The sequence below is a fragment of the Oncorhynchus gorbuscha genome, linkage group LG09, assembly GCF_021184085.1.
Source record: "Oncorhynchus gorbuscha isolate QuinsamMale2020 ecotype Even-year linkage group LG09, OgorEven_v1.0, whole genome shotgun sequence".
NCBI lineage: Eukaryota > Metazoa > Chordata > Actinopteri > Salmoniformes > Salmonidae > Oncorhynchus > Oncorhynchus gorbuscha.
The window spans coordinates 75,399,672-75,543,850 of NC_060181.1; the positions used below are offsets into that span (position 1 = coordinate 75,399,672).

A 144,179-nucleotide genomic window follows, 5' to 3' on the forward strand; every position below is an offset into this window, starting at 1 on the left:
TGCTAGCTGTGCCACTAGAGATCCTGGTTTGAGTCCAGGCACTGTTGCAGCCGGCCGCGACCCATGGGGCGGCGCACAATTGGCCCAGCGTCGTCCAGGTTAGGGCAGTGTTTGGCTGACAAGGATGTCCTTGTCCCATCTCACTCTAGCGACTCCTGTGGAGGCCCGGGCCCTTCGCCTCTCCCGAGTGGCTGACAAGGATGTCCTTGTCCCATCTCACTCTAGCGACTCCTGTGGAGGCCCGGGCCCTTCGCCTCTCCCGAGTCCATATGGGAGTTGCAGCGATGAGCCAAGACTGTAACTACCAATTGGATACCACGAAATTGGGGAGAAAAAGTATAATAATAAAACACCTTATTGTACTAGTCTTCATAAACTCTGTTTTAGTGCAAAGCTATGAGACAATACCCAATTTGGTGATTATTTCATCTTGTAAATGTCTGAACATTTCTTCCCCTGTAATAAAAACAGAATGAATTGAAACCACATTAATAGTTCACAGTTAAAGTTACATTTGGTTTGCCTCAGACCTTGTACAAACTTTCCCTAGGCTAGGGCCAAGCCCTGCTGCCGCCGGTAACATAGCTGAGCTTGCCCACTATTTGTTAGATGGCTGACAGACAGACTACAGACGCTGCTGTAGTACTAGCAAGAGCTGCTAGATTTGCAAAGCTAACATAACTGGATTAGAAGCATACCATTAAACTAATAGTATGTGTGCAAATGACCTGTGTGTGGAAAGTCGACTGTACAGTGATTGAGTGTTTTGGTGTTAGTTGACAGTGCCTTTTGACAGCGTGCACATGGAAAGCAACTGCAGACTGGCTACTGAACAAGCTAATATCCACATACCGGTATGCCTTGTACCGTTAGCTACACCTGTTTAGTTTATTATAGGACGTGCACGACCCAGCTCATAGCCTTCACGATAAGTAAATATTCACTTGTTACATTACCAAACCAAATGGGTCCCCTTTATTAAAAGCCCAAAAAATTAAATCACATTTTGTCACATTTACATTTACATTTAAGTCACATGCGCTGAATACAAGTGTAGACCTTACAGTGAAATGCTTACTTACAAACCCTTAACCAACAATGCAGTTAAGAAAAAAATAAGTGTTTACTAAATAAATTGATGTAAACAAATAAATGAACTTGTAGAAAAAGAAGGAAGGGAAGCGCTGCTAAGGTACACAATAGTAGATTTTTTTGATTAAAGTGTAAATTTGAATAAATAAATAAAAATGAATAAAATAGAAAAATGTAAAGTAACTAAAGAGCAACAATAAAATAACAGTAACGAGGCTATATCCATGGTGTACTGGTACAGAGTCAATGTGCAGGGGGAAAGGTTAGTCCAGGTAATTTAGGTAATATGTACAGTGGTGGAAAAAGTAACCAATTGTCATACTTGAGTAAAAGTATAGATACCTTAATAGAAAGTTACTCACAAAAGTGAGTCACCCATTAAAATGATACTTGAGTAAAAGTCTAAAAGTCTTATTAGAATGGAGAATCTGTAGAATTGCTGAGATAAAAGAACATACTCTTTGCCAGAATTCAGCCAGCCTTCACAAGACAACATATGGAAATGTGTCCCCTTTTGTGCTTTGCACCTCCAACAGAATACAACTTCTGAGTGCATGATATTCAGTTTCACTGGCATATAGTACGTTCTATGGATGGTCTTAAACTGCAGTCATTTATGTCTGAGAATATATGAACATGATGGAGCATTCTAACAGATCTGTATCCATTCATCATGTTTTATGTAATTGGTAACACGTGTTATGTGTTTTATGTCATCGGGAACACTTGTTATGTGTTTTATGTCATCGGGAACACTTGTTATGTGTTTTATGTCATCGGGAACACTTGTTATGTGTTTTATGTCATCGGGAACACTTGTTATGTGTTTTATGTCATCGGGAACACTTGTTATGTGTTTTATGTCATCGGGAACACTTGTTATGTGTTTTATGTCATCGGGAACACTTGTTATGTGTTTTATGTCATCGGGAACACCTGTTATGTGTTTTATGTCATCGGGAACACTTGTTATGTGTTTTATGTCATCGGGAACACTTGTTATGTGTTTTATGTCATCGGGAACACTTGTTATGTGTTTTATGTCATCGGGAACACTTGTTATGTGTTTTATGTCATGGGGAACACTTGTTATGTGTTTTATGTCATGGGGAACACTTGTTATGTGTTTTATGTCATCGGGAACACTTGTTATGTGTTTTATGTCATGGGGAACACTTGTTATGTGTTTTATGTCATGGGGAACACTTGTTATGTGTTTTATGTCATGGGGAACACTTGTTATGTGTTTTATGTCATCGGGAACACTTGTTATGTGTTTTATGTCATCGGGAACACTTGTTATGTGTTTTATGTCATCGGGAACACTTGTTATGTGTTGTATGTCATCGGGAACACTTGTTATGTGTTTTATGTCATCGGGAACACTTGTTATGTGTTTTATGTCATCGGGAACACTTGTTATGTGTTTTATGTCATCGGGAACACTTGTTATGTGTTTTATGTCATCGGGAACACTTGTTATGTGTTTTATGTCATCGGGAACACTTGTTATGTGTTTTATGTCATCGGGAACACTTGTTATGTGTTTTATGTCATCGGGAACACTTGTTATGTGTTGTATGTCATCGGGAACACTTGTTATGTGTTGTATGTCATCGGGAACACTTGTTATGTGTTTTATGTCATCGGGAACACTTGTTATGTGTTTTATGTCATCGGGAACACTTGTTATGTGTTTTATGTCATCGGGAACACTTGTTATGTGTTTTATGTCATCGGGAACACTTGTTATGTGTTTTATGTCATCGGGAACACTTGTTATGTGTTTTATGTCATCGGGAACACTTGTTATGTGTTGTATGTCATCGGGAACACCTGTTATGTGTTTTATGTCATCGGGAACACTTGTTATGTGTTTTATGTCATCGGGAACACTTGTTATGTGTTTTATGTCATCAGGAACACTTGTTATGTGTTTTATGTCATCGGGAACACTTGTTATGTGTTTTATGTCATCGGGAACACTTGTTATGTGTTTTATGTCATCGGGAAAACCTCAATCAACCCTTGATACAGTTTGGAAATCAACTTTGGGGTTTGTCAGACAGCCTTAAAATAACATCTGGCTTGTTCAGTGTTTGCTGGACCGAGATAATAAACTGTTGTATCTGCAAAAATTCACCTCACCTCTGTCAGACTGGTATTCCCTGGCTGCCTGACCCTGCTGCGACCCCTGTCACAATCTGATCCCCCATGTCAAAAAATTACCTTGGTGTACATTGATTGATACATTTTATTATCCGAGAATAGTTCCAATAATTGAAATGACCATTATTTCCAGATCCCAGACTGTAGCTTTAAGCTGCTGTCCTGTAGGTCAACCCATCAAATCAAGATGGAACTTTGATCATTCACTGAATATACTGCAAAATTCACCTGAGCTCCGTAGACTTGTCTTCCCTGGCTGTCTGACCCTGCTGTCACCATCTGATCCTGCTAAGACATGAACACTATTTATTTTGAAACGGTCCTCTTTCTGCTTTCTATGCGTTAGCCTAACTATTGTATTTAAATCAAATTTTTCCTACACACAGAATTCGCTGCTTCAACTTCAGTAGCCCACCTGTCTTTGTTGGGCGTGAGCGTTCAAGTGCGGCTAGTATGTGTGGTCTCATTGAAATATAGTAGGCTGTCTACATGGGCGAAGAATCACGTGGAAGTTAACTTGAATATGAAATAAATTTTAATATGATTAGACTAGTTTACGACAGTGTCTGTAAATAAATAGTGCTAATGAAAAGAAGTGTAAAAGTGATCTCTAATGAGATAGATTCTCCTCAATCTTGCGTTACAAACACTAACGTTACACTTGTCTATTCAGTATGGAACACCGTTTGGATCTTTGCGTGTCTAAAAGATACACGTCAAATAACACTAGTTGACACGTCAAATAACACTAGTTGACACGTCAAATAACACTAGTTGACACGTCAAATAACACTAGTTGACACGTCAAATAACACTAGTTGACACGTCAAATAACACTAGTTGACACGTCAAATAACACTAGTTGACACGTCAAATAACACTAGTTGACACGTCAAATAACACTAGTTGACACGTCAAATAACACTAGTTGACACGTCAAATAACACTAGTTGACACGTCAAATAACACTAGTTGACACGTCAAATAACACTAGTTGACACGTCAAATAAGCTTCTTTACCAATCAGGACCTGAATATGACTATGATAATATGAATATGACTACGTTCATTAATTTTGTACGTAGGAATAATTACCTGCTTAATATTAATATATTAATATTAATATTAATGAGGTTAGTTACAACTGAGGTTGGATTGAAAACCTACAGGAAGGTAGCTCTCCAGGAACAGGGTTGGAGAGCCTAGGACTAATGGATCTAGTTCTTAGATCAATGCATTTGGAATTCGATAAGTCACTACGAAGGTGCGGTTCCCAGAAGTGGAGCTGTCACTTAATACAGTGGATGGGAAGCCTTATTTCATGTAGTTCTAATTAAATGATCATGTCTGAACTTAATTTGTTCTTAATGTAGGACATCAAATTATCAGATTTGGATGAGTTGGTTGCAATGTGGCAGCAGTACTTCAGTAAATATCAGCAACAGATATTGGTTATCAGTGAATTGTCAGTAAAGTGTTTCTAAAAAAACTAAACCTTAACACCAAGACAAGCAATATGGATTGTATCATTTAATTTGAATGATCATTAAGTGAACAATAACAGCCAATATGGAAATACAGTGCATTTGGAAAGTATTCAGACCCCTTGACTTTTCCCATATTTTGTTACATTAGAGCCTTATTCTAAAATGTATTAAATAAATAAAAATGTAGCATCATACCCAAGAAGACTCTATGGTCTCATCGCTGCCAAATTGTGTCCAATTCAATTTTCTCCCTCATTTAAAAAAATAAAATTAACTAACCATAGCAGTATGTAGTGAAACGCCAAGGGACACTGGAAACGGGGATCAATGCTCTATGACAGAATGAGTTAGCATTAAAAGACAAGGAGGAAGGTGTGTCCAGTAGTGATTCATTTAATTGTCTTATCGATCTATCTAAGTTTTATTTTCCAAGCGATACATAGCCGACGGGCAGTAGTGAGACTAAGTTGACTAAAGGTCTTCACACTTTAAACTAGATACATCACAGAGGGGAAATACTCAACCACAGGGAAATCATATAGAGACTGGTAGGACTAGTGCTTAATAACAACTCAAGGACCAATTAGTGGTGAAGCAAAGAGTCTAGAGGATAAAGGTGGGGTTCACACATCCCAGCTAGAGCTAGACCGTTGAGAGTGACAAGGCAAAAGACCTCTCTACGCGGACAACGCTTCAATATAGAAAGAGAGGCAGGTCTACGCGAGCGGTCCTGTTTATACCGAGTTAACCTGAAGTATCTATAGTGCCCTGTCCAATCCAGGGAACGGGACGCTAACCACCTCTAGCACCCCGCTGCCGGCCAAGGGGCGGGGCTGAAGGTTTCGTATCGCGACAAGTATACACATGTAATGAATTTCTGTTAGAATGGACATTAATCTATTCTTTGTGGGTTTAAATTACAAACGGTTCTATATTTTATCTAAGCAAATAAAACACCCCAGTCCATCCATTCTGTCTGAGATCCAAAACAATCCATTCACACAGGCCCCTAAAACCCTCAAACTTTTACAGATGCGCAATTGAGCACAACCTGTCGGGCTGTATCACTGCCAGGTACGGCAACTGCACCACCCACAACCGCAGGGCTTTCCAGAGGGTGGTGCAGTCTGCCCAATGCATCACTGGGGGCAAACTACCCTGCCCTACAGGACACCTACAGCACCCAATGTCACAGGAAGGACAAAAAGATCATCAATGACATCAACAACCCGAGCCACAGCTTGTTCACCCCGTTATCATTTAATTGTAATTGAACCTTTATTTAACCAGGCAAGTCAGTTAAGAACATATTCTTATTTTCAATGACGGCCTGGGAACAGTGGGTTAACTGCCTGTTCAGGGGCAGAACGACAGATTTGTACCTTGTCAGCTCAGATATTTGAACTTGCAACCTTTCGGACTACTAGTCCAACGCTCTAACCACTAGGCTACCCTGTCGCCCCCAACGCTCTAACCACTAGGCTACCCTGTTGATCATTAAACGGAAGGCGGCAGTCGGTCCTGGAATATGGGGCTTTTGGTCAAGCATGAAAATGTGAGGGCGGTTCCACCAGACTCAATGATTTTCCACGGGGCTCTTGAAAATTAATCCTGACCTTGGCGGGAAGCCAATTAGAGAATTATGGCTCAAACGCATCCCTGGCTTTGGCTGGGAGGAGGAGTTGTCCTGGGAGACGGCTGATGAAAGTGTCCTACTGGCATCAGTCTGATCACAGAGCGGCTGTGGTGAAACCTTTAATCACTCGCCCCCGTATACTTAGCTAACTCTAAACCGCGAAGGTTTGAATCTAATGCTGGCTTCGGCTGGACCTGCTAAGAGTGGAGCACTAAAAAGAGATGGAATGTGCTTAGCGGTTATGGACACTGCCAGGTCTCACTTCCGCCTGGGTGCGGGACTCTACAAATTCTATGTGGGAGCTCTTCTTGCGGGCAGGGAGTGTAGGCCTAGAGGCCTGGAGTCAAAGGTCACCAGGTCAATGGGGGCCTGCCTGGAGGTCAGGAAGGCCCCAGGGAGAAGGCCCAAGTGAATAGGTGTGTGAGTGACACTGTCCTTCAGGGGAACAGCAGGCAATTAATGTAAAATCATGTGAGATGAAAATGGACAAACTAAAGGGTGTGCAATGTGTAGGCCCACTGTGTGTACATTCTGAACCTTGTTTGAGTTCAGTAGGTCACATGACCAAGGAGCTATTGAAATTAGAAAGTTTGAAAAAGTCATGTAAAATCTTATGAGAGGAAAATGGACAAACTAAAGACTGTGCAATATAGAAGGGTAGTCAGTGGACATTCTGAACCTTGGTTGGGGACAGGTCACATGACCAAGAAGCTATTGAAATTCAAAAGTTTGAAAAATGAATGTAAAAACGTGTGAGATAAAAATGGACAAACTAAAGAATGTGCAATGTGTAGGCCCACTGAGTGTACATTCTGAACCTTGTTTGAGATCATTAGGTCACATGACCAAGGAGCTATTGAAATTCAAATGTAAAAAAAGTTTGTACTTTGTTTATGCTCCCTAACTAATTCAACTAGGAATACAAAATGCTGCTCACATTTCCACATGTTTATTATCTTTGGAAAGCGAATAAATGACAAAATCGTGAAAATAAGACCTGTGTTATGATGTGTGCAATTTTTCCAACATCATGATACTTATTTGCAGTCTGTGGCTCAAGTGGTTTGAAAGCTATTGAGGTTTGAAAGCCCAAATATCTGTCAAATATCCCATTTTAAACTGTCTTTACCTCGGTACAACTGCGGGGGTTCAGCCACAAGTTTGGTTTGTTTACATTGAACGCATATAACATGTTCAATCTGTGAACTTTGACAAACTGTAGTGTGTAGCCTACTTACACTCACATGTCTGTAGCTTTGTTATAACTAAATGCATCGATTTATTGCATGTTTATCAGCTTAATGCCCCGTTCACATGCTAGTCCAGACTCAGGTCCGCGGTGGGTCTGTGTAAATTATGCGATTTGCAGGTAGAGTGGGGCCAGGTGAGATTGGGCCAGGCAAATCCAGGTGTAAGTAAAAAGTACCCTATCAAGCCAACAAATAAAAACACAGTAGAAAGTATACTGATGTAAATCCTGGTTCTTTCAATCACATTCATGTCTTCCTTCCTCTCTATGTGTCTTGATTTGACTTATCACTAGTGAAGTGCAACATTGTATTAAATCAATCAACTGGATGTGTCCGGATGCTGTCTTTTGCGAACAGGAAACATTTGATCAACTAGCCTATTCCAGGTCCAGAGTTCCCTGCGCCAGTGAGCTCGGTACAGACAGCTGTTTTTGCGCAAGGGAAAGAAAGGTATTTTATGTTTCCACTTTGTGAGGTAAATAAAAAATTACTGAGAAGCTCAGCGTATTAGTGCTGACTGGTGTCCACTGTGCGTCTACTTCGTATTTTGGCGAATTTAGTTCGTCAAACGGGAACTTTTGGCATACTAACTATGACCAATAAGCATACTATATACTAAATTAACGTCACTAATAGTACGGTTAGTATGACTATTCGAAAACAGCTGAAGACAATCAGAAATCATATATATTTAAATGATTTCTGATTGTCTTCAGCCTCAACCATGGCATTTCACTTTAAAAATGTGTATTTTTAAATATATATACACATTTTTAAAGTGAAATGCCATGGCGGCCGCGGTGCAATTTAGAAGTACCGGTAGCCCAAAAACCTGCCTCCCGCGACCAACACATTTTCAACTGCAGCATCGTTTAACGTAGTCTAATATGTCAGTGAAACCAGGAACATGGCAACCCTCCTCGAGTCACGTTACCACGGTAACCTCCCAAAACTTAAAGGGGTAGGTGAGTATTTTTCGTGTAAAATACTATTTAAAAAAAAATATATATATATATATATACCACTACTTCTTACTAGTTATACATTTGTTTTATAAACATCACAAAGCATGCTCATCCATTTTGTTGGTGTAATTTTAGTGAACAAAAATATTTTGCCTGGTAAAAATGATTATTGCCAGCAGCATTCCACCCTGCATACCACTGCTGGCTTACTTCTGAAGATAAGCAGTGTTGTCCTGGTCAGTCCGTGGATGGGAGACCAGATGCTGCTGGAAGTGGTGTTGGAGGGCCAGTAGGAGGCACTCTTTCCTCTGGTCAAAAAAAATATCCCAATACCCCAGGGCAGTATTTGGGGACATTGCCCTGTGTAGGGTGCCGTCTTTCGGATGGGACGTTAAATGGATGTCCTGACTCTCTGAGGTCATTAAAGATCCCATGGCACTTATCGTAAGAGTAGGGGTGTTAACCCCGGTGTCCTGGCTAAATTTGACCCCAATCTGACCCTCAAACCATCACGGTCACCTAATAATCCCCAGTTTACAATTGGCTCATTCATCCCCCTCCTCTCCCCTGTAACTATTCCCCAGGCCGTTGCTGCAAATGAGAACGTGTTCTCAGTCAATTTACCTGGTAAAATAACAGATAAATAAAATAAAAATGATCTACTTGATACAGTGGCTGATGGACCAGAAATGTTATTTTAGGCCACGACTCCGAAATTGAAAAAGTTTCGCAGACGAGGTTTGCTAGCTAGGGTCGGGGTCAATGCTGTTGGTGGCTAGCTGGCAATCTTGCTCAATATCCTATTGGCATGTTAGCTAAAATATTAGCCTAGCTAGCTAGCTAAACAATGATGCTATATTCAGATTTCATACCAGTATTCACCTAGCCCTAGTAGGTATTTCCAAATCATTGTTTGATATTCATGTTGCTCATTAAAACGCAAGCACAATAGCGTTTTAACACATTTATAAAATAAATGTATAAAATATAGACAAACAGTATTTTAATTATACAGATGTTTTTTTGCCAGGCAGCCAGCCTTTTATGTGCATCCTATCTTAAACTTGGCCCATTTGTAATGTTCAGTAAAAAAAGTGAATAAGCTTAATTCCGAAACACCTCTTTAGCTGTTCACTTGTAATACAAATACATTAAATATACAGTACCAGTCAAAAGTGTGATTGTGGAGGCCAAGGTCATCTGATGCAGCACTCCATCACTCTGCTTGGTCAAATAGCCTTTACAAAGCCTGGAGGTGTGTTTTGGGTCATTGTTCTGTTGTAAAACAAATGATAGTCCCACTAAGCGCAAACCAGATAGGATGGATGGCGTATCGCTGCAGAATGCTGTGGTAGCCATGCTGGTTAAGTGTGCCTTGAATTCTAAACAAATCACTGACGGTGTGGGGATGCTTTGCTGATGACTATCACTCTTGAGTGGCACAGCGGTCTAAGGCACTGCATCTCAGTGCTAGAGGCGTCACTACAGACCCAGGATCGATTCCAGGCTGTCACAACCGGCTGTGATTGGGTGTCCCATAGGGCGGTGCACAATTGGCCCAGCGTCATCCGGTTTAGGGTTTGGCTAGGGTAGGCTGTCATTGTAAGTAAGAACTTGTTCTTAACTGATTTGCCTAGTTAAATCACACCTCCTCCTCCATACGTCACAGTGAGAGCCACACATGCAGAGATCTGTTCACCTACTCTGCGTCTCACAAAGACATGGCAGTGGGAACCAAAAATCTCAAATTTGGACTCATCAGACCAAAGGACAGATTTCCAGTGGTCCATTGCTTGTGTTTCTGGGCCCAAGCAAGTCTCTTCTTATTGGTGTCCTTCAGTAGTGGTTTCTTTGCAGCAATTCACAGTCTCCTCTGAACAGTTGATGTTGAGATGTGTCTGTTTAACTCCGTGAAGCATTTATTTGGGCTGCAATTTCTGAGGCCGCTAACTAATGAACTTATCCTCTGCAGCAGAGGTAACTCTGGGTCTTCCTTTCCTGTGGCGGTCCTCATGAGACAGTTATAACGCTTTTTTTTTTTGCAACTGCACTTTTAAGAAAATCTCCAGATCGACTGGTCTTCATGTCTGAAAGTAGGTTGGGTGATTGTGAGGCCAAGGTCATCTGATGCAGCACTCTGTCATTTCTCTTTGCTTAATTGAGCTGTTCTTGTCATAATATGGACTTAGCCCTATTTGGTAAAATACCTTCTGTATAACAACCCTACCGTGTCACACCAAAACTGATTGGCTCAAACGCAGTATGAAGTAAAGAAATTCCACAGATTAACAAGCCACACCTGTTAATTGAAATGCATTCCAGGTGACTACCTCAAAGCTGTTTGAGAGAATGCCAAGAGTGGGCAAAGCTTTCAAGGCAATGGGTGGCTACGTCAAAGAATCTCAAATATTTAGATTTGTTTAACACTTTTGGGTACTACATGATTCCATGTGTTATTTCATAGTTTCTCTTCACTATTATTCTAGAATGTAGAAAATAGTAAAAATAAATTAAAACCCTGGAATGAGTGTCTCCAAACTTGATTGGTACTGTATATTTGAAATCGAACCAGGTTCAGTTATAAAGCAACTTTATTTTTAAAGACAGTCTCCAGCATCTTGTATTTATTTATTGACAATTAACCCCAATTGTGACCCGACCATAAAATATATTTAGTATGTCACCTCTCCCAAATTGTCAGACTTCATATTCCTACCTTTTAGTTTAAGACAGGTGTAGAGTCTCAATTTGCACATTATGAAATCAATGTATAGCCTACACACACAAAAAAAACACACCTAAAAAAGTATACACAGGTAGCAAGAGGAACACAATACAAAACAAACATTGGTTGTTTTTTTAAAAAGGTCGCAATAATCTTAATTAAGACAATCACACAAAACAAATTGGGTTAGGGAGCTTATGAAGAAACCAGCGCTGTCAACTCTTATTGGAACACATGCACAAAAAAAAAAAGGACAAAATGTAGTCCATGTACATTATACACACAAAGAGTCTGGGGATACACACTGGGACATGCAGCCCTCAGGATGCGGCAGGGAGAAAGTGCAACACTCATCAGGAGGAGACACTGGGCCGGTCTTAAATTAAAGCCTATTCTCCCCATAGTGGGCTACCAGTGCCCTCTTTTTAAGTAGAGTGCACTATATGGGGAATAGGGTATCATTTGATATCTGCCTACTATAATTGTGCTCAGTTTGAAATGCTATAACTCTCCAGTCCATGACCAGAGTGAAGGCCCATTGCCATCCAGTCAGTGACTACATTTTCAGCCCTACAGTGGAGTTGTCCAGTCAGTGACCAGAGCTCAAGCTCTACAGTTGTCCACATTCGGTGATGACAATCTTCTTGCTGGGTTTGCCAGTTTTGGTGCCCAGCTCTCCCATTCTGCGGACCACATCCATGCCCTCTCTGACGAAGCCAAAGGCCACGTGTTTAAAGTCCAGGTGCTCAGCCTTCTTCAATGTGATGAAGAACTGGGAGTTGTTGGTGTCTCGGCCATGGTTGGCCATGGACAGCAGCCCCGGACCCGTGTGGCGCACGTCAAAGTTCTCATCCTCAAACTTGTTCCCGTAGATGGACTTCCCTCCTGTCCCGTCCTGGTTGGTGAGGTCGCCACCCTGAGTGCAGACAGAAAGATGGTAGGAAAGACTTATCAAGATGCAGATAAAAGCTAAATTAGATATAGCTGTGGTTTACAAACTGTTTTTGTGTTCCAAGAGGCACTGACTGACCTATTTGGGAAACATGGTATTGAAGATTATGAAAGCACGTTGGTGGTTCTGAGTATGGTCTGGTTTCAGTTTAACCTGGTCATCACTAGTTAATTAACAGACACAAAGTCATAAACCACACATATTGCTACAATTTATCTTCTTAAAATCTGATATTAAACCCAACAACAACCTTATATTAAGACAAAAAAGCAAGTGTTTTTTTCATGAATTTTTACAATATAGCCAATTTAGACATTGTGGCTGTGTTATTTAATGGAAACCTTCCAACCCCACACTCCCCCCTCACCTGACACATGAAGTCCGGTACGATCCTGTGGAAGACAGAGTTGCGCAGCCCGAAGCCTTTCTGTCCTGTACACAGCGCTCTGAAGTTCTCAGCCGTCTTGGGGACAATGTGAGAGAACAGTTCTATGGTGACCATTCCCAGCAGCTCGTTGTCAGCAGAGATGGAGAGGTACACCTGGGGGCAGAGTTTCATATAGATTATTTTACAGGCCATAATATTAGTAAAACACCCAACAAATGATTTTAGGTGGAGGGGACAAAAGTCGTAGGCGCTCCACCAAAACAATAGCAGGCACGGGAAACACTGACCTGGGGGTTGGAGTCTCTGGAATGTTCCTGGACCCTGGACATCTGGGGGGAGAGGGCCGAGGCCTCTGATGGGCTCATACGGCTCTGACACTCACAGAAGGTCTTCCTGAAACACTCAGCCAGCTCTGCTGTTTTGAACTTGGCTGCCAACTGCTCCACCTTACCCTCACCCTCTGGAGAGAACACAAGATCAATACATTTATCAATTCATCAACTATATAAGAATCAATATATTTACATAGTGCTGTGTTTGGCGGAGCTGTGTGTAGACCTACCTGCAAAGTCGGTAGCGGTCCAGACGAGGGCTTGGTTAGAGGTGTTCATGGGTTTGAGCTCCATGCTCTGGCAGATGGTGTGATTGGCACACACCTTCAGCACCTGCTCCCTCCTCATCAGCACCCGGTAGAACCTCTTATCGGGGTGGAAGAGGATCTTGATGTCTCCCACACCCCTCTCCTTCCACTGGCCCAGGTCTCTCTCCCAGCGGTACAGCTTGGTACGCTCCTTAAACAGGATCTCCTCATCCTCCTCCCCTGACTTAGTCTCCACCTAGACAACACAGTTACGCGCAGGTTAATCAGGAGGGTGTAAGTTTACATAACTTGTATAGAAATGTATCGAATAGAACAGGCAATATTCTCTGTCACAGATAGAATGTGGAGTCATGACAGCTCTAGACCACCTAAAACACATTTACAGTCAATTATAATGACGACGTGGAGTCTCAGCTTGGAATTCAGGAGATAGATTGGGGGCAAGGCCCTGCAATAGCCTAGCATCCCGTTGAGGGGGTGTACTTGTTCATTAAGCTGCATCACGCTTCAGAAAACAGGTGATAGGCTCCTGTAACCTATGAGCTGTTCCAGCTCGCACAAGCCAAGGATACTTTACTTTATAATGATGACATTCCCAGTAAGGTTAAGTGGAATTAGATTAGTAGCAGTGCATTGATAAGTACCTCTGGTAGGGTGACTATGGGATCAAAGTGAATTTCTACATTATTAGCGTCCTCTTCATGACTCCTCTCCTCCCCTCCTTCAGCATTGGGTGAGGCTGCAGCTCCAAACAACGTAGCCCCGGCATTCGCCCACGAGAAGTTAGAATCTAAGGAAGCATTTTAAAACTGAAATGTTTGTTCTCACTTAAAACATAGCTCTAAGTTGTGTCATGGAAACTTGTAAAACCTTAAATTCAATATGTGCTTAATTTTTCTTCAGTCAACTCTATTCAGAAAATGTAGAAGTGTCAACCTTGTTTTCCGAAGGCGAATTCACCCCCGGTGTTCTGTGCCAGATCAGCGAAGGAGATCCCTTCCCCTCCCAGATCACTGAAGCCCAAGGAGCCAAATGAGTTTGGAGCATCTGTAAACGAGAAAATAAAGGATGAGAAGACAGGTTGCTGTACTGGTGTCACAAGTGAGACTGCTGCTGTGAGTACATCGAATGTATTCACAAGAGGGACATGCTCTTCCTGATCAGTGTAGAATGCAATGCAATGATGCAAAGGGCTCTGCAATGATAAATATCTCATACCCTGAGTAATGGTTGTCGTAAATGTCGATGTGGAGTCCGGCTCAGAGGTCTTCTTGGTAGACAGGTCTATAGGGCTGCTGCTGGTAGCTGCAGGAGTAGAGTCTGACTGATCTGGAGCCTGCTTACCACTGCTGGCTGCAGGGTTTGGAGTTTGACAAGAAACACAACTGCTTGCAGACTCCTCATTTCTAACAAGACATGCGTCACACTCCCACTGCCCTGGCTTTTTGACAAACTGTGCACCAAATCCAAATGAGGCAGTCACCAAAGCTGGGGCACAAGCAACAGGTTTTGCTGAAGGGTTTGAAGTTTGAGCCTGCTCCCCGCTGCTGGAGACCGCAGTCTGAGACCGTGTTGGAGTGGAGTCTGACTGATCTGGAGTCTGCTGGACCTCTGCCTCCTGGATGGTTACTGACTGAGCTGGGAACTCCGCCTCTGCCTCAGACAGATCTGGAACCTGTACCTGGCTGCTGGGGGACTGGTCTGGGAACTGTTGTTCTGGCACTGTATCGCCGGTGCTGGAGGACACAGCCTCAGATGAAACAGGGTGTGCGCTTCTCTCTGCATCCTGAAACACAACCAAAACAACAATATTGGCTTGAGAGAACTATAGTAGTTTTAATTTCTTATATCCTAATGCCACAAGATGTTCATCTACATGTGCAAACAAATCAATATACTCTGCTCAAAAAAAATAAAGGGAACACTTAAACAACACAATGTAACTCCAAGTCAATCACACTTCTCTGAAATCAAATTGTCCACTTAGGAAGCAACACTGATTGACAATAAATTTCACATGCTGTTGTGCAAATGGAATAGACAACAGGTGGAAATTATAGGCAATTAGCAAGACACCCCCAATAAAGGAGTGGTTCTGCAGGTGGTGACCACAGACCACTTCTCAGTTCCTATGCTTCCTGGCTGATGTTTTGGTCACTTTGAATGCTGGCGGTGCATGAGACTGAGTCTACAACCCACACAAGTGGCTCAGGTAGTGCAGCTCATCCAGGATGGCACATCAATGCGAGCTGTGGCAAAGGTTTGCTGTGTGTGTCAGCGTAGTGTCCAGAGCATGGAGGCGCTACCAGGAGACAGGCCAGTACATCAGGAGACGTGGAGGAGGCCGTAGGAGGGCAACAACCCAGCAGCAGGACCGCTACCTCCACCTTTGTGCAAGGAGGAGCACTGCCAGAGCCCTGCAAAATGACCTCCAGCAGGCCACAAATGTGCATGTGTCTGCTCAAACGGTCAGAAACAGACTCCATGAGGGTGGTATGAAGGACCAACGTCCACAGTTGGGGGTTGTGCTTACAGCCCAACACCGTGCAGGACGTTTGGCATTTGCCAGAGAACACCAAGATTGGCAAATTCGCCACTGGAGCCCTGTGCTCTTCACAGATGAAAGCAGGTTCACACTGAGCATGTGACAGACGGGACAGCCTGGAGAACATTCTGCTGCCTGCAACATCCTCCAGCATGACCGGTTTGGCGGTGGGTCAGTCCCCAGCATGACCGGTTTGGCGGTGGGTCACTCAGACCCCTTGTGAGACCATATGCTGGTGCGGTTGGCCCTGGGTTCCTCCAAATGCAAGAATGGGTTCCTACAAATGCAAGAATGCTAGACCTCATGTGGCTGGAGTGTGTCAGCAGTTCCTGCAAGAGGAAGGTATTGATGCTATGGACTGGCCCGCCCGTTCCCCAGAATCCAATTGAGCACATCATGTCTCGCTCCATCCACCAACGCCACGTTGCACCACAGACTGTTCAAGAGTTTAGCAGAAGCTTTAGTCCAGGTCTGGTAGGAGATCCCTCAGGAGACCATCCGCCACCTCATCAGGAGCATGCCCAGGCGTTGTAGGGAGGTCATACAGGCATGTGGAGGCCACACACACTACTGAGCCTCATTTTGACTTGTTTTAAGGACATTACATCAAAGTTGGATCAGCCTGTAGTGTGGTTTTCCACTTTAATTTTGAGTGTGACTCCAAATCCAGACCTCCATGGGTTGATAAATTTGATTTCCATTGATAAGTTGTGTGATTTTGTTGTCAGCACATTCAACTATGTAAAGAAAAAAGTATTTAATAAGAATATTTCATTCATTCAGATCTAGGATGTGTTATTTTAGTGTTCCCTTTATTTTTTTGAGCAGTGTATTATAGAAGTCTCTTGTGCTTTGCATACCTCTGTCTTGAAGTCCTCTGGCTGGTCTTTCTCTGCCTTGCCGACTACATCAGAAAAAGTTGGAGGCAGCTGCAGCGGCTTGGCTTTCTGCTCCTCATCTGGAGTAGACCTCTTCTCCAACACCACCTCAACCTCCGGGTACAGACCCTCAGCACCTATCTCGGCCTGAGCTGCTGAGAGGAGAAGGTTATTGGAGAGGCAACATTTGGCAAGAAACTTCACCAACCTTTCAATTACCTCTCTCTATAGCCAGTTTGGCTATGAAACTTACCAGAATTTGCAGCCTTTCTCTCAGGAGGATCCGGGTAAAGTTTTCCGTTCAGCGCTTTAACTGCAGTCTCAAAGTCCTCATCTGCAACACAAACTAACGTTAGCAATACGGTCAACTACAATGCGTAAACCTTTGCTCATACAAGTAGAAAAGTTTTGCAAGAGAGCGTTGGTGTCATTTCTCACCGTCCGTCTGGTCGTCATTAGTGTTTCCTGGTTCGTTCTGGTAGCAGAAGAAGGTGAGAGGCAGCAAGAGTTCCCTGGCCAAAGCAGCCTGCTCCGCAGTCGGCTGCCTCTCGTACACCACCTCCACCTCACTGTCATCATCAGCCCGTGCCTGGGGGGGTGCTATAACACAACACAAAGAGTGAGACAACTCAGGAGACCCCTTCCTACAGAGGAGTATACAGAACAGAGACGTTGAAGGCAGTAACAGAATGATGCAACTATTAACCTACAAGGTGAATTTGCATAATATAATCCCAAATTGCTGTACAATAAATGGATCTACAGAACATTTTAAGACTTGACTCAACTATGCTGCAAGGTTGTTTGGTACTGTAGGGCAGACAGGCTAACATTTAATATCCTAAAAATGGTTCACCTGCTAAAAAAGTCACAAAACCATTTCACTAAGGAGGTAGTTGCATGTCTAGGGTTAGTTCCAAACCAAAACACATGCATCTCAAAAATACTGACATCATGCATTTCACCACACCAAGCAAGCAGTCTCATATCTCTGAGAAGGCATCAAACATCAGAACCATGGATCTACAGTATACTGTACACGAGGCCAACCATATAGGATTCCAGTTACCATTTCCTACTGTTCTCTAAAACCAAATCATATGCCAATTAGCTTAATACAAACATCCCCATAAAAATCTGTCAGTTTAAGCTAGAGACACTAAAAGTATGTGATCAAAACCAACTTAGTGGATTTTGCCATTTCACCCACACCCATTTGACAGGTGTATAAAAATTGAGTACAAAGCCATGCAATCTTCATTTACAAATAATGGCAGTAGAATGGTCCGTACTGATGAGCTCAGTGATTTTCAACGTGGCACGTAGCGTCCGGACAGTTTGGGATACATACTAATATAACCCCTCTGTGGAAAGGTGAGACACGAACAAGTCGTTTTTTTTGCTCTAAGATGGCCACAGCCCTTACAAGACTTGTCTGAAGGTCCCCTGGTACCAGGTTGAAAAATAATAATATTAGTATATGGACACTGTTTAGTGCCAAAAATAAGGGGTTAAATAGATGTAAAAAAAAAATTGTGTTTCCCGATCTCTCTCAGATACAGGACAGACACATTGTTCCATGTAGTAAAGCTGTTATTCTGTGTGTTTGTATGGGGCTAATAGAAGGCCAAATCAAATTGTTTCATATTTTGATACTTCAAGCGTGTGCATAAAATTCAAAATAAAATAATCTTTGGTATGACCTTAATAGATGACCATCCGATGGTAGAAAAACAAACGCTTGTAACATACACATTGTACCTGGGTTTGAAATCTGGGACATACTGGAAATCTCTGGAACGAACCGGACCAGACAAGGTGTTGCCTTTCACACTGTTGCTACCCATCCTGGACTAAAAATGTGTGTGACGTTGAAGAGTGTGTGACAGTACATTCCTGTCAGGAAGCATGACCGTGTCTCCTTTCAACAGAGGGAGAAGAACTCTATCATCGCCAACACTCCACCGGCCGCTACCAGGAACTTAGCCCCTTCACCTTTCTATTAGCTAAACTGCTTGCCTAACTTTTATTCGCAGTAAGCCTAACAAGCAAAGTTTGAAATGTGTTCCACCCTCTTGTAGCTTTAGTGACACATGTCAAGGAGTGCCCTCGAATGCAACTCTGGACCTCAAAGCCAGTTCCACTGCATTTCTTCATTGTCCCCCTCTATAATCAGGGACTGATTCAGACCTGGGACACCAGGTGTATGCAATTAATTATCAGGTAGAAAAAGAAAAAAACAGTAGTCTCTGGATCTTGTAAGGTAAGCGTTGAATACCCCTGCTTTAGAGTAACAGTAACTCGAGTATCAGATGGCATGCAGCTCGTTAGGTTGTTGTACTAAAGGTTTGTATGTTCCACTCGTTGCATGCGGGTTAAGACCGGCTACAAAGCAGGCCCAGCCAGGTGACAAATGTGTAGGTGACGTGTCACAGCACACACACAGTGCAGTGACAGAGTACCTGGGGGCTCAAATTGGGTGGATGAGGTGCTGGTCCAAAAAGCCATTGGGTTATCTTTGAAAAGCCTAAAATCCAATCCTACAAAATAATGGTTGGCAGGTGAGACAAGCTGGAATTGGGTGGGGGGGTTGGATTAAGAAATTAAAGTGTGTTGAAATGAGTCTTCAGTAAGCTTCAAGTTGAAGATCATTTAATTATCTAAGTGTAATGGATTCTACAATCTTTCTAAATTCTGTCCTGTCTCCATCTGCCTTCATGAAGATGTAGCCTGCTATACTTCTTTGAAAATGGAGTGACTGCATTATCCTTAGGGGATTTGATTACTAGGCAAGTGTACTCGATTATATAATTAATGACATCTGCTATCATATTTAAACTATATCATAAAATTACAAGGGAGAGGAAGTAGATGTAAATTAGGCTAATGGGAGTGACTGGGTTAAGTTTCTGCTAACAACAGTGTGGGCTGGTGGAAGAAGCAATGAGATGAACCAATGGGACATGACTGGAATCACAACGGGTTCAAATTGTGTGAAAACTCCATCGTGGGAGGGGGGAGAAATCACCATTCAAAAACAAGCAGTTCACAAAATCAACTAAGAAAGGATAACAATAAAAGGATTACCCTTTTCTGGGATTTTGAATGCAGGTGAGGACTGGGAGGTCCAACCGCTGTCTTTAGCCTTGGTGCTTTCTGAAGAACCATCCTCCTTGGACAAAAGGAGGCTGCTGCCAAAGATCTTCTGGAGAGAGTCAGTTCCGAAGAGGAACTTGGGAGGAGACATCACCATCTTAGAGGGGTTGAGAGGGCTGTGTGGTGTGGAAGTGCTGTCAGGGGTGTGGAAAGTCTCAGAAGTCAGCTCTGTCCGTTCTCTGGTGGTCTCCTCCAGGATGGCCACAGCAGCCTGTCCACACACTGTCATCCCTGGAGCTGTTGCTACCTCCGGAGGAAGGGTCTCACATGAGGCTATGGGAGTGACCAGAATCTCATTCTCTTGGGCGGTTTTAGCCCTGTCAAAGATGTCTCTGAAATAGTTGGCCACATCCTGCAGTTTAAACCGCACTGCTAACTGCTCCACATTTCCCTCAGCTACCTCAGCAAAGTCAATGGCACTCCAGACCCAGGCCTTCTCAGCACCCTTCATGGGCTCCAACTTCATAGAAGACGTGACCCAGTGGTTGGCGCAGATCTTCAGGACTTGGTCCCGCCTCATGAGGAGTCTGACTCGTTTGGTGTCGTAGTTCTGCAGTATCTTAAGGTCTCCAATGCCCCTCTCCTTCCACTGGTTCAGGTCTTTGTCATAGCGATACAGCTTTGCTCTGTGGCTGAAACACACATTTTCATTCTCCTCTCCAGTAGAGATCTCCACCAGGTCTGGCAGGGGAACCACAGGCTCAAAGTACAGGCCATCCCTCTCCTCCTCCTGGGTCACGTCTTGCTCCTCGTCCACAGACACCCCGCTCTGGTTCAGCTTGGCCGGTGACTTGGTAGGACTGATGACAGGCTGGAAGCTGAAGTTAAAGCCAGCTGTGGATTCTCCAAAGCAGAAGAGGTTCTTCCTGATAGGGCTGCTTGCCAGGGGTGAGGTGTAGACAGATGTGTCAGCACTGTCGTCCAGAGCCTCCTCTCTCAGGTCATAGTTGTCCCATTCTAAGGTAGGCCCAGTGCTCTCCACGTGGGGCTTGATGATCAGACCAGAGGTGTTACTGGCTGTTGTGATGTTAGCTTGGCTGTCATCCTCCTTGATCTTTGTTTTGTCATCAGTCAGGAAGGATTTAAGGTCTTTCAGACCGGACTTCATCTCCTCTGCCTTCTGGATGAGATGTGCAGTTCTGCCTGTGTCAACAAGCTTGTGAGGAGTCTGCAGTGGGATGTCCAACAGGAGCCTCTGACACTCCTCAAACTTAAGCTTGAACTCCTCAGCCAGCTCCGGGGTTTTAAACTTGGCAGCGAGTTGCTCCAGTTTGGCATCTCCTTCTGAGAAGTCATTAGCAAGCCACATCCAAGCTTTGTCGGAACCAGCCAAGGGCTTCAAGTTCATGGTGGTGGTGATCCAGTGGTTGGCACACACCTTTAGGACCTGCTCTCTCCTCATCAGCACCCTCAGCCTGCCGTTGGTGGCATTCTTCAGGAACTTTAGGACTCCAACACCCCTCTCCTTCCACTGGCTGATGTCTCCGTCAAACCTGAAGAGCTTTACTCTCTGTGAGTAAAGGGCCTGTTCATCCTCCTCTCCTGTGACCAGGTCCACTTTATCAGGCATCTGGACCACAGGTTCAAACTGGATATCGTCATTCTCTTCTGTTTTGTATACATCCTCTTCATCCTGGTCAGCGGAAGTGTCTGCCCACTGGTTTGACTGAAGGGAAGTAAACAGCTGCTCGCCACCGTGGCTGAACTCTTTGCAATTGGAATCGGTCTGTCCAAACTTGAAGTCTCCTTGTGAGTTCTTAGCCAAATCTGCAAAACTGAAGTCATTAGGTTTGCCATTCTCATCAGTGTTGTCCACTGAAGGCACTGATGCAGGTATACCAACGTCAGATTCCTTCTCTTTTTCTCTGTGCTGCTCTGCGATATTCTTCAGGAACATGGACGCAGACCCTGAAGCAGGAGTCTGAGTTTCATCTGGTGGGGTTTCCTTTGCCGTTTCTTGAGTGCCAAACTTAAAGCCACCTGCTGGGACGGGCATATTGAAAGAGAAGCCTGCAGCACTGGAGCCACTGCTTTCAGCCTGAGGGGTCTCAAACTTGAAGGATGCAGGGGCACCTGTATCAACTTTGCTTGTGCCAAACTGAAAAGAGCTGTCACTGTTGAAGTTTGCTTTAAACACATTGCCTACAGGCTGAGTAGATGTACTTTGACTCCCAAAGCTAAAGCTGAAGGATGAGCTGGAGGGGGTGGCTGTGCTCTTAGTGTTGGGTGTCTGACAGGAGACACATTGACTAGCAGAGCTATCGTTTCTGACTAGACATGTGTCACAGTCCCACTGTCCCCCCTGTTTGGCAAACATGGCCCCAAGAGAGGAGGTGCTGCTAGCATTGGGTGTCTGGCAGGAAACACACTTAGAAACTGATGCATCATTCCTCACTAGACAGGTGTCACAGTCCCATTGTCTGTCCCTCTTAGCAAAAAGATCACCAAATCCCGACACTGTTGGCTTTGGTGGTGGTGCTACCGCAACTGTTGATTTTGCTGAGGGATTTGGAGTTTGACAAGAAACACAACTGTTTGAGGAGGCCTGGTTTCTTACAGCACACACGTCACAGTCCCACTGCCCTGGCTTTTTGCTAAACTGGGCACCAAATCCAGAACCTAATGGATTGGTTAAGGGCTTTGATGCTGCTGCTCTATCTACAACAGTTTTGGCTGCATGGTTTGGAGTTTGACAAGAAACACAACTGTTTGAGGAGGCCTGGTTTCTTACAGCACACACGTCACAGTCCCACTGCCCTGGCTTTTTGCCAAACTGGGCACCAAATCCAGAACCTAATGGATTGGTTAAGGGCTTTGATGCTGCTGCTCTATCTACAACAGTTTTGGCTGCATGGTTTGGAGTTTGACAAGAAACACAACTGTTTGAGGAGGCCTGGTTTCTTACAGCACACACGTCACAGTCCCACTGCCCTGGCTTTTTGCCAAACTGGGCACCAAATCCAGAACCTAATGGATTGGTTAAGGGCTTTGATGCTGCTGCTCTATCTACAACAGTTTTGGCTGCATGGTTTGGAGTTTGACAAGAAACACAACTGTTTGAGGAGGCCTGGTTTCTTACAGCACACACGTCACAGTCCCACTGCCCTGGCTTTTTGCCAAACTGGGCACCAAATCCAGAACCTAATGGATTGGTTAAGGGCTTTGATGCTGCTGCTACTTCTGCTGTGGTTTCTTTATTCTTACCAAACTGGGCTCCAAAACCAGCAACAGGTATAGAAGTGGTGCCACTGGTTCCAAACGTAAAGGAGGAGGGTATCTGAGCTCCAAAAGCCCCAAATCCCTTTCCAATAGATCCTGCGCTGCTTGTGTCTTTTGACAAGTCAGCTCCAAATCCAAAAGTAAATCCTCTCACTGAAGCTGCCTCACTAGTAAAGCCTTTGGTTTCAGTAGCCAGTTTGCTGTCTGTCTCTGACAGGGAATTAGGGTTGGCAGTCTGACAGGCAACACACTGCATAATTGTAGCAGCATTTCTTACATAACACACATTGCAGTGCCACTCCCCGTCCTTCTTTGCAAACTGGGCAGCAAAGTTTGTCACCTGAGGAGCAGATGAATTAGGAGAAGTTGCTTTCCTATCTGGCTGATCTTGCAGCTTTTCTGGAGATTTGGGAACTATCTTCTGAGCCTCTTCAAACTTTGTTTTGAAGAGCAATGCCTCGTCTGCCGTTTTATACCGGATGGCCAGTTGCTCAGGCCTTGGTTCCTCATCTGCATAATCAATGGCATTCCAAACCCAGGACTTGTCAGAGCCAGCAATTGGTTTCAGGAGCATATCTGGCGTGATGTAGTGGTTAGCACAGATCTTCAGAACCTGCTCCCTCCTCATCAGCAGACGCACTTTCCCTGATGTATTGTGCTTTAGGATTTTGACTATGCCGATCCCCCTCTCTTTCCACTCCTTTGTCTCTGCATCAAATCTGAATAGCTTGGACCTGTTACAGAACATCTCCTCTTCTTCCTCCTCTCCAGTCTTCACATCTACTTTGTCAGGGAGGGGCACAATGGGCTCAAAGTGAGGCCCATCCTCATCTTCCTCCACATGTGTGCTGTCGTTATCGCTCTCCGGTCCTTTCTCCACCGCTGTGTTTTCCAGCCCAAATACCGGCTTGGTCTGATCAGTGAAACTAAATGGCTGTTCAATTTTTTCAAACAGGTTTGGTTTGTCCCGACTCTGGGCTGCATCACTGAAGGAGAAACCTGCCATGCTTTTAGTGCCAAAGCTAAATATCCCTCCCTGGCTAGGAGGCTCAACCTCTGAGGGGCCCTCCGATTTGGTGGGAATGTCTGATGTCAGAAGCCCCAACAGGTTCTCACTGTTTTTGGCTTTGAAGGTAAAGTCCCCATCGTTGGATTTGAAGTTGGAGTTGAATTTAAAGGCAGCAGATGATGGAGTGGACTGGGCTACTACTCCAGCACCAAAGCCAGGCACCTTAAGAGGCTCAGCAGGGACCTGCTGGCCAAAGGCGATCTTCCCAAAGTCCACAGGCTTCCCCTCAATGCTCTTTGGTGGTTGGACAGGTACGACTGAGGGCTTGGTGAAGTAGCCAGGCTCAGGGAGGGGAGGGTTGGTGGTGGGCTGAGAGTGGCCGTAGTATTCCTCGCTGTATGGAGAGAGTAGACTGGTTGCTGGTGACTCGAAGTGGAGGGGGGTGCCGAAGACCTGGTCTTGAGGGGGGTAGATGCAGGCTGGTGTTGACTGCAGGGGAGGAGTGTTAGTGGGCTGCTGGTAGGTATACATGTGCTGCTGGGGTGGCAGGCGGTTGACTCCATACACAGGAGCCTGAGACAAAAGGAAAATTAATTCAAACCTAATTCAAATTTGTCACGGAAAATATTCCCCCACTTCCAAGTATCTAAACCATTCTGAATGCTCAAAGAAAAATCAAGGTATAAACACCGACCTTTGTTGGGGTAACATTGGCTGCAGGACGAAGGAGATACTGTCCGGAGTTATAAGCGGGGGATTGATTGAAATACATAGATGGGGCCTGTGTGGTAGCAACTGTAAACAAAAAGAGAAAAGGTTCAAATCAACGGTCATAATTTAATTCCCTAGCCACATTGCCATTTCAGTATTCCTAATAATACAGCCCGAAACTACACAACACAGTTGTGTACTGCGTTCCTACCGGTGAGGGGTGCTACATGGAAGGTCTGTGTTGGGGGGTAGCCCTCCTGCATGCTCTCAGCCCCATACCCATCTCCATACATCCTTTGGTGGGGTGACGCCATGCTGTCTGACGAGTTATGTCTCAGGTCATGGACCTCATTCTGCAACCCAACCACACAATACTTAACATAGAAACCATGCATGGACATCTATAATTTAATTAATAGGCACATTTGACATGGGCAACATCTCCCATATCCTCAAAGACAATGAAGCCAGGGGCTGACCTTAAGGGCCTCCACCTGCTGGCAGAGCATCTGCAGGAGGGACTTCTGGTGCTCTGCCCAATGAGGTGGTGTCTTGGGGAAATCAGGAAACAGAGGAGAAAAATAACATTTTCATTATATTTTTCATGTCAAGTTATTTCTCTTATTTAGGTGAGAAAAAAAACCTGTACGGTAAATCTAAAACTGAAGTACATGAATGTCCATGTTTAAAAACCATAGAAAGAGCATCAGTGTCTCAGTGTACAAAACATGAGGAACACCAGCCCTTTCCATGACACACAGGCCTGGTGAAAGCTATGATCCCTTATTGATGTCACCTGTTAAATTCACTTCAATCAGTGTAGATGAAGGGGAGGGGGCAGGTTAAATAAGGATTTTTAAGCCTTGAGACAATCGAGAGAGATGGTGTGTGAATGGGCAATAACATTTTTAAGTGCCTTTGAGTATGGGTATGGGGCACCGGTTTGAGTATGGGTATGGTAGTAAGAGCCAGGTGCACCGGTTTGAGTATGGGTATGGGGCACCGGTTTGAGTATGGGTATGGTAGTAAGGGTATGGGGCACCGGTTTGAGTATGGGTATGGTAGTAAGAGCCAGGTGCACCGGTTTGAGTATGGGTATGGTAGTAAGGGTATGGGGCACCGGTTTGAGTATGGGGCACCAGTTTGAGTATGGGTATGGTAGTAAGGGTATGGGGCACCGGTTTGAGTATGGGTATGGTAGTAAGAGCCAGGTGCACCGGTTTGAGTATGGGTACGGTAGTAAGGGTATGGGGCACCGGTTTGAGTATGGGTACGGTAGTAAGGGTATGGGGCACCGGTTTGAGTATGGGTACGATAGTAAGGGTATGGGGCACCGTTTTGAGTATGGGTATGATAGTAAGGGTATGGGGCACCGTTTTGAGTATGGGTATGATAGTAAGGGTATGGGGCACTGGTTTGAGTATGGGGCACCGGTTTGAGTATGGGTATGGTAGTAAGTGTATGGGGCACTGGTTTGAGTATGGGTGTGGTAGTAAGGGCACTGGTTTGAGTATGGGTATGGTAGTAAGAGCACTGGTTTGAGTAAGGGTATGGTAGTAAGAGCACTGGTTTGAGTATGGGTATGGTAGTAAGGGTATGGGGCACTGGTTTGAGTATGGGTATGGTAGTAAGAGCACTGGTTTGAGTATGGGTATGATAGTAAGTGTATGGGGCACTGGTTTGAGTAAGGGTATGGGGCACTGGTTTGAGTATGGGTATGGTAGTAAGAGCACTGGTTTGAGTATGGGTATGATAGTAAGTGTATGGGGCACTGGTTTGAGTATGGGTGTGGTAGTAAGGGCACTGGTTTGAGTATGGGTGTGGTAGTAAGGGCACTGGTTTGAGTATGGGTATGGTAGTAAGAGCACTGGTTTGAGTATGGGTATGGTAGTAAGGGTATGGGGCACTGGTTTGAGTACGGGTATGGTAGTAAGGGCACTGGTTTGAGTATGGGTATGGTAGTAAGGGCACTGGTTTGAGTATGGGTATGGTAGTAAGGGCACTGGTTTGAGTATGGGTATGGTAGTAAGAGCACTGGTTTGAGTATGGGTATGGTAGTAAGAGCACTGGTTTGAGTATGGGTATGGTAGTAGTATGGGGCACCAGTTTGAGTATGGGTATGGTAGTAAGAGCCAGGTGCACCGGTTTGAGTATGGGTATGGTAGTAAGAGCCAGGTGCACCGGTTTGAGTATGGGTATGGTAGTAAGTGTATGGGGCACTGGTTTGAGTATGGGTGTGGTAGTAAGGGCACTGGTTTGAGTATGGGTATGGTAGTAAGAGCACTGGTTTGAGTATGGGTATGGTAGTAAGGGTATGGGGCACTGGTTTGAGTATGGGTATGGTAGTAAGGGTATGGGGCACTGGTTTGAGTATGGTAGTAAGAGCCAGGTGCACTTTGAGTTGGGTATGGTAGTAAGGGTATGGGGCACCGGTTTGAGTATGGGTATGGTAGTAAGAGCCAGGTGCACCGGTTTGAGTATGGTAGTAAGAGCACTGGTTTGAGTAAGGGTTGGGGCACTGGTTTGAGTGGGTATGGTAGTAAGGGCACTGGTTTGAGTATGGGTATGGTAGTAAGGGCACTGGTTTGAGTATGGGTATGGTAGTAAGGGCACTGGTTTGAGTATGGGTATGGTAGTAAGGGCACTGGTTTGAGTATGGGTATGGTAGTAAGGGTATGGGGCACTGGTTTGAGTATGGGTATGGTAGTAAGGGGCACTGGTTTGAGTATGGTAGTAAGAGCCAGGTGCACCGGTTTGAGTATGGGTATGGTAGTAAGGGTATGGGGCACCGGTTTGAGTATGGGTATGGTAGTAAGAGCCAGGTGCACCGGTTTGAGTATGGGTATGGTAGTAAGAGCACTGGTTTGAGTAAGGGTATGGGGCACTGGTTTGAGTAAGGGTATGGTAGTAAGGGCACTGGTTTGAGTATGGGTATGGTAGTAAGGGCACTGGTTTGAGTATGGGTATGGTAGTAAGGGCACTGGTTTGAGTATGGGTATGGTAGTAAGAGCACTGGTTTGAGTATGGGTATGGTAGTAAGAGCACTGGTTTGAGTATGGGTATGGTAGTAAGAGCACTGGTTTGAGTATGGGTATGGTAGTAAGAGCACTGGTTTGAGTATGGGTATGGTAGTAAGAGCACTGGTTTGAGTATGGGTATGGTAGTAAGGGTATGGGGCACCAGTTTGAGTATGGGTATGGTAGTAAGAGCCAGGTGCACCGGTTTGAGTATGGGTATGGTAGTAAGAGCCAGGTGCACCGGTTTGAGTATGGGTATGGTAGTAAGAGCACTGGTTTGAGTAAGGGTATGGTAGTAAGAGCACTGGTTTGAGTATGGGTATGGTAGTAAGGGTATGGGGCACTGGTTTGAGTATGGGTATGGTAGTAAGAGCACTGGTTTGAGTATGGGTATGATAGTAAGTGTATGGGGCACTGGTTTGAGTATGGGTATGGTAGTAAGGGTATGGGGCACTGGTTTGAGTATGGGTATGGTAGTAAGAGCACTGGTTTGAGTATGGGTATGATAGTAAGTGTATGGGGCACTGGTTTGAGTATGGGTGTGGTAGTAAGGGCACTGGTTTGAGTATGGGTATGGTAGTAAGAGCACTGGTTTGAGTATGGGTATGGTAGTAAGAGCACTGGTTTGAGTATGGGTATGGTAGTAAGGGTATGGGGCACTGGTTTGAGTACGGGTATGGTAGTAAGGGCACTGGTTTGAGTATGGGTATGGTAGTAAGGGCACTGGTTTGAGTATGGGTATGGTAGTAAGGGCACTGGTTTGAGTATGGGTATGGTAGTAAGAGCACTGGTTTGAGTATGGGTATGGTAGTAAGAGCACTGGTTTGAGTATGGGTATGGTAGTAAGGGTATGGGGCACCAGTTTGAGTATGGGTATGGTAGTAAGAGCCAGGTGCACCGGTTTGAGTATGGGTATGGTAGTAAGAGCCAGGTGCACCGGTTTGAGTATGGGTATGGTAGTAAGTGTATGGGGCACTGGTTTGAGTATGGGTGTGGTAGTAAGGGCACTGGTTTGAGTATGGGTATGGTAGTAAGAGCACTGGTTTGAGTATGGGTATGGTAGTAAGGGTATGGGGCACTGGTTTGAGTATGGGTATGGTAGTAAGGGTATGGGGCACTGGTTTGAGTATGGTAGTAAGAGCCAGGTGCACCGGTTTGAGTATGGGTATGGTAGTAAGGGTATGGGGCACCGGTTTGAGTATGGGTATGGTAGTAAGAGCCAGGTGCACCGGTTTGAGTATGGTAGTAAGAGCACTGGTTTGAGTAAGGGTATGGGGCACTGGTTTGAGTACGGGTATGGTAGTAAGGGCACTGGTTTGAGTATGGGTATGGTAGTAAGGGCACTGGTTTGAGTATGGGTATGGTAGTAAGGGCACTGGTTTGAGTATGGGTATGGTAGTAAGGGCACTGGTTTGAGTATGGGTATGGTAGTAAGGGTATGGGGCACTGGTTTGAGTATGGGTATGGTAGTAAGGGTATGGGGCACTGGTTTGAGTATGGTAGTAAGAGCCAGGTGCACCGGTTTGAGTATGGGTATGGTAGTAAGGGTATGGGGCACCGGTTTGAGTATGGGTATGGTAGTAAGAGCCAGGTGCACCGGTTTGAGTATGGTAGTAAGAGCACTGGTTTGAGTAAGGGTATGGGGCACTGGTTTGAGTAAGGGTATGGTAGTAAGGGCACTGGTTTGAGTATGGGTATGGTAGTAAGGGCACTGGTTTGAGTATGGGTATGGTAGTAAGGGCACTGGTTTGAGTATGGGTATGGTAGTAAGAGCACTGGTTTGAGTATGGGTATGGTAGTAAGAGCACTGGTTTGAGTATGGGTATGGTAGTAAGAGCACTGGTTTGAGTATGGGTATGGTAGTAAGAGCACTGGTTTGAGTATGGGTATGGTAGTAAGAGCACTGGTTTGAGTATGGGTATGGTAGTAAGGGTATGGGGCACCAGTTTGAGTATGGGTATGGTAGTAAGAGCCAGGTGCACCGGTTTGAGTATGGGTATGGTAGTAAGAGCCAGGTGCACCGGTTTGAGTATGGGTATGGTAGTAAGAGCCAGGTGCACCGGTTTGAGTATGGGTATGGTAGTAAGAGCCAGGTGCACCGGTTTGAGTATGGGTATGGTAGTAAGAGCCAGGTGCACCGGTTTGAGTATGGGTATGGTAGTAAGAGCCAGGTGCACCGGTTTGAGTATGGGTATGGTAGTAAGAGCCAGGTGCACCGGTTTGAGTATGGGTATGGTAGTAAGAGCCATGTGCACCGGTTTGAGTATGGGTATGGTAGTAAGAGCCAGGTGCACCGGTTTGAGTATGGGTATGGTAGTAAGAGCCAGGTGCACCGGTTTGAGTATGGGTATGGTAGTAAGAGCCAGGTGCACCGGTTTGAGTATGGGTATGGTAGTAAGGGTACGGGGCACCGGTTTGAGTATGGGTATGGTAGTAAGGGTACGGGGCACCGGTTTGAGTATGGGTATGGTAGTAAGGGTACGGGGCACCGGTTTGAGTATGGGTATGGTAGTAAGAGCCATGTGCACCGGTTTGAGTATGGGTATGGTAGTAAGGGTACGGGGCACCGGTTTGAGTATGGGTATGGTAGTAAGAGCCATGTGCACCGGTTTGAGTGTGTCAAGGACTTCAACGCCGCTGGGTTTTTACACATTCAACAGTTTCCCTGTATGTATCAAAAATGGTTCACCGCCCAACTTGCATCTGTGGAAAGAATTGGAGTTAACATGGGCCAGCATCCTTGTGGTACGCTTGACACCTTGTAGAGTCCATGTCCTGACAAATTGTGGATGTTCTAAAGACAAAATGGGGTGCAACTCAATGTTACGAAGGTATTCCTAATGTTTTGTACACTCAGTGCATGTTTACAAGTCAACATTTATCATACCATGTGTATTTTGGAGGAAGGGACAAAGCTCTTGCTGGGGGAAGGGGTTAAAGGGGAGAATTTGATGTGAGCGACTGAGGCAGCAGGCTCAGTAAACTGAGGGCTGAAGTGGACCGGTCTGCCCTCTTCATCCATCGCTTCTCCAATCTCCCCTAGCTGCTGGTTCACATCGTTCAGGAGATCCATCACCTCTTCCATTGAGACAGGCAGCTGGAACAACACACAGTGAATATGATTGAATGTCATGCTTCCAACTCTTCGTTTACATATTTTTAGCAAATCGTCATGTGTATAGATGCCGTATATTGAAGTGTGTAACCTTGTCCATGTCGTCAGCATTGGCATTGTAGATCTTGGACAGGTAAGTTCTGAACTTCCTGAGGAACATGACACACCTGTCCCGAGTCTCCTCCACCCCACTACCAGCCTCCTCAGACAGACGCTGGAAGATCTACACAGAGATATATCAAAAGGCACAATTCATAAATGCATTTATGGTAAGACATTAAAAAAGAAATGCTGCCTGCACACAATTTTTTTTTTTTTTTACTGGCAGCTGCACTAGAAGGCATGGCACTACAGCGCAGAGTGGGAGAAGCAAGGTAGAGCAGTGAACCCCTCACTACATACCCTAGCTAGGTGCCAGTTAGATGAGATGTTGTTGATGGTCTCCAGAGTAGTAATAGCCTCCTCTGTCCTCCCCCTCGACGTCCAAGAGTGTTGCAAATGCTATCATGGCCTCCTCCTCAAAGCCCTTCACTGATGGGATCTGAGATTAACACGCAAATGCAACCTCACTAACCAATGAAAATAGAGCAATGCATATATTAAGCCTGGACTTGTCAACTTTCACGATTGGCATCAGTGATATGAAAAGTCTACACATGTCAATGCTTTAACTCAGCAGACTAACAAGTATTGTGGAAAGCTAGGTTCTAATCCAGTCGGTCAGAGAAGCAGCTGTGTTGGTCGCTCACCTGTATGTCTCTAGAGGGAAAGTGTATGAAGAGGGGGTCCAGGGGTTCAGGGATGCTGCGTCTTTGCTTGATCTTTTCCAGCAGGGGGAGCACCACCTTCCAGTAGTGGACACTACGCCCTATGTACTCCTTCTGGTCATAGTAGGAGTTCACACCAACCCCCTGGGAACAACACAGCAGGTGTTAAATCTAAATGCAGAAATGGCATTGCTTCAAATCATCCATTATAACGAAGCACTCATCGTTCTGAGTCGCATTCTCAGAAGTAGTTTAAAGCAGACATCACTTACTGTACCAAAGGGAAATTGCTGATGTGTACTATTCTGACTAGACCAAGAGTTATAAATAATGACCATACACTAATTGGAAGTTATAAATACTATTGAGTAAATGGCGGGGGAAATAATTTCAGACAGACGCCTAGCATATCATGTAGACTTATGTAGTGTGTGACAGAAAAAGGAAGGTCTGCCGCCTGGCCGAGGTGTATACCGTTGAGCTGAGGTGCTGGGCCCAGTGTATGGGCAGGGCTGGTTGAAGCCCATGTTTCTCTCCAGCTCGAAGGGTGCTTAGTCCATGTTGAACGGTCATCCTCAGTTTGGCTGACATGCCAGGCCTAATTTTTTTAAATATATAATTTTTTTAAAAGACAGAAGCAGAACCATAGTCATGTTAACCACAGAGTCACCAGTCAGCTTGATTTCTCCATTATGGGCCTTTACATTTTAACACAACTTATATAATATCTGTGATCAGTTCAAGTGAGGGAGGAGGGAATGGTGTCTGGGTAAATTTGACAGAGCTAGCTTAGGTAGTAAAACGCTTGATTTCAGCCATCTATCATATAAGTATAGCGATGAACCCGTAGTGACTCACGCAGCTTGTTTGTGTATGAGGCTGTAGACGGCGTCCCACCATTCCCTCTGTCTGTCTGTGGAGAGGAGGCGGAGGAGGGGCAGGGGCAGGCAGCGGGGCTCATGGAGTTGCTGTTGACCAGTAGAAGTGATCCTGGCCCTCTCCTGGAGCTGGGTGTGACTGCACCACACCACCCCACACAGGAACACCTAGAAAGGAGAGAATCACCCCAGTGTATTGCATTAGTTCTTAGAGCAGTGGTCACCAACCGGTCGATCACGTTCGATTTGTCGATCTCCAAGGCATTTCTAGTCCATCGCCAAACATTTCTGTAAAAAACCCAACAACTAATCATTGTGTTCCTATTTCTTTTTTATTAGTCTCGGGCTATTGGTGGTAGGTGCAGCCAATTCAGCTGCCCTGCGCACCGGGTAGGCAAACGGTTGCCATTTCATGTGTCTGAAGGGACAAACTGCATTCCCGGTGGGCCTGGAGAGGAAATCAAGTGCACTACGCTACCGCTGGCCAATCAGATTGCTCAGATGACCGATTCTGCAGTAACGTAGCAGGCATAATAGAAATCCTCTGCAAAATTGATACTGAGATTTCAAAATGTTTAAAACCATGACTAGAGAGACTCAACGAATACAGCAGAGCTGCTGGTTTTACGAGTGAGTTCTTGTTTAAGTTCTTACTCAGCACTGTCAACACTTTGTATTCAACACTTTTATAACCAATAAAATGTGTGTTCTTTTTACCACTCAGGGATACAACAAGCAGAAAGACACTGTCATTTGCTAAAACCTCATTGCTAAAGTACTGTTTTTAATTGGTTAATTTTGCATAGCCTTAAATTTTTTATGTTAATAAAATAAAATAAATCAGAGTGGTAGATCTCAGCATGCATTTTCACTCAGAAAGTGATCCTGACTCAGAAAAGGTTGGTGACCACTGTCTTAGAGCATTCAAGGTCTTTGTATAAATGAAAAATGAAGCAAAAGACAATCAACGACATCATTCGAAGGACAGTATTAGAAGATTGTTACAAGGCTATTGAGCCTTGTAGAGACAGATATTGTAGAGCCACCCCCACCTCCAGGTCTAGCAGGCAGATGGACTCAGGTGTGTTGGTGTCCAGTTTGGAGGTCTCCAGGATGAGCCTGGGGAACAGCTGTTTGAGCCAGTCCCTCAGAGCAGGCCTCTGGGCCATGAGAGACCACTGGAGACCCAGCCAACACAGCTGCTGGAGGTCACCTCCTTTGAGCTGGATGGAGCCTGAAGACAGGAGAGGAGCAGGGTTACACACGGGAACTTGTGAGATCAGCTCGTCTCCGGTTGTGTAGACCCACACACATACCGTTGTCCCGTTTGATGAGGTCAGATATCGCTGGAGCCTGTGTGTTGATGGAGCGGATGTCGTCGTTGCCGATAAAGGAAGTACCGGCCGGAGCCTGAAGCCCAAACAAAAGCTCAAACAGAGAGCCCTGACCACTACGGTTACCAAACGCCTCCACCACCTCTCTGACAAAGGTATGAGTGTCAGGATTGAGGTTAAGCAGCATGTGTCCAGCCTGGCTCTGTCTGTCACTGGCCAGCAGCTCCAGATGCTGAAGATAAGACTGGTCCCCTTTAGTCACCTTGCTCTTCGGCCCTGGGACCTAAATAGGAAGAATGAAAAGAAGTTGGATACAACATGAAAGACACTGTCATTTGCTAAATACAAAGCTTCTAGTTTGTGTGCATTACCTGGTAAGCCAATAGATAGCAGAGAGCAGCCAGGTCAATGACAGCCCTCCACTGCTGTTCTCTTTCCTGAGCCATCTTCAGCAGCAGCGTGCCAGCATGCAGGTACAGATGTCCCCTCATCTCCACATAGACCTCAGTCAGATCATCTGTTACACTGCCCGCTGTCTTCTTCAGGCCCTGCATCGCACAGTCAAAACTACACAGAGCAAGACAGGTGTTAAATAAGGTTCGAACACACTGCTACTAATCTAGTAGGACTCTACAGAGTGACGCTCTAATGCAGAAACTGTTGGTAGACTAAGCATGGATTAACTATACCCAGTAGTCACGTTTCCCTGCCTAGCCTGGTTCTGACAAACACACCTCCCAAGGGCCTTGATGCTTGGCTGCAGTCCTTTTCCCGACAGGGTCAGTCTCAGCAGGCTGCAGTGGGCCAAAAGTAGCTCTCTCTGCAGAAGTCTACTCATCTTCTCATTGGATGAAACACTGGGCTGGGCTAGGAAATCCTGAGAAACACCAAATTAAGCAATTTAACATTGTACATGTAATTCCATAAGTGTATATTGTATTTTGTGAGTATCCTGCTGACCTGCAGAGTGTGTACTACAGTAGAGTACCAGTCCAAGCTGGATCTAAGCAGGCCTCTCTTCTCTGTAGCCAGACAGTGTTTGACAGCCTCCTCCAGCCTGCCATCAGAGGAGAACAGCTGAACCAGCTTTATGTTGATATGGGCATCGCCAGGTCTCATAGCCAGCTCTGCCTGCAGCAGGTCGAACAACTGGTTCCGTCCCTGCTGGCCCTGTCGATTCAGTAGCCGCTCCTATAGGGGGTAGAAGGAGAGTTAGCAAGGATTGTTAAAGAGTAGATTTTTTCTTAAACAGCTGATTATTTTTTGAACAGAAGTTTCTAGTCCCCGGGACCAGTCTGCTGCTCAACAACTGTTCCTGAGGGGGGAAGAGAGGGCGAGGAGGGAATATGCATCAAACAGCTGCCAACTCAACAGGCAGGTAGTGATCTTGGGTCAACCCTGTGCCACAAGTTTCTTTTCAATCCTCCAGTCACAATGCAGGCAGTCTTTAACCTTGACACACTATTTCAGGTTAGCCACACCATTTACAAAAAGCCCAAAATGCTTTTAATACAGGAAATCAATACGGTGTTAGAGTTCTTACCTTGAGGTTGAAGACAGCAGGATTTGCAGGCAGCAACTTGGCAGCTTTCTCCACCCAGAACTCCGCTCTGCTGTCTCGCTCTGTCTTACTGACCAGCAGCTCAGCCACCTTCAAAACCAGGTCCCTCTGGGCTGGGTTCAGGTCCACAGACCGCTGGACACACAATTAAAGACTTGAAAGCATCTTTACACTGTCAAATAGTTTGCAATCGGCATAGCCGGTTTTTGCTTTTTAGAGATCAGCTTTAATATTACAGATAGAGTATGACTTCTATCAATGTAATAATTTCCAATCACCCCATTTCTTTAGTCGTTTCTTCAAACAAATTATATAAAACTGGATGACTGACAAAGCCTAATGGACAGACTAATAAGATACTAGAACATTAATAAGTAAGTGAGCAACTGGCAGGAATATTAGCTTGCCTTGTAACATCCTACGGCCTTGTTGATATCTCCTTCCCTCTCATAAAGCTGGCCCAGGAACTTGTGTGCTTTGGGATCTCTCTCAGCCACTGTCAGATATTCCGAAACATGTCTAAAAGAGGGGACGACATTCTGAATAAACACACAAAATATGTAGATACCCACTTCAATATGTCAATGTGTTCAGGGCATACCTTTTAGCAAGTTCATACTCCTTAGCCTCGAAGTATAATTTAGCAAATAAAAATCCTTTAATTGGTTTCTGTGGAAAGAGAACATATGAAGGCCTAGTTTAAAATAAGGTTAAACTCATATAGTTATAACAGATAGTTAGCCAACTACTGAAGACAGACATGGTTACCTATTGTATTTTAAAGTTCACTAAACTTAGCTAGCCAACTAACTTAGTTGCCTAATACATACGAAAATCGTACCAGCTTCCTGGAAATTCCACAAGTTAGTTAGATCCATTCAAATATAAAATGACTAACTAGGATTTTATTTTTAAAGGCGATCATGGCTATCTTCATAGGAAGAGAGACAACTAATGTATGAGCTGTTTCAAAAGTCAGCCCTGTTGCCCGCGCGTTTTCCACACACGGAATTCTTCACTGCGATGGATGAACTTGAGAAGTGTCACATTTGCCAGCGTAGTTAGCGAACGTTAGTTATCCAAAATGAAGGATCCGTTAGCTACTTGTTGTTGTTTCAGATTTAGTCTGTGGCTAGCTAGTTACATTCAATGCTTGCAGTACTGCTAGCTATCATACCAGGCCATCATGGCCGTTAGCTTAGCTAGCTAATACACGCAGGATGAAGTGAAGCCGGTTGGACTCACCTCTTTGAGTGAAGGAGAGGAACTCTGTACTGAATAAATATAGCGTTCCACTTCGGCCTTACTTCGCCGCATGGCTGTGTAAAGCGTATTTTCTTGTTATTTCAAAACTAGAATTGCACAGAATTACAAAAATCGGCAGGAATCCTATTCTCCACTCTAGCCATGAGAACGTCAAATGGCAGCGGTACTCACGTGGATTCCAACCACGAGCTGTGATTGGTCAAGACTTAGCCAATCACATTTGAAAAAGTACACACAGTATATTGAGTACAAATACAATAGCCTATGCTTCATTAGAGAAAATATGCAATCTGTTTTTGTTATTGCACAAAAACCATCGCGTTAGTAGGCTGTAGTTATCCATGCTGTATCACAACCGGCCGTGATTGGGAATCCCATATAGCCCGATGTAGGCGACATTGTAAATAAGAATGTGTTCTTTAACGGACTTGAAGGTTAAATAAATATAATTACTGTAGGATCTCAAGTGATGGTCAATATTTGATTTCGTATACGTTTTTAGACAGACATTAACAAAATAATTTTAAAAACATCAAATGCACAAAGAAACATGTAGAAGGATTTTTTTATTATTCACAAGTCAATAAGTTGAATATGATGACATCTAGAAACAAACCAAAATTAAAGTAAGAAGCATAAGGCGAACACTAATCAAGGCTTTGAATGTAGCATAGCATATTATATTGTAGTACGACAGAGGAAAAACATAGGGTTTTAAAATTCCCATTTAGCAGTGGAATGTGGAATTGTATCACTCTCTGCAAAACACATTTCTTCCAAGTAAAGTTTAACACAGCGGAAAACTAAAACTCATCTAAATTCATGTTTTCAACAGGGATAGAATGCTTTTCTTTTTAACCGGCAGTTCTCTACTTCCTATGAGCATCTAGATAGAAGTCACACTGCCATAAGAGGATAGCTGAGCTTACACCTAGAAAAAACACACATTCACACATCATACAGTACACATACATGCGCTTTCATCTAAAGTAAAAGGAAAAATTAACATTGCAGTTACAAGCAGATCCTAAATCAATGGAATTGTTTGTATCTCTTATGTTTATCCCCCCTTTTAAAAGACAATGTAATGCATGACATGTAAAGAATGGAGAAAAGTATTTCCAGATATTATTTGATTCCATTACTGTTGATAAAAGTGGGTTATGTTTATTCTGAAAATACTGTCAAAAACATACAAACATCTGTTATCCAAGTTTACAAAACACCCTTCAGTGACATAACGTCTTACATTTTTACTGTCTGTGTGATAAAAGCACAAAGGAAATGTAACAATTGTGAAATAATATGAATAGATCAATATAACACCACACACAATGTTGTGGACACACAAAAAGCTCTATATGAGATATGCATACACGTGTCACCTTATTCAGTACTATCTTTGGATAATATTTCAATACATCCTGAAAAATGTACACAAACCTCTGGTACGAATCTGACTTCTCTATATGACCTCAATTGCTGGGATGGAGGCTACTCTCTCGCTCAAGAAGCTGCCTAGCAGATCTGGCTAAAATAGCACTGTACATACATTAGATACTTTCAAATACTTGACATGTTCTTGATTTAGCTTACCGGTATGCAGGGTGCCAAGAATTTGCACTTTTGGCACAATTCCAATCGTTCCAATTAACCATGCAACTCCTTTAAGACTGTTGGAAAAGCATTCCTCGTGAAGCTGGTTGAGAGAATGCCAAGAGTGTGCAAAGCTGCCATCAGGGCAAAGGGTGGCTACTTTGAAGAATCTCAAATATAAAATATATTTTGATTTGTTTAACACTTTTTTGGTTACTACATGATTCCATGTGTTATTTCAGAGTTGATGTCTTTACTATTATTCTACAATGTAGAAAATAGTTTAAAAAAAGAAAAACCATGGAATGAGTAGGTGTGTCCAAACTTTTGACTGGTACTGTATATTCAACCCAGTTCTGCTGCACAGTAATGTGATTGAGAGTAGCATCAGTAACATAGCCCAGGTGTCTGTCTGATTCCACTTGTTTGGCATGACAATGATAAAGTAGTTGGCTAAGGCAGAAACAGACCAGCACACTGACAGTAACAACCTTATTAATACTATTTATTCTTATGATGAAATACCAGGACACTGATGCATACTTAAATAAACAAGTTGGGTTTTGAAGTGAAATTTTAAGCTAAAATAACTATTAAATATATGATATTAGCATCAAGGATAAATATGAATATAATATGAATATGTCTTTAGACAAAGGCACTGATTTGGCGAGGCCTCTTTTTTGTGTACTGTCGGTCTCTCTGCTCATGGGTTGTCACTATTTGGCCAAGCATGAAAAGATTGAAGGAAACTGCAAATGTAATTTATCAACAACATAACCTTAACCCTAGTCCCTAACCTTACACCAAGAACAAATAGCTCATGTGGTTGCATGGCCATCTAATGACTATAGGCTTCCGGTCTGTCTGTCTGAGTCTGTCTGTCTGGGTCGGTCTGTCTGTCTGTGTCGGTCTGTCTGTCTGGGTCGGTCTGTCTGTCTGGGTCGGTCTGTCTGTCTGGGTCGGTCTGTCTGTCTGTCTGGGTCGGTCTGTCTGTCTGGGTCGGTCTGTCTGTCTCAGTCGGTCTGTCTGTCTCAGTCGGTCTGTCTGTCTCAGTCGGTCTGTCTGTCTCAGTCGGTCTGTCTGTCTCAGTCGGTCTGTCTGTCTCAGTCGGTCTCTCTGCTCATGGGTTGTCACTATTTGGCCAAGCATGAAAAGATTGAAGGAAACTGCAAATGTAATTTATCAACAACATAACCTTAACCCTAGTCCCTAACCTTACACCAATAACAAATAGCTCATGTGGTTGCATGGCCATCTAATGACTATAGGCTTCCGGTCTGTCTGTCTGGGTCAGTCTGTCTGGGTCAGTCTGTCTGGGTCGGTCTGTCTGGGTCGGTCTGTCTGGGTCGGTCTGTCTGGGTCGGTCTGTCTGGGTCGGTCTGTCTCAGTCGGTCTGTCTCAGTCGGTCTGTCTCAGTCGGTCTGTCTCAGTCGGTCTGTCTCAGTCGGTCTGTCTCAGTCGGTCTGTCTCAGTCGGTCTGTCTCAGTCGGTCTGTCTCAGTCTGTCTGTCTCAGTCTGTCTGTCTCAGTCTGTCTGTCTCAGTCTGTCTGTCTCAGTCTGTCTGTCTCAGTCTGTCTGTCTCAGTCTGTCTGTCTCAGTCTGTCTGTGTCTACTTCCGGCCCACTGTCTCCGCCAGCTTCTTCAGCCTCTTCTTAAGTTCCAGAGGAAACTTCTCGTAACACTTCTTACACACCGGCTTCATGTCAAACTCCACAAACTTGTTCCTGTAAGGGAGAGACAAAGATACTGTATGAGCAGGGTTCTGACTTTCATTGATCTATATCAAGAGGTGAAGGTGAAAAAAAAAAAAAAAAAAAAAAAAAAAAAGAGTCCTACACTCCAGCACTACTTTCTCTCCTGCTCCCTCTCTTCCCCTTCTACTCCCTCCCCTCCCCTCCCGCATGTTCTTTTCCCCTCTCCCTCTTGCTCCTGGAAAGAGGTCATTTGAGCATATTCAACTCTATAGTTTTTAGGCTTTAGAAGGGAGAGCACATGTGAAACACATTGGCGTCTGAAAAAGAATCAGACAGCAAGTCAAACATCCAGTACACAGAGACAGGAAAGGATGTGTTTTAACCATCAACCAGGAACTGGTAAACAAAGCCTCATCTTTACACTGATCTGAGGAAACACACACTACCGTACTGTACATGCCTCTAGCCTCGACCAGCTGATCGAACTTCTGGTCCGATTATTACAGCATTACGTTAAAACAAGAGTGTGTCTGGCCATATAGAATAACCATTTCCTGCAGAGTTTCTAAATATGGTCAACATTGTACGGGAAACCGGAACTGACGCAAAGAACAGCTTAGGCGATTTTACCAACCGGTACCGGTAATTATTTATGATCTGTAGCTAATCTCTACTTCTGTTGATTGTTCTTACTCTAAAATTGATCAATTACAGAGATGGTGAAAGTGATTTAATCAAAAATGCATGATTCAAAGATAGTGTTTAACACATATTTGATCTCTGTGTCTAAAACCTTCAACTGACTTGTCAGAATCGACAAATGAAAAACAGATAGGAAACATGAAAACATAAAAAGTAAAATCACAACACATGGAAAAAGAGAATGAAAGGAGATGAAAACTAACCAATGAATGGAAAGTGGAAGTGAGGAGAAAGGAAGGGCAAGGGTTTACAGACACATAGGCATTTTCTTCCTCTTTTCTTTTTCTTGTTTGGCAAGACGGCGCTTCATGTCGTCCGGCAGGCGCTCGTAGCAGTGTTTACACACAGGCTTCAGATCCACCTCTACAAACTTATCCCTGGTAGGACCAGGAGGGAGGAGGAGAGAGGAAGAGGAAGGATATGGACAGACAAACAGGGACAAGTGAAACAGAGGGACAGAGAGAATATAGGAATACACAGGTAGATGGAAAAGCTACAGGTACAGTGTAACAGGTATAGTAGAGACAGATGAGAGACAGAGAAGGACAGTGCTAACGCTTCACAAACCTCTCAAATATTGTCTGGTTTTAGACTGTGTGGTGTTGGATTCTAGTTTGAAATACTTGCTATACTAGAAGTTAATGGTTACATGTATGAGGAATGTATATGGTGGGGTCAATGGAGGCTGGATAAGAGCCATGGGCCTGGAACGTTACTTAGTAAGGGAAAAGGCAATCACATGGTTGCGGTCACTAATAAGGGTAGCTGTGGATTAGCTGGTGGAGGTCAGGTCATATGAAGGGAGAAGGAACAGTTTATTACCCACATCCCTTAACTTCCTGCCTAGCAACAAAGATGTGTTCAGAGAAAAGCAGGGGACTTCGCCTAAAGGAGAGTATATGTGCTGGTGGAAACATGTCTTTGTCTTATGCGGCTGTGTGACCCAGTGGATGAATGAACTTGGTTGGAGTTTAACTATGTTATTTAGAACTTAACAGTGGGATCACAGGATGTTTTTGCTATGTTAACAGTCAGCCTGACTTACTTTAGGGTGAGCTTGGTGTTGCAGGTGGAGCAGGCGAAGCAGTTGACACACCATGCCTTGTTCAGGGCTGACACCACTGGAACACACAACACAAACACGCACTTCATAACAAGTAATGCATACACTAACATGACATACAATATTTTTAATATGACAATATTAGATGATGAAATATAACATCATACCATCACCCTCAATGACACGGTTGCAGTGGTAGCAGACATCTCCAAAGAGCTGTAGAAGAGGAGGGGAGGAGTCAAAGGCCTCACAAATAACTTGTTTACAAATGACAATTTACTTAAATGTCTACAGTATTTTGATTCATCAGTACCAATAATATAGAGCTAAATACTGTACATTTATACATCTACCACTAGATGGCCCCATAGAACTAAACATGACTGGAGGTCTCATTTACATTACATACAGCAAGATGCAATCATTCTCATCAGGCTCATATTCATGTTCAAACATTTGTTCAAAGATAAATAGACTATAGTGCCTGGATTGGATAAAGTTACTGAGTAGAGATGTGATTGTGCGACTTCTCTTTCCTTGGGCTGTGTGCAGCCTTCCCCTACATTACCTGGTTGTAGTGAGTCTCACAGTAGGCCAGTCCTTTGCGTTCGTAGTGGCGATGGCCCAGGAAGGGTTTCTCACACTTAGCACACACAAAATGCTGCAAACACACACAACATGGCCCCACACAACAGGTTAGTACAGACAGACCAGCATAGGTCAGTTCAATCCAGTTCCGTCGAGCTCAGTTCAGACCTATTAAGAGTCAGACCAGACCAGTCTAGTCTGAGATTAGTGGGTTCAGAGGGCAGCAGCAGGGCAGGAGCACCCCCCTTGTGAAGCACTCACCCCTACAGACAGACAGGAGCCTTGTGTGTGTGTGTGTGTGTGTGTGTGTGTGTGTGTGTGTGTGTGTGTGTGTGTGTGTGGTTCCACCAGGGGGCACAATGGAGCACAGACAGAGCGGACAGGATGCAGCCAGAACAGGTCTCCTAACTAACCCCTCACCATGTTAAAGTGTTTTTCACAGTAGGCGTGGTCCCCACGCTCATAATACGGGTGGCCGTGAAACGGACGTTCACACAGAGCACACACATGGTGCTGCAGGAGGGAGGGAGGAGCGATAACAAGTAGGAGAAAAGTAGAGAGGAAAGAAGGCAGCAGAGATATGAATAGAGGAGAGGCAGAGGGAAAGAAAGAGGAAGGATGTCCTCCATTCTGAGATAGTCCAAACATGACCACAGAAATGATATGAGAGCAGGGAAGAAATACCACAGAGGAGGCTAGAATAACATTCATTCCACATACAAACTCCCTTGAACACATTTCTACTTTGATGTTCTGAACAATTATAGTTATTCAGAGAGAATGAAAGAAAGCAGGGCATACCGAAGAATATAAAAGTATTCTGCTTTGTAATAATCACATAATGGCTACAAAATAAAATATATAATAATATACAATACATTTAAATCTAAATGTTCTGTTTATAACATTGCAACCTTCAGAACAGTAGTGATGTGCAGTTTGTGAACGATTTGTTCTTTAACTCTTTTTACTGACTCAAAAGCCATGATTCATTTTCAGAGTAACTTGTTCAATTGGCATTGGTTTGACTTTCTGGCCGCTATGACTCCTACAGCAGGATTGAAACACACTCCTCCGGTCCTACGGCTCCAGAGATGTGCTCCGACCTACAACTGAGTCCAAAGATTTGTTCTTATAACAAGTTGAAAAGACGAGTCAGTATAAAGAGCCGAACTTCCCATCACTACTGAATAGGTCCATATTGTAGGAGTGATGTCATCATACCTCGACGTGCCACTGCTTGCCCATGGCATTGACCACGCGGCCCTCGATGGGTCTCCTGCAAGCACCACAGATGGGAACACCCATCTTGTCATGGCAGGGCAGGCAGTACAGCTCTCCCTTCAGCTCCCTGGCATCAGCAGTCAGCTCCTTACTACAGGGGAGATGAGGGACCATTACATCATCACTTACTACATCACTCTTTCCCATTGTTTTGGAAAACAAAGATATTGTTTTAGCTAGATCCGTTTTGAATACTGACAGTGATCAATCAATTAATGTCCGGCACAGCCAGAAGAGGACTGGCCACCCCACATAGCCCGGTTCCTCTCTAGGTTTCTTCCTAGGTTTTGGCCTTTCTAGGGAGTTTTTCCTAGCCACCGTGCTTTTACACCTGCATTGTTTGCTGTTTGGGGTTTTAGGCTGGGTTTCTGTACAGCACTTTGAGATATCAGCTGACGTACGAAGGGCTATATAAATAAATTTGATTTGATTTGTTAGTGACCTGAGACACCAGGTTACCCAGGTAGAATAGCTCAAATTAAGACTAAAAGCAAGTGCTAAAATCTAAAACCAGTAGATATTGCAGCCCCTGAGTAACGGAGTAGTGAAGAATTGTAACAGTGGAATGCTGCTGACCACACCTCTCTTCTCAATTTGTGATATTCAATGTGTTAGTATGAGTCATCACGGAGCCAGCTCCTTGCCTAATCTGGTGTTCCCTGGTGCGTGTTCCCTGTGTGTGTGTGTGATGCTGACTATGCTTCTTTTGTTTAGCATCCTGCCAACAGTGTGTCCCTCTATGCTTTCTGGTCTTGGTGAGTCCTACCTTACTAGGGGATAGTAAGTGCACTGTATTCAAAACACAAACCCAGTGGCAGTGATAGGAAGTCAGTGCAGGCGACTCATTCCCCTGACTGAATACTCATTATCACAACCTCTGCCTCAAGCATGGGACAGGCTGACAGCTGTAGGTTTGTTTAAGAACAGACAGTCTTACAGGAAAGGTTTGGTTAGATTGGAGTTGCCTCTCAACTGCCATCTAAAAGAGCTACTCAGATAATCATTCTTCTATCGTCACTCACTCCCTCTCTGCTCTTCTTCCCTCTGCTCTCTTCCTCCATCTCTCCCTGCCCTCTTCCTCCCTCCCTGCTCTTCCTCCCTTTCGTCTCCCCTTTGGCTGACTTTACAAGGGTAAACACTAGTGACCCCAACCCGGAGGAGTCCCACCCTGCTACAGAGAACAAACCCTGTCTATAACAGCTCTTGAGTTTCTACCACTGACAGGCTACAGTACGTGTATAGGTTGCATAGACGTTAGTGGAGAAGTTGTGTTTATACTAGGTTGTGTAGAAGTTGAGTAAAGATAAGTTAGTGGTTATATACAGACCACTAGGTTTCTGTAGCAGGTGTGTTAAGTTAGTGTGGTGATTTAGCTTGTATGCAGGTTGTATAAATATTGGGTTTTGGTTGTGTAGTGGTTGTATACAAAGTTGTATGTGAGTTGTTTCAAGTGGTGTAAAGTACTTAAGTAAAAATACTTTAAAGTACTAAAGTCATTTTTTTGGGTACCTGTACTCTACTATATATATATATATATATATTTTTTTTTTTTGACAACTTTTACTTTACTACATTCCTAAATAAAATAATGTGCTTTTTACTTCATACATTTTTGTTGACTCCCAAAAGTACTCATTACATTTTGAATGCTTAGCATGACAGGAAAATGGTCCAATTCACGCACTTATCAAGAGAACATCCCTAAATGGATGTCAGAGTGTTGGGCGTGTGCCGCTGGCTATCCATAAATTAAAAAAATTAAAAAGAATAGAGCTGTCTGGTTTGATTAATAAAAGGAATTTGAAATAATTTATAAGTATATTTGAGCTATTACGTTTACTTTTCATACCTAAGTAGATTTAAAACCAAATACTTTTAGACTCAAGTAGTATTTTACTGGGTGACTCACTTTTACTTGAGTCATTTTCTATGAAGTTATCTTTACTTTTACTCAAGTATGACAATTGGGTAATTTTTTCACTACTGGTTGTTTCTATATTGTTCGCATGTGTACCCGCAGTTGTTGCAGTTGAAGTGGTCGGGGTGGTAAGGGTCGTTCTTGAACAGCAGCGGCTGCTCCTCGATGATGGCGTGGCACTTCTGACAGATGTACTTCCCCAGACCACGGGCCTTCTCACGGTTATGACACGGGCGACACAGGTGTCTGAGGGAGAGAGATACATGATAATAAAGAATGAGATCAGCCTGACCCAGAGGGAGAAATGATGTTGCTACATTCAGTGGTGTGTATTCATGGATATCAAGGGAAGCCAGGCTTCCTCAAAAAATGTACCAAGAAAAATATTTGTTTTTTTTGTCTCTCTGTGTTTCAAAATTATCCTTCAATTAATAAGAGACAATGTATCTGACCAGAGAAGGCATCTGAGCGAGCGAAACAGTGCCCATCTGTTTCTGTATGAGTAGGTCATCTATCTGATGCTGTCTGGTCCAAAAGAGGATGACATTGTTGCCGCCCAAAGCACTGAATGCAAGGGAAGCCAGTGAGCATTTCCAATCCAACCCACATGCATCACATACAACAGGTGTAGGTAGACCTTACCGTGAAATGTTCACTTACAAGCCCTTAACCAACAATGCAGTTCAACAAATAGGAGTTAAGAAAATATTCACTAAATAAACTAAAGCAAAAACAAAGTAACACAATAACGAGGCTATATACACTGGGCTATATACACTGGGCTATATACACTGGGCTATATACACTGGGCTATATACACTGGGCTATATACACTGGGCTATTCCCCAGTGATTACACCCATGCACCGCTAATGGCTACATTAAAACTGTTGTGGGGTGTAAACAGTGTTAGGGATTTCTCCTTGCTTTCTAAAAGCTATGAAGTGGAAAAGTTGCTGTCCCCTGGTGTTAGATCAGTAATGGCTGAACAATGATCCAGCCCAAGTCTTTGGACTGACCTGCCGGCGTTCTTGACGAAGCCCACGTCAGCCAGCACAGCCTGGCAGAGGTCACAGCAGAAACAGTCAGGGTGCCAACTGTTGTTCATCGCCTTGATCACACGACCAATGATAAACTCCCCTGGGAGGAGAAGGAAGAGAAGAAGGAAGTCAGGGACAACACACTGGCAACACTATAACATCCCCCGTGCACACACATATCCACCTGTTAATGTTAGGGCCGGGACAATACCAGTATCGCAATAAACGTTAGTATGGTGGAAAATGTATTTAGGAAAACAGCCCTAATGTTGGAAACAAACTATTTTTACCCAAAGCTAACGCACACACTATTTTACATACAGCAGGCTTTTAAAATGACCAAAAAGTTTGGTCTGCTTTGTGTTGTCATTTTTGCCAAGTAAAAAAATATTGCGATACTGGTACCGTCCCGGCCCTAGTTCATTTAGACAGAAAAACAATGGGCGGTAGAAGTCTACACAGTTGTGTCTAGAGCTCAAGGTGAGGGAAGCAGGGTTAAAAGGAGACCAAACATGACCTTCACACAACACAAACGTGTGTAACACACACACACACACACACACACACACACACACACACACACACACACACACACACACACACACACACACACACACACACACACACACACACACACACACACACACACACACACACACACACACACACACACCTTGCTGGCCTTCTAGACAGAGTTCCCGTCCAGTGTCTGTGTTCTTTTGTCCATCTTAATCTTTTATTTTTATTGGCCAGTCTGAGATATGGCTTTTTCTTTGCAACTCTGCCTAGAAGGCCAGCATCCCAGAGTCACCTCTTCACTGTTGATGCAGAGACTGGTGTTTTGCGGGTACTATTTAATGAAGCCGCCAGTTGAGGACCTGTGAGGTGTCTGTTTCTCAAACTCGACACTAATGTACTTGTCCTCTTTCTCAGTTGTGCACCGGGGCCTCAACTAGTCTAAAGAATCGTCAAACTAGTCTATAGAAGGCCCGTTTATTGCTTCTTCTTTCTTTCAGCTGTAATAACATAATTGCAAAAGGGTTTTCTAATGGTCAATTAGCCTTTTAAAATTATCAACTTGGATTAGCTAACACAACGTGCCATTGGAACACAGGAGTGATGGTTGCTGATAATGGGCCTCTGTACGCCTATGTAGATATTCCATAAAAACACTGCCGTTTCCAGCTACAATAGTCATTAACAACATTAACAATGTCTACACTGTATTTCTAATCAATTTGATATGATTTTAAATTTACAAAAAATTGCTTTTCTTTCAAAAACAAGGACATTTCTAAGTGACCTCAAACTTTTGAACGGTACTATATACAGTGGGGGCAAAAAGTATTTAGTCAGACACCAATTGTGCAAATTCTCCCACTTAAAAGATGAGAGGCCTGTAATTTTCATCATAGGTACACTTCAACTATGACAGACAAAATGAGAAGGAAAAAAATCCAGAAAATCACATTGTAGGACTTTAAATTAATTTATTTGCAAATTATGGTGGAAAACAAGTATTTGGTCAATAACAAAAGTTTCTCAATACTTTGTTATATACCCTTTGTTGGCAATGACAGAGGTCAAATGTTTTCTCTAAGTCTTCACAAGGTTTTCACACAATGTTGCTGGTATTTTGACCCATTCCTCCATGCAGATCTCCTCTAGAGCAGTGATGTTTTGAGGCTGTTGCTGGGCAACACAGACGATCAACTCCCTCCAAAGATTTTCTATGGGGTTGAGATCTAGAGACTGGCTAGGCCACTCCAGGACCTTGAAATGCTTCTTACGAAGCCACTCCTTCATTGCCCGGGCGGTGTGTTCGGGATCATTGTCATGCTGAAAGACCCAGCCACGTTTCATCTTCAATGCCCTTGCTGATGGAAGGAGGTTTTCACTCCATTCATTCTTTCCTTTACATGGATCAGTCGTCCCGGTCCCTTTGAAGAAAAACAGCCCCAAAGCATGATGTTTCCACCCCCATGCTTCACAGTAGGTATGGTGTTCTTTGGATGCAACTCGGCATTCTTTGTCCTCCAAACACGACGAGTTGAGTTTTTACCAAAAAGTTCTACTTTGGTTTCATCTGACCATATGACATTCTCCCAATCTTCTTCTGGATCATCCAAATGCTCTCTAGCAAACTTCAGACGGGCCTGGACATGTACTGGCTTAAGCAGGGTGACACGTCTGGCACTGCAGGATTTGAGTCCCTGGTGGCGTAGTGTGTTACTGATGGTAGGCTTTGTTACTTTGGTCCCAGCTCTCTGCAGGTCATTCACTAGGTCCCCCTTTGTGGTTCTGGGATTTTTGCTCACCGTTCTTGTGATCATTTTGACCCCACGGGTGAGATCTTGCGTGGAGCCCCAGATCGAGGGAGATTATCAGTGGTCTTGTATGTCTTCCATTTCCTAATAATTGCTCCTACAATTGATTTCTTCAAACCAAGCTGCTTTCCTATTGCAGATTCAGTCTTCCCAGCCTGGTGCAGGTCTACAATTTTGTTTACATTTACATTACATTTAAGTCATTTAGCAGACGCTCTTATCCAGAGCGACTTACAAATTGGTGCATTCACCTTATGACATCCAGTGGAACAGTCACTTTACAATAGTGCATCTAAATCTTAAAGGGGGGGTGAGAAGGATTACTTTATCCTATCCTAGGTATTCCTTAAAGAGGTGGGGTTTCAGGTGTCTCCTGAAGGTGGTGATTGACTCCGTTGTCCTGGCGTCGTGAGGGAGTTTGTTTCACCATTGGGGGGCCAGAGCAGCGAACAGTTTTGACTGGGCTGAGCGGGAACTGTACTTCCTCAGTGGTAGGGAGGCGAGCAGGCCAGAGGTGGATGACCGCAGTGCCCTTGTTTGGGTGTAGGGCCTGATCAGAGCCTGGAGGTACTGAGGTGCCGTTCCCCTCACAGCTCCGTAGGCAAGCACAATGGTCTTGTAGCGGATGCGAGCTTCAACTGGAAGCCAGTGGAGAGAGCGGAGGAGCGGGGTGACGTGAGAGAACTTGGGAAGGTTGAACACCAGACGGGCTGCAGCGTTCTGGATGAGTTGTAGGGGTTTAATGGCACAGGCAGGGAGCCCAGCCAACAGCGAGTTGCAGTAATCCAGACGGGAGATGACAAGTGCCTGGATTAGGACCTGCGCCGCTTCATGTGTGAGGCAGGGTCGTACTCTGCGGATGTTTCTGGTGTCCTTTGACTGCTCTTTGGTCTTGGCCATAGTGGAGTTTGGAGTGTGACTGTTTGAGGTTGTGGACAGGTGTCTTTTATACTGATAACAAGTTCAAACAGGTGCCATGAATACAGGTAACAAGTGGAGGACAGGGGAGCCTCTTAAAGAAGAAGTTACAGGTCTGTGAGAGCCAGAAATCTTGCTTGTTTGTAGGTGACCAAATACTTATTTTCCACCATCATTTGCAAATAAAGTCATTAAAAATCCTACAATGTCATTTTCTAGATTTTCTTCCCCTAATTTTGTCTGCCATAGTTGAAGTGTACCAATGATGAAAATTACAGGCCTCTCATCTTTTTAAGTAGGAGAACTTGCACAATTGGTGGCTGACTAAATACTTTTTTGCCCCACTGTATATTATTTTGTTTCATTCACACCTGCACTGTTGGAGCTTAAGAATTTCACTGTACACTGCAACTACATCTGCAACCCTGTGCATGTGACTACATAACAATCTAATGGAATGCTGCTGTGTAGGTGCAGTTCCTGTACTCACCACATTGGTGACAGCAGGGAGCAAACAACATCTGGAAGTCGTGCTCGCAGTACTTCCTGCCCTCAAACTGCAAGAAAAAAGTTAGGTTCAATATACACTGCTCAAAAATAAATAAAGGGAACACTAAAATAACACATCCTAGATCTGAATTAATGAAATATTCTTATTAAATACTTTTATCTTTACATAGTTGAATGTGCTGACAACAAAATCACACAAAAATGATCAATGGAAATCAAATTTATCAACACATGGAGGTCTGGATTTGGAGTCACACTCAAAATTAAAGTGGAACACCACACTACAGGCTGATCCAACTTTGATGTAATGTCCTTAAAACAAGTCCAAATGAGGCTCAGTAGTGTGTGTGGCCTCCATGTGCCTGTATGACCTCCCTACAATGCCTGGGCATGCTTCTGATGAGGTGGTGGATGGTCTCCTGAGGGATCTCCTCCCAGACCTGCACTAAAGCATCCGCCAACTCCTGGACAGTCTGTGGTGCATGGATGGAGCGAGACATGATGTCCCAGATGTGCTCAATTGGATTCAGGTCTGGGGAACGGGCGGGCCAGTCCATAGCATCAATGCCTTCCTCTTGCAGGAACTGCTGACACACTCCAGCCACTTGAGGTCTAGCATTGTCTTGCATTAGGAGGAACCCAGGGCCAACCGCACCAGGATATTGTCTCAGAAGGGGTCTGAGGATCTCATCTCGGTACCTAATGGCAGTCAGACTACCTCTGGCGAGCACATGGAGGGCTGTGCGGCCCCCCAAAGAAATGCCACCCCACACCATGACTGACCCACCGCCAAACCGGTCATGCGGGTTGATGTTGCAGGCAGCAGAACGTTCTCCACGGCGTCTCCAGACTCTGTCACGTCTGTCACGTGCTCAGTGTGAACCTGCTTTCATCTGTGAAGAGCACAGGGCGCCAGTGGAAAATTTGCCAATCTTTGTGTTCTCTGGCAAATGCCAAACGTCCTGCACGGTGTTGGGCTGTAAGCACAACCCCCACCTGTGGACATCGGGCCCTCATACCACCCTCATGGAGTCTGTTTCTGACCGTTTGAGCAGACACATGCACATTTGTGGCCTGCTGGAGGTCATTTTGCAGGGCTCTGGCAGTGCTACTCCTTGCACAAAGGTGGAGGTAGCGGTCCTGCTGCTGGGTTGTTGCCCTCCTACGGCCTCCTAAACGTCTCCTGATGTACTGGCCTGTCTCCATGCTCTGGACACTACGCTGACAGACACAGCAAACCTTCTTGTTACAGCTCGCATTGATGTGCCATCCTGGATGAGCTGCACTACCTGAGCCACTTGTGTGGGTTGTAGACTCCGTCTCATGCTACCACTAGAGTGAAAGCACCGCCAGTATTCAAAAGTGACCAAAACATCAGCCAGGAAGCATAGGAACTGAGAAGTGGTCTGTGGTACCACCTGCAGAACCACTCCTTTATTGGGGGTGTCTTGCTAATTGCCTATAATTTCCACCTGTTGTCTATTCCATTTGCACAACAGCATGTGACATTTATTGTAAATCAGTGTTGCTTCCTAAGTGGACAGTTTGATTTCACAGAAGTGTGATTGACTTGGAGTTACATTGTGTTGTTTAAGTGTTCCCTTAATTTTTTTGAGCAGTGTAATTTAGGTGTAGTCTGGATGGGCTGCCGGGAAAGCAACTGTTGTCTTACAGTCAGAAAATACATGAACATCTTATTTTAGAAGTCACAGTCTATGTATTTCTGGATCAATCAATACAGAACATAAGCATCAGAACCAGTCATTGATTAGAACATACGGTAGGCATAGATACACCTGTACCTCTACAGATCTGTCTGTGGCTTTGATCTCCCTTTCAGGGAAGAGCTCTGGGATCCCTAGGGTCAGCTGGATGTGTCTGGCCTCCTGTCTATTCTGCTGGCCACTGACCAGACAGACAAGCCTCTAATGGGCCAGTAATGCATTGGGCGGAGTGCTGTGAGTTCAATCCAGCTAATTCACTATACCTAATATTGAATTTGTGACAGGAGGGAGGCTAATGCAATAATTAATCTCTAAGACAAGGGACTTAGGGTTATTTCAGGCTGGGCAATGTATATGATGGGATGGGTGAGAGGGAGAGGTATAGAAGAAGAGAGGGACTGATGGTGAGAGGGTATGATGGTGAGATGGAGCGAGGGTATGATGGTGAGAGGGTATGATGGTGAGATGGAGCGAGGGTATGATGGTGAGAGGGTATGATGGTGAGATGGAGCGAGGGTATGATGGTGAGAGGGAGCGAGGGTATGATGGTGAGAGGGAGCGAGGGTATGATGGTGAGAGGGAGCGAGGGTATGATGGTGAGAGGGTATGATGGTGAGAGGGAGAGGTATAGAAGAAGAGAGGGACTGATGGTGAGAGGGTATGATGGTGAGATGGAGCGAGGGTATGATGGTGAGAGGGAGCGAGGGTATGATGGTGAGAGGGTATGATGGTGAGAGGGAGAGGTATAGAAGAAGAGAGGGACTGATGGTGAGAGGGTATGATGGTGAGAGGAAGAGGTATAGAAGAAGAGAGGGACTGATGGTGAGAGGGTATGATGGTGAGAGGAAGAGGTATAGAAGAAGAGAGGGACTGATGGTGAGAGGGAGAGAAGATATGATGGTGAGAGGGAGAAGGGTGAGAAGGGTGAGGGTATGATGGTGAGAGGGAGAGAATGGAAAGAAGGTATGATGGTGAGAGGGAGAGAAGGGAAAGAGGGTATGATGGTGAGAGGGAGAGAGTGTATGATGGTGAGAGGGAGAGAAGGGAAAGAGGGTATGATGGTGAGAGGGAGAGAAGGAAAGAGGGTATGATGGTGAGAGGGAGAGAGTGTATGATGGTGAGAGGGAGAGAAGGGAAAGAGGGTATGATGGTGAGAGGGAGAGAAGGGAGAGCGGGTATGATGGTGAGAGGGAGAGAAGGGAGAGGGGGTATGATGGTGAGAGAGAGAGAAGGGAAAGAGGGTATGATGGTGAGAGGGAGAGAAGGGAAAGAGGGTGACAGGGGTAACGTAAGAGAATGTCACCTCATAGAAGAGACCTTCGGGGAACTGTTGGAAGCATTGAGCACAGACGAAGCATCCCTCATGGTACAGCTCCCCGTTGCTATTGACGATCTTCTCCGCCGGGGCAAAGCCACTCTTACAGCGCTCACACATCGCATTGGCCAGGGCATTGGCCATGTTGCTGAGAGAGGTGAGAAAGGGGGCGAGAGTTATCTTGAGTATCCTTTTCTCTTTTCTAATAAAGGGAAAGAACAAGTAATTGAGTAAAGTCACAATGTAGAACCCTCTTGGCAAGGTTTTGTCAGCAGCCACACCACAGCTGAAGCACATCCATCACCCATCGTACAGAAATAATAGTTTCTCTGACACAACACACCCAGCTAGAGGCTGTATTCAGAGTTTGGATATCAGGGTGGGGGAAATGAGTGAGCTGAGATCACACACATTCCTTCACACACACACATGGATTCTCAGGTCAGTTCCCACAGTAACCCCTGGTGTTTGTTGGTCCGTCTCTGCACACCATCGCTTCAGGCGAAGAAGGAAAAGCAGGACAATCTAGATGCTGTGTTTTGAGAAACAGGGAGATGCGCCCTCCCATGTGTCCTGAATTAACACATACTGTACCAACAGAGATGCACGTTGTATAGTCACGTGAGTGAGTGAGTGAGTGAGTGAGTGAGTGAGTGAGTGAGTGAGTGAGTGAGTGAGTGAGTGAGTAGCCCAATCAGAGCCAATATTGCACAAACCCTGCCAAGGAACACCAGGTTCAAAAACTGTTTAAATTGGAACTTAGTGAAAGGTATGTGAGAGACTCTGTGTACAGTATGTGTGTGCAGGGAGGAGAGAGGAGAGAATTAGTTCAAATAAGGGCATCTCTCTCCATCTCAGAGCTACAGGGCAGCCTGTTACTCCTGGTCACACACAAACTCAAGCCCACGTTCATGTCACCAGACTTAATGGGTAAATTAGGGGGTTTTCAATGACAGCCAGGGAGTTGTCTCTCCAAACAGCCTGTTGTTATTAGTCACACTGAACAAAATGAAAGGAGAGAGAGGGGGCAGGAGGAGGAGGAGGGAGGGCTGCTTTGTTTAAAAGGTCAGAATTCCAATGTGTGTCCAGGAGAAACACATGCTCACACAAGAAGGCAAACTCCCCAACTACATGACCAAAAGTATGTGGACACCTGCTCGTTGAACATCTCATTACAAAATCATGGGCATTAAAATGGAGTCGAAAAGTGGAAATCAATCCCAGAACAACAGCAAAGGACCTTGTGAAGATGCTGGAGGACACAGGTACAAAAGTATCTATATCCACAGTAAAACGAGTCCTATATCGACATAAGCTGAAAGGCCGCTCAGCAAGGAAGAAGCCACTGCTCCAAAACCGCCATAAAAAAGCCAGACTATGGTTTATACTTCCAAAGTTTTGGCAAGTTGTGGCAAGGACAACAATGTCAAGGTATTGGAGTGGCCATCACACAGCCCTGACCTCAATCCTATAGAACATTTGTGGGCAGAACTGAAAAAGTGTGTGTGAGCAAGGAGGCCTACAAACCTGACTCAGTTACACCAGCCCTGTCAGTCAGGAGGAATGGGCCAAAATTCACCCAACTTATTGTGGGAAGCTTGTGGAAGGCTACCCGAAATGTTTGACTCAAGTTAAAGAATTTAAAGGCAATGCTACCAAATACTAATTGAGTGTATGTAAACTTCTAACCCACTGGGAATGTGATGAAAGAAATAAAAGCTGAACAAAATAATTCTCTACTATTATTCTGACATTTCATTCTTAAAATAAAGTGGTGATCCTAACTGACCTAAGACAGGGAATTTTACTAGGATTAAATTTCATGAATTGTGAAACAGAGTTTGAATGTATTTGGCTAAGGTGTATGTAAACTTCCGACTTCAACTGTAGATGTTGGAACACTCCTGTGGGGACTTGCTTCCATTCAGCCACAATAGGTTGGGTCCAGATGCTGGGAGGTTAGGCCTGACTCCCACATGTCACTCCAATTAATTCCAAAGGTGTTCGATGGGGTTGAGTTCAGGGCTCTGTGCAGGCCAGTCAAGTTCTTCCACACCAATCTCGATAAATAATTTCCGTATTGACCTCGCTCTGTGCACGGGGACATTATCATGCTGAAACAGGAAAGGGCCTTCTTCAAACTGTTGCCACAAAGTTGGAAGCACAGAATCATCTAGAATGTCATTGTATGCTGTAGTGTTAAGGATTTCCCTCCAGTGGAACTAAGGAGCCTAGCCCGAACCATGAAAAACAGCCCCAGACCATTATTTATCCTCCACCAAAGTTTACAGTTGGCGCTATGCATTGGGGCAGGTAACTCTCTCCTGGCATCAGCCAAACCCAGATTCTTCCATCGGACTGCCAGATGGTGAAGCGAGATTCATCACTCCAGAGAACACGTTTCCACTGCTCCAGCGTTCAATGGTGGCTAGCTTTACACCACTCCAGCTGACACTTGGCATTGCGCATGGTGATCTTAGGCTTGTGTGCGGCTTCTCGGGCCATGGAAACCCATTTCATGAAGCTCCCGACAAACAGTTCTTGTGCTAATAGTTCTTGTGCTAGTTCCAGAGGCAGTTTGGAACTCGGTAGTGAGTGTTGCAACCGAGGACAGACTATTTATATGCGCTACGCAGTTCAGCACTCGGCGGCACTCGTCCCGTTCTGTGAGCTTTGTGTGGCCTACCACTTTGCAGCTAGACGTTTCCTCTTCACAATAACAGTACTTACAGTTGACCAGGGCAGCTTTAGCAGGGCAGACATTTTGGAAAGATTGTCACATTGTCAGAAAGGTTAGGAACTTTGAAAGTTACTGAGCTCTTCAATAAACCGGTCAGCAACGGGTATGGCTGAAATAGCAGAATCCACTAATTTTAAGGGGTGTCCACATACTTTTGAACGTGGATATAAATGCAACATGTAAAGTGATGCACAAAGATATTTGAATGCACAGAGATACCGTGACGTGATCCTGAGGCCCATTGTCGTGCATTCAGCCACCATCACCTCATGTTTCAGCATGATAATGCACTTCCCCTTGTCACAAGGATCTGTACACAATTCCTGGAAGCTGAAAATGTCCCAGTTCTTCCATGGCCTGTATACTCACCAGACATGTCAAACACTGAGCAAGTTGGGATGCTCTGGATAGACGTGTACGACAACGTGTTGCGGTTCACACCAATATCCAGCAACTTCACACATCCATCGAAGAGAAGTGGGCCTGATCAACTCTATGCAAAGGAGATATGTCACGCTGCATGAGGCAAATGGTGATCACAACAGATACTGACTGGTTTTCCACGCCCCTACATTGTTTTTAAGGTATCTGTGACCAACAGATGGCAGGGCAGCCTAGTGGTTAGAGTGTTGGACTAGTAACCGGAAGGTTGTAAGTTCAAACCCCCGAGATGACAAGGTACAAATCTGTCGTTCTGCCCCTGAACAGGCAGTTAACCCACTGTTCTTAGGCCGTCATTGAAAATAAGAATTTGTTCTTAACTGACTTGCCTAGTTAAATAAAAAAAATAAATAAATAATAATATTTGTATTCCCAGTCATGTGAAATCCATAGATTAGGACCTAATGAATTTCAATTGACTGATTTCCTTATATGAAGTGTAACTTTGAAGTTGTTGTGTTTCTATTTTGTTCAGTGTATATGGCACTGCTCTCCCCTCAGAGAGACACCCAACCTTCTTTCTCTCAATCTTGTGTCTTTCTTCCTCCCGCTCTCATCATATAGTAACTGTATATCCTACAGCAGGATCAACACTACAGTAACTCACTACATTCCAGAGCACACAGAACGTATTGTCACAAGATGTGGAATCAATGCAGACTTTCAGTCAAGCTATTCTACAGCTATCATCACACTGTGTGATGTAATGTATTTAGGTATGGGGGCCATACTGTCAGGACCCTGACGTGACATCAGACAGAAGGAGGAGTCAGACTCCCTGTTCCTGCCCTGCTGGAAGGAAGTGACAAAAGCCTCAAGCATTTCCCCATAGACAGAATGACTATTCAGTCAGTGCTGAACTACTTGGTAAATACTTCATGATACTAACTTAGTGAGTTTGTGTCACAGGGAGAGAGAGAGAGAGGGGGAGACAGAGCAGTATCATGATGTTTCACACCCCCCCCCCCCCCCACCAACCGTTGTCTCTAGTGCTCATGTTTATAAAATGACCAGGTTGTCATCACATCAGAGGGTGACAAGTCAGAGCTTCTGTTTGATTAGCCATACTAGAGTATTAATGGCTATTCTGTCCCAATGGTTGAAAGATACGGTATGGTCTGTGCTGGAGTATCTGAGGCATCGAAGGTTCAGACTTCGCCTCCCCATATATGTCAAAGCCTCACACTGAGACCCTCACTTCCTTATCGACTTGCTAATGATTAGCATTCCAGACATATTCGCTGACTTAAGCTTGTTTGAAATGTGAAACATTTTCACTGATAATATACTTTTAATGCCGACAACATTAACCCCAATGGCCAACATTATCTGAGTAACCCCCATTCTCACTATTCACAGGGGCACAACATAAAAAAGCTCACATATATTTAGCCTGCCCTCATCCCCTAGATCCCTTCCTTTCACACACACAGACGAATGCACGCACACACTGACACATAGTTATCATGCCTTCCGGCATATTTCACTTTGCATAACAAACTCCCCCAACATTAAAATAGCACAGGGTCTCTGAGCCACTGTCTACTACCTCACCATGGTATCATGACCTGGAGCATGAAACCAGCCAACTGTGTGTTCATGTCAAATAACACTTTAGAGCATTCAGATCATCAAACTGTTCCTTAGACTGCTGGAATACCAGAATTATTCACTTCCTAATACCAGAATTGTCCCTAATCATCAAACTGTTCCTAATACCAGAATTATTCACTTCCTAATACCAGAATTGTTCCTTATCATCAAACTGTTCCCAATACTAGAATTATTCTCATTCCTAACATTTCTAATACGCTTTCACAAAGGTCAATGACAGTTAATTGTGATAACCTTAAACCATAAATAAACTGAGTGGGTTTAATCCCAAAATAATGTATCCTAGTCAGATGTTATCACTGAATCACTATATCCTGTTACACACCTCCTCCCCAGTGTGTAACATGTATCCTAGTCAGATGTTATCACTGAATCACTATATCCTGTTACACACCTCCTCCCCAGTGTGTAACATGTATCCTAGTCAGATGTTATCACTGAATCACTATATCCTGTTACACACCTCCCTATATCCTGTTACACACCTCCTCCCCAGTGTGTAACATGTATCCTAGTCAGATGTTATCACTGAATCACTATATCCTGTTACACACCTCCTCCCCAGTGTGTAACATGTATCCTAGTCAGATGTTATCACTGAATCACTATATCCTGTTACACACCTCCTCCCCAGTGTGTAACATGTATCCTGGCTCCAGGACTTACAAGCGTGCGTAGAAGTCACAGAATTCCTTGTAGACTTTGACATCGCTTCGTCTCCTCTGAGACTTGGAGACAGGCAGCTCTGCCTCCCCACTGTTGGCATGACGATGACCGTTAACAGTGTGGGGTTGAGGGTCCGCCCCATTCTCCGGGATGGTGGGTGGCAGTGGCCGACTCTGGACCTGAACCTCCATAAGACACGACTCGGTAGTCCAAATACTAGTTAGTACACGCTCCCAGTCAAAGACACCCTGCCCCAGGCCTATTCTTCAAATACAGGCTCTTTCCCAAACACTCCCAGAACAATCCAAAGGGCAGGATTACTAATCCAGAGAGTCTGAGCAGCACTGAGACTGAGACTGACTGACCTGACTTCGCACAGATCCCTGATCTAACTCCCTCTTTTTCTCTCCCTTGCTCACACTCTCTCATTCCCTTTCACCCTCCCTCAACTCTCTCACTCACACACCCTGTCTCTAGATACTCTCTCTCTTGCCCTCCCTCCCTCTCTCTGTCTGTTAAGGGGTGTATCTTTCAAACTAAGAGCTCATCCAGGCAGTGGACTAGAGCAGACAGAGGTGACTGGACACACACAGTGAAGGGGAGGCTTCACGAGGTGCCTGTCAGCTCTATCTAAAAAGGGGCAGTGTATGAGTTGATGTATGAATTTATATTATTAAGTGTTTATTCTTTATTACACCGCTGAGTTGCTAAATTGGTATCCCTCAACGTTCGCATGAGAAAACGTGGTCCTGCAATTCCTTTCATTGACACTGTCCACACAATGGCCGGCCGTAACACACACATTCTCTCTGTACATTGTCACATATAGAGATACGTTGTGATTTCACAGTTCCAGGAGAGATACAGGTGGTTTGGCTCACCACATGGATCCGAGTCAGAAACCCTACAGGCGGAGTTGAGAAACTCAGTGTTTTGCTCAAGGGAGATGAGTTCTGTCATATGAACACATTATGAACAGATAAAAGTCATCTCTGCCATTTCTAATCTAGTGAATAAACACTTGTAAAAATGTAAAGTATTATTGTTATTATTATCTGCTCTATGCCATCAGAGTGATTAATAGTTGTTTATGTGGCTAAATTCATCACATCTTACAGCTGACTGCCCTCCTTAAATGAATGACTCCTACAACACCAAAAGATCAGGAGAATAAATCTACTGGAGACACTACACTCTGTAAGAAAAACTATAAGTCCAGCTGAAAACCTCTTCAATGACTTTAAAACCAAGGCAGTGTCCCAGCTCTAAATCTCAATGCTGTGTGTAGTAAGCCTGTGTCACTTTAACATGGAGCACTGTGGACATGTGCTTTAGCATGGAGCACTGTGGACATGTGTCTCTCTACAAAGTGTCAGACCATAAACCAGGAGGGCATTCCTCTCTGCTATTCAAATCTTCTGCGTGTTTCCATTATTCTACAAATAGATGCCCGGGAAAGTCTCATCTCCAAACCAGGTTCTGGCAGCTGACGCGCCAGCCCCAGTGTATGTGGGGGGCCAGCTTTACCTCCTCCTGTCCCTGGTGACAGCGGCTGGTGTGTGACTTACCGCTAGCAGGTTCAGACTCATACACAACATGGGTCCTTCTATACTCACCACTGATCCAGATAAAGAATGGATTAAAATGGTCATAGGAAACAGACTGGAAACTACTGGTGTTGACTGACAGGACAATGGGACAGAGGGCGGGACCAAAACAGGAAACACTAAGCTGCCACCCTGATTACAGCGTACGGATTGTACTGAGGAGAGGACTAGAGAGGAGTGATTCCATGTGGTCCTGTCTCCATCATTCAGGCCCTAGCCTATTCCTGAAAACACAGTTTACATTCCACAACAGGTGAAGCGTCTCTCTCGTTGACTGTTTCCTGAGAGGGAGAGACAGAAAGATGGTGAGAGGAAAATGAGAGAGAGAAAAGGGACAGAGAGAGAAGGCCTCCAGCGGGCCAAATCACTGCATTTCCCATGAAGCCTATATGGGGTGGCAGGGTAGCCTAGTGGTTAGAGCGGTGGACTAGTAACCGGAAGGTTACAAGTTCAAATCCCCCGAGCTGACAAGGTACAAATCTGTCGTTCTGCCCCTGAACAGGCAGTTAACCCACTGTTCCTAGGCCGTCATTGTTCTTAACTGACTTCCTTAGTTAAATAAAGGTAAAAAATAAATAAATAAAATGAGGAGCCGGGAGCCCAAATGGAGGTTTATTATTAGAGAGAGAGGTTGTTATGAGTTGCATGGGGGAGATGGGGGAGCACGGGGGAGATGGGGGAGCAGGGGGGGGTTGTGATCGTAGATCGTAGACGCCAGATCCACTCTACTAAAGCTGTTCACAGGCTGTAGATCCTGTCAGAACTGGAGCTTAGATTTACATGATATCTCTCCCTGAGAGGAAGAAGGCTCTTATGTCTGGAACAGAGTGAATGGAACGGCATCCAACACATGGAAACCATTGATACCATTCCACTAATTCCACTCCAGTCATTACCACAAGCACGTCCTCCCCAATTAAGGTGCCACCAACCTCCTGTGGTGTGCGCGTGCAGGGCCTGTAGTACAGCCTCTTCTGAGGCAATAGGGGAGAGTAAACAAATACAGCATCTGACTGACATACATCCAGACTGGGAGAGTGTGTGTGAGTGTTAACGTGTAAGTGAGCCAAGATGTGTGCGAATGTATAAATGTCTGTGTGTTCACTTGATATCAGTGTGGGTGTGTGTGGCCTCACCAGTAGCATTCAATTAATGAGGCCACCCAGAGGGGCTAGGGCCTAAAAATGTCCTCAGCAACTGTCACCAGCAGACAGGGTGGCTCTGGAGTGCATTCTCTGCATTGGGACATAGCTTTGCAGGACTCTAAAGAGATGCCATGGTAACAGAATGATGATGATACTCAAATTCTTCACTTTAAAAAGGTGAGAGCAAACAAAAACCAATGATTTTTTTTTAAACATACAACTCTATGCACCAGGACCACTTTCAAAAATGTCCACTGAAAATTTTACAAAACAAATATGCTTGAAGAACAGTGCCTAACCCTCTAACAAACCAACTAAATGTCCTGAATCCTGACCTGAGATCCATGCATATTACTTATCTGAGAGAAACCCTGCCCCCTGGGGGTCTGCAGTACAGAGAGGAACCCTGCCCCCTGGGGGTCTGCAGTACAGAGAGAAACCCTGCCCCCTGGGGGTCTGCAGTACAGAGAGAAACCCTGCCCCCTGGGGGTCTGCAGTACAGAGAGAAACCCTGCCCCCTGGGGGTCTGGAGTACAGAGAGAAACCCTGCCCCCTGGGGGTCTGCAGTACAGAGAGAAACCCTGCCCCCTGGGGGTCTGCAGTACAGAGAGAACCCTGCCCCCTGGGGGTCTGCTGGGTCTGGAGTACAGAGAGAAACCCTGCCCCCTGGGGGTCTGCAGGGAGAAACCCTGCCCCCTGGGGGTCTGCAGTACAGAGAGAAACCCTGCCCCCTGGGGGTCTGCAGTACAGAGAGAAACCCTGCCCCCTGGGGGTCTGCAGTACAGAGAGAAACCCTGCCCCTGGGGGTCTGCAGTACAGAGAGAAACCCTGCCCCCTGGGGGTCTGCAGTACAGAGAGAAACCCTGCCCCTGGGGGTCTGGAGTACAGAGAGAAACCCTGCCCCCTGGGGGCTGCAGTACAGAGAGAAACCCTGCCCCCTGGGGGCCTGCAGTACAGAGAGAAACCCTGCCACCTGGGTCTGAAGTACAGAGAGAAACCCTGCCCCCTGGGGGTCTGCAGTACAGAGAGAAACCCTTCCCCCTGGGGGTCTGCAGTACAGAGAGAAACCCTTCCCCCTGGGGGTCTGCAGTACAGAGAGAATCCCTGCCCCCTGGGGGTCTGCATTACAGAGAGAGACCCTTCCCCCTGGGGATCTACAGTACAGAGAGAAACCCTTCCCCCTGGGGGTCTGCAGTACAGAGAGGAACCCTTCCCCCTGGGGGTCTGCAGTACAGAGAGAAACCCTGCAACCTGGGGGTCTGAAGTACAGAGAGAAACCCTGCCACCTGGGGGTCTGCAGTACAGAGAGAAACCCTGCCCCCTGGGGGTCTGCAGTACAGAGAGAAACCCTGCCACCTGGGTCTGAAGTACAGAGAGAAACCCTGCCACCTGGGGGTCTGGAGTACAGAGAGATGACAAGAAACATTACAGGATGCAGTGGTTTAGACTGCACTGTGAGAAAATGCATCTTGTTTTGGTGATGATGATGGAGAAAAGCAGCTTTAGATGCATTTAACATCAATACAGAGAAAATACAATAATACACGCATCTGATAATGCCAAAGGAAGAATTTGCTGTGACCGAATAGGGACAGTCTGATCTTACAGCCAATATAAACATTTCTCCTCTGGGCTATATAAACTAACCCAAGCTGTGGATACATGATGAATAACAGTTTAGACAGAGGCTTAGTTAGGTATTTTGAAGGGGAAGGTATTACAAACAGTCTCTCTGGGGTTAGTTTGTCAATTTCTAGAGTAAATACTCTGATTGCCAACGTAACACAGGATCACACACAGCACTGGTAGCACGAATAAAGGAACTACATTATTTTACAGATGTGTTGTCAGACAGGCATGGTATTACGAAGTCACACTAAATAGCAGTGTAAATCACTATGGCGATGGTATTTCCTGTTGGTGAGAAATTGCAGCAAGGTTTCATTGCTCAACCAGAATACTCCACACCTGGGTCAGGGCCAGAGACAGGGTTATGCCACACCTTCAAACACACTCTCTGGCAACACCAGGCCAGGCCATCCAAACCACCCCAGATCTCCCAAGGCCCCCTCCCCAGTCGGCCCGGGCCACCTTACAAACCCTGGCTCCCAAGGAATCCTCTAATTATTTCTAAAACCAAAAGTTATTGTTGAGTTGCGATAGCCATACTGTAAACAACTGTAACTGTGTACTTTGCCCTCCCTGCCAGAGGCGAACGTTGAGTTTGACAGATATGTTTCCTAGACAAAGCTGAGGCAGTTATGTCTAAGTGAGGGCTCCGTACACAGATGAGACTGGAGCTACAGGCTAATAAGGCTGCTAGCACTAAGGAGAACGATAACGAAACAAACCCCTCTCCTGGCTGTGTCAACAGTAGACATGGTAGTGGTGAGTGGGGTAAGTTGAGCAATGTTTTTTACATTAAGCATCACTTCATCAAGAGAAATATAGTATTCTTTCTAGAAAAATATCTACATATATTTCAGGATGTTGTGTATCCATGGAAATAATCAGAATTCATGTAAACATTTCTAAAAACATAGCTTGTCCAAAAAAAAAGTGGTCTCTGGCACATGTTACCCCGGATATGGGTAAGTTAAGCCACCTACATATTTCTGTACTGAATTACAGTTGAAGTAAGAAGTTTACATACAACCACTCCACAGGTTTCTTGTTAACAAACTATAGTTTTGGCATGTCGGTTAGGACATCTACTTTGTGCATGACACAAGTCATTTTTCCAACAATTGTTTACAGACAGATTATTTCACTGTATCACAATTCTAGTGGGTCAGACGTTTACATACACTAAGTTGACTGTGCCTTTAAACAGCTTGGAAAATTCCAGAAAATGATGTCATGGCTTCATAAGCTTCTGAAAGGCTAATTGACAGCCAAGACCCCCACAAGTGTGGCTCATCCTTGGGTGCAATTTCCAAAGCCACGAATGCACCACGTTCATCTGTACAAACAATAGTACGCAAGTATAAACAACATGGGACCACGCAGCCGTCATACCGCTCAGGAAGGAGACGCGTTCTGTCTCCTAGAGATGAACACACTTTGCTGCGAAAAGTCAATCCCAGAAGAACAGTAAAGGACCTTGTGAAGATGCTGGAGGAAACCGGTACAAAAGTCTCTATATCCACAGTAAAACAAGTCATATATCAACATAACCTGAAAGGCCGCTCAGCAAGGAAGAAGCCACTGCTCCAAAACCACCAGAAAAAAAGCCAGACTAAGGTTTGCAACTGCAGATGGGGACAAAGATTGTACTTTTTGGAGAAATGTCCTCTGGTCTGACGAAACAAAAATAGGACTGTTTGGCCATAATGACCATCGTCATGTTTGGAGGATAAAGGGGGAGGCTTGCAAGCCACAGAACATCATTCCAACTGTGCATCAAGGGGGTGGCAGCATCATGTTGTGGGTGTGCTTTGCTGCAAGAGGGACTGGTGCACTTCACAAAATAGATGGCATCACGAGGAAAGGAAAATGATGTGGATATATTGAAGCAACATCAGTCAGGAAGTGAAAGCTTGGTCGCAAATGGGTCTTCCAAATGGACAATGACCCCAAGCATACTTCCAAAGTTGTCGCAAAATGGCTTAAGGACATCAAAGTCAAGGTATTGGAGTGGCCATCACAAAGCCCTGACCTCAATCCTATAGAACATTTGTGGGCAGAACTGAAAAAGCATGTGCGAGCAAGGAGGCCTACAAATCTGACTCAGTTACACTAGCTCTGTCAGGAGGAATGGGTCAAAATTCACCCAACTTATTGTGGGAAGCTTGTGGAAGGCTACCTGAAATGTTTCACCTAAGTAAAACAATTTAAAAAGGCAATGCTACCAAATACTAATTGATTGTATGTAAACTTCTGACCCCCTGGGAATGTGATGAAAGAAATAAAAGCTGAAATAAATCACTCTACTATTATTCTAACATTTCACCTTATTAAATAAAGTGGTGATCCTAACTGACCTAAGACGGGGACTTTTTACTAGGATTAAATGTCAGGACTTGTGAAAAACAGAGTTTAAATGTATTTGGCTAAGGTGTATGTAAACTTCCCACTTACTCTGTAAGTATTACCACTACCTTTTTTCTATCTTTATTTCCCAAACACAATTCAACATAATCGCTTTTTGGTCTTTTAATAATTTGAACAGAGGCTTGACGCCTAACAAACACTTTGTACTTTTTGAAACACTTTAAACACAGGCCAGGCCCCTTGCATTACACCTGGGAAGAAAACACTTACATTTGCTCAACTTAGTCCGTGAAATGATGACCTCTTTATAAATATTTGGTCAAATGATTAATTTGGTGGACGGTTTCCTAGAAACGAATGCGGCTCAACTTACCCCACTCTCCCCTAATGGAGAAATGTAAAGGCTGTAGTTGCATTACATGCTACACAACAAGGGGAAAACCTGTGGCTGTACACCTCAAACAAACGGAACAGAAAAGTGGAAGAAAGTAGAATGTACCTGGTCTTTTTAGACATGTTAGTTATTTTTGTGCAAAGTATGTCACACATTAACCTCCCTGTTTTGCTTTTGTTCCCAACGTCCATAAAACCTCAGCCCTGCCCCTCTGCCCTACTGGCATCATTTCAGAGTTTAATTTCCTGCTGAGGGCTGAGTGAAAGGAGGGAGGGAGGGTTTGGGAGGATGTGTGGCAGCCTGGGATGTGATCCGTGTGTTTGTGGGTCATATGTGAAGGACAAAAAGCAGGGACACACCACTACAACCAATGATGTCACAGCACAGAGACCAGGTGACCTCATGTTCTGTTACTAGCTCAGCTCTGCTGACATAGCACTTCAGTGCATCATGTTTAGCGGTGAAGGCTGGTGTGTGTGTTTGTGATATGACATGTCTGTCTGACCCTTGGGAGAGATGCAGACCTCTAATCACAGCAGGATCAGGGACAAAGAAAGGGGGAGGGTGGGTAGAGAGACCGAAGGAGAGGGAAAAAAAGTGTTGTCGTCACGTACACAGGATAGGTGCAGTGAAATGTGTTGTTTTACAGGGTCAGCCATAGTAGTGTGGTGCCCCTGGACCAAATTAGGGTTAAGTGCCTTGCTCAAGGGCACATTGACAGATTTTTCACCTTATCGGCGCTAGTATTTAAACCAGCGACCTTTTGGTTACTGGCCCAACACAAACCCCTAGGCTACCTGCCACTCTATGGAAAGGTAGAAGCCTGGAGAGAAAGAGAGCAGGAAGAGATTGACAGAGAGAATGGGGATGTTCTATTCCAAAGTTGGTACCTTGTTTTAAAAACAGCCTCTCTTTTTCCCCTTTGAACATGCCTATCGGTAGGTATTGTTGGAACAGTGAGGACATTCATTAGTCTGATTCCATTGCAAAATGTTTTATCTGTTGAAAAATGGTTTGCAATGGAAACCGTTTACTTTATGAACCAAAAAGAAGCACATAGCAAACGGAACAAAACTGGAAGGGACTTACCTGAATTTGTCCAATAGAAACTCTTGTTTTGTTTGCAAATGTTATAGGTTTGGAGTAAACGGTTTCCGCTGAAAAATGTGTTGCTGTTCTAAACCCCCCTCAGACAGGATCCACACACAACCCATTACCAAAATGTACATACACGTTGTCTAAACAGACGGTTACTCCATGAATATCACTCTGAAATAAGGCGCTGTAAAAAAGTCGATATACCAGAATATGGAGAGTGGCCCCTTTACAGGCCTGGGATCTAGTGGTAGGAGGTGAAAATATAGGGTAACCGATCTGGCGGTAGGAAGTGAAGATATAGGGTAACCGATCTGGCGGTAGGAAGTGAAGATATAGGGTAACCGATCTGGCGGTAGGAGGTGAAGATATAGGGTAACCGATCTGGCGGTAGGAAGTGAAGATATAGGGTAACCGATCTGGCGGTAGGAAGTGAAGATATAGGGTAACCGATCTGGCGGTAGGAAGTGAAGATATAGGGTAACCGATCTGGCGGTAGGAAGTGAAGATATAGGGTAACCGATCTGGCGGTAGGAAGTGAAGATATAGGGTAACCGATCTGGGGGTAGGAAGTGAAGATATCGGGTAACCGATCTGGCGGTAGGAGGTGAAGATATAGGGTAACCGATCCGGTGGTAGGAGGTGAAGATATAGGGTAACCGATCCGGTGGTAGGAGGTGAAGATATAGGGTAACCGATCTGGTGGTAGGAGGTGAAGATATAGAGTAAACGATCTGGCGGTAGGAAGTGAAGATATAGGGTAACCGATCTGGCGGTAGGAGGTGAAGATATAGGGTAACCACAGGAAAGTTTTGTTGCTTGTTTTTTTTTATCTCCTGGTGCATTTCACATGATTAACAATATGTAAACAATAGTCGAATGTAAACAAAAGTTGTGGACCAAAGCGTGTTCCCTCGCAATCAGCTGGAAATGCTTGTGAAATTTGCCAGCTGATTGCGTGGGACAGCCTTTGGACTGTGTTTCGGTTAAACTCGGCCATTGTTGACTTATTGTCCAAGTCGCATGCGAATTACGTCAGCATTGTAAATACAAACCGACATACAGACCAGCGTACTGAATGTTAGGTTACAAACTCTACTCTGTGGATATTTTGTCTGTGTACCTCGTACATATGGACAAAATCAGCAGACAACAGGTAAAGTAAGTTAATTTGAAGTTTATTCAACAGTCTGACTTGCGATGGGACTGTTCACAAAAAGTGAGTCTACATATTAGAGACAAGGAGTCTTTCACTCTCGGATATCTTTGAGGCTAACATACACAGGCTTCACCTCAGTCATACTCAGACCACACAGACCAGGTTGTCCGCCTCTCTACAACACAAAGGACACCAACAGATGGTGACTCATCAAATGTACCCAGTATTAACCTTAACCATCCCCCACTACAGTACACTTTGCTGACCTACTGTCTGTTCGCTCTGCAGTCTGGTCAAATAGAGAGAAATCAGAGCGAGGAGTCTCACCTGAGGCTGTTACTAGCTATGCTTCCATAGCTGTCAGGTCTCTCCTGTCTGCGTCTGTACAGGTCTGAGTTAGACAACTCCTTCAGCTGCAGAGAGTTCATCCCTCTTTCCCTCCCACCGTCCACCGGGGCACGGATACAAACTCAGTCAGTAATCCTCGTGTGCGTGTGATCAGTAAGTTCCAAAGCTCAACAGGCCGACAACCAGCACTGAGCCCCACCAGTCTCCTCTCCAAGCCCAGAACAGCAGCTCACACCTGGGAAGCCCTTGGCAGAACAGTCCACACGCTCTCCTGGAACAGCCGGCTACTGCATTCCACACTCCCTTTATCTCTGACAAACACACACCTCAAGGCACACATCTAGAGGAATGACCTATCAGGGGTGTGGCTCTGATCCAACACACCTATCAGCTCCTCGCTCCGCCCAAATTCTCAGCCTTAAGGCAGGTGCGTATTCATTACGCCGATTCCGTTGCAAAACATTTCTTAAACAGAATGAAACGGGGAGGGACGTAACTGAACTTGTCCAATAGAGAAACTCATTTTCGTGAGAGATCCCTTCCACTGATCAATCCAACATGACGCTTAGTTGATATTGATATGTTGATAACTTGTTGATAAGTTGTCTACAGTTCAGCCTCTATCTTCCTGTTGTCTCTCTCTCTCTGTCCCCAGTCTCTCTCTGCATCAGTCTGCCTAAGAGAGAAGTCTCTGTGATAGAAGAGGGCAGTGTGTTTCCTGCCCATTCTTCAATTAATTGAGAAAAGCATATACAGTCCGTGGCCCCTTCACAGACCTGAGATCTGTAGTAAATACTAATAAATATCAGCAGAGGTGAACTAAACTGACAATATAGATGTATTCCTAAGGACTATTACGTAATAGAACTTCTCATCCTCTCAGATTTCCTCAGGATACCAAACAGCGCCATTGGAGCCCCAAGTAATGAACCAATCCAACATGTGTGTGTACTGTGTATTCAGCTTCCTATGTATTCACACCCTAAAAGCACATTTGTAAAACTTTACACTGAACCCTTCACACAGGGCACACACACACACACACACACACACGGCCAGAGCCTTGCCCGAAGAGTTCAGAGTTTACATGGTCACTATGGTGTGGTGACAGAGTGATGGCTGCTCTGACCCCACAATAACACCTTTTCCTCTTCCTGTTTGGGACTTTAGTGTGTGTGTGTGTGTGTGTGTGTCCATTCATGTTACTGCAGCCAATATCACAGTCCCCAACCCCACCCATATCAGACCAGTGTCAATCTCTACACCAACATGAGAACAACCCAATCAAACACTTGCATTAGGGTAAGAGAGCCATACACGACCTGTAACAATCACAGCAAATAAAGAGTTGTCACAAACACATAAACACAGACAGAGAGAGGAGCAAAGAGAGTTGTACCCAGAGGACCAGAGACACAGGCAGGTCCTGGTGTAGCAGACTACTAAAGGCTAAAACATTTGGGTCTACAGCAACTAAACAATGACCCACACAGGGAAAACACAACTGTCCAAAATGAATATTGAAATGCCATAGTGGTATACTTGCCTTTTACTCAGTGTTGATGTGATTTGTGAGTCTGCCTTCAGCACATTATGACTAAATGCTTTAAATTTTATATTGTTCCTCTTGCTCAGAGAATGTTATTGGCTAATACAATGAGAGGTAAGTGTGTGAATGCGTGCGTGTAGAGATAGTTCTATCTTTAGGGCATGGGTGTCTCTAGAGTCAACACACCCAGCAGACACACACACACACACACAACATTCATTTACATGAAATTCACACATGAATGCAACTATTACATTTATATGACAAACTAGCTGCAACAGGCTCACTATAAAATATCTAACCTGTGGGGTGAAGACCTGATGGTGGTGATGATTGCTGTAATTTGATCATAATAAAAGTGTGTCTTATGATCGTTATTTTCGAGTAGGCTAATGCCCAAAATAACATTCACAGTTAGTGAGAGTCTCTTTAGTATCCTGAGAGGCCAGAGGCTATAGGGATATCAGCTGAGTACGAACCTGAAGCATGTTCAGCAGGAATGTGATGACTGGCTGAAAGACACTCACTACACACACACACACACCTCCCCTTAGGGTCCTCTTAATGCTGCCTTTGTAGCCACTACATTCCAGTCCTAGTTTAGAGAGTAGAGCTGGGGTGTAGGCAGCCAGCCACTTTCTAACTGACTGACTGCAACACTGACACATTTGAGTACTGTGATCAACTGTCCGTGAGATTTACTTGGTTGATATAATCAATTCTTTCTATGGAACAACACATGATTTCTGCATAGATTTCCCAAGACAAACAAGAGTGGTATCAGCCAGAGGAGGAAAGCCAAGTAAATGAATGTCCAAATCCACCAAAACATGAAGATACTGCAACTTTCTGGATATTACAGGTACTGCAGTCTTATAGACCAACGCTGCCCTCAGATTTGTAGATTTTTTGACATTCCTTTCAAAGAGACATTGAATTAACATAACTAAGATGAAGAGTGGGCTACTGAGCTACAAACCCGCTAATACTTTATTCAACCATCAAGATCTGAAGATCTGATACTGCAGATTGTATAGGTTGCATGTAGCAGAAACAGAAACATTTAAAATATTAATGTCTTACCAAAGTATTTTGTTAGGCTGCTGTGAGGTTGCTGCTGTTGTTGTCACTGCTGTGTCCCTACTGTGTCTTCTTCTACTGTGTCTGTTGTTATCTCTGCCTCTGCTCACACACATCATTTCCTATGTGGCTGCCTGGAAGGCCTGCCAGTGGTTGGTGTGATGATGGAGCGTGTGTGTTTGTGTGTATACATGCATGTGTGTGTGGCTGAGTGTTGGTGGCTGACTTACTCATAGGGTGCAGTCTGTTCAGTGATTGAGGACAGGGATAAGGGTGGAGCGAGCTGGCTGTATGTATCACTGCAGCCATAGTCAGGGCTAGGTTAGGGTCAGGGCTAGGGAGGGAGTGGGCTGTGTGCATTACAAAATATTGTCTTTGTTTATTGTGTGTGTCACAGGAAGATACCAGGAATAGGTTTGTGTTGGATCACTCACAATACCACACTGATACCACACAGACATTTGGGAAGCAGAGCCACTGCTCCTCTCAACTAATTTCACCACTGCTGTTGTCTACTGTGGCCACCAGATGGCGATATACACATGAACCCACACAGACGGAATAGGAGACTGAAATGTGGGAGTTAGCCAAGTAAGTGCAAATGAAACAATTGTCTCAATGTCATGCTAGAAACTTGTGACTAATACTGTTATATGCCATTCAATGCAAGACAGAGACTGGGAACCTGCCTGGTAAGCCTTGATTGTGTAAACAGACATGATTCAGTCTAAATCCACAATCTGATAAGACTTGCCATACTACAATGGCCCTAGTTTATTCAGGCTCTGGCCAGAAATTCTACTATATTAAAAGGTCAAAACTGCTAATAAATTGGGCAGGGAAAGTATAAATATGCACAATTCCAGTAAAAAACTAGGTATACCAAATGTGTAAATGTACAAATATGTGTGACAGCTACAGGAGCTATCTGATTGACAGTAGCTCTGATGTCCAATGTTCCCACAGAGCTCATTCCAAGTCAGGATGGAGCACTGAAAGACAGAGAGACTCAGGAGACTAGAGACATCCGCTCTCCACATATATATATATCTCTCTCTCTCTCTCTCTCTCTCAGCAGCTCAGGACAGGAAGTTATATATGGAGTGTGAGTGTTTGTTTGTGGGGGCAGACAGTGCAGGGGAGACAAAATGCATCACAGAGCCTGTTGTACTTATGTTGGGTGAATGTGGCCCGGTGAACGAGTACAGGATAAAACGTTGTCCTTCCTGATGGGAGCAGAGATCCCAGATCTAAATAAAGTAACACACACACACACACACACACACACACACACACACACACACACACACACACACACACACACACACACACACACACACACACACACACACACACACACACACACACACACACACACACACACAGGGGTGGGGTGGGGGAATTAACAAGCCAGGAAGTGGATCTGCTGAAACGTGTCTCATGGGGCAGAATGGAAGTACAGTAACCACTAACAACTGGACAGAGGGAGATAGCATCATCATATTCACTGAGTCAAACCTGAACAGCATGGATATGAAGCTCCTGACCTGTACTGTATGTAAGTATACTATGGACATAGGTCTGGACCTTTATGGTTGCATTTACATTTTCCCACTAATTGGTCTCTTGACCAATCACATCAGCTCTTTTCACATCAGATCTGATTAACAAAAACAAAATCAGAATTGGGCTGCCTGTGTAAACACAGCCTAAATAAACACTGTTGTCCTAATGACCACAACAAGGTGTCAAATGGTCCCAGACCTAGGCTACTTCAGTCTAGTCTCATATACTAGACGTAACATAGTACATGTTAATCCGGGACACTCAAATTAGTATGATATGTTACATGTGGTATGGTTACATAAGACAGAAGTTTACTTATGTTTGGTCGGGGTGACTGGGTGGGCGTATAACGTGAACGTCTAGCAACCCAAATATTGCGTGTTCTAATGTCATCACTGTAAACTTTAGCTAATTAGCAACTACTTACATTTTTTTTGCTACTTTGCTACTACTTAGCATGTTAGCTAAGCCTTCAACCTAACTCCTACCTTAACCCCTACCCTCGCGAACATTAGCCTCCTAGCTACAGTTCGTGACAACAAATTGGAATTCGTAACATCTTACGTTTAGCAAATTCCCTAAAATATTGTACTAATTTCAATTATTAACATATTGTATGAATTCGTAACATATCATCCGAAGTTTGCAACAAGTTGGTCTACAACTGTAAAGTACAACTGTACAATCTAATTCAGGCTTTAATAAATGTCAGCAAAGTAGCAAATAAAATAGGTTTGTTCATATATCTCATTGTGAATAGGCCTAACCTGTTGTTAGGCCTGTTGTTCAGTAGTCTATCCTATAAACGAAAGTAGGCCGCGTTGTGATTGTTACATTACTTCACCAGTTGTCACACCCTACACGGCATCAATTCTTCTGTGCGCGACTGCAGACAGCGCTGATCCAGGTCATTGAATGCAACAGGCTGCAATTTCGTTTGTCAAGAGTCAGACGGCGAATGATACTCTACAAACTCTTTATAGAGGCAGATTTGGTCCATCATACAGTTATTTTCTGTCCAGTGCTCACCCGTTGCCGTTGGTCATTTCTTCTACCACCCCCAACATCTTCTGGACTGCAGGGGTTTCGTCTCCACCGGCCTTTCTCCCCCCAGATGTTTGGGTCTCGAGGGGATGTATTTTAGATAGACTACTGCTAACAAGAGACACTTTCTTTGTAATGGCGAATGAGCATCGCCTGTTTCTCGATCAGTGTACAATCTGGCTACTGCGCTAAAATGTCATTTAACCGGACTAGACCCGCCCTCTCGGGAACTTCACATTTTAGTGAAGTCATCCATGTTGGGACCACAGTAGCCTAGCCTTTGCTGTAAATACCGAGACAGATGCATATCAGGGGGTTAATATCCTACCTAGAAATACATTTCATGGAAACCGTCAACCCTCATGCACCAACTGTTCTTATTTCATTGCGCTGTTTAGGTCTATTTCCAACATATTTTCCCGCTAAACATGGCGCGACGAAATCTTCCCGAGCAGCACCGGTTTTCCACAGAAGCACCTTCAGTAAAACAATACATTATATTTGGCAAATTACTTCACAGGAATTTGAGCTATAAAGTTATAACTCGTGTGCCATTAGGGACTCCGTTGGGCGCTCCTCGAAAGTGTTTTATGCTTTAAAAAGCGTTCGATCAAATTAACAAAAAATGAAATTCAACCATAAAAATAGACACTAATGTAGACTATAATTTTGAACTACATAGCCTACTAGTGCTCATTGTGCTTACGTCATGTAACTGGGAATATATTTCCTTAAAAGGAAGTATTTCCCAGATGAGAAAAGAGGAAAACATCTGAAAGGTCTTTCTCTCGGCTATCCCTTAGAAATACCGAGGATACATAATGAGTGTGTTAATGGACATTTTCACTCCAGATCACTTTATTTAATCAACTAAAATCTTTAACACAGTAAATATTTATTTCAATTGACGTGTGTATTCACAGTTAAATAATAAGGATTGTGGTTAGGCTCCTTATTGCAGGTCTCCTCTTCATAAAATGTTAGGTCTAAAACGTAAGCTTATATTTGGACTTATTTGTCCTTTTGTAAAACACTTCTTACCCAGAATACTACAAGACATCAACTTCAACCAAACTGTGAGGACTGGAAACCCTCACATGTGTACTACAAAAATCAGTAACCATGTTTAAAATATATATATATATATATATTTTTTACCTTTATTTAACCAGGCAAGTCAGTTAAAGAACACATTCTTATTTTCAATGACGGCCTGGGAACAGTGGGTTAACTGCCTGTTCAGGGGCAGAACGACAGATTTGTACCTTGTCAGCTCGGGGGTTTGAATCTTAGGCTATAGCCTAATAAATCTCTTAAAATAAAATGTTCATCATTAACACAATACTTTCCCTAATGATGAATTAAAAGTACATTCAGTTATTCCCATGTATTACTGGTCCCCCCAATCCTCCCTCGTTCGTTAATAAGAAGCAGAAGCAGCTGCCTTAGGAATGATACAGAACAATGATATTAGCATGTCACCCTGGGTAAGAGATGTGCCAGTTCATGTTTGCCCCCTTATTCCCAATATATGGGAAATAGGATGCAATTTCAGATATAAAGCACTCCCATATGACTACAGAGCAAAGCAGAGACTGGTATTTAACCCAACCACTGATATCCAGAACCATTTCTGCATGTTTGGTTAAGTTGGAAAAGACGCAGCCCCACATTCTAAAAACATGGTAATTACACAGTAAATACATAGTCATTACTATATACACAGAGTACAAAATATTGGAAAAACCTGCTCTTTCCATGACAGACTGACCAGGTGAAAGCTATGATCTCATATTGATGTCACTTGTTAAATCCACTTCAATCAGTGTAGATGAAGGGGAGGAGACATGTTAAAGAAGGATTTTTAAGCCTTGAGACATGGATTGTGTATGTGTGCCATTTAAAGGGTGAATGGGCAAGACAAAATATTTAAGAGCTTTTGAATGGGTTATTGTAGTAGGTGCCAGGCGCACCGGTTTGAGTGTGTCAAGAACTGCAACGCTACAGTTATTTTTCACGCTCAAGTTTGCCGTGTGTATCAAGAATGGTCCACTAACCAAAGAACATCCAGCCAATTTGACACAACTGTGTAAAGCATTGGACTCAAAATGGACCAGCATCTCTTGTAGAGTCCATGCCCCTACGAATTGAGGCTGTTCTAAGGGCAAAAAATGGTGCAACTCAATATTAAGTTGTTCCCAATTGCAGATTATGTACCTATATATTACCAGAGCATCCTTTGGTATGTAATATTGATACATCAAAATAAATTAAATAGGTGTGAATTTGAACATGTGAATATTGTCAATTCATCACATATGTTTTTTATCATTTAGCAGACACTCATATCCAGAGCGACTTACAGGAGCAATTCAAATTAAGTGCCTTGCTCAAGGGCACATCAACATTTTTCACCTAGTCGGCTCGGGGATTCGAACCACCGACCTTTTGGTTACTGGCACAACACTCTTAAAGCAAATTTGTGGTTGATCCAAAGGCTCCGTATGTAGGGTGTGACGCAATTGCGGAGCCTCCGGAGGCATGAAAAGGCCAAACTGAGCTCCGTACCACATTTCCGTGCGCCTTCCAAATGTATTAACAATGTGGAGGGCTCAGTATAGCTCCGCATTGACATAATTGATTGACGGTCCTGTATAAACACAAACTCACTTCATTGACAACTTCCTTCACAACAGTTCTGCGAAGCGCAAGGAGTATGAATACCTGACTTCTGCAGAGGCCATATCACCATAAATGCTGAAGGGCAAATGTAGATGTCGGATTGACCATACAGCGCCTTTTAACTGCTAGGCTACCTGCTGCCCTGTATCAGACCTATGATAAATGAGCAATGAAAATAGATGGTCAAATCTGTAACAACAGTCATAGTTCACTTCATGAATTATTGTAAAACATAAGTGTTGCTTGGAATTGATTGTTACAAGCAACAAAATCTATCTCATAAAAATCATTGATGGTATTGATGGATGATGAGGTATTGATGAATTAACCCACCATAAATGGTTCAGTAATGTACCATCAGCAAAAAAAAAAGAATAATAAAACATTTTTTAAAGAGTACTGGCATTGCTGACTACTGGCTTTTTTTCAAGTAGATGGATGATCATCAATATATTAAGACTTTTTAATTACTCAGTTGATCAGACATATGGACCAGATGAAAGTGAAGGCAGGTAGAAAGAGGACATTGGTTGATGTGTGTGTGTTCATCTGATGCCTGACCAACTGTGTAGGTAGGAGGTCCATCCTGAGCCTCTAGTTCCTCCCACCTCCTCCTCACCTGCAGCAGAAAGAGACCAGGTTAGAAATACAGGGAAGACACTGCAGTATCAACACAGTGTAGGTAGGAGGTCCATCCTGAGCATTTAGCTCCTCCCACCTCCTCCTTACCTGCAGCAGAAAGTGACCAGGTTAGAAATACAGGGAAGACACTGCAGTATCAACACAGTATTTCATATATGTCACACCCTGGTCTTAGTATTTTGGGTTTTTGTTTATTATTTTAGTCAGGCCAGGGTGTGACATGGGTTTATTATGTGGTGTGTTTTTTTTTGTGTGTCGGTATTGAGATTGTGATATAGTAGGGTTATCTAGAATAGTCTATGGCTGTCTGGAATGGTTCTCAATCAGAGGCCGGTGTTTATCGTTGTCTCTGATTGGGAACCATATTTAGGCAGCCATATTCTTTGAGTGTTTCGTGGGTGATTTTTCCTGTCTCTGTGTTAGTTTACACCAGTATAGGCTGTTTAGGTTTTCACGTTACGTTTATTGTTTTTGTATTGTTCGTGTATCATCTTCATTAAAGATGTATCGAATTAACCACACTGCATTTTGGTCCTCCTCTCCTTCGACGGAAGAAAACTGTAACAATATACGTGGGAAGTTTACATACACCTTAGCCAAATACATTTGAACTCAGTTTTTCACAATTCCTGACATTTAATCAGAGTAAAAATTCCCCGTTTTAGGTCAGTTAGGATCACCACTTTATTTTAAGAATGTGAAATGTCAGAATAATAGCAGAGAGAATGATTTATTTCAGCTTTGATTTCTTTAATGACATTCCCAGTGGGTTAGAAGTTTACATACACTCAAGTACTATTCGGTAGCATTGCCTTCAAATTGTTTAACTTGGGTGTAACATTTCAGGTAGCCTTCCACAAGCTTCCCACAATAAGTTGGGTGAATTTTGGCCCATTCCTCCTGACAGAGCTGGTGTAACTGAGTCAGGTGTGTCGGTCTCATTGCTCGCACACGCTTTTTCAGTTCTGCCCACAATTGTTCTATAGGATTGAGGTCAGGGCTTTGCGATGGCCACTCCAATACCTTGACTTTGATGTCCTTAAGCCATTTTGCCACAACTTTGGAAGTATGCTTGGGGTCATTGTCCATTTGGAAGACCCATTTGCAACCAAGCTTTAACTTCCTGACTGATGTCTTGAGATGTTGCTTCAATATATCCACCTAATTTTCCCTCCTCATGATGCCATCTATTTTGATATAGGAATCGTTTTACTGTGGATAGAAACTTTTGTACCCGTTATCTCCAGCATCTTCACAAGGTCCTTTGCTGTTGTTCTGGGATTGATTTCCACTTTTTGCACCAAAGTACGTTAATCTTTAGGAGACAGAACACGTCTCCTTCCTGAGCGGTATGACGGCTGCATGGTCCCATGGTGTTTATACTTGCGTACTATTGTTTGTACAGATGAACGTGGTACCTTCAGGCTTTTGCTCCCAAACATAAACCAGACTTGTCTACACTTTTATTTTATTTTAGGTCTTTGCTGATTTCTTTTGATATTCCCATGATGTCAAGCAAAGAAGCACTGAGTTTTAAGGTGGGCCTTGAAATACATCCACAGGTACACCTCCAATTGACTCAAATGATGTCAATTAGCCTTTCAGAAGCTTCTAAAGCCATGACCTAATTTTCTGGAATTATCCAAGCTGTTTAAAGGCACAGTCAACTTAGAGTATGTAAACTTCTAACCCACTGGAATTGTGATACAGTGAATAAGTTAAATAATCTGTCTGTAAATCATTTGTTGGAAAAATTACTTGATTCATGCACAAAGTAGATGTCCTAACCGACTTGCCCAAACTATAGTTTGTTAACAAGAAATGTGTGGAGTGGTTGAAAAACAAGTTTTAATGACTCCAACCTAACAATATGTAAACTTCCGATTTCAACTCCAGTGTTGACCTACATATAATGTTGACGATATCTCTACAATTTCACTGACCTTACTACTACTTACAAAACTGAGAAATCAATGGGTATGTGTGTGTGTGTGTGTGTGTTTGTTTACAGTGTATGTATATATGTGTGTTTGTTCACAGTGTGTGTGTATGTATGTGTTTGTTTACAGTGTGTGTGTGTGTGTATGTGTAAATATGTGTGTGTTTGTTTACAGTGTGTGTGTGTGTGTGTGTGCGTGTTTGTTTACAGTGTGTGTGTATATATATATATATATATGTGTGTGTTTGTTTACAGTGTGTGTGCATGTGTGCTTGTTTACAGTTTGTGTGTATATATATATATATATGTGTGTGTTTGTTTACAGTGTGTGTGTATATATATATATGTGTGTTTGTTTACAGTGTGTGTGTGTGTATGTATACATGTTTGTTTGTTTACAGTGTGTGTGCATGTGTGCTTGTTTACAGTGTGTGTGTATATATATGTGTGTTTGTTTACAGTGTGTGTGTATGTATATATGTTTGTTTGTTTACAGTGTGTGTGTGTGTGTTTACAGTGTGTGTATATATATATATATATTTGTTTGTTTACAGTGTGTGTGTGTGTGTATGTATGTGTGTTTGTTTACAGTGTGTGTATAAATATATGTGTGTTTGTTTACAGTGTATGTGTGTGTATATATATATATATATATATATATATATATATATATATATATATGTGTGTTTGTTTGTTTACAGTGTGTGTGTGTGTATATGTGTTTTTTTACAGTGTGTGTATGTATGCATGCATATATATATATATATATGGTTTACAGTGTGTGTGTGTATATATATATGTTTGTTTGTTTACAGTGTGTGTGCATGTGTGCTTGTTTACAGTGTGTGTGTATATATATGTGTGTTTGTTTACAGTGTGTGTATAAATATATGTGTGTGTTTGTTTACAGTGTGTGTGCATGTGTGCTTGTTTACAGTGTGTGTGTATATATATATATATATATATGTGTGTGTTTGTTTACAGTGTGTGTGTATATATATGTGTGTTTGTTTACAGTGTATGTGTATGTATATATGTTTGTTTGTTTACAGTGTGTGTGTGTGTGTTTACAGTGTGTGTATATATATATATATATATTTGTTTGTTTACAGTGTGTGTGTGTGTGTATGTATGTGTGTTTGTTTTTGTTTAGTGTGTGTATAAATATATGTGTGTTTGTTTACAGTGTGTGTATATATATATATATATATATATATATATATATATGTTTGTTTGTTTACAGTGTGTGTGTGTGTGTATATGTGTTTTTTTACAGTGTATGTATGCATGCATATATATATATATATATATACAGTGTGTGTGTGTATATATATATATGTTTGTTTGTTTACAGTGTGTTTGTGTGTGTGTATATGTGTTTTTTTACAGTGTGTGTGTGTGTTTACAGTGTGTGTATGTATGCATGCATATATATATATATATATATATTTACAGTGTGTGTGTGTATATATATATGTTTGTTTGTTTACAGTGTGTGTGCATGTGTGCTTGTTTATAGTGTGTTTGTTTACAGTATATATATGTGTGTTTGTTTACAGTGTGTGTGTGTGTGTATATATGTTTGTTTGTTTACAGTGTGTGTGTGTGTTTGTTTACAGTGTATGTGTGTGTATATATATATATATATATGTGTTTGTTTGTTTACAGTGTGTGTGTGTGTATATGTGTTTTTTTACAGTGTGTGTATGTATGCATGTATATATATATATATATATATATATATATATATATATATATATATATGGTTTACAGTGTGTGTGTGTATATATATATGTTTGTTTGTTTACAGTGTGTGTGTGTGTATATGTGTTTTTTTTTACAGTGTGTGTATGTATGCATGCATATGTGTGTTTGTTTTTACAGTGTGTGTGTAATATATATATGTTTGTTTGTTTACAGTGTGTGTGCATGTGTGCTTGTTTACAGTGTGTGTGTATATATATGTGTGTTTGTTTACAGTGTGTGTGTGTGTATAAATGTGTGTATATGTGTGTTTACAGTTTGTTTACAGTGTGTGTGCATGTGTGCTTGTTTACAGTGTGTGTGTATATATATATATGTGTGTATAAATATATGTGTGTGTTTGTTTACAGTGTGTGTGTACAGTGTGTGTGTATATATATATATATGTGTGTTTTGTTTACAGTGTGTGTGTGTGTGTTTGTTTATGTATACATGTTTGTTTGTTTACAGTGTGTGTGCATGTGTGCTTGTTTACAGTGTGTGTGTATATATATGTGTGTTTGTTTACAGTGTATGTGTATGTATACATGTTTGTTTGTTTACAGTGTGTGTGTGTGTGTTTACAGTGTGTGTATATATATATATATATTTGTTTGTTTACAGTGTGTGTGTGTGTGTATGTATGTGTGTTTGTTTACAGTGTGTGTATAAATATATGTGTGTTTGTTTACAGTGTATGTGTATATATATATATATATATATATATATATATATATATATATATATATATATATATATATATATATATATGTGTTTGTTTGTTTACAGTGTGTGTGTGTGTGTATATGTGTTTTTTTACAGTGTGTGTATGTATGCATGCATATATATATATATATATATGGTTTACAGTGTGTGTGTGTATATATATATGTTTGTTTGTTTACAGTGTGTGTGCATGTGTGCTTGTTTACAGTGTGTGTGTATATATATGTGTGTTTGTTTACAGTGTGTGTGTATGTATATATGTTTGTTTGTTTACAGTGTGTGTGTGTGTTTACAGTGTGTGTATATATATATATATATTTGTTTGTTTACAGTGTGTGTGTGTGTGTATGTATGTGTGTTTGTTTACAGTGTGTGTATAAATATATGTGTGTTTGTTTACAGTGTATGTGTGTGTATATATATATATATATATATATGTGTTTGTTTGTTTACAGTGTGTGTGTGTGTATATGTGTTTTTTTACAGTGTGTGTATGTATGCATGTATATATATATATATATATATATATATATGGTTTACAGTGTGTGTGTGTATATATATATGTTTGTTTGTTTACAGTGTGTGTGCATGTGTGCTTGTTTACAGTGTGTGTGTATATATATGTGTGTTTGTTTACAGTGTGTGTGTATGTATATATGTTTGTTTGTTTACAGTGTGTGTGTGTGTGTGTTTACAGTGTGTGTATATATATATATATATTTGTTTGTTTACAGTGTGTGTGTGTGTGTATGTATGTGTGTTTGTTTACAGTGTGTGTATAAATATATGTGTGTTTGTTTACAGTGTATGTGTGTGTATATATATATATATATATATATATATATATATATATATATATATATATATATATATATATATATATATGTGTTTGTTTGTTTACAGTGTGTGTGTGTGTATATGTGTTTTTTTACAGTGTGTGTATGTATGCATGTATATATATATATATATATATATATATATATATATATATATATATATATATATATATATATATATATATATATATATGGTTTACAGTGTGTGTGTGTATATATATATGTTTGTTTGTTTACAGTGTGTGTGTGTGTATATGTGTTTTTTTTACAGTGTGTGTATGTATATATATAATAATAATATGTGTGTTTGTTTACAGTGTGTGTGTGTATATATATATGTGTGTTTGTTTACAGTGTTTGTGTGTGTGTATATATATATACATGTTTGTTTGTTTGTTTACAGTGTGTGTGTGTGTATATATATATATATGTGTGTTTGTTTACAGTGTGTGTGTATATATATATATATGTGTGTTTGTTTACAGTGTGTGTGTACCTACCCATTGCGATAGCAGCCAGTTTATTCTTCTCCTCAGGGCTGAGTTGTAACATGGTGTGTATGACAGGGAGTAGAGCCTGTCTCTCGCTGCCTGACTGCAGGAAGATGAACTGTAAAAGGACATTCTTCAGATACTCCAGGTTGGCTACATTCTTCTCTCGCTCATGGTTACGCTCCAGACGACGCACTTCAGACTTCAACAGCTACAGAAGAACGAACAAGTACACAAAGAAACAAGTATGAATGTGTGAGCACTGTATATGTAAGTATTCAGGGCAGAGCCCTACCTGTTTTGAGCCCCACATTTTTAGCAACAATGTTTTGCATGTTATTTTGGCATTAATGTGTCACATGTCAGTTTGCCAATAATGTCCAAAAAAAAAAGAAAAAAAAAATATATATATATCTTTGAGTTAATAAAGCCGCATACAAACATGGTCTCTTTTTTTGTTTTGAGTAAAGCAGCTCTAAATACAGGTGTTTCAGCCTAGCTCAGTGATTCCTGTGGTGGTGGTGCAAGCCAGCAGAAAATACGGATTGAGCCGTATTTGAGCAGTGATTGGCTCAGTGTTCTGTCACTCATGGGGACACTACGTCTCCACTAAGTAGAACTAGAAAATTGGGTGCTGCCATATAGTTACATTAGAAATCTCCATCCGAGGAGGATCAAGGTTATAGGCCACAGATAAAATTACATCAACAGTAGCGTTGATTGCCCTGATCATGTCAACATACTTTCAAAATCTTAGCTAGTAAGCTAGACAAGCAGTCATCATCATGACTCAAGTCGACAATCTACTGGCAAATCCTTTTTAATCCTTGTCATATAAGAGAAATAATGAAGATAAATTTTAGATAAAATGTCTCAGTGCTCATCGGCCATTGGACATAAAAACATTACACAACAAGTTGGAAATCGCAAATTCAACAATGAGAGGTTTGGAAGGAATCAGTGAGGCTAACTGCAAGCATTGCAACTCAATCATTGGCCTGCTATTCAGTGGAGTGGCTGTGTCGTCCAAAGTATAAGATTATGGGTATTTTTTCAGAGTTTAAAATGATATACATTCAACATTGGCCATACTGTCAGTGAAGCATGATGTGCCGTGCTTAAAACAACTGTTAACACAGAACTGCAAAATCTGAGATCAAGACAACTGGGAACTCGGAATAAATGAGCTACGACTGGGAAAATACGCTTTGAACTTTCATCCAATTCGGAACGTGGGCCTCTTTCTAGAGCTACGACCTGAAGATCACGGACGTCATCATGATTCAACCCCCCCCCCCCCATGTTCTGCCCATGTTCTGAATTCTGTCGCTGTACATTTCAAAAGTGGTGAACAAATAGTTATATTGACTACATCCTTCCTAGCTTGCTCATTAATGTCTTCATCCAAATGATTGGATCCATTATTTATATTTTGTCCCACCAAGTTTAAGAAGTTAAAATCACCACTGTCTGTAAGTGGGAGAGCATCTGTGAAAGAGAGCATCTCTGTTTCATCAGTACTGTGTGTGTGTGTACGTACATTGACCTGTTCCATCAGAACAGCGTTAGTAGCTTCGGTCTCATGCAGTAGACTGTTCATGTGTTCCATACTGCGTGTAGCTGTGGTCAACTTCTGATTCAACTCCTCTTTTGTCAGCTCCACCTGCCACACAAACGGCTCTGCAACCAATCACACAAACAAAATGGTCCTTTAGCAGACAGTTGTCTTCGAAGACACAGTTCACAGTATATAAAAAAAGTATCCCTTGTGGGAATCAATCCAACAACTCCGTAGCCTTTGGAGACATGCATGTATACACACGTACCCTGTTTGGGGTCTGGGGAGGTGAGTAGTTGCTCCAGTGAGGGTAGGTATGTGGATGACAGGGACTCTGTCTCGGAGGTCTCCATGCCCTCCCCCTCCTCTCTTGCCATGGACTGGAGATCACCGAGGCCCAGCCCTCCTGTTCCCCCCTGGTCCACGGGCCGGCGGTCCACCGCTGACTTACGACTCGTCTGGACTGGAGCTGGACCTGGAGGGAGACAACACATATCATACAGTCATGCTGGGCAGAGAGCAACAATGTCATTCCATATTTCACAAGTGTGAAATCCAGAAGTGTAGAAGACCGGGGGATACATTTATAAACAGACAACAAAAAAAATGAAGGTGCTGAAAAAGAGCAGATTCCACAGGTAGGTGTGTTTGAGTGTGTGTGTGAGAGAGACAGAGGCAGAGAAATGGCAGGTGCTGGTGGGCAGACGGTGTCTGATTGATGGACAGAGCATGAGAAACCTGTGGGTAGAACCACCTGCAGCCTACCTTGCCCTTCACACCCTAGAGAACACACAGCTTTGTCTTACTATACTTGTTACGACTTTTTGGGTACCAACAATTGATTCCCATTAAAAATCCTATTTTCCCTAAAACTAAAAATAGCTTTTTTACAAGTCAGGACTGGCAAAATGTCCTCACTTCTTTTAATTTTAGTTGGATTACTTTTCTGGTGAGGACCTCTGGTACTCACAAGTATAGTAAAATGTGCCCACACACACACAGTCTGTGGAACCTTTTGACTATAATCTGCACTTTCAGATTCAATCAAATCTAGAACATTTTATAGTTCAGATGAAAGAAGGGAGACAAGGAGAGGAAGCTTTTTATGACTATAGGAAGGGATACAGCCCTGCTGTCTCCAGAAGTACTGCTTGGCCCAACTCTGTGTGTTAGGGTGGCACTAATGACCAGGTTCTCCAGATGCCAGTGTGCTAGTGCCACCCAGAGGGGTGGGCAGAGCAGAGCTGGTTAAGGCTGGATGGGCTCTCTGTACCCTTCACACTAACTAACACCTGGCTAGGCTGCTGAGATGAAGTGTGTACCATCTTTACACAGCTGCACTTCAACACTGGATGAGTAAGATGAAAAGACAGACCGGGAGGGGGAGGGAGCGAGACAAAAATAGAGTGCATGTGTTTACTCTAAGTGGCTCCAGAGAGCAGGTGTATGGGAGGTGATATATTATCGCTATCAGCTCTGCTCTCTCATACTCAACTCATAACTAGGGCTGTTATGGTGACAGTATTAGTGCCACACTGGAGGTCACGAGTCATGACGGCAGTCAAATTCTACGTGACCGTTTAGTCATGGTAATTAGGCTTCTCCAAGCTCTGATGCTGCTGATGGTCATTAGAAGCCTACCAAACTTTCTAACTGCCTGGTAATAGGCACTCTAAATGTATTTGAAAATCTAATCAAAACACTTCATGAGAGCCCATGAGCTCATGTTGCGCAACATTTCTAGAGGCTATGCATTTGCTTGATAAAAAAACAGTTTTGATGGCCTCTATTAAAGAGAGGAGCATCCCATCAGCTTACTATATTTATTTCTCAACTTTCCTAATATTAAGCACAATGCTTCACTTTACAACAGCAGTATAGTCTACCTGGCTGGCATGAAAATGAACCACGGGAAAAGTGTCCTCCAGTTGCTATTTAAGTGCACAGATGTCGTTTTATTTTTGTTTTGTTTTAAATAATCATGCCCCTGTTCCCGAGACTGGTGCATGATAATGGTCCATTCTAAATCAAAACAAATTCCACACATATATTATTTAGTATATGTAAAGACAACACTAACTGAAGAATAGTCTGATGGGTGACAATATTAGTGAATGATGTATTATCACTTGTGAATGATGCCCAGCTTGTGCAGTAAGGCAAAAAACAGCGCATTCCTTTTTTTTGCGACTTTTTCAAATCATAGTCGCACACCTCATGTAGCCTAGCCCATAGATCTATAGTATACGTTTTGATAAGGTTTGTATCACAACTAAAGTGGCCAAATAACTTCTTAAAATGAAAGACATTCATCTGATTTATAATGGTGTAGAGCTTAACTCGCATAATAATAATAATAATATATGCCATTTAGCAGACGCTTTTATCCAAAGCGACTTACAGTCATGTGTGCATACATTCTACGTATGGGTGCATACATAGGTTGCAGGTGAGTTTCAAGTTTGGGGAAGACAATTTTCACCATAACCACACACCTTTATACATTACATGCATAACTGCATTTGTAGTCACTTAAGTACAGTGCAAATGCAATCGAAAATCACAAACAAAACAGTCCATTATACTTTTAAAACTGACCTCACAGTGATGATCAATTTGAAGAAAGAAGTTCAACAGCAGGTTGAAACAATGTAAACGAGCTTTCTAAGGTGATGATTCATTCAGAACACCCATATGCATATTAGAGCACATGCATAGGCTTATCAGCCCAAGCCCCCCCCCCCCCAGAAAACACTTCATTAAAATGATGATTGTGCCATTATACAATACATAGCCTACCGCATATTACGCATGGCAGAAAAACATAAAACTAAACTGATTTAAGATGTCTTTGATACATAATTGGTCTAGCATTTGAGTGAGGACTGTGTAATTATGCATATTGGATGGACTGGTTACCTTAAGCTACGCTCCAACATGTCAACACATGAGTCTGGGAGAGAACATATAACTCTAGGGGTTGCTGTTGATTCATTGTGCAGGATGGCTTACAGTTAGCCTACAATTAGTCCATTTGTATTTGAAAAGCCGAGTAATAGGGATTTATTTTATATTTTCATAATTAATTGGGTAACACATGATCTTTAGCTATAATGAATATCCCATCTCCTCCTCTCCTTTATTCCTTTCTGCAACATGCAGAGGGGCTGTCAACAGTTTAGTGAAGTGTGTTTAGTTGCGAAAACATGTTACAATCGATGTTCCTGAACAGGTTTCACTTGGTTTCCCAAAGTAAGCACTGGGTAGCTGCAGGAACAAGGCTGGAGAGCCCATTGCATCCAGAGTTGGCGTGGAATAGCAGTGAGAGCATACTTCTACTCCTCAAACGGTGGTAAATGTGTGGAGTGAAGTCAGTGTTGTTGTATTTACTTCTCAGCTGCTCATATTAAGCACATGATCTGCTATAAAACCGAAGTAGCCTACCAGGCATCATTGAAAACCAGACGGTAGAAAAGCGTGCTGCCTTCATTCTCTATTCCAGTGCATACAGATGACATGGATTCTTCCTCTGCCCCTGTTCCTGACCATGTGATAAGGGGCCATTCTAAATCAAAACTCATTTGACATATTAGTAAAGACAATAGTCTGATGGGTAAAAATCACTTGAGAGAACAGCTGTGCAGCCTGAGGAAAGGAACAGTCGGAAGTTTTCTTTGCTACTTTCTCAAATCATCAATAGCATATAGTCGCACCATGCAGCCCATATGTTTGGATTTCTAAGACATTCTAAGGTTTGTATCATTAATGACTAAAGTTGCCAAATAACTCTAAATCGAGCATATAGGACCTGTTTCAAATGATCACTTTCATGTTTCATATGTGAACTCGCTCCGGAATGGGACAAATACCCTTCCTATTTTTATTCAGCTATATTCAATTATATTCTTACTATAAAATAATGACACAGGACTTATAAGCCTATCTTGTCAGCTTAATGTACAATCCTATAGCCTATGGCATGGAGCATAGCCAGATAACACAGTAGGCCAACTCATATTCTGTTGTTTTGAAATACATTTTCTTCATATCATGTTTCTTTAGACCGGACTAAAATAAATAATGGATAAACTGTGATGGTGTATATTAAATGGATTTGTTCCAAAGGCGCACCTCAGCAGCTTGTATGTGTTGAGGTCTGGAGAGGCCAGACGTGTTTATGTTAATTAACGGTCAACTACCTTGAAACAGGCAGTCTTCTGCATGACTGCCACAGCCCTACTCACCACCCCTGCTCTACCTTTCCCCTGGCCTCTATCTCCCACTCTCCCTCTTTAACCCAACACTCACCCTCTCTCCTCTTTCCATCTATCAACCCAATCCTGTTCTCTCTCTCTACTCTCCCTCCCGTCTTACTGGTCTGTTTCTGCAGTGTGAACAGTTGGTTCTCCAGCCGGGTCATCTGGTTCTGCAGGGTCTCTACTGTAGTTCTGTGTTCATCCTGAAGGTGGCGGATCTGCTCCCTGAACCCTGAGCGCTGGGCCACGGCCTGCGAGGTCAGCTGACCCACCGTCTGAGCATGCTCTGTTCGCAGTGACATAATCTCAGCCTGGAGAGACATGAATCTGGGGGGGAAGGGGAAGAGAGGAGAGAGGGAGAGAGTATGAAATAAAGGAGAGAGGGGGAAACAGATTAAGGCTGTTACTGTGGACTTGAATGTTAACAGACTGAGATAAAATCTATTAGCTCTGAGAGGTAATACAAGTATTCAGGCTCACATAAACCCGTACCTCTCTCTGAGCTCGGCCTCTTTAGCAACAGTCTCCTGCAGTATCTTGTTGTGTCGTTCCAGCAGTGTGTCATGTTCCATCTGGAGCTGTTGTAGTTCTGCAGTGCTCACCGCCAGACTCTGCTGACTGTCCTGTAGCTTGGCTTTATACTGGTCCACCAAGGACTCCATCTGCTCTCTGTCACACGCACACACACATTATCATCATATGACACACACCACACACACATTATCATCATATGACACACACACACACACACACAAACATCAAAAGACACACACCACACACAGTATCTGTAGATATACCTCTCCTGTTTAGTGGCGTCTCCATCGCTCTGTGCTGAGGTTTTGTTCTTCTGTTGTTTGAGGACGTTGTGAACTCTGACCTTATAGCTGTCAAACTCAGCAGTGACAGATGACAGCTCAGCCTTTGAAATAACATTCACATCACACATTAATTCATGTTTTACATAATTAAAAGCCAAACAAACTGTTTGTAAGCACACATTTTAGAAGCACATATTAGGTGGTAGCGGTTTTCATATTACATCTCTATTTTCACCCTGAATGCATGTAGTTGTGTTTCTGCAAACCAGCAGTACATTAACATGATGGTGTATTGTGTGCCAATGTATCAGTATTGTAATGAATAGTACAGTGTTAGTGTGTACATCCCTGAGGTAGGAAACCCAGCACCACTTCCTCTAACATGGAGCCAGACCGTACCATTCATCATCACCCACTGGACCCCAGGGGACACCTCCATAATAAAATGTTTGGTTCCAACCATTTAGCAAAGCTGCACACTAACACTTAACTGATGAGCAATCCATAGCGACATTTCTACTGCCTGAGCTGAGAGAGGGGATGGAGAGAGAGAAAAAAAGAGAGGGAGAGAGGAAAGGAGAGGGAGTGCGAAGGAGAGGGAGAAGGAGAGAGAAGAGAGAGAAGGTGAGGGAGAAAGAGAGAGAGAGATGGGGTTTAAGGTAGAGGAACGGAGATGAGATATAAAGGGAGGCAGAGAGAGAAAATAAGATGAGAGAGGGAGGAGAGAACTGGATGATGATTGTGCGTGTACCTACTTTGGCAGTGTTAGCCTCCTGCTGTAGTGTGGTCAGTCTCTGTTGTAGGGAGCTGCTTGTTCTCTGCTGTTGTTCAGTCAGAGTCCTCAGCTGCTCCTGCAGTCTGTGGCGCTCCGCGGTCAGGTCACAGCACTGGATCTATACAAGAACACAAGAGCCACTGATAACTGATACAACACTTAGGGACAGATAACATTGTGACACAGTATGTACTCGTCCATTACCCCTTTCAGACAGAGGGCGTTTCATTGAAAGCACAGTCTTGTTGCAGGCTCAGATGTCTATTTGTATTTATTATAGATCCCCATTATATGCTGCCAAGGCAGCAGCTACTCTTCCTGGGGTACAGTAAAATTAAGGCAATTATATCATTTTAAAAACATTACAATACATTCACAATAGATTTCACAACACATTAAGTCTGTTTGAATGGGTTCAGGGTCTGCCATCTTACCTTGTTGTTCTCTAGTTGCTGTTGATGTGCCTCCAGCTCTCCATTCAGAGAGGCCAGCATCATCATCTGAATGGCTTCCTGCACACACACACACACACACACACACACACACACACACACACACACACACACACACACACACACACACACACACACACACACACACACACACACACACACACACACACACACACACACACACACTTAATACACTACTTACCTTCACAGCCACTACACATTCAAGGAAACCCCAACTCCAATGTATTACAGAACCCTGTAAACACTCATAAGACTAAAGTAGTGATGTAGGAAGAGGTCCACTGGAACCCTCTCTGTACTCCAGGTAACCAGGTCCCTTGGGTCTGACCTGTCTCTTGGCATCAGCCAGGTCTTTCTTGGTTTTCACCAGCAGCTGTTTCATCTTGGAGCTCTTATCCTCCACCTGGTTCAGCTGGGACTTCAGAACCTCTGGGAGAACACACAGAAACAGGATAGAAGAATGGATAACAGTGAAAAGGCCATTGTTATAATGAATGAAACATATTATAGAGACGTATACACTTTTTATTTGCAGTAAACATAGATTGTTAGGGGTTCCTTGAGTGGCACAGCGGTCTAAGGCACTGCATCGCAGTGCTAGAGGCGTCACTACAAACCCGGGTTCGATCCCAGGCTGTATCACAACCGGCCACGACCGGGATTCCCATAGGGTGGCGCACAATTGGCCCCCCGTCGTCTGGGTTAGGGGAGGGTTTGGCTGTCATTGTAAATAATAATTTGTTCTCAACTGACTTGCCTAGTTAAATAAAAAGGTTCAAAATGTTAAAAAAGATTTAGTGCTTTCGTTAGGAAAGTAAGTAAAAGTCTGTCAGTGGGGCAAATGGTAGGGATCAGTGTTTGTGGGTACCGATCTCCTGGTTGAGTGTGTCTTCTTTCTGTGTGTGTTTGTGTATCTGTGTTTTCAGCTCCTCCACACACACGTCCTTCTCTGACAGTTTGGTGTTGAGTTCTTTGACCAGGCGTTCATAGTCTGCCATCTCCATGTCCAACAACGAGCTCTGCTGGGCCTCCTGGAAGAATAACACACACAGTATTCACAACAGATCAATATAGATCAGGTATATCTCACTGGTCACCCCCAAAGCCAATTCCTCCTTTGGTCGTCTTTCCTTCCAGTTCTCTGCTGCACATGACTGGAACGAATTGCAAAAATCTCTGAAGCTGGAGACTCACATCTCCCTCACTAGCTTTAAGCACCAGCTGTCAGAGCAGCTTACAGATCACTGCACCTGTACATAGCCCATCTGTAAACAGCCCATCTATCTACCTACCTCATCCCCATACTGGTATTTATTTATTTATTTTGCTCCTTTGCACCCCAGTATCTCTACCTGCACATTCATCTTCTGCCGATCTACCATTCCAGTGTTTAATTGCTATATTGTAATTACTTCGCCACCATGGCCTATTTATTTCCTTATCTTACCTCATTGCACGTTTTATTTTATTTTGTTCTACTGTATTATTGACTGTATGTTTTGTTTATTCCATGTGTAACTCTGTGTTGTTGTATGTGTTGAATTGCTATGCTTTATCTTGGCCATGTCACAATTGCAAATGAGAACTTGTTCTCAACTAGCCTACCTGGTTAAATAAAGATGTTCTCAACTAGCCTACCTGGTTAAATAAAGATGTTCTCAACTCGCCTACCTGGTTAAATAAAGATGTTCTCAACTAGCCTACAAATAAAGATGTTCTAAATAAAGATGTTCTCAACTAGCCTACCTGGTTAAATAAAGATGTTCTCAACTAGCCTACCTGGTTAAATAAAGATGTTCTCAACTAGCCTACCTGGTTAAATAAAGATGTTCTCAACTAGCCTACCTGGTTAAATAAAGATGTTCTCAACTAGCCTACCTGGTTAAATAAAGATGTTCTCAACTAGTCTACCTGGTTAAATAAAGGTGTTCTCAACTAGCCTACCTGGTTAAATAAAGGTAAAATAAATATACACACTGTCTGCATGGTAACATATAAACACACAATCCCATTTCTACACATATCTTAGTATGAGTAATGGAACAGCAGCTTACAGTGCTTGAGGGTAAAATGTTACTTTGACATCCTGCTAGATTCTGAGTGTTGTTTTTTCGGACTAGAGGCAACACGACACACATTACAACATCACGGCACACATCGCGACACACATCGCGGCACACATCGCGACACACATCGCGACACACATCGACACACATCGCGACACACATCGCGACACACGTCGCGACACACATCGCGGCACACATCGCGGCACACGTCGCGCGCACACGTCGCGGCACACACATCGCGGCACACATCGCGGCACACATCGCGACACACATCGCGACACACATCGCGACACACATCGCGGCACACATCGCGGCACACATCGCGCACACATCGCGGCACACATCGGCACACATCACGGCACACATCACGGCACACATCACGGCACACATCACGGCACACATCACGGCACACATCACGACACATCGCGCACATCACACATCGCGACACACATCACGACACACATCACGACACACATCACGACACACATCACGACACACATCACGGCACACATCACGGCACACATCACACATCACGGCACACATCACGGCACACATCACACATCACACATCACGGCACACATCACACATCACGGCACACATCACACGGCACACATCACACATCACGACACACATCACACATCACGGCACACATCACACATCACGGCACACATCACGGCACACATCACGACACACCACGACACATCACGACACATCACATCACATCGCGGCACACATCGCGGCACACATCGCGGCACACATCACGACACATCACGGCACACATCACGACACAACATCACAGCATCACGACACACATCACGACATCACGACACACATCACGACACACATCACGGCACAACATCACAGCATCACGACACACATCACACATCACGACACACATCACACATCACGGCACACATCACAACACAACATCACAGCATCACGACACACATCACACACACATCACATCACAACACACATCACAACACACATCACAACACACATCACGGCACAACATCACGGCACAACATCACACACATCACGACACAACATCACAACAACATCACGACACAACATCACAACACAACATCACAACACAACATCACAACATCACGACACACAGCTCCCAGTGAAGGTTATAAGTAAGAGCTTTACCACCTCTTTATTTAAGTGGCCTTGCCATGTGTGTGTGTGTGTGTGTGTGTGGGTATTGTGTACCTTGCGTAGCTGCTCCAGCTCCTGTGTTGTCTGCTGAGACTGCTGCTTCTGTCTGCGGAGCTGAACTGTCAACTCCTCCACCTCCTTCTGCAACGACGACAGCTCCTGGAGACACAAAACACGGTTATATTTTTGGGTGACCAACAACTGATTCCAAATCCTATTTTCCCTAACCTTAAACATACCCCTTAAGTCTAAAATAGCCTTTTTAGAAGCGATGACTGGAAAAAATGTCCTCACTTCTCTGAATTTCTGTTACTTTACAATTCTTGTGAGGACTTCTGGTACTCAGAAGAATAGTAAAACGTGTACACACATTTAGGTAATTTAGCAGACGCTCTTATCCAGAGCGATTTACAATCAGTGCATTGAACAAAAATAGTTCTCACACACACACACACCTTTGTCTTCTGTCCCTTCAGTAGTCGCTCAGCCTGCAGGTCTCTGTTCAGGGTGTCTGTCTGTCTGTGTAGTTCTGCTGTCTGTCCTTCCATCTGTCTCACCGTATTCCTCAGAGTCTCCAATTCGGTCATCAGGTCCTCTCTCTCCGACCACAGCTGTTCATGCTGGACACAGAACACACACACAATCAAACTTCACTCATGAGTTCTTGGCAAACACTAGTCCCCTTGGCCATATAAATCAGCCAGCCAGGGATACACAACACTTCAACAATAACATCACACCAGGTAAACATATCTAACATAAAGACATCTCAGACACTGTTATGAGTTTCTCTGTCTGTATTGTCCCAGGGGAGCTCTCGGCTCACACAGCCAAGACCAGCATCTGTCTCAGTAGACTGACAACACCACAACAGCAGATGGAACCAGCCACTGGTTAATTTACACACACTCCGTTACTTCACAAGAAACAGACAATTAGGAAGAGAAAAATCTAATCATAAGAAGAGGAGGAATGAAAATAATGAACTAATGGACAGTTTGTATTTGGACCGAGGGGGAAATTGTCAGTTTGGTTGAGCACGCTGGATGACTTCTGAGCATGGTTTGTGTGTGAGACTGTAGTGTGTGTGTCTGTGTTACCTGTTGTACTGCGTTGTTTAGTCGTTTGGTCAGCTCGGAGATCTGTTTCTCAGCTTCCTCCACCGTCTCTCTCTCCTTATCCAGCTGCTCTGTCTGCCTGTCGTAGTCCAGCTGCAAGTTCTGTCACACACACACAGTATTAAACACATTCACTATTGAATAGGCATTGTGCAGCTTAATTAAGCAATAAGGCACGAGGTGGTGTGGTATGTTTTATGCACGACACAACACGGAGTGCCTAGATAAAGCCCTTAGCCGTGGTATATTGGCCATATACCACAAACACCCGAGGAGCCTTATTGCTATTATAAACTGGTTAACAACGTAATTAGAACATTAAAAATACATGTTCTCTCTATATATCGGGTCTGATATACCACGGCATGCAGCCAAATCAGCATTCAGGGCTCAAACCACCCACTTTATAATGCAGATTAACACCAGCGCATATGTCAAGCTGCCTGTTCTACAGCGACAGGGTATTCAAACTTCACATGCGCCGAACACAATAAGTGCAGACTTTACCCTGAAATGCTTACTTACAAGCCCTTAACCAACAGTGCAGTTCAAGAAGAGTTAAGAAACTATTTACCAGGTAGACTAAACTAAAAAATAATAATAAAAAGTAACACAAGAATAACGAGGCTATATACAGGGGGCACTGGTACTGAGTCAGTGTGTGGGGGTAAAGGCTAGTTGAGGTAATGTGTACATGTAGGTGGGGGTGGAGTGACTGTGCATAGGTAGCAAGCAGTGAGTAGCAGCAGTGTACAAAGGGGAGGGGGGGGGGGGGTCAACGCAAATTGTCCGGTGGCGACTTTATTAATTGTTCAGCAGTCTAATGGCTTGAGGGTAGAAACTGTTGAGGAGCCTTTTGTTCCTAGACTTGGCGCTCCGGTACCGCTTGCCGTGCGGTAGCAGAGACCAGTCTATAACATTTACATTTAAGTCATTTATAACTTGGGTGACTGGAGTCTCTGACAATTTTATGGGCTTTCCTCTGACACCGCCTAGTACATAGGTCCTGGACGGCAGGAAGTTTGGCCCCAGTGATGTACTGGGCTGTTCGCACTACTCTCTGTAGCACCTTACGGTCAGATGCCGAGCAGTTGCCATACTAGGCAGTAATGCAACTGGTCAGGAAACTCTCAATGGTGCAGCTGTAGAACCTTTTGAAGATCTGGGGACCCATGCCAAATCTCTTCGGTCTCCTGAGGGGGAAAAAGTTTTGTATTGCCCTCTTCGACTGTTTTGGTATGTTTGGACCATAATAGTTCATTGGTGATGTGGACACCAAGGAACTTGAAACTCTCGACCCGCTCAACTACAGCCCGGTCGATGTTAATAGGGGCCTGTTCGACCCGCCTTTTCCTGTAGTCCACGATCAGCTCCTTTGTCTTGCGCACATTGAGGGAGAGGTTGTTGTCCTGGCACCACACTGCCAGTTCTCTGACCTCCTCCTATAGGCCGTCTCATCGTTGTCAATGATCAGGCCTATCACTGTTGTGTTGTCAGCAAACTTAATGATGGTGTTGGAGTCATGTTTGGCCACACAGTCGTGGGTGAACAGGGAGTACAGGAGGGAACTAAGTACACACCCCTGAGGGGCCCCAGTGTTAAGGATCAGCGTGACAGACGTGTTGTTGCCTACACTTACCACGTGGGGGGCGGCCCATCAGGAAGTCCAGGATCCAGTTGCAGAGGGAGGTATTTAGTCTTGGAGTCCTTAACTTAGTGATGAGCTTTATGGGCACTATGTTGTTGAACGCTGAGCTGTAGTCAATGAACAGCATTCTCACGTAGGTGTTCCTTTTGTCCAGGTGAGAAAGGGCAGGGGGGAACGCGATTGAGATTGCGTCATCTGTGGATCTGTTGGGGCGGTATGCGAATTGGAGTGGGTCTAAGGAATCCGGGAGGATGCTGTTGATGTGAGAAATGACCAGCCTTTTAAAACACTTCATGGATACCGACGTGAGTGCCACAGGGCGGTAATCATTTAGGGGGGTTACCTTCGTTTTCTTGGGCACAAGGGCTATGGTGGTCTGCTTGAAACATGTAAGCATTACAGACTCGGTCAGAGAGAGGGTGAAGATGTCAGTGAAGACACTTGATAGTTGCTCAGCGCATGCTTTGAGTACACGTCCTGGTAATCCGTCTGGCCCAGCGGCTTTGTGAATGTTGACCTGTTTAAAGGTTTTTTGTTCACATTGGCTACTGAGAGCGTTATCACACAGCCATCCAGGACAGCTGGTGCTCTCGTGCATGCTTAAGTGTTGCTTGCCTCGAAGCGAGCATAAAAGGCATTTAGCTCATCTGGTCGGCTCGCGTCACTGGGCAGCTCGTGTCTGGGTTTCCCTTTGTAGTCCGTAATAGTTTTCAAGCCCTGCCACATCCGAAGAACGTCAGAGCCAGTGTAGTAGGATTCAATCTTGACACTTTGCTTGTTTGATGGTTCATCTGAGAGCATAGTGGCGTCTGGTTGGGATATGTATGTACAGTCACTGTGGACGACGTCGTCAATGGACTTATTGATGAAGCTGATGACTGAGGTGGTATACTCCTCAATGCCATTGGATGAATCCCGGAACATGTTTCAGTCTGTGCTAGTCCTGTAGTGTAGCATCCGCTGACCACTTCCGTATTGAGCAAGTTGCAGTACTTCCTGCTATAGTTTTTGCTTGTAAGCAGGAATCAGGAGGATATAATTATGGTCAGATTTGCCAAATGGAGGGCGGGGGAGAGCTTTGTATGCATCTCTGTGTGTGGAGTAAAGGTGGTCTAGGATTTTTTCTTCTCTGGTTGCACATGTGACATGCTGGTAAAAAAAAAAATGGTTTTACCAAATTAAGTTTACCTGCATTAAAGTCCCCGGCCACTAGGAGAGCCACTTCTGAGTGAGCATTTTCTTCTTTGCTTATGGCCTTACAGAGTTGGTTGAGAGCGGTCTTAGTGCCAGCTTCGTGGTAGTAAATAGACGGCTACGAATAATATAGATAAGAACTCTCTTGGTAGATAGTGTGGTCTACAGCTTATCATAAGGTACTCTACCTCAGGTGAGCAATACCTCGAGACTTCTTTAGTATTAGACATCGCGCACCAGCTGTTATTGACAAATAATTAATCTTACCAGAGGTAGCGTCTCTGTTCTGCCGGTGCATGGAAAATCCCGCTAGCTCTATATTGTCCGTATCATTGTTCAGCCACGTCTCGGTGAAACACAAGATGTTACAGTTTTTGTCCCGTTGGTAGGATAATCTTAATCGTAGGTCATCAATTTTATTTTCCAATGATTGCAAGTTAGCAAGAAGAACGGCTGCCAGTGGGAGTTTACTCGGTCGCCTACGGTTTCTCAGAAGGCTGCCCAATCTGCAGCCACTTTTCCTGCATCTTTAATTCACGCAAAAGGCAGGGACCTGGGCCCGATCTAGTGAAAGCAGGATATCCTTCTCGTTGGACTCGTTAAAGGAAAACGTTTCTTCCAGTCCGTGGTGAGTAAACGCTGTTCTGATGTCCAGAAGTTATTTTCGGTCATCCATTCAGGTCTAGAACAAAACTCCCATTAAACACAGCAGAGTGATTTGATCTCTAATGGCTTGCAGAGCCAATTCATAAAGACAACCGTCTGATCCCATTTAATGTGGCTGTTGTGCATTATACTAACTGAAACACAAACAGAAAGCTCTCTGCTGAACAGACACACTTAGCAGCTATGGCCAGAAAGCTAGAGCATTGGGGGAAAAGCCACTGTTATTTTCCTCATCATCTCTTCAAGTGTTTTTTTTTAATAAAACAGATTTGTACCACCGGCTAAATAAGCAATTCACTATTCTGTGTTGTTCATTCTGTATAAGGTAGAGATGTAGTGAGGGGTCTGGGCTAGGGGTCAGGGGTCAGTAGTACCTTGTATCCCTCTGCTCCATGGATGATGTCTTTCATTGAGCTGGTCACTCTCTCTCTCTCAGCCTTCAACACCTCTACTTCCTCCTTCAGTGACACAGCCTCTTTCCTGCTGGTGTCCAGCTCCTTCCTGGCTTTCACAGCCACCGCCTTGATCTTATTCATCCTCTCATCCTTCTCTTTGCTTTCCTTCTCCAGCAGGGCTGAGATGGAGGGATGAGACATCATCACCACACACAGATCATTGGAGGAATCAGTATCCCTCAATGATTGGCACTTTGTATCTGTCATTCTTAAATGAGCTTAATAAACATCTAGGAAGATCATCTCAAAACAAACAATAATTACATGTTTTGTATTGCTCATCTGTCATAGTATTATTACACAGAGTTTTCTGTTCTGTTCTACATTGGACAGTAGTAATTAGGAACATACCGATTTTCTCAGTGAACTCATTGGCTGTGTTCTCCTCTGAGACAGGAGACGGGGCTGAAGACTGGTGTGGGGAAAGAGAGAGGGAAAAGTCAATCTGTAGAACTAATGAAAAATACCACAGCAGTCACTTTGACAAACCATGGCTTAGGAAAAACCGGTGGGCAAAAAATCAATCCCTTTATGTCCTTTAGATGGTGTGTAGATGTTTTGAAGGAAAGCAGCCAGAAGAAGTACTTACCAGTAAGCCAGCCATCTCACTTCTCAGCTGAGATATCACTGTGTCCTTCTCTGTTAGCTGCTGTTGTAGCCCTCTCCTCTCCTTCTCCGCCTGTTCTTCCTCCTCCTCTCTTCCCTCCTTTTCCTCCCTCTCTCTGTCTGCCAGTGTCTCTGTAGCCTGGCTGACCTGTGTCAGTAGTTCTTGGTTCTCTGTTCTCATCTTCTCATTGGCCAGTTTCATCTCCCTTAGGTCTTTCTGTAGAGCTTCAGTATCTCCTACCACCTCCCCCAGATTACTCTTCAGCAGGCTCCTCTCCTTCTCCAGCTCCTCTATACGAGCCTGCAGCTCCTCCACCTCCTCCCCTGGGTTCCCCTGCACATTCTTAGAACTCTCCCTCTGCGCCACCTCTAGATTACTCTTCAGCAGGCTCCTCTCCTTCTCTAACTCCTCTATACGAGCCTGTAGCTCAGCCACCTCCTCTCTCTGGCCTTGACTCTCCTCCACCTCCCTCTCTCTTTCCTCCCACAGCCTCATCACCTCCATCTCTCTGTCCTGCAGTGCTGACAGTGTTCTGTCTCTCTCTGTGCTCACCACATTGACTGTTTCCTCTAACTCCTGAACAGCACTCTCCTTCATCTGTAGCTGAGAGAGGATCTCCCCGTTCTGCTTGCTCAGATCCTCCACTGAAGCCCTTAGCTCTACAGCTAACACTGTCTGCACCTCAAGAGATGCCTTTAGCTCAGAGGCTAATATTGTCTGCGCCTCTACTGAATCCTTTAGCTTGAGGGCTAACGCAGTCTTCTCCTCCATAGACGTCTGCAGCTGCTCCTTCATCCCCTCGGCTGCCTGTGTCTGCTTTAGGAAGCTCTCCAGCCTCTTCTCCAGGCCCTGGACCTTTTCCAACAGGTTGTCTCTGTCTTCATCGAACCCTTTTACCCTCTCCACCAGACCATCTCGCTCCTCTGTAAGCCTTCTGACGCTCTCCTGTAGCTCCTGGACTGCAGAAGCCGCCTGTTCCTTCATAACTTCATACTGTCTGGTGAAGTCCCCGGTTCCCTGACCTAGCTCAGTCTCCAGGCCGCTCAGGATGTCTCTGGTGTGTTCGTACTCAGCCACCGCCTGGCTCCTGTCTAGGGACTCACACTGGGATCTCAGTTCCTGAGCCTGACCCTGCTGTAGGATCAGGCTCTGGTGGGCTGCACCAGGGACAGGGCAGGACAGGCTCTGTCTGGGGCTGGAGGGGCTAGCAGGACTGGCAGGTAGGCCGTCCACTGAATCTCTCAGTGGGCCGCTCTGCTGGAGCTGAGTGAAAGCTTGAGCCTCCTGAAGGTCACGGTTCGGGGTTTCCAGGCTCAGCAGATCACGGTTAGGGGTCGCAACCTCCCGGGTCATCAGCAACTCTTCGATTTTAAACTGTAGTTCCTCCTTCTCTGTATGAAACTCCTCCCTCACCCTCTCAAGCTCCGCCTCCAGTTCAGTCTTCACATTCCTCAGGAAGGTCAGCTCGTCTTGCAGCATGGTATTCTGGGATTGCTGGTCCTCCAGGGCAGATCGTAGCCGTCCGCTCTCTGTCTCTCCATCACTGGCATCAATCAGACTTAAACCAGTCAGCTCCAACATCCCGGCTATTCCTGAGCTGCGGCCGCTAGGCTCCACCTCATCTTCCTGCACATCCTGCAGGAAGCTGTCATAACAAGAGGTAGAAGATTGGATTAATAAAGCACTTTTTCTATCTGCTCAAAGCATTTTACTGTACATTGTATGACTTAGCTCGTCCATCACCAATGTGTAGCACTAGGCCCCACCTGTCTTTGAGAACCAGCTGCTCACTGAGCTCCTCTTGGAGGAGTAGCAGTCTCTCTTTCTCCATCTCAAAGTCCTCTTCCAGAGCTCTCAGCTCCTCTTCATGTTGCACACTATGCTGAGCCAACTCCTCTCTCAGGTTCTGTACTTCCTGCTGGGCCTGAAAGGAAAATACACACACACACACTTTATTGCAACACTTAAAGCAGGTGGTCTTCATCAACTATCAGCTTAAAACAGTGTAAAGGTTTTTCTTTTGTGACATTTTTTATACACAAATTTTTAACTAACCTCTGTCAGCGCCCTCTGGTGGTCTTCTTGCAGCGCTGAAGCCACCTGGGCGCTTCGCTCCAAGGCTGCAGCTAGCTCTGTCTGCAGACTCAGGATCTGTGACTCCAGGCTGCAGCTAACGGCTTCTACACTCTGGTTTGTGTGTTCCCTTTCTCTCTGCTTTTCTTTCTCTCTTTCACTCTCTTTCTCTCTGTCATTCTCTTCTTTCTTCCTCAGAAGCCTCTGGAAGAATTCAACTTCTTCTTTGTGTTTGGCTTGGGATGAGTCTAAGCTCTTCTCCAAGGCTGCAATTTTCTTCTGGTGGTCTTCCTTGGCCTGGTCCAACTCTCCCAGCAGGGTGGCCAGTTTCCCTACTGCATCCTGGTCATATTCAACAGAAAACAAAGTTGGACTGGACTGGAACAAAAGGCTAAACACCCTGTAGTTATCAAGGTCCAGGGTAGGTGACTACTGGTCTGGCCTACACAGACAGATGACATGGTCTACTATAGTTCACCTGTTCCCGGTGCTTGACCTTCTCATTCTCCTTCCGCAGCAACACCACACTCTGCTGGGTCTCAGCCTTTTCCAGCAACAAGGCACTCATCCTCTCAGTCAGTTCCTAGTAGAACAGAATGGAAAACACATTACTGACAATCACTCATGAATAAAATAGAAATTAACAGAACACCTTTGCACTTCAGCAGTATGAGATTATACATTTTCTCATGTAAGATTTTAAGACCACAAACCTGTATGATGGAGTCACCTGAATTGCCTTTTGGCTGAGACTTAAGAGTATCAACCTCCTTTTCCAAAACTGTAAAAAAAAAAATTTAAAAAAAAGAGAAACCGAAAGGGCAACAATTATTAAAAAAGGAAATCCAACCAGCTACTGTATTAATATTATCAACGATCACAACATTGAATGGTAAACCTTGAATAGATGGCAGCATTCGCACAAAACTGAAAGCGCAAACCACCGCATTTACCCAGGTGACTGGTGACTGGGAAAATGGTTGAATGCTAACAATGTATTTATTCCCTCCATAAGGCAATCAAACAGGCAAAATGTCAGTACAGAGAGAAAGTGGAGTCGCAATTCAACGGCTCAGACACGAGACATACAGTGGGGCAAAAAAAGTATTTAGTCAGCCACCAATTGTGCAAGTTCTCCCACTTAAAAAGATGAGGCCTGTAATTTCATCATGAGTGCTTGTTTGTAGGTGACCAAATACTTATTTTCCACCATAATTTGCAAATAAATTCATTAAAAATCCTACAATGTGATTTTCTTTTTTCTTTTTTCATTTTGTCTGTCATACAGTTCCTTGCGAAAGTATTCGGCCCCCTTGAACTTTGCGACCTTTTGCCACATTTCAGGCTTCAAACATAAAGATATAAAACTGTATTTTTTGTGGGACACAATCATGAAGTGGAACGACATTTATTGGATATTTCAAACTTTTTTAACAAATCAAAAACTGAAAAATTGGGCGTGCAAAATTATTTAGCCCCTTTACTTTCAGTGCAGCAAACTCTTTCCAGAAGTTAAGTGAGGATCTCTGAATGATCCAATGTTGACCTAAATGACTAATGATGATAAATACAATCCACGTGTGCGTAATCAAGTCTCCGTATAAATGCACCTGCACTGTGATGGTCTCAGAGGTCCGTTAAAAGCGAAGAGAGCATCATGAAGAACAAGGAACACACCAGGCAGGTCCAAGATACTGTTGTGAAGAAGTTTAAAGCCGGATTTGGATACAAAAAGATTTCCCAAGCTTTAAATATCCCAAGGAGCACTGTGCAAGCGATAATATTGAAATGGAAGGAGTATCAGACCACTGCAAATCTACCAAGACCTGGCCGTCCCTCTAAACTTTCAGCTCATACAAGGAGAAGACTGATCAGAGATGCAGCCAAGAGGCCCATGATCACTCTGGATGAACTGCAGAGATCTACAGCTGAGGTGAGAGACTCTGTCCATAGGACAACAATCAGTCGTATATGGCACAAATCTGGCCTTTATGGAAGAGTGGCAAGAAGAAAGCCATTTCTTAAAGACATCCATAAAAAGTGTTGTTTAAAGTTTGCCACAAGCCACCTGGGAGACACACCAAACATGTGGAAGAAGGTGCTCTGGTCAGATGAAACCAAAATTTAACTTTTTGGCAACAATGCAAAACGTTATGTTTGGCGTAAAAGCAACACACCATCCCCACTGTTAAACATGGTGGCGGCTGCATCATGGTTTGGGCCTGCTTTTCTTCAGCAGGGTCAGGGAAGATGGTTAAAATTGATGGGAAGATGGATGGAGCCAAATACAGGACCATTCTGGAAGAAAACCTGATGGAGTCTGCAAAAGACCTGAGACTGGGACGGAGCTTTGTCTTCCAACAAGACAATGATCTAAAACATAAAGCAAAATCTACAATGGAATGGTTCAAAAATAAACATATCCAGGTGTTAGAATGGCCAAGTCAAAGTCCAGACCTGAATCCATTCGAGAATCTGTGGAAACTGAAAACTGCTGTTCACAAATGCTCTCCATCCAACCTCACTGAGCTCGAGCTGTTTTGCAAGGAGGAATGGGATAAAATTTCAGTCTCTCGATGTGCAAAACTGATAGAGACATACACCAAGCGACTTACAGCTGTAATCGCAGCAAAAGGTGGCGCTACAAAGTATTAACTTAAGGGGGCTGAATAATTTTGCACGCCCAATTTTTCAGTTTTTGATTTGTTAAAAAAGTTTGAAATATCCAATAAATGTCGTTCCACTTCATGATTGTGTCCCACTTGTTGTTGATTCTTCACAAAAAAATACAGTTTTATATGTTTGAAGCCTGAAATGTGGCAAAAGGTCGCAAAGTTCAAGGGGGCCGAACACTTTCGCAAGGCACTGTAGTTGAAGTGTACCTATGATGAAAATTACAGGCTTCTCTCATCTTTTTAAGTGGGACTTGCACAATTGGTGGCTGACTAAATACTTTTTTTGCCCCACTGTATGTGGCAGGGTCTACAATCACGGACTACAAAGGGAAAACCAGCTGCGTCGTGGACACCAACGTCTTTCTGCCAGACAAGCTAAACACCTTCTTCGCCTGTTTTGAGGACAACACAGTGCCCCCGACGCGGCATGCCTCCAAGGACTGTGGGCTCTCGTTCTCCGTGGCCGATGTGAGTAAGAAATGTAAGCATGCACTAGCCCAGCAGACATCCCTAGCCACGTCCTCAGAGCATGTGCAGACCAGCTGGCGGAAGTGTTTTTACAACTGTCCCCACTTGTTTCAGGATGTCCACAACTGTTCCTTTACCCAAGAAAGCAAAGGTTACTGAACTAAAAGACTATCGCCCCGTAACACTCACTTCTGTCATCACCCCCCCAACCCCTCTTTTACGCTGCTGCTACTCTCTGTTTATCATATATGCATAGTCACTTTAACTATACATTCATGTACATACTACCTCAATTGGGCCGGCCAACCAGTGCTCCCGCACATTGGCTAACTGGGCTATCTGCATTGTGTCCCACCATCCCCTCTTGTACACTACTGCTACTCTCTGTTCATCATATATGCATAGTCACTTTAACCATATCTACATGTACATACTACCTCAATCAGTCTGACAAACCGGTGTCTATGTAGCCTCGCTACTTTTATAGCCTCGCTACTGTATATAGCCTGTCTTCTTACTGTTGTTTTATTTCTTTACCTACCTACCTATTGTTCACCTAATACCTTTTTTTGCACTATTGGTTAGAGTCTAAGTAAGAATTTCACTTCGGCACACGTGACAAATAAACTTTGGTTTGAAGTGCTTTGGGAGGCTAGTTAAGGATCATATCACCTCCACCTTACCTGACACCCAAGATCCACTTTCATTTGCTTACCACCCCAATAGATCCACAGGCGATGCAATCGCCATCGTACTGCCCTATCCCATCTGAGGAATACCTACTTCAGAATGCTGTTCATTGACTATAGCTCAGCATTCAACACCATAGTACCCATTAAGCTTGGGGCACTGGGTCTGAACCCCGCCCTGTGCAACTGGGTCCTGGACTTCCTGACGGGCCATCCCCAGGTGGTGAAGGTAGGAAACAATACCTCCACTTCACCGATCCTCAACACAGGGGCCAAGCACACCAACTCAATCATCCAGTTTGCAGACAACAACAGTAGTAGGCCTGATTACCAACAATGAGGAGACAGCCTACAGGGAGGAGGTGAGGGCCCTGGCAGAGTCTTGCCAGGAAAATAAACTCTCCCTCAACAAAACGAAGTGGACTTCAGGAAACAGCAGAGGGAGGAGCAGGCCCCCATCCACATCAAAGGGACCGCAGTAGAGAAGGTGGAAAGCTTCAAGTTCCTGGTCGTACACGTCACTGACGATCTGAAATGGTCTACCCACCCAGACAGTGTGGTGAAGAAGGCGCAACAGCGCCTCTTCAACCTCAGAAGGCTGAAGAAATTTGGCTTGGCACCTAAGACCCTCAGAAACTTTCACAGATGCACAATTGAGAGCATCCGGTCAGGCTGTATCACCGCCAGGTACAGCAACTTCCACGCCCGCAACCGCAGGGCTCTCCAGAGGTTGGTACGGTCTGCACAACGCATCATTGGGGTCACACTGCCTGCCCTCCAGGACACCTACAGCACCCGATGTCACAGGAAGGCCAAAAAGATCATCAAGGACATCAACCACAGCCCGTTCACCCCACTATCATCCAGAAGGCGAAGTCAGTATAGGTGCATCAAAGCTCAGACAGAGAGACTGAAAAACCTATTAAAGGCTATCAGACTGTTAAATAGCCATCACTAGCCAGCTACCACCCGGTTACTCAAACCCGCACCTCAGAGGCTGCTGCGCTATATACAGTACCAGTCAAAAGTTTGGACACACCTACTCATTCAAGGGTTTTTCTTTATTTTTACTATTTTCTACATTGTAGAATAAAGACATCCAAACTATGAAATAACACATATGGGATAATGTAGTAACCAACAACAACAAAAAGTGTTAAACCAATAAAAAATGTATTTAAAAATGTCAGATTCTTCAAAGTAGCCACCCTTTGCCTTGATGACAGCTTTGCACACGCTTGGCATTCTCTCAACCAGCTTCACCTGGAATGCTTTTCCAAAAGTCTTGAAGGAGTTCCAACATATGCTGAGCCCTTGTTGGCTGCTTTTCCTTCACTCTGCGGTCCAACTCATCCCAAACCATCTCAATTGGGTTGAGGTCAGGTGGTTGTGCAGGCCAAGTCATCTGATGCAGCACTGATGCAGAATTCTAAATAAATCAGACAGCGTCACCAGCAAAGCACCCCACACCATCACACCTCCTCCTCCATGTTTCACGGTGGGAATCACACATGCGGAGATCATCCCTTCACCTACTCCGCATCTCAGAAAAGACACGGCGGTTAGAACCAAAAATCTCACATTTGGACTCGTAAGAACAAAGGACAGATTTCCACCGGTCTAATGTCCAATGCTCGTGTTTCTTGGCCAAAGCAAGTTACTGGTGTCCTTTAGTAGTGGTTTCTTTGCAGCAATTCGACCATTAAGGCATGATTCACGCAGTCTCCACTGAACAGTTGATGTTTAGATGTGTCTGTTACTTGAACTCTGTGAAGCATTTATTTGGGTTGCAATGTGTGGTGCTAACTCTAATGAACTTATCCTCTGCAGCACAAGTAACTCTGGGTCTTCCTTTCCTATGGCGGTCCTCATGAGAGCCAGTTTCATCATAGCGCTTGCTGGATTTTCAAAGTTCTTGACATTTTCCATATTGACTGACCTTTGTCTTAAAGTAATGATGGACTGTTGTTTCTCTTTGCTTATTTGAACTATCCTTGCCATAATATGGACATGGTTTTTTTGGACCAAATATGGCTCTCTTCTGCATACCACCCGTACCATGTCACAGTGTGCAAAGCTGTCCAAGACAAAGGGTGGCTACTTTGAAAAATCTAGTATGTAAACATTATTAAAGTGATTATTGTTCCATTATTAAAATGGCCGGTGATTCCATATCTATGTACAGCACCAGGTTTAAAAAAACAAAACTATTTTCTACATTGTAGAATAGTAGTGAAGACAACGAAACCATGACATAACACATGGAATCATGTTGTAACCAAAAAGGTGTTAAATTAATCTAAATATGTTTTATATGTACAGTTGACTTTGGAAGTTTACATACACTTAGGTTGGAGTCATTAAAACTTGTTTTTCAACCACTCCACAAATTTTTTGTTAACAAACTATAGTTTTGGCAAGTCGGTTAGCACATCTACTTTGTGCATGACACAAGTTAATTTCCAACAATTGTTTACAGAAAGATTACTTCACTTATAATTCACTGTATCACAAATCCAGTGGGTCAGAAGTTTACATACACTAAGTTGACTGTGCCTTTAAACAGCTTGGAAAATTCTAGAAAATTATGTCATGGCTTTACAAGCTTCTGATAGGCTAATTGACATAATTTGAGTCAAGTGGAGGTGTACCTGTGGATGTATTTCAAGGCCTACCTTCAAACTCAGTGCCTCTTTACTTGACATCATGGGAAAATCAAAAGAAATCAGCCAAGACCTCAGAAAAAATATTGTAGACCTCCACAAGTCTGGTTATCCTTGGGAGTAATTTCCAAACACCTGAAGGTACCATGTTCATCTGTAGAAACAATAATCTGCAAGTATAAACACCATGGGACCACGCAGCCGTCATACTGCTCAGGAAGGAGACGCGTTCTGTCTCCTAGAGATGAACGTGCTTTGGTGCAAAAAGTGCAAATCAATCCCAAAACAACAGCAAAGGACCTTCTGAAGATGCTGGCGAAAACAGGTACAAAAGTATCTACATCCACAGTAAAACGAGTCCTACATCGACATAACCTGAAAGGCCGCTCAGCAAGGAAGAGCCAGCGCTCCAAAACCACCATAAAAAAATCCATACTACGGCTTGCAACTGCATATGGGGACAAAGATCATACTTTTTGAAGAAATGTCTTCTGGTCGGATGAAACAAAAATAGAACCGTTTGGCCATAATGACCATTGTTATATTTGGAGGAAAAAGGGGGAGGCTTGCAGGCTGACGAACCCCATCCCGACCGTGAAGCACGGGGGTGACAGCATCATGTTGTCGGGGTGCTGCTTTGCTGCAGGAGGGACTGGTGCACTTCACAAAATAGATGGCGTCATAAAAAAGGAAAATTAGGTGGATATATTGAAGCAACATCTCAAGACATCAGTCAGGAAGTGAAAGCTTGGTCGCAAATGGGTCTTCCAAATGGATCATGACCCCAAGCATACTTCCAAAGTTCTGGCAAAATGGCTTAAGGACAACAAAGTCAAGGTATTGGAGTGGCCATCACAAAGCCCTGACCTCAATCCTATAGAACATTTGTGGGCAGAACTGAAAAAGTGTGTGTGAGTAAGGAGGCCTATAAACCTGACTCAGTTACATTAGCTCTGTTGGGTGAATTTTGGCCCATTCCTCCTAACTTAATGTGGGAAGCTTGTAGAAGGCTACCCAAAACATTTGACAATTTAAAGACAATGCTACCAAATACTAATTGAGTGTATGCAAACTTCTGACCCACTGGGAATGTGATGAAAGAAATAAAATCTGAAATAAATAATTCTCAACTATTATTCTGACATTTCATTCTTAAAAGGAAGTGGTGATCCTAACTGACCTAAGACAGGGAATTTTTACAAGGATTACATGTCGGGAATTGTGAAAAACTGAGTTTAAATGTATTTGGCTAAGGTGTATGTAAACTTCCGACCCCACCATACCCGTCTGCACATTATGCCCTGAATCTATTCTACCATGCCCAGAAATCTACTCCTTTTATTCTTTGTCCCCAACGCTCGAGGCGGCCAGCTCTGATAGCCTTTAGCCGTACCTTCATCCTACTCCTCCTCTGTTCCTCGAGTGATATGGAGGTAAACCCAGGCCCTGTGTGTCCCCAGGCACCCTCATTTGCTGACTTCTGTGATCCAAAAAACCTTGGTTTCATGCATGTCAACATCAGAAGCCTCCTCCCTAAGTTTGTTTTACTCACTGCTTTAGCACACTCCGCCAGCCCTGATGTCCTTGCCGTGTCTGAATCCTGGCTTAGGAAGGTCACCAACAATTTTGAGATTGGGTGCATCTCAGCCACGCTCAAAACATATAACCGCCATCGATAAAAGACAGTACTGTGCAGCCGTCTTCATCGACCTGGCCAAGGCTTTCGACACTGTCAATCACCACATTCTTATCGGGCAGAGTCAATAGCCTTGGTTTTTCTAATGACTGCCTCGCCTGGTTCACCAACTACTTTGCAGACAGAGTTCAGCGTGGGCATGTTGTCCGGTCCTCTGGCAGTCTCTATGGGGGTACCACAGGGTTCAATTCTCGAGCCGACTCTTTTCTCTGTATATATCAATGATGTCGCTCTTGCTGCGGGCAATTCCCTGATCCACCTCTACGCAGACGACACCATTCTGTATACTTCTAGCCCTTCCTTGGACCCTGTGCTAACTAACCTCCAAACGAGCTTCAATGCCTTACAACACTCCTTCCGTGGCCTCCAACTGCTCTTAAATGCTAGGAAAACCAAATGCATGCTTATCAATCGTTCGCTGCCCGCACCCGCCCGCCCGACTAGCATCACCACCCTCGACGGTTCCGACCTAGAATATGTGGACAACTATAAATACCTAGGTGTCTGGCTAGACTGTAAACTCTCCTTCCAGACTCATTAAACATCTCCAATCCAAAATCCAATCTAGAATCTGCTTTCTATTTCGCAAAAAGCCTCCTTCACTCACGCCGCCAAACTTAACCTAGTAAAACTGACTATCCTACCGATCCTCGACGATGTCATCTACAAAATAGCTTCCAACACTCTACTCAGCAAACTGGATGCAGTCTATCACAGTGCCATCTGTTTTGTTACCAATTCACCTTATACCACCCACCACTGCGACCTGTATGCTCCAGTCGGCTGGCCCTCGCTACATATTCATTGCCAGACCCACTGGCTCCAGGTCATCTATAAGTCTTTGCTAGGTAAAGCTCCACCTTATCTCAGTTCACTGGTCACGATAACAACACCCACCTGTAGCACACGTTCCAGCAGATATATCTCACTGATCATCTCCAAAGCCAACACCTCATTTGGCAGCATTACGTTCCAGTTCTCTGCTGCCAGTGACTGGAACGAATTGCAAAAATCACTGAAGTTGGAGACTTATTTCCCTCACCAACTTTAAACATCAACTATCTGAGCAGCTAACCGATCGCTGCAGCTGTACATAAATTGGGTGTGCTATTTACAGATAGTCTATCTACCTCATCTCCATATTGTTTTTAGTTTATTTACTTTTCTGCTCTTTTGCACACCAGTATCTCTACTTGCAGATCATCATCTGCTCATTTATCGCTCCAGTGTTAATCTGCTAAATTGTAATTATTCGCTCCTATGGCCTATTATTGCCTACCTCCTCATGCCTTTTGCACACACTGTATATAGACTTTTTCTACTGTGTCATTGACTTGTTTATTGTTTTATTGGCATGTGTAACTCTGTGTTGTTGTCTGTGTCACACTGCTTTGTTTTATCTTTGCCAGGTCGCAGTTGCAAATGAGAACTAGCCTACCTAGTTAAATAAAGGTGAAATAAAAAATGTTAAACTGTATATACTGTACTCTATTCTACTGTATTTTAGTCAATGCCACTCCGACATTGCTCATCCTAATATTTATATATTTCTTCATTCCATTCTTTTACTTTTAGATTTGTCTATAGTCGTGAATTGTTAGATGCTACTGCACTGTTGGAGCTAGGAACACAAGCATTTTGCTACACCTGCAATAACATCTGCTAATTATGTCCATGTGATTAATAAAATGTGATTTGATTTAAACAATGTATGACAGATGCATCATGTACCTGCACATTTGGACTTCATCTTCTGTATGGCAGCCATCTGCTTCTTGGCAAACTTGATGAGGTCATCTTTGGACAACGTGTCCAACTTCAAAGAGGTACCAGTAAGACAAAGAGGTAATAGTATGACAGAGGTACCAGTAAGACAAAGAGGTAATAGTAAGACAGAGGTACCAGTAAGACAAAGAGGTAATAGTAAGACAGAGGTACCAGTAAGACAAAGAGGTAATAGTAAGACAGAGGTACCAGTAAGACAGAGGTACCAGTAAGACAAAGAGGTACCAGTAAGACAAAGAGGTAATAGTAAGACAGAGGTACCAGTAAGACAAAGAGGTAATAGTAAGACAGAGGTACCAGTAAGACAAAGAGGTACCAGTAAGACAAAGAGGTAATAGTAAGAGAGGGGTACCAGTAAGACAAAGAGGTAATAGTAAGACAGAGGTACCAGTAAGACAAAGAGGTAATAGTAAGACAGAGGTACCAGTAAGACAAAGAGGTAATAGTAAGACAGAGGTACCAGTAAGACAAAGAGGTACCAGTAAGACAAAGAGGTACCAGTAAGACAAAGAGTAAGACAAAGAGGTACCAGTAAGACAAAGAGGTACCAGTAAGACAAAGAGGTAATAGTAAGACAAAGAGGTAACACATAGAAAGTAAGACATATAAAGCATTATGTGCTGCACCTTTGACTTAGCGGCAGCACCTGGAGGAGGTGAGGTCACAGACTCTGGACTGGTGTCCTGCTGTTGTAGAGAAAAAAATATGACATAAAACAGGATACAGGTATGACACATACACACCATACAACTGCCAACTAACTGAATGATCTACATATCACATTTGATCATACATTACTAGCTACTCATTATTATTTTCTAGATCAGTCAGTCAGCTATAATTGAACTACAATGCATCACTGATTTGACACGGCTCTCGAACAATGCCCCACCTTTCCAGCACGAGTAGGTATCACGTAACTAAACTAATCTAACGTTAGCTAGATTTCTTTGCCTGGTGATATGGAAGCATGTGAATACTTCTGGATAAGGAAACAACTAGCTAGTTGTCCATGGCTAACGTTACAGTACCTTAATAGCTAGCTAACTACACCAGTAACATTGGTAATATGTATGAGAACTAAAAAGTATTGTTAGCAGCTCATTAGGCAGTAGTATCGCATATAGTTTATTACAATGGCGATTAAGTTCTCATCTCCAGTGTTACCTATGCCAGCTAGCCAAACATGCTACAAATACTTCCTTGTCGTTGGACCAAACTTACCTCCATCTTGATCGACCCAATTTAAGTACCCAATCGTTAACGAAATCGGTAATCTGTGTAACTGAATATCTGATATGAGTTCTTATATTGCACGGTTACTGTGCGATTTGAAAACGAAAGGATTTCAATATTTTGGTGCTGTCTAATGCTGAGCTTCAGGTCATTTCCGCTTCAACCAACGTCCGTACGTACATACGTCACAACGAACGTAGGTCAGATCTTCTTCATCGATGGTATATTGGCGATCACACAATTTAATGTGCATCCCGCCACCTACTATGCAGGATGGAAACAGGATTCCCCAAAAAACGAAATAAACTACCAAAAAACGACCCCAAAATCGATAAATAAAATAAGCTAAATCAAACAACTTTTCTGTAAAAATATGTAGGGCGGGTCTTCCGGGCCAGTACCCTTTGCATGTCTTCAGGTGTAGAATCCTTGAGTCCCAAAAACATTTCTGCAGCAGCCAGAGCTAGTGCTGCACAGTTTTTAAAAGTGGCATTTCTTCATTCACCGAGCGGGTCAATAACCGGGCACCACCACACCAGGAATTCTCTTCAGGTATTCAACCTGAACATCTGTCGTCACCCCTGAGATGGGTGCTCTACTCCAAAGTTCAAAACACAAAACTACTGTTGTCTGGATTCTTTTGAGGCCCACTGCAACCTTCCTCTCTTCTTCAGAAATACAATTAATCAAAATAAGACCATTACTGGTTGCTCGACAGAAAATACTTCACCATTTTTGACACCTCAAATGGGTTTCCCACTTATGCATCTTTCCTCAACAAATGCATCCACTCCAATTTCAGACAATGTCCTTTTTGTTCCAGTTTTTGATACTACTGTTGTCCATTCAGAACATTAGTCTTCTCCAAATTCACCAAATAGTAAAAAGTGCAGAATTGAGTTAGTTTCAAAGTAACATTAGTTAATTATACCCTGTAATAGCCATTTCCAGGTGAACAAAATAGAAGAGCAGTCGCAGATAAAGTCAATCATAAATCTATCAGATTAATTACAAGTTGCAACAGGGAGACACCTCCAGCAATAACCTCCAGAACAGAAGCAGAGAAAATGTCTAACAGGCCCCTTGGAGACAGGCCTGTTATATCCTAATCAGACAGCACAAAGTATACTGTAATCACCAGCCAAAAAGCTTGTAGGAAGTCAAAACAAAAGGCAATGACTTTGTCAGCTGCTACAGAATCACACAGTGTTACACAGAATACAATAATAATCAGTGTGTCCTGGGTTTTTATGCATCCAGTGTGGCATAAATAACTAGTATAAACAGATATTAGTTTAATTCATAACATATAGCATATGGTCTAGTGACCATCGAATCGAGTGTTACAAACAGAACACTGGGAATCATGTAAATTAAAGAAAGAGAAAATATGTAATATGCTAAACATATACTGTACATCCAAAATATTCCCATTAAATACAGTACTCCAACAACTTAACTTTATTTTAACTTTAAGTCGTTAGTGCAATTCAATCAGTGAAGGTGTGTAATTGTTTGGGATGTGAGAAACTATTGATGTTCTGTACACGGGACTAGGTGACCCAAATTAATTTTTAAAAAGGGTCTGTTTCTTTCTCAGGCTAAACAGAATTGGTACATGTTTCACATAAATGACTATGTTACTGTAGCTACTAAATCATTTTCTGTCTGTATGTCACACATGCTATTCAGCAGGCTCCAGGAGTGAAGTCACTCGATTCAGTATTACCACCGGGTAGCCCATACAGGAAAAGGTCAGTGTTGTCTGTTCACAGAGTAAAGCTATACTTTATTTTATTTGAAATGTTTTAATTTAACATTTATTTAACTAGGCAAGTCAGTTAAGATCACATTCTTATTTACAATGACGGCCTACCAAAAGGCCTCCTGCCGGGGCTGGGATAATTTTTTTTAAATAGGACAAAATCACGACAAGAGAGACACCACAACAATACATAAAGAGAGATCTAAGACAACAACATGGAATGGCAGCAACACAACATGACAACAACACGGTAGCAACAAAACATGGCAGCAACACAACATGGTAGCAGCACAAAACATGGCACTAACCTTATTGGGAACAATCAACAGCACAAAGGGTAAAAAGGTAGAGACAAAAATACATAATATATGCCATTTAGCGGACGCTTTTATCCAAAGCGACTTACAGTCATGTGTGCATACATTCTACGTATGGGTGGTCCCGGGAATCGAACCCACTACCCTGGCATTACAAGCGCCATGCTCTACCAACTGAGCTACCAACTACCAACTACCAACTGAGCTACATCATGCGAAGCAGCCACAACTGTCAGTTGATTGAGTCATTGAATATAGAGATGGAGATAAAACTGTTCAGTTTGAGGTTTTTTTGCAGCTCGTTCCAGTCGCTAGCTGCAGCAAACTGAAAAGAGGAGCGACCTAGGGATGTGTGGGCTTTGGGGACCTTTAACAGAATGTGACTGGCAGAACGGGTGTTGTATGTGGAGGATGAGGGCTGCAGTAGGCATCTCAGATAGGGGGGAGTGAGGCCTAAGAGGGTTTTATAAAGAAGCATCAACCAGTGGGTCTTGCGACAGGTATACAGAGATGACCAGTTTACAGAGGAGAATAGAGTGCAGTGATGTATCCTATAAGGAGCATTGGTGGCAAATCTGATGGCCGAATGGTAAAGAACATCTAGCTGCTCAAGAGCACCCTTACCTGCCAATCTATACATTTATGTCTCCGTAATCTATCATGGGTAGGATGGTAATCTGAATCAGGGTTAGTTTGACAGCTGGGGTGAAAGAGGAGCGATTATGATAGAGGAAACCAAGTCGAGATTTAACCTTATCTTGCAGCTTTGATATGTGCTGAGAGAAGGACAGTGCACCGTCTAGCCATACTCCCAGGTACTTGTATGAGGTGACTACATCAAGCTCTAAACCCTCAGGGGTAGTAATCACACCTGTGCGGAGAGGGGCATTCTTCTTACCAAACCACATTACCTTTGTTTTGGAGCTGTTCAGAACCAGGTTAAGGGCAGAGAAAGTTTGTTGGACACTAAGAAAGCTTTGTTGTAGATCGTTAAACACAAAATCTGGTGAGGGGCCATCTGAGTATAAGACTGTATCATCTGCATATAAATGGATGAGAGAGCTACCTACTGCCTGAGCTATGTTGTTGATGTAAATTGAGAAGAACGTGGGGCCTAGGATTGAGCTTTGGGGTATTCCCTTGGTGACAAGCAGTGGCTGAGACAGCAGATGTTCTGACTTTATACACTGCACTCTTTGAGAGAGATAGTTAGCAAACCAGGCCAAAGACCCCTCAGACACCAATACTCCTAAACCGGCCCAAAATAATAAAATGGTCTACCGTATCAAAAACTTTGGTCAAGTCAATTAAAATAGCATCACAACATTTTCTTAGAATCAAGGGCAATGGTGACATCATTTAGGACCTTCAAGGTTGCAGTGACACATCCATGATCTCTGAGGAAACCAGATTGCATACCAGAGAGAATACTATAGACATAAAGAAAGCCAGTCAGTTGATTATTGACAAGTTTTTCCAACACTTTTGATAAACAGGGCAAAAGAGAAATTGGCCTATAACAGTTAGAATTAACTTGATCTCCCTCTTTAAATAAAGGATGAACCGTGGCTGCCTTCCAAGAGAGGAGATACAGGTTAAAAAGGTCAGAGATAGGGCTTGGCGCTTATAGGGGCAGCAACTTTAAAGAAGAAAGGATCTAAGTTTAAGGAGCTCCTTTAGCACCTCGGACTCAGTGACTGCCTGCAGGGAGAAACTTTGTAGCGGGGCAGGTGGAAATAGAGGGAGAAGCGTCGGTGATAGTCGCATTAGAAGGGGTGGGAGATGAGGAAATGTTGGAGGGCAAGGAGGCATGGCTGAGTCAAATAGGAATCCTGACTTAATGAAGTGGTGATTAAAGAGCTCAGCCATGTGCTTCTTGTCAGTAACAACCAAGGGACATGGGCAGCTGTGAGGAGGAGGGTTTACTCTCCAGATCTTTAACCGTTTTCCAGAACTTCTTGGGGTTATACCCACAGAGAGAGAACTGCTCCTTCAAGTAACTAACTTTAGCCTTCCGGATAACCTGAGTGCACTTATTTCTCATTTGCCTGAACGAGAGCCAGTCAGCCTGATCATGCGTTTGCTGAGCCTTTCGCCAAATGGAATACTTGAGGTGGAGTAACTGCAAGATCAGGTGCTGAACCTGTTTTTAATTATCATTTTCTTTATGGGGGCGTGTTTGTTATCAATATCACTGAAAATATAAAAAAATGTAGGTTTAAGCGTTGTCGACAGAGGGGATCAAGCTGATTCTATACCAATTTACAGAGGCCAGGTCATGAAGGAAGGCTTGCTCATTAAAGGTTTTTAGCAAGTGTCTATGACAAATCAGGACAGGTCGTTACTGAGCAGCCATTAAGAACACAGGCAGTGATCACTAAGGTCATTACATAAAACCAGACTGATACCTATCGAGCCTTTTCTGGGTGTTTGGATCTTGAGGGATTGGTAATAATCTGAGGAAGATTTAGGGAGTCCCATAAGACTTGGTCAGGTGGTTTAAGCATGTCCCAGTTTAGGTCACCTAGCAGGACAAATTCAGACTTAGTGTAAGGGGCCAAGAGAGAGCTTAGGGCAGGTAGGGTACAGGCCGGTGCTGATGGTGGACGATAACACTGAACGTGTTCCATGATAAAGATTGCCACTCCACCACCTTTGGACAATCTGTCTGCCGAAAAAGGTTAACATCAGCGTTCAAAACACTCTTTCTTAACCACGTGGTCATGGTTTCTTAACCACGTGGTCATGGTTTCTTAACCACGTGGTCATGGTTTCTTAACCACGTGGTCATGGTTTCTTAACCACGTGGTCATGGTTTCTTAACCATGACCAACACATCTGGATTGGAGCTGTGAACCCACACTTTTAATTGATCCATCCATATCAGTTGAAAATAGAGATGGATCCAGGGGGTCCTGAATTGTAATGACCTCCGCAAAGAGGGAGGGAGCTTCAAAGGCCTTTGCATTTGGGTGGGGGAGTCTGTGAAAGGGCTTTGACACCTTTCACTTTACACCTCAGCGCTAATTGAAGTTGCAGCAGGATCTGTTCTGTCCTATCAAGCTTGTTAGCCTTAACTTAGCATTCAGTCCTTATAAAGTAAAATATATCATTGTAATTTATTAATTTTAAAGAGTGACCTGAGATGGTTTCAGTGTGTTTTAATCATTGAGTATTAATAAAGTGTATTAACCCTGCATGGCTGCTAGGTAGAGAGAGAGAGCCCGAGAGAGCTGTAAGTAAATTCAATTCCTGTGGGGATGGAGAGCATGAGTAGGCGTAACAGTATATCTAAATGGCATTAAAGTAATGATTAACTGCCAAATTGTCACCATGGTCATCTTACTGCTGCTAAAACAACTCCAAATATATATTATTGGCTGTATAGACCTTAGTGCTGGCTGACCAACAGGCAGGTGTCTTCACTAACATTTTCAACCTGTCCCTGACCGAGTCTATAATACCAACATGTTTCAAGCAAGACCACCATAGTCCCTGTGCCCAAGAACACCAAGGTAACCTGCCGAAATGACTACCAACCCGTAGCACTCACGTCTGTAGCCATGACGTCCTTTGAAAGGCTGGTCATGGCTCACATCAACACCATTATCCCAGAAACCCTAGACCCACTCCAATTTGCATACCGCCCTAACAGATCCACAGATGATGCAATCTCTATTGCACTTCACACTGCCCGTTCCCACCTGGACAAAAGGAACACCTACGTGAGAATGCTATTAATTGACTACAGCTAAGCATTCAACACCATAGTGCCCTCAAATGACCCTGGGACTAAACATGTCTCTCATTTCAATTGACAAAAAATATATATATGTTTTTATCTCTTGAGCTTCTATTCATGAAATCTATGCATCCTACCAAATCACTTTTTATAGCTACTGATTACAGGCCTCCTGGGCCATATACAGCATTCCTCACTGAGTTCCCTGAATTCCTATCGGACCTTGTAGTCATAGCAGATAATATTAACATTTTTGGTGACTTTAATATTCACATGGAAAAGTCCACAGACCCACTCCAAAAGGTTTTCTGAGCCATCATCGACTCAGTGGGCTTTGTCCAACATGTCTCTGGACCTACTCACCGCCACAGTCATACTCTGGACCTAGTTTTGTCCCATGGAATAAATGTTGTGGCTCTTAATGTTTTTCCTCATAACCCTCGGACCACAATTTTATTATGTTTGCAATCGCAACAAATAATCTGCTCAGACCCCAACCAAGGAGCATCAAAAGTCATGCTATAAATTCTCAGACAACCCAAAGATTCCTTGATGCCCTTCCAGACTCCCTCTGCCTACCCAAGGACGTCAGAGAACACAAATCAGTTAACCACCTAACTAAGGAACTTAATATAATCTAGATGCAGTTGCACACCTAAAAACTAAAAACATTAGTCATAAGAAAGTAGCTCCCTGGTATACATAAAATACCCGAGCTTGGAACGGAAATGGCGGAAATGGCGCCACACCAAACTGGAAGTCTTCCGACTAGCTTGGACAGACAATACCGTGCAGTATCGAAGAGCCCTCACTGCTGCTCGATCATCCTATTTTTCCAAATTAATTGAGGAAAATAAGAACAATACGAAGAAAAAATATATATACTGTCGCAAAGCTAACTAAAAGCAGCATTCCCCCTGAGAGGATGGCTTTCACTTCAGCAGTAATAAATTCATGAACTTATTTGAGGAAAAGTTCATGATCATTAGAAAGCAAATTATGGACTCCTCTTTAAATCTGTGTATTCCTCCAAAGCTCAGTTGTCCTGAGTCTGCACAACTCTGCCAGGACCTAGGATCAAGGGAGACACTCAAGTGTTTTAGTACTATATCTCTTGACACAATGATGGAAATAATCATGGCCTCTCAACCTTCAAGCTGCATACTGGACCCTATTCCAACTAAACTACTGAAAGAGCTGCTTCCTGTGCTTGGCCCTATGTTGAACATAATAAACGGTTCTCTATCCACCGGATGTGTACCAAACTCACTAAAAGTGGCAGTAATAAAACCTCTCTTGAAAAAGCCAAACCTGGACCCAGAAAATATATAAAACTAATCGGCCTATATCGAATCTTCCATTCCTCTCTCAAATTTTTGAAAAAGCTGTTGCGCAGCAACTCACTGCCTTCCTGAAGACAAACAATGTATACGGAATGCTTCAGTCTGGTTTTAGACCCCATCATAGCACTGAGACGGCACTTCTGAAGGTGGTAAATTACCTTTTAATGGCTTCAGATCGAGGCTCTGCATCTGTCCTTGTGATCCTAGACCTTAGTGCTGCTTTTGATACCATCGATCACCACATTATTTTGGAGAGATTGGAAATTCAAATTGGTCTACACGGACAAGTTCTGGCCTGGTTTAGATCTTATCTGTCGGAAAGATATCAATTTGTCTCTGTGAATGGTTTGTCCTCTAACAAATCAACTGTAAATTTCGGTGTTCCTCAAGGTTCCGCTTTAGGACCACTATTGTTTTCACTATATATTTCACCTCTTGGGCATGTCATTCGAAAACACAATGTTATCTTTCACTGCTATGTGGATGACACACAGCTGTACATTTCAATGAAACATGGTGAAGCCCCAAAATTGCCCTCACTAGAAGCCTGTGTTTCAGACATAAGGAAGTGAATGGATGCAAACGTTCTACTTTTAAACTCGGACAAAACAGAGATGCTTGTTCTAGGTTCCAAGAAACAAAGAGATATTCTGTTGCATCTGACCATTAATCTTGATGGTTGTACAGTCGTCTCACATAAAACTGTGAAGGACCTCTGCGTTACTCTGGACCCTGATCTCTCTTTTGATGAACATATCAAGACTGTTTCAAGGACAGCTTTTTTCCATCTATGTAACATTGCAAAAATGTTATGAATTTTGTGAATAATTACTAAATTATGTATACATTTAACGTAGAACTATAAGTAACAGCATTCTACCCTGTCGCTGTATGATTGTATGAAACTTATTAGAATCATAAACCTAAATCTGATGTGTGTAGTTTTAGTCAAGAATTAGAACAAGTGTGTGTATCCTGTGTGTGTTTCTTTTCTCTCCTTCTCCCCTCACAGGTGAAAACCATCACTCCCCAATCAGTCAACAATCAATCATCAATCAGAAGACACACCTCCTCCTATTTCCTGACCTATCACAGTTCCTTCCCCATGGTTTAAAAACCCCATCATTTGTTTGTTCTAAAGCTCAGCTCAGCTCAATCTCTCTGTAAATGCCATGTCTGTAGGTCTCTGTGTTTCACTCTCGCTTTATGTCTTAACCTCTCTTTTGTTAAAGCACCTCCATAGCACTTTGTCATCACCTGTGAGTATTGTTTTTGGTTATGGTGTTTGTTTGTTTGCTGGTGGGAAAAGGGGGAAACCAAGACAAGTTGCCCATGGGCATACACTACCCGTAGGTGAACTTTGTTAAATACACTAGTTAGAACTGGGCGGACCACCCACTGTATTTTTGGTTAGTTTGCTGTTGTTAAAGTAGGCTAGTCTAGCTTAGGGGTGTTTTTGAATACTTATTGTTTCTTTTCTTGGGTCCAGCTCAGCCCCTTTTCCTGCTCCCCCCATTACCGTGTGTTTATAAATAAACCTAGAGTTTGACGGTAGATTTCTGTTGTCGTGGTTATTTCGTGCACACTTTTACTTTGTCACAATAATAATTTGCATGAGTTATGTTACGGGTCTCATTACCATCCCCCCCTAGACTGTCGGGCCAAAAGGGATTCGTAACAGGCTGCAACGTAACACAAATTATGGAAAAAGTAAAGGGGTCTGAATACTTTCCTAAGGCACTGTATATACAGTACCAGTCAACAGTTTGGACACACCTACTCATTCAAGGGTTTTTCTTTATTTGTGCTATTTTCTACATTGTGTAGTGAAGACATCAAAACTTTGAAATAACACATATGGAATCATGTAGTAACCAAAAAAGTGTTAAACAAATCAAAATATATTTTAGATTTTAGATTCTTCAAAGTAGCCACACTTTGCCCTGATGACAGCTTTGCACACGCTTTAAATTCTCTCAACCAGCTTCACCTGGAATGCTTTTCCAACAGTCTTGAAGGATTTCCCACATATGCTGAGCACTTTTTGGCTGCTTTTCCTTCACTCTGCGGTCCAACTCATCATAAACCATCTCAATTGGTTTGAGGTTGGGTGATTGTGGAAGTGAGGTCATCTGATGCAGCACTCCATCACTCCTTCCTGGTCAAATAGCCCTTACACAGCCTGGATGTGTGTTGGGTCATTGTCCAGTTGAAAAACAAATGATAGTCCCACTAAGCGCACATCAGATGGGATGGTTTATCGCTGCAGAATGCTGTGGTAGCCATGCTGGTTAAGTATGTTTTGAATTCTAAACTAATGACAAACATTGTCATCAGCAATGCACCCCCACACCATCACACCTCCTCCATGCTTCACGGTGGGAACCACATATACAGAGATTATCCATTCACCTACTCTGCGTCTCCCAAAGACACAGCGGTTGGAACCAAAAATCTCAAATTTGGACTTATCAGACCAAAGGACAGATTTCCATCTGTCTAATGTATATTGCTTGTGTTTATTGGCCCAAGCAAGTCTCTTCTTATTGGTGTCCTTTAGTAGTGATTTCTTTGCAGCAATTCAACCATGAAGGCCTGATCCACGCAGTCTCCTCTGAACAGTTGATGTTTAGATGTGTCTGTTACTTGAACTCTGTGAAGCTGCTAACTGTAATGAACTTGTCCTCTTCACCAGAGGTAACTCTGGGTGTTCCTTTCCTATGGCGGTCCTCATTTGAGCCAGTTTCATCATAGCAATTGATGGTTTTTGCGACTGCACTTGAAGAAACTTTCAAAGTTCTTGACATTTTTCAGATTGACTGACCTTCATTTCTTTTGGTCATTCCTCTTTGCTTATTTGAGCTGTTCTTGCCATAATATGGACTTGGTCTTTTACCAAATATGGCTACCTTGTCACCACCCAACTGATTGGCTCAAGCACATTAAGAAAATTAACAAATTAACTTTTGTCAAGGCAAACCTGTTAATTGAAATTCATTTTGGGTGATTACCTCATGAAGCTGGTTGAGAGAAGGTCAAGAGTGTGTCATCAAGGCAAAGGGTGGCTACTTTGAAGAATCTCAAATATAAAATATATTTTGATTAGTTTAACACTTTTTATGGTTAGTACATGATTCCATATGTGTTATTTCATAGTTTTGATGTCTTCACTATTATTCTACAAATAGAGTAAAAGGTAAAAATAATGAAAAACCCTTGAATTAGTAGGTGTGTCCAAACTTTTGACTGGCACTGTATATACAGTCCCCCATCGCAGGGTTGGATGTCACGCAGAATGGTGTTGATTGTCAGAATGTTTGCTAGTAACTTATTCCTTTTGTAACAGGAACTTAAGTAATATAGCATACAGTCTTAGAAACAGTTAAGTCATTCTTTGATCAAACAATATTTATAACAAAATTCAGCATTTTATTCCGTGAAAATAACAAAAACATTGAGTAAATTTGCACATGCATGTATGCTTTTATTTGACCTTTATTTAACGAGGCAAGTCAGTTAAGAACAAATTCTTATTTTCAATGATTGCCAAGGATCAGGGGGGCAAAAACATATATATATTTTTAACCTTGTCAGCACAGGGATTTGATCTTGCAACCTTTTGGTTACAAGTCCAACACTCTAACCACTAGGCTACCTGCCACCCAAGCAGTGTGGGTGTGTAAGACACAAAGGCAAAGAAGGGAGTTCTTTACAGCATAAGCTCAAAAGAGCTTGGGCTTTAATCAGTAATGAAATGTAAAAAAAAAATAGGCAGGTAAACCCTGATCTCCGGTCACGGTGAAAAAGTTACATTTCTTATACTTTCAATGCATTTTGTTGCAAAAGGTTGGTAAACGACTTGGTGACATTTTGTTGATTTCACATTGAATTCCTGTTGACAACTCAACCAAATGTAAATGAAAACTAGACGTTGAACTGACTGACGTATGTGTCCAGGGGATAGTTACCACATGGCTAGACCTAGGAATTCAGAAATATGTTTGAAATAAAGCTCTCTTTCCTCTTTTTAACAAACATAATTTAATGGATACTCCCATAATTCAAACATTTACAAAGACATGTTTATATTTTTTACTTTCACCTATGAAAAACAAATTCCCCTCACCTCAGTGTTTTGTCATGCTCACATTAGTTGACCAGGTGGATGAGCTCTTTCAAAGTTAACACATTTTAACTTTGAAATTATTACACAGAGCAATTTAGACTGGGAATAATTAGCACTGTGAGACAACCAACCTTGGTCATCCCCTACTAAACACACACGTCCTACTGTCCTCTTTTTACCTCATTGCAAAAAGTCAATGGATTTACTTGCATAGCTATTAATAGCATATGAAATGTGTTCTTGTACAATTACTGTAGGAGGTAAGGAACCATTTCTACAAATATATATATATCTTCTTACCTGCGTTTACAATGGTATGAAATGAAAGAACAAACAAAAGAACACAGTTTGTCCATGGTTTTGAAAGCTGTTTCTGTTTTGCAAGCCATGTTTCTATGCCTGACTATTTTACAGCCTGACTTTCGCTTTGTTGAGCCAGACATCTTCATGAGGCGGGTGTCCAAGTGTGGAGGTGTTGTTTCGAGTTGATTAACTCGGTTAGCATGAAAAATGGATAATGTTCCCAGATGATTTACTGTACCTATAAATCACCACACCTTCCAGAAACGGAGTACTAACATATTGTTATAATGAAAACTAAACTAAATCTTTCAACGGTCTGCAATAGAAACTGTTCGTCAAATACTGCAGACATTTTCAATGTTTGGTTTAGTTTTTTATTCCTTTTGTCTTGCAGAGTGTCGTAGGATGTCCCTTGTGAGTGTCCGTACCTATGTATGACATGCGAAGACTAGGTTGTGTCTGTAACGATGTTCGTCTGAGGAAGAAGGAGTAGACCAAAGCGCAGCGTGGTACGTGTTCATATTTCCTTTAATTAACTGAACACTAAATACAAAAGAACAAGAGAATAAATGAAAACCGAAACAGTCCCGTATGGTGCAAACACTGAAACGGAAAACTGCTGCCTAAGTATGGTTCTCAATCAGAGACAACGATTGACAGCTGCCTCTGTTTGGGAACCATACCAGGCCAAACACATAGAACTATAACACAGAACAAAAACATAGAATGCTCACCCCAACTCACGCCCTGACCAAACTAAAATAGAGACATAAAAAAATAACTAAGGTCAGGACGTGACAGTGTCAGAGAAATTCTTTTGGAGGAGAGACTGCATATTCTTTCAAACAACACCATTATAAGATTAGTTCAAATGGATCAGTTAACTATGCAATTCAACAGTTGTGCAGTTAAGGCCCAACGAAAAGTGTCGGGTCTCAGCTTTTATAGAGAAGTTCATCCTTTTTGTATTTGTGGCAGTCAGCAGATAGTTTGTAAAAGGCAATTAGTTGGATGTGCAGATTTAAGATAGCACAAGGTTGATAGCCCGAGGGCATTCACAACATAAAATGTTTTAATGTGCTCCTGTCTGCAAGTTTCCATACATGTGACTTCCTGTAGATACTAAACCCACAGGATGTCACATCTTGCGGTTGCACCCAAACAGCTCTTCGCTGTAAACCCAGTCTTATGACCAAGTCACACAAAGACACGTTTGTAAAAAACACTAGCATATAACAAGAGACTATTCTTTAAAACCCTCCCGTCGTCCTCGTATTGTGTCTAGTCCCCGCGTCCTCCGGGTCACCCTGTCCCGTCCTGGCTAAAGGTGTTATGCAGGTGAATGAGGACCCAAAAGCGACTTGGCGAAAACAGAGTCTTTATTCCAGTAAAGGAAATAGGCAATACTCCTAGACAAATCGGAGCAGAAAACTAAACATAAAAAACTAATTCCACTCGTAGTGACGAGGACAGACTGGAGACTCGACCATAAACTGTAGGTTGCCTCGGGAAGGCACCGACCGTAGCAGACTCAGACACCTGCTCACACGCAGCATCTGAGGGAAACAAGACACGACAGGGCGAGACGAAGACACAGCATGGCGAACAATATACAAGGATCCGACAGGACAGAAACGGAAAACAAGGGGAGAAATAGGGACTCTAATCAGAGGGCAAGATACGGAACAGGTGTGAAAAGATTAGATGATTGATTAGGGGAATAGGAACAGCTGGGAGCAGGAACGGAACGATAGAGAGAGGAGAGAGAGGGAGGGAGAGAGAGAGGGATAGAAAAAGGGAACAAACCTAATAAGACCAGCAGGGGGAAACGAACAGAAGGGAAAGCAAAATGACAAGACAATATAAGACAAAACATGACAGTACCCCCCCACTCACCGAGCGCCTCCTGGCGCACTCGAGGAGGAACACTGGCGGCAACGGAGGAAATCATAAATCACAAACGGTCCAGCACGTCCCGAGAAAGAACCCAACTCCTCTCCTCAGGACCGTAACGGAAAACGATAAAAAGGGAAACTAGGGTACTACTCTAAAAAAAAAAATGAGACACGGGTAGAGAACTGAAAGCTTTAGAGCAAACGGGACCAAACAGGCCAGGAGAGTAACAACTAGGGACAGACTGAGACACAGCAAGGGCAGGAACAAGAACAGGAGAGATGCGGTGGCAGGGAACAGACTGAGACCCAGCAAGACCAGGAGCAGAAGCAGAAAAAAATTACCAGACTTATTCTGCGCGCAGTCCGAACACGCAGCCACGAAACGGCGCGTGTCACGCTCCTGAGTAGGCCACCAAAAGCGCTGGCGAATAGAAGCAAGAGTACCTCGAACGCCGGGATGGCCAGCTAACTTGGCAGAGTGAGCCCACTGAAGAACAGCCAGACGAGTAGAAACAGGAACGAAAAGAAGGTTACTAGGACAAGCGCGCGGCGACGCAGTGTGCGTGAGTGCTTGCTTAACCTGTCTTTCAATTCCCCAGACTGTCAACCCGACAACACGCCCAACAGGAAGGATCCCCTCGGGATCGGTAGAAGCCACAGAAGAACTAAAGAGACGGGATAAAGCATGAGGCTTGGTGTTCTTAGTACCCGGGCAATAAGAAATAACGAACTCGAAACGAGCGAAAAACAACGCCCAACGAGCATGACGCGCATTCAGTCGTTTGGCAGAACGGATGTACTCAAGGTTCCTTTGGTCAGTCCAAATGACAAAAGGAACGGTCGCCCCCTCCAACCACTGTCGCCATTTGCCTAGGGCTAAACGGATGGCGAGCAGTTCACGGTTAGCCACATCATAGTTACGTTCCGACGGTGACAGGCGATGAGAAAAATACGCGCAAGGATGGACCCCATCGTCAGTATCGGAGCGCTGGGACAGAATGGCTCCCACGCCCACCCCCGACGCGTCAACCTCGACAATAAACTGTTTAGTGACGTCAGGTGCAACAAGGATAGGAGCGGATGCAAAACCCTTCTTGAGGAGATCAGAACAACTATCATACGACCGGTGAGGAGGAAGGGAGTTGGCTCTGGACCAACTGAAGACCGAGCGCAGATCATGATATTCCTCCGGCACTCCTGTCAAATCACCAGGTTCCTCCTGAGAAGAGGGGACAGAACCAACAGGAGGAATAGCAGACATTAAACACTTCACATGACAAGAAACGTTCCAGGAAAGGATAGAATTACTAGACCAATCAAAAGAAGGATTATGACACACTAGCCAGGGATGACCCAAAACAACAGGTGTAAAAGGTGAACAAAAAATCAAAAAAGAAATGGTCTCACTATGGTTACCAGATACAGTGAGGGTTAAAGGTAGTGTTTCACATAATATACTGGGGAGAGGACTACCATCCAAGGCGAACATGACCGTGGGCTCCCTAACTGTCTGAGAGGAATGTCATGTTCCCGAGCCCAGGCTTCGTCCATAAAACAGCCCTCCGCCCCAGAGTCTATTAATGCACTGCAGGAAGCTGCCGATCCGGTCCAGCGTAGATGGACCGGTAAGGTAGTACAGGTACTTGACGGAGAGGACCGTCTAGTAGCGCTTATCAGTCGCCCTCCGCTTACTGATGAGCTCTGGCCTTTAACTGGACATGAAATGACAAAATGACCAGCGGAACCGCAATAGAGACAGAGGCGGTTGGTGATTCTCCGTTCCCTCTCCTTAGTCGAAATGCGAATACCCCCCAGCTGCATGGGCTCAACGCCAGAGTCAGTGGGGAAAGATGGTAGTGTCGGAGAGAGGGGAGACACAGTTAACGCGAGCTCTCTTCCATGAGCTCGGTGACGAAGATCTACCCGTCGTTCAATGCGAATAGCGAGTTCAATCAAAGAATCCACGCTGGATGGAACCTCCCGAGAGAGAATCTCATCCTTAACCTTAGCGTGGAGTCCCTCCAGAAAACGAGCGAGCAACGCCGGCTCGTTCCAGTTACTGGAGGCAGCAAGAGTGCGAAACTCTATAGAGTAATCCGTTATGGATCGATTACCTTGACATAGGGAAGACAGGGACCAGGAAGCTTCTTTCCCAAAAACTGAACGATCAAAAACCCTTATCATCTCCTCTTTAAAGTTCAGATAATCGTTAGTACACTCAGCGCTTGCCACCCAGATAGCTGTGCCCCACTGCCGAGCCCGACCAGTAAGGAGTGATATGACGTAGGCAATCCGAGCTCTCTCTCTTGAGTATGTGTTGGGTTGGAGAAAGAACACTATATCACACTGGGTGAGAAAGGAGCGGCACTCAGTGGGCTGCCCAGAGTAACATGGTGGGTTATTAACCCTAGGTTCCGGAGACTCGGAAGACCAGGAAGTAGCTGGTGGCACGAGACGAAGACTCTGATACTGTCCTGAGAGGTCGGAGACCTGAGCGGCCAGGGTCTCAACGGCATGCCGAGCAGCAGACAATTCCTGCTCGTGTCTGCCGAGCATCGCTCCCTGGAACTCGAGAGTAGAGTAGAGAGAATCCATAGTCGCTGGGTCCATTCTTGGTCGGATCCTTCTGTTATGCAGGTGAATGAGGACCCAAAAGCGACTTGGCGAAAACAGAGTCTTTATTCCAGTAAAGGAAATAGGCAATACTCCTAGACAAATCGGAGCAGAAAACTAAACATAAAAAACTAATTCCACTCGTAGTGACGAGGACAGACTGGAGACTCGACCATAAACTGTAGGTTGCCTCGGGAAGGCACCGACCGTAGCAGACTCAGACACCTGCTCACACGCAGCATCTGAGGGAAACAAGACACGACAGGGCGAGACGAAGACACAGCATGGCGAACAATATACAAGGATCCGACAGGACAGAAACGGAAAACAAGGGGAGAAATAGGGACTCTAATCAGAGGGCAAGATACGGAACAGGTGTGAAAAGATTAGATGATTGATTAGGGGAATAGGAACAGCTGGGAGCAGGAACGGAACGATAGAGAGAGGAGAGAGAGGGAGGGAGAGAGAGAGGGATAGAAAAAGGGAACGAACCTAATAAGACCAGCAGGGGGAAACGAACAGAAGGGAAAGCAAAATGACAAGACAATATAAGACAAAACATGACAAAAGGCCCAATGTGCGCAAGTGACAGTAGGCGTGTGAACAGCCTTTGCAGATGTATTTCTTACACCTGCAGCACACCGTGTGTGTCTTGGAGTCCTTCTTGGGTGGGCAGAGCTGACAACTCTTCCTCTTACTTGCCCCGGTGGCCGGGGCAACGAGCGGGGCAGCGGCCGTGCCAGCGGCAGGGCCCTCGCGCTGTTGATCACGAGCCGCCGCCGTAGCACTCTGTAGGACTTTGACAAGTGCTGACGCTGCTTCGGTGTGGGGGAGATGCTGCCTTCTTTGGATCAGCGGCTTCACAAGTGCCTTTCCCAGCTGCTCGAGGAACATCCTGCGCTTGTCCCGCTTGCGAGGCATCCAGTCAGGCTTGATCTCTCGCCATATGACAAAGGTGTTGTAGGAGGACACGTCGAGGATGTTGTGGAAGACGACCAGGGGCCAGCGGGCGGTCATCCGTCTGCAGCTGTAGGTGCCGACCACCTTGTCTAGGTTGTCCACGCCGCCCTTGTTGCAGTTGTAGTCTAGGATGACGGCCGGCTTCCTGTCGCGGCGATCGCTAATGTGGCCCTCTGTGTGCAGCGTGGTTTTTCTTTGCCAGGTAGGACACCAGAGTGGTGGTGGGCGTGAAGGCAAACCTGGAGGACAGGACCTGTCTGCCCCTGGACTCGAGCAGCGCGGGCGGGAGCTCGGCCTTGTTTTTTCTCACCATGCCCACCATGGTGAGGTTCCTCTCGAGGAGCCGCTGGCCCAGTTCGTAGGAGGTGAAGAAGTTGTCGCAGGTGACGTTGCAACCACTCAGCCCTGTTGTCAGATCGAGGACGACGCGCATCCCCTGGTTCTTCTCGGGGCCTCCGCTGGCCGCCTTGCCGGTGTACACTTGCATCTGCCAAGCGTAGCTGGACTTGGCATTGCAGGCCATCCACGACTTGATGGTGTATTTCGCCGGCTTGCTGGGGATGTACTGACGGAAAGGACAGCGGCCTTTTAGAAAGGGGACAAGAGATTAGTGTCATTACTGTGTCTTGGGGGCCAACGGCCTTTTGTGTTACACACGCTGCTAGTGCTGCTACAGCCGCTGCTTGTACCACTGCTACAGCAGCACTACCTCTCTATAGACATATGCGCACACGCACGCACACGCACAGTACCTCTGAACGGGACCAGTTGCTCGTCCACCCTCACGTAGGGCCCCGGGTTGTAGAGGGCCGGCAGCCGCGCCTCCCACAGGTCCCAGACATCCCGTACGGCTGCGAGTTTGTCCGTGGCGAGTCTGGCGGTTCTCGACTGGCGGTCGTCGAATCGCAGCAGCCTCGAGTACTTGTGAAAGACCTTGAGCGGCATGGTGGCTCGGAACACAGTCCTGCCGCTCTCGGCGTCCCACAGGCTTGCCGTGGCCTCGCCTCGGGACCTGTAGACGCCCGCTAGGATCAGCAGCCCTACGTAGGCGCGCAGGTCCGTGGCATCCATGGGTTGCCAGTCGTCGCCGTATTTTCTGGCCCCGTGCAGGTTCGTCATTTCCACAATTATCCTTTCTATCGCCGGTGTGACAAACAGGTGGAAGGCGGACGCGATGTCGCGGGCCTGGGTCGCGGCATAGGCCGTGGGGCCCGGAGTCTGGTTCGGCCCGGCATGGCAGATCGCGAGGGCCCCGCGGTGGCGGCCGTAGGCCACGGGGGACCACTCAATTTTGCCGTTTTTCGACAGCAACGGCGTCTCCCGTTAGTCCGGGGCCGAGGAGATCTCTTCTTCGCGTCGGTCCTCGTGCTCGTCCTCGAGTGCTTCCTTCGGGCTCTTCCTCAGAAGAGGGAGAAGAAGCATCGTCGACCTCATGGCGCTCTGGGTTGTATTCCTCCCTGTCTTCGTCTTCCGAAACCTCTTCCTCCTCCTCCTGGCAATCTGAGTAGTCTTCTTGGTCCACGCTGGACAAGATCTGTTCTAGAACCTGCGCGGCCGTAAAACGCACGGCCATGGCCGCTCGGCTCCACTGATCGGGTCCGCTGAGCGCACTTGGCACGGGTGGGGCGCCGGTCACTTTGTGTGTGTATGTGTGTGTGTGTGGGGGGGGGGTGGGTGGGTGCCGCTGACAATATTAGTATCCTCTCTACGTAGGGCCGGCCGGCCAGCTTGCGTGGGAGACCCGAGACCCGAAAATCTCGCTTGCGTGCTTGTGTGTAGCCGTGTGCAGTTGATCCAACCCACCCGAGCAACAAGGCTGCTCTCTAGCACACAGCGGAGCAAGTATGGACCTGTGCAGCGGCTGGCTGGGTCGCTCTGACCCACAGAGCGCAGAGCGCAGAGCACAGAGCGGGAGCCCTGGAAACACAGGGCCTGGATCGCTCTGAGCCACGGGCGCAGAGCACAGAGCACAACAAGAACACTTGGCTGCTCTCTAGCACACAGCGGGGCATGTCTGGACCTGTGAGGCGGCTGGTAGGGTCGCTCTGATCCACGAGCGCAGAGCGCAGAGCGGGGGAGCCGGGCACAACCTCGCCACACTCGTAGACTCTCTACTACACTCAACGGCATACGTCTCGCCAGTGGCTGGCGGCGTCGCTCTGACCCACGAGCGCAGAGCACAGAGCACAACTATAACACTTGGTTGCTCTCTAGCACACAGCGGGGCATGTCTGGACCTGTGTAGTGGCTTGCAGGGTCGCTCTGACCCAAGAGCGCACAGCGGGGAGCCCAGAGCACAGAGCACAGAGCGGGGAGCCAGACACAGCCTCGTCACACTCGCAGACACTCGCAGACACTCAATGGCATACGTCTCACCAGTGGCTGACAGGGTCGCTCTGACTCAGGAGCGCAGAGCACAGAGCATGAGCCCTGGAAACACAGGGCCTGGGTCGCTCTGACCCACGAGCTCAGAGCACAGGGCACAACTATAACACTTGGCTGCTCTCTAGCACACAGCTGGGCATGTCTGGACCTGTGTAGTGGCTTGCAGGGTCGCTCTGACCCACGAGCGCAGAGCACAGAGCGGGGAGCCGGGCACAACCTCGCCACACTCGCTGACTCTCTACTACACTCAACAGCATACGCCTCGCCCCTGGCTGGCAGGTTCGCTCTGACCCGTGAGCGCAGAGAGCAGAGCGCAGAGCGGGGGAGCCAGGCACAACCTCGCCACACTCGCAGACTCTCTACTACACTCAACGGCACACGCCTCGCCAGTGGCTGGCACGGTCGCTCTGGCCCGCCAGCGCAGAGCGGGAGCCCTGGAAACACAGGGCCTGGGTCGCTCTGACCCACGAGCGCAGAGCACAGGGCACAGGGCACAACTATAACACTTGGCTGCTCTCTAGCACACAGCTGGGCATGTCTGGACCTGTGTAGTGGCTTGCAGGGTCGCTCTGACCCACGAGCGCAGAGCACAGAGCGGGGAGCCGGGCACAACCTAGCCACACTCGCTGACTCTCTACTACACTCAACGGCATACGCCTCGCCAGTGGCTGGCAAGGTCTCTCTGACCCGCGAGTGCAGAGCACAACTATAACACTTGGCTGCTCTCTAGCACACAGCTGGGCATGTCTGGACCTGTGTAGTGGTTGCAGGGTCGCTCTGACCCACGAGCACAGAGCGGGGAGCCGGGCACAACCTCGCCACACTCGCTGACTCTCTACTACACTCAACAGCATACGCCTCGCCCCTGGCTGGCAGGTTCGCTCTGACCCGTGAGCGCAGAGAGCAGAGCGCAGAGCGGGGGAGCCAGGCACAACCTCGCCACACTCGCAGACTCTCTACTACACTCAACGGCACACGCCTCGCCAGTGGCTGGCACGGTCGCTCTGGCCCGCCAGTGCAGAGCGGGAGCCCTGGAAACACAGGGCCTGGGTCGCTCTGACCCGCGAGCACAGAGCACAGAAAGGGGAGCCCTCCACACACAGGACCTGGGTCACCCTGACCCCAGGACCACGGGAGGGTTAAGTAGTAAAACAAGGGATAGCATGACTAATTATATCATTTTCCACGACAATTGGTAAAACATGCTGAAGCTAGAACCTTGTTGACGTTACTCCTTATTTTAGATAATACATGGTGTCGGAAGTGATTTTAATAATAATGTAGCCGATCTGTGCATGGACCCTAAACGTTGGGTGTAGATATTAGTTAAGAACAGTGGTTTTAAATGCTTCCAACAGTTAATCATGAAAAAAAATGCATAAAATGACTGTTACACACATCTGTTACATGTCAATATTATGTCAGTATTAGCTAGCTAGCTATTAACCTAGCTATGAATCTCAGCTATCCTACCCGGTTGTATCGACTTCCAAACAGTCTGAATGGCATCAATGAAGCCTATAGATTGAGTAGAATATAGTATAACTTTATTATGCCAAGGATGCAAGTCATGTATACATATAGTTATTACCAAGCAAGACTTTCCCACATTGTAGCCTGTACATTGAATATATTCACTGAACATGTACTCTACAGTGCCTTGCGAAAGTATTCGGCCCCCTTGAACTTTGCGACCTTTTGCCACATTTCAGGCTTCAAACATAAAGATATAAAACTGTATTTTTTTGTGAAGAATCAACAACAAGTGGGACACAATCATGAAGTGGAACGACATTTATTGAATATTTCAAACATTTTTAACAAATCAAAAACTGAAAAATTGGGCGTGCAAAATTATTCAGCCCCTTTACTTTCAGTGCAGCAAACTCTCTCCAGAAGTTCAGTGAGGATCTCTGAATGATCCAATGTTGACCTAAATGACTAATGATGATAAATACAATCCACCTGTGTGTAATCAAGTCTCCTTATAAATGCACCTGCACTGTGATAGTCTCAGAGGTCCGTTAAAAGCGCAGAGAGCATCATGAAGAACAAGGAACACACCAGGCAGGTTGAGATACTGTTGTGAAGAAGTTTAAAGCCGGATTTGGATACAAAAAGTTTTCCCAAGCTTTAAACATCCCAAGGAGCACTGTGCAAGCGATAATATTGAAATGGAAGGAGTATCAGACCACTGCAAATCTACCAAGACCTGGCCGTCCCTCTAAACTTTCAGCTCATACAAGGAGAAGACTGATCAGAGATGTAGCCAAGAGGCCCATGATCACTCTGGATGAACTGCAGAGATCTACAGCTGAGGTGGGAGACTCTGTCCATTGGACAACAATCAGTGGTATATTGCACAAATCTGGCCTTTATGGAAGAGTGGCAAGAAGAAAGCCATTTCTTAAAGATATCCATAAAAAATGTTGTTTAAAGTTTGCCACAAGCCACCTGGGAGACACACCAAACATGTGGAAGAAGGTGCTCTGGTCAGATGAAACCAAAATTGAACTTTTTGGCAATAATGCAAAACGTTATGTTTGGCGTAAAAGCAACACAGCTCATCACCCTGAACATACCATCCCCACTGTCAAACATGGTGGTGGCAGCATCATGGTTTGGGCCTGCTTTTCTTCAGCAGGGACAGGGAAGATGGTTAAAATTGATGGGAAGATGGATGGAGCCAAATACAGGACCATTCTGGAAGAAAACCTGATGGAGTCTGCAAAAGACCTGAGACTGGGACAGAGATTTGTCTTCCAACAAGAGAATGATCCAAAACATAAAGCAAAATCTACAATGGAATGGTTCAAAAATAAACATATCCAGGTGTTAGAATGACCAAGTCAAAGTCCAGACCTGAATCCAATCGAGAATCTGTGGAAAGAACTGAAAACTGCTGTTCACAAATGCTCTCCATCCAACCTCACTGAGCTCGAGCTGTTTTGCAAGGAGGAATGGGATAAAATTTCAGTCTCTCGATGTGCAAAACTGATAGAGACATACCCCAAGCGACTTACAGCTGTAATCGCAGCAAAATGTGGTGCTACAAAGTATTAACTGAATAATTTTGCACGCCCAATTTTTCAGTTTTTCATTTGTTAAAAAAGTTTGAAATATCCAATAAATGTCGTTCCACTTCATGATTGTATCCCACTTGTTGTTGATTCTTCACAAAAAAATACAGTTTTATATCTTTGTTTGAAGCCTGAAATGTGGCAAAAGGTTGCAAAGTTCAAGGGGGCCGAGTACTTTCGCAAGGCACCTTATCTTGGCATATAAAGGTGCTGTTCAGGCATGAATGTCTGTGAGACATTCTTTTTCAATCAAATCCAATCCCAGGAGTATCAAACTCCAGTCTTTGAATGATGCTGTGTCTGCATCAGTGGGGGGACAATTTTTTTTCTTCTCATGAGCATGGCCTTATTTCTATTACATCAGATTGGATGACTGTCCTTCATATTCCATTCACCCAGTCCAATGTCCCAGTCCAATGTACAGCAATAGGTCTGGCCTACTACATCATACTAATATTTTCTCTATACCCATCATGAGGCTGCTACAACCTAACCTATGGATGAAAGTTTTCAACATATATGCTAATTAGTTTCTATTGGACAAATTCAGGTCTGTTTATCCCCGTTTTGTTTCGTTTGCTTCACCTTAAGAAACATTTTTCAGAGGAATCGGCAGAATGAATACACCCTGATCACACAAAATAGATCACTTTATTAGCAGCCACGTTGTATTCCTTCTCACATTTATCCGCTCTCCTCCTCTTACCTTGTGCCTTCGTCTGTGGACTTCAATGCACAACATATCAACTGCAGGTGACCAGGCAAAAAAACCTTTCCAAGCCAAACCATATCATTACCGCTACACACAGCATACATCATTGTCACCATATTAGCTAAAGTAAGGTCATAGTCGTTGTAGCTAATAGAACTAACGTGCTAGTAAACCCACTACAATCATGCAGTAACATTACTGTGTAGTCAGTAAGCAATTTAGCACTTACACCGGCAGGCCCCGGTGACAATAAATTAGTCAAACCCAAAGCTTACCTTGACTTGGAAGAGTTCCAGTGTTGTGTTGGATAGTCTTAACCAGCTAGCTAACATAGCAATTCTCTGTTTGAGCAGGGTGTTTGAGTAGGCGAAACTAGCTAGCTGCATTTGCTAGCTTAGTAAGTGAAACTGAGAGGAAAAAAATATATGTAAATCTCTGTCTTCTTCATTTTGGAAAAAATGTTTTACAATTTTATTTTTATGAAATTCACTGAGGATGGTCCTCCCCTTCCTCCTCCGAAGAGATTTCACTGGTCTGCATGTATGTACTACTATTTATACACTTCAGCAGTTAATGTCACGCCAGGGTGTGACATGGGTTTATATTTGTTGTATTCGTATTGGGGTTTGTATTATTTGGGATTGCGGCTGATTAGGGGTGTGTCTAGTTAGGTTTGGTTGCCTGGGGCGATTCTCAATCAGAGTCAGGTGCTTGTCGTTGTCTCTGATTGAGAACCGTATTTAGACAGCCTGTCTTTCGCGTTGTAGTTTGTGGGTGTTTGTTCCTGTCTTAGTGTTGTAGTCACCAGATAGGCTGTAATAGGTTTCACGTTTCGTTTGTTGTTTTCATATACAGTTATTTCATGTACAGCGATTATCTTCATTAAAGTCATGAGTAACCTACACGCTGCATTTCGGTCTGACTCTCTTCATTCAACAGATGAAAGATGTTACAGAAACACCCACCACTCACAGACCGAGCAGTGTGTGAACTGGCAGGATCTGAAGGAGGACGTTATGGACAGCAGAAGCATGGAGTATACTACGTGGGAAGAAATCGACAGGTGGGCGGCCGACCCAGAGCGAGTGCAGGAGCCCGCCTGGGATTCCCTACAGCAATGCAAAGAGGGCTATAGATGTATGGAGTCGAAAAGGAAAGCACGGAGGCGCAGAGCGAAAACCAAAAGTAACGGGGGAGAGCGCAGAGAGAGAGTGGCTGAGTCAGGAGTCAGACTTGAGCCTACTCTCCCTGTTAATTGTGAGGAGCAGCAATATGAGGACTTCTGGTCTTGGGAGATGATATTAGACGGAAAAGGACCCTGGGCGCAGCCGGGAGAATATCGCCGTCCCAAGGAGGAAATAGAAGCAGCTAAAGCGGAGAGGCGCAAGTATGAGGAGGCAGCACGGCGACGCGGTTGGAAACCGGAAAGTCACCCCCAAAAATTTATTGGGGGGGGGGTTAGGGAGAGTATGGCTGAGTCAGGAGATAGACCTGAGCCAACTCTCCTTGTTCATCGTGAGGAGCCAAGGAGGAGACCAGAACCAGAGCCAGTGTTAGAGGTGAGCGAAGCAGAGACTGTGAAGGAGTTAATGGGGAAAGTGGAGTGGAGAGTAATGAGGGACTTGCTAGCTTGGTGCTATAGATATAATATTCGTCCGACGGATCGTGTCGGGGATTTAATAGCACCTGAGTTAGCGCGCTATACTCAACCTGAGGTGCGTGTTAGTCAGCTGGTGAAGTTGGTGCCAGCCTCACGCACCAGGCCTCCTGTGCGCATCCCTAGCCTTGCACGTCCTGTGCCTACACTGCTCTCATGATCTCCAGTACGCCTTCACGGTCTAGCCCATCCTGTGCCACCTCCACACACCAGTCCTCCGGTAGCAGCTCCCCGCACCAGGCTTCCTGTGCATGTCCTCGCGCCAGTACCACCAGTTCCAGCACCACGCACCAGGCCTCCAGTGCGCCTCGCCTGTTCAACGCAGCCAGCGCTTTTCTCCTCTCCTGCGATGCCGGAATCTCCCGCCTATTTAGCGCAGCCAGAGCCTTTCTCCTCTCCTGCCCTGCCGGAGTCTCCTGTCTGTCCAGCGACGCCAGTGCTCCCAGTCGGCCCAGCGCGGCCAGTGCTCCCAGTCTGCCCAGCGCGGCCAGTGCTCCCAGTCTGCCCAGCTCCGCCAGTGCTCCCAGTCTGCCCAGCGCGGCCAGTGCTCCCAGTCTGCCCAGCGCGCCCAGTGCTCCCAGTCTGCCCAGCACCGCCAGTCTGCCCAGCGTCGCCAGTCTGCCAGGATCCGCCAGAAGTGCCAGTCTGCCAAGATCCGCCAGAAGTGCCAGTCTGCCAAGATCTTCTAGATCGGCCAGACAACCTGAATCATCCAGTTCCACCAGCCAGCCAGGATTTACCGGAACCTACTACCTGCCTGAGCTTCCTCTTAGTACTGAGCTTCCTCTCAGTACTGGGCTTCCTCTCAGTACTGGGCTTCCTCTCAGTACTGGGCTGCCTCTCAGTACCGGGCTTCCCCTCAGTACCGGGCTGCTTCGGTCCCGGGCTGCCCCTCTGTCCCGGGCTGCCCCTCTGTCCCGAGATGCCCCTCTGTCCTGAGCTGCCCCTCTGTCCTGAGCTGCCCCTCTGTCCCGAGCTGCCCCTCTGTCCCGAGCTGCCCCTCTGTCCTGAGCTGCCCCTCTGTCCCGGGCTGCCCCTCTGTCCTGAGATGCCCCTCTGTCCCGAGCTGCCCCGCTGTCCCAGGCTGCCCCTCTGTCCCGAGCTGCCCCTCTGTCCCGAGATGCCCCTCGGTCCTGAGCTGCCCCTCTGTCCCGAGCTGCCCCTCGGTCCCGAGCTGCCCCTCAGTTATGTGGGGATCAGGGTGAGGACTATTAGGCCATGGTCAGCGGGGAAGGTGGATTATCCCAGGACGTGAAGGGGAGGAACTAGGACATTTATGGAGTGGGGTCCACGTCCCGAGCCAGAACCGCCACCATGGACAGACGCCCACCCGGACCCTCCCTATGCTCTTGAGGTGCGTCCCGGAGTCCGCACCTTAGGGGGGGGGGGGGTTCTGTCACGCCTTGGTCATTGTATTTTGTGTTTTTGTTATATATTTGGGTAGGCCAGGGTGTGACATGGGTTTATATGTTGTGTTTCGTATTGGGGTTTGTATTATTTGGGATTGCGGCTGATTAGGGGTGTGTCTAGTTAGGTTTGGTTGCCTGGGGCGATTCTCAATCAGAGTCCGGTGCTTGTCGTTGTCTCTGATTGAGAACCGTATTTAGACAGCCTGTCTTTCGCGTTGTAATTTGTGGGTGTTTGTTCCTGTCTTAGTGTTGTAGTCACCAGATAGGCTGTAATAGGTTTCACGTTTCGTTTGTTGTTTTCATATACAGTTATTTTCATGTACCACGATTAATTTCATTAAAGTCATGAGTAACCTACACGCTGCATTTCGGTCTGACTCTCTTCATTCAACAGAGGAGAAGTTACAGTTAAAGGTTGATTTGTATGTACAGTAGTATTTCATCACTTAATTTCAATCAGTAGAGAATGTGAACCAATTCCAGTGGAGAAAGTGAAATTCTTTATTGAAAGAATTGTTATAAATACATAATACATGCATTATAAATATAGTTGTAATATTATAAATATGAGATCAATCTGTACATCAATGCACATCTAGTGTGCATAATAAAAACAGAGGAAGAAAGATGAGGTGGGGAGCGAGGTGTAAGAAAGAAAGAAAACGAAAGAAGTAAGAACAGAGGAGCAGGCCCCTTACAAAAAAGTCCTACAGGAATCCTGCACGAACAATTTTGCAGGAATCCTGCAGGATATATATTTTATAGGAAGTCTTATGGGATATCCCACAGGATTTTCGGGGCCTGTTAGACAATACCTGTAGGAATCATTCAGGTTGTCCTTCAGGAAAACAATCCTGCAGAATATATATCCTGCAGGAATAGTGAGTCCTGCAGGGTATCCCACAGGATTTTTTGGGGGGGCACTTTCCTGTAGGACTATTCCTGCAGGATCCTGTAGGAATCATGCAGGTAGTCCTTTAGGAAAACAATCCTGCAGGAATCCTGCAGATAGTCCTCAAATAAATCCTGCACGATTGTTTCCAGAAGGAATACCTGCAGGAATTGTCCTACACCAAAATGGCCTCATATCCTGTGGGATATCCTGTAGGTAAGAGTCCTGCAGGTAATTCCACAACATTTCCAGGGCCATTTTCCTGTAGGACAACCTGCTGGATTCCTTCCTGACCCTTCAGAGAATTTCATTTAGGTCAATACATATTCCTTCAAAAGAATGGAGAGATTGCACAAGATATAAGATTGCGTGGCAATTTTATTATCCAATGAAGCAACAGCTGACGTGTTTGATTGTCCATATAACCAGCACTGCATAAAATATGATTCCTAGGAGAAAGAAAATGTAAGATTTTGAATAAATATTGTAAAAACATATTTTGAAACAAAGGAGAGTAATGGTGACATCACAAGAACAGCGTATGTGTATCGGTGCAAAGGGAAACGGCTGTCTGCAATGGTAAACTTGGTGATAGTTAGTTTTAATATGGCTGGTACACAAACATCATCTGTGAGTATGCATGTGTGTTAGGTTCTGTTTTAAAGGGAGAAATGAGAGGCTGAAACTGTGTTTGGTGTTACCGTCGCCTGCATGGCTGTCCAGTGCTGCCTTCAGTGGTAGTCAGTCTCATTGTTGTATACAGGCTCCGTCTTAACTAGGGAGCACAGGAGAGCTGAGGGGGGCAGAATATAACTGCAGAACATCTATGTTTTACATGTAAAACAGTGACAAAATAGTGCAAATTATATATTGTAGTAGTAAAAGACCTATCACCTTTAAAAAGTAGACTGACTACTGGATTAATGGAGCTCCAACTGAGACAAAGAATCAGAAACAGATGAATTAGTAAATGTACCATTTTCTCATGCACTTACCAACTCTAATGTTGACTTCTAAACCTCAACTTCAGAATACTCTCCTGCAACCCGCCTCACCCAATGTGGTGATTTGGATCTGCTTTTTTTCTAAAGTATTTTTCTTTACTTTTGAACCGGAACCCCAGCAGAAGCTAGCCAGCTAACTAGCTACTAGTCAGCTAACCACTGTTAGCGGTCATCAGCTAACCTTTAGCTCGAAAACTCACGCCAGTTTGCACAACGTGATTCAAACCAGAGCATACCCAACTTATTTTCTCTCCATATCCTACCGCAAGCTCTGAACCTTTTCACCTGGATCATCACAGCTAGCTAGCTGCAATCCGAATGGCTACTCCTGGCTAACGTCTCTGTCCCGAAGTAAGCACCAATTAGCCTGGAGCTAGCCCATGCTAGGCCCATTTCCCGGCTAGCTGATGAGGTCTATCAGCCACTCCTGGGCATCAATTCCTATTTTGCCAATTGGCCTGGACCCCTTTTACTGTCGGTTCGGAGCCCCACCGATCCTTCACGACTGGACTACCGACGTAATCTGCCCGAGGGGGTTCTTCAACTGGCTACAACGTCGCGACGTCCCCTGAATGCCCATCTGTTAGCTGCTAGCCGCAGCCTGCTAGCTGTCTAGAGCATATCGGACTGTTAGCTGAATAGGTCCATCGGCCAATTACTTGGGCCACTATACCTAAATTGCCAATTGGACTGGACCCCTTTACTACACGGAACCCTACTAATCCATCATGACTGGTCTGCCGACGTAAACCACACGAGGAGGCTCCGCACGAGGAGGCTATAACAGACTTCTTCCGTCACGACGTCCCTCTAAGGCCCTTCTGCTAACTTGCTAGCCCCTGCCCGCTAGCTGTCTGAATCGCCGTGTCTCTAGCCAGCCTAACTACTCACTGGACCCCTATGATCACTCGGCTACGCATGCCAGAATATGCCTTGTCCATTGCTGTTCTGGTTAGTGATTGTCTTATTTCACTGTAGAGCCTCTAGCTCTGCTCAATATGCCTTAGCTAAACCTTTAATTCCACCTCCCACACATGCGGTGACATCACCTGGTTTAAATTATGTTTCTAGAGACAATCTCTCTCTCTCATCATCATTCAATGCCTAGGTTTACCTCCACTGTATTCACATCCTACCATACCTTTGTCTGTACATTATGCCTTGAATCTATTCTATCGCGCCCAGAAACCTGCTCCTTTTACTCTCTGTTCCGAATATATTAGACGCCCAGTTCTTATAGCCTTTAGCCGTACCCTTATCCTACTCCTCCTCTGTTCATGTAGAGGTTAATCCAGGCCCTGCAGTGCCTAGCTCCACTCCTATTCCCCAGGTGCTCTCATTTGTTGACTTCTGTTACCGTAAAAGCCTTGGTTTCATGCATGTTAACATTAGAATCCTCCTCCCTAAGTGTGTTTTATTCACTGCTTTAGCACACTCTGCCAACCCGGATGTCCTAGCCGTGTCAGAATCCTGGCTTAGGAAGACCACCAAAAACCCAGAAATATCCATCCCTAACGATAACATTTCCCGACAAGATAGAACTGCCGAAGAGGGCCGAGTTGCAATCTACTGCAGAGATAGCCTGTAGTGTTCTGCCTTACTGTCCAGGTCTGTACCCAAACAATTCGAGCTTCCACTTATAAAAATCAACCTTTCAAGTCTCTCACTGTTGTCGCTTGCTATAGACCACCCTCTGCCCCCAGCTGTGCCCTGGATACCATATGTGAATTGATTGCCCCCCATCTATCTTCAGAGCTTGTGCTGCTAGGTGACCTAAACTGAGACATGCTTAACACCCCGGCCATCCTACAATCTAAGCTTGATGCCCTGTAGCACAAACTCAAAAATGTTCTGGGACACTGTAAAGTTCATGGAGAATAAAAGCACTTCCTCCCAGCTGCCCATCACACTGAGGCTAGGTAGCAATGTCACCACCAATAAATCCACAATAATTGAGAATTTCAATAAGCATTTTTCTACGGTTGGCCATGCTTTCCACATGGCTACTCCTACCCTGGTCAACAGCCCTGCACCCCCCACAGCAACTCACCAAAGCCTCCCCCATTTCTCTTTCACCCAAATCCAGAAAGCTGATGTTCTGAAAGAGCTGCAAAATCTGGACCCCTACAAATCAGCCGGGCTAGACAATCTGGACCCTCTCTTTGTAAAATGATCTGCCGAAATTGTTGCAACCCCTATTACTAGCCTGTTTAACCTCTCTTTCATATCATCTGAGATTCCCAAAGATTGGAAAGCTGATGCGGTCATCCCCCTCTTCAAAGGGGGAGACACTCTAGACCTGAACCTATATCTATCCTACCCTGCCTTTCTAAGGTTTTTGAAAGTCAAGCTAACAAACAGATTACCGACCATTTCGAAACCAAATGTACCTTCTCCGCTATGCAACCTGGTTTCAGAGCTGGTCATGGGTTCACTTCAGCCACGCTCAAGGTCCTAAACGATATCATAACCGCCATCGATAAGAGACAATACTGTGCAGCTGTATTCATCGACCTGGCCAAGGCTTTCGACTCTGGTCCGACCTGTTGTCCAGAACTCTGGCAGAGTCTATGGGCGTGCCACAGGGTTCAATTCTCGGGCCGACTCTCTTCTCTGTATACATCAATGATGTCGCTCTGGCTGCTGGTGATTCTCTGCGGGCAGGTGCAGGCAGTGATCGATTGAATAACATGCATTTAGTTTTACTTGCATTTGAGAGCAGTTGGAGGCCACGGAAGGAGAGTTGTATGGTATTGAAGCTCGTCTGGAGGTTAGCACAGTGTCCAAAGAAGGGCCAGAGGTATACAGAATGGTGTCGTCTGCGTAGAGGTGGATCAGAGAATCACTAGCAGCAAGAGCAACATCATGTATACAGAGAAGAGACAGAGAAGAGAGTCGGCCCGAGAATTGAACCCTGTGGCACCCCCATAGAGACTGGTAGAGGTCCGGACAACAGGCCCTCTGATTTGACATTTTGAACTGTATCAGAGAAGT

General features: G+C 44.3%; 3 protein-coding genes across 13 annotated transcripts; all 3 read right to left on the bottom strand.

Annotated features, from left to right (window-relative positions):
• Positions 1–11,172: 11,172 nt before the first annotated feature.
• On the bottom strand, positions 11,173–31,456 carry LOC124044069 (E3 SUMO-protein ligase RanBP2-like). Of its 4 annotated transcripts, XM_046363456.1 has the most exons (19): positions 31,318–31,456; positions 31,007–31,138; positions 30,688–30,897; positions 25,263–25,334; positions 24,995–25,136; positions 24,767–24,867; positions 22,974–24,645; positions 19,776–22,799; positions 19,151–19,228; positions 17,127–17,288; positions 16,942–17,022; positions 16,671–16,843; positions 14,484–15,051; positions 14,202–14,312; positions 13,910–14,055; positions 13,227–13,500; positions 12,952–13,124; positions 12,644–12,817; positions 11,173–12,240 (listed from the first exon to the last, which is right to left on the bottom strand). In XM_046363456.1, the coding sequence occupies exons 2-19, from the start codon at positions 31,073–31,075 to the stop codon at positions 11,935–11,937; spliced, it is 7,536 nt and encodes a 2,511-aa protein (XP_046219412.1). In that variant the 5' UTR covers positions 31,076–31,138; positions 31,318–31,456; the 3' UTR covers positions 11,173–11,934. The 4 variants fall into 4 exon arrangements, with proteins under 4 accessions (XP_046219412.1, XP_046219409.1, XP_046219408.1 ...); XM_046363453.1 differs by having other exon boundaries at positions 16,671–16,840; positions 19,776–24,645; XM_046363452.1 differs by having other exon boundaries at positions 19,776–24,645.
• Positions 31,457–39,804: 8,348 nt separating this feature from the next.
• On the bottom strand, positions 39,805–74,244 carry LOC124044070 (LIM and senescent cell antigen-like-containing domain protein 1). 8 transcript variants are annotated; one of them, XM_046363463.1, is made up of 11 exons: positions 73,829–74,244; positions 53,391–53,550; positions 50,344–50,410; positions 46,588–46,708; positions 45,666–45,815; positions 43,592–43,742; positions 42,348–42,440; positions 41,947–41,995; positions 41,762–41,837; positions 40,920–41,093; positions 39,906–40,044 (listed from the first exon to the last, which is right to left on the bottom strand). In XM_046363463.1, the coding sequence occupies exons 1-10, from the start codon at positions 73,864–73,866 to the stop codon at positions 40,964–40,966; spliced, it is 1,035 nt and encodes a 344-aa protein (XP_046219419.1). In that variant the 5' UTR covers positions 73,867–74,244; the 3' UTR covers positions 39,906–40,044; positions 40,920–40,963. The 8 variants fall into 8 exon arrangements, with proteins under 8 accessions (XP_046219418.1, XP_046219415.1, XP_046219419.1 ...); XM_046363460.1 differs by lacking the exon at positions 73,829–74,244 and adding an exon at positions 71,237–71,373; XM_046363464.1 differs by lacking the exon at positions 73,829–74,244 and adding an exon at positions 70,151–70,175.
• A 2,593-nt stretch (positions 74,245–76,837) lies between these two features.
• On the bottom strand, positions 76,838–113,159 carry LOC124044072 (GRIP and coiled-coil domain-containing protein 2-like). Its single transcript, XM_046363465.1, has 24 exons — positions 112,971–113,159; positions 112,373–112,432; positions 111,693–111,777; positions 102,484–102,551; positions 102,249–102,353; positions 101,753–102,112; positions 101,464–101,621; positions 99,680–101,342; positions 99,442–99,502; positions 99,010–99,209; positions 95,110–95,229; positions 94,465–94,629; positions 94,064–94,168; positions 91,651–91,813; positions 91,111–91,211; positions 90,744–90,821; positions 90,290–90,427; positions 89,514–89,635; positions 89,209–89,385; positions 88,835–89,043; positions 84,729–84,935; positions 84,443–84,582; positions 82,912–83,113; positions 76,838–77,144 (listed from the first exon to the last, which is right to left on the bottom strand). Exons 1-24 carry the CDS (start codon positions 112,974–112,976, stop codon positions 77,071–77,073), a joined length of 4,767 nt encoding a protein of 1,588 aa, XP_046219421.1. The 5' UTR covers positions 112,977–113,159; the 3' UTR covers positions 76,838–77,070.
• Positions 113,160–144,179: the final 31,020 nt, after the last annotated feature.

Excerpts from the sequence above, each read along its gene's own strand:
- LOC124044069 (XM_046363452.1), bottom strand. The coding sequence starts at position 31,075 with ATGTTCCTCAGGAAGTTCAGAACTTACCTGTCCAAGATCTACAATGCC. Across the intron at positions 17,289-19,150 it reads CACCCAATTTGAGCCCCCAG|CACCCCCCCAGGCACGGGCT; the intron begins GTACTCTGTCAC and ends GTTGTGTTATAG. Across the intron at positions 13,501-13,909 it reads CCATAGTCACCCTACCAGAG|GTGGAGACTAAGTCAGGGGA; the intron begins GTACTTATCAAT and ends TGTGTTGTCTAG.
- LOC124044070 (XM_046363457.1), bottom strand. The coding sequence starts at position 59,054 with ATGGAGGTTCAGGTCCAGAGTCGGCCACTGCCACCCACCATCCCGGAG. Across the intron at positions 42,441-43,591 it reads GCAAGCAGTGGCACGTCGAG|CATTTTGTGTGTGCTAAGTG; the intron begins GTATGATGACAT and ends GTGTGTTTGCAG. Across the intron at positions 41,838-41,946 it reads CCGTGTCATTGAGGGTGATG|TGGTGTCAGCCCTGAACAAG; the intron begins GTATGATGTTAT and ends TGTGTGTTCCAG.
- LOC124044072 (XM_046363465.1), bottom strand. Across the intron at positions 99,210-99,441 it reads TGAGTTCACTGAGAAAATCG|CCCTGCTGGAGAAGGAAAGC; the intron begins GTATGTTCCTAA and ends CCTCCATCTCAG. Across the intron at positions 83,114-84,442 it reads TTCTGATGGAACAGGTCAAT|CTGTTGAAGTCTGAAGTGCG; the intron begins GTACGTACACAC and ends GTTCTTCTGTAG.